Raw genomic sequence first — 144,179 nt, 5'->3', positions numbered from 1 at the left:
ACTCCTACCTTTCCAAGCCCCCACACAACATACACATCCCAAGGTTCTGTGCCCTACATAGATCCCAAACCCCCACCTGAACCAGACACAGAGACCCAAAAGAACAAGAGTCTTCAAGTGAAGCGTTGGATCTTGCCTCCTCATATGACACCTCCTCCACTGACACCTTAAACTCCAAGATACAGGTGATCACGGGTGTCAGGAGAGACTACTTCTCTCCAAGATCCCCAAGACCCCCTGCCTTCCTCATGAACATCCCTAGGGCCCCCCTAACGAAGAATCTAAAAAAAGAGGAGACCGCCACCAACTGCATGCTCATAAACTGCAGATCAACCATCAAACATGCAACAGAGCTGGCATAATCAATCCTCACACATGACATAGACATTGCATTCATCACGAGACTTGGCTAAATGATCTCTCTTACCCAATCATGGATATGCTGGTGCCACCAGGCTTCACAATCATCAACAAAGACAGAAAAGACCAATGAGGAGGAGGCATAGCAATTATTCACAAGAACAACAACTCCATAACGGAAACCGACACCTTCAACTATAACTTCTTTAAATGCCTAACCACCAACATTAAGACAAGGGACAAAAAGTCTCTAAGCTGTCATCTCCTATACCATCCACCAGGCAACACCAACACATTCAACGAACACCTGTCTGACCTGATTGCCAACTGCTCATTCCGTGACACAAACAACCTAATTCGGGGGGACCTCAACCTACACTGGAACGAAGAAAACAACTCGCTAATCCTAAACCTGAAGGATCTCCTCCACACCAATAACCTCACCCAACACTACTCAGAGGAAACACACAACAGAATTCTATAAGCCATTATTGCCCAAAGCGACACAATCACGATCGACCACATCCTGCCTGTTAACTGGACAAACCACCACATCATCCTATTCCACATCAACCAAACGACTCAAGAACAATCCCTTACGCTTGACCCAAATGGGTAAGAAACCTCAATCAGATTCCCTTGGCTGACCTAGAAGAAAAGGTAAGCTCTCTCCTTCCCATCCTCACAGAGGATCTCTCCACAACAGAACTCATCTCCCTCTACAACACAAATATGACCTCCATTCTGGACCAATTTGCTCCATTGAAACTAAAAAGAGTCAGGAACATTCCATCCAGATCCTGCTTCAACACAGACATCAACGTTGAAAGGCAACAACTTAGAGCTACAGAAAGACTCTGGCAGAACAACCCTTCCAAAATCCTCCACGATCAACTCAAATCAGTTTGCGCGAATTACAAAAACCACATAAAGAACGAAAAATCTGCCTTTTTCTGCAACGCTCTAAACAACGCAAAAAACAGGCGCAAAGAACTCTTCAACCTCATTAGGCAGCAAACTTCCAACCCCCCCCCCCCCCCCCACATCCTGAGGTCAGGCCTCCAAAGAGCGGGGTGACCGCTTCGCGAACTTCTTCAATGACAAAATCGCCAAGATTGAGTTTTCACTGGACAACTACCTCAGTCTCCCTCTCAAGATCCTTCCACCAGGGACTGAAGACCCCACACCCAAACACCCCCCAAAAACCTGGAGATCCTTCAACCCCATCTTGGAAAAGGAGATAGTCAATCTAATCTCCTCCTCCAAACCTTCCTCTCACGTCCTAGATCCTATTCCCGCCCAAATGGCCCAAAAACTCAAACTCTCCCTAGCCCCACTCTGGAGCAAAATCATAAATAGGTCTCTAAGAACTGGAGAAATACCAGAATGCCTGAAAGTCGGCCAAGTCACTCCATTACTGAAAAAAACAGGCTTGGACACCAATGATCTGAACAACTTCAAACCTGTCTCCAATCTTCCTCACCTAGCCAAAATCCTAGAAAGGTGTGTCCTCCTACAACTGACTCAACACATGGACAGCATCAACCTTCTAGACCCCCACCAATCGTGCTTCAGAAAAGGCTGCAGCACTGAGACCGCGATCCTCAACGTCATGGACGATATCCACATGTCACTCGATACGGACCAATGCTGCTTACTCATTCTCCTGGACTTATCAGCAGCCTTCGACACGGTTGACCATAATCGACTCATCAAGGTCCTCCACGAAAGGGTAGGTGTGGATGAGATGGTTTTACACTGGTTCTCCTCCTTCCTCCACAACCGCCCCCAAAGAATAAACATCAAAAACTGCACGTCTGACTTACACCCCGTTAGTAGGGGTGTCCCTCAACGATCAGTACTTTCCCTGCAACTCTTCAACATATACATGGAACCCCTCACCAACATCCCCTTCCATCTCTATGCAGATGACACCCAGATCTACCTCGAAACCTCCTCCATTGATGACATTCAGAGACTCAATAACACTCTAAGAGAAGTCCAACACTGGCTAACAATAAATCATCTAAAACTCAACCAAGACAAAATGGAAATCCTGCTCATCTCTAACAAAGAAGAGAACCTCCAAATCCTAGACTGGCTAAAAGCTATTGATGCTCTCATCTCATCCTGGCTGACTGTTAAATCGCTAGGAATCACCCTAGACCCAAACCTTGACATGACAAAGCACATCAAGAGCTCCGCAAAAAGCGTCTTCCTCAACATGAAACTACTCAACAAAACAGAACCCTTCATCCCGCCCAAGGACCTAAAACAAGCGACTCAATCGCTGATGCTGTCCAGACTTGATTACAGGAATGCAATCCTCACAGGTACAGCAAAATCACACCTAGCTCCCCTCAGAACAACTCTCAACGCAGCACCTAGAATGGTCACCGGAGTAAAGAAATAAGATCACATCTCACCCGCACTCCGAGAACTAAAATGGCTCCCAGTCGAAATGGGAGCCAGCTTCAGAACTGCCTGCCTTACACACAAAGCCTTGCACACAGGTAAGCCAGAATACCTGGCTTCCAAACTCAAGAAAGCCGGCCAGGCAAGGAACCTCAGGAGTACCAACACTTTACACGTCATCCCTATAAAAACAGGCAAACAAAAAACCGCAGCCCGGTCCTTCGCTGGAAATGCACCAAGAATCTGGAACTCCATTCCAGTCCATATCAGGACTACCACCTCTGTAAGATTCAAGAGCCAGCTCAAAGACCTCTTCCTCAATCATTCCCTCCTGAACAGATAGCTGCCGTCGAAGCTCACAAGCCAGCACACTGCTGCTCTCTGCTATGGGGACTTTAAGCCTTTTTCCTCCTACCCTCCACGAGAGGAAGTGGCCTTATCACCCCTCCCCAAAGGAGGCTTGGTGCAAGTCAACAGACACACAACTTGAATACTACCTGACCTCCTTCCATCAATATGGTACATTGCACTGAGACTTTAAAAGCGCCTTGAGCTAATATGTTTACTATTGTCCAGAGTGTATGTCTCTCGCAGGCCGACTGTTGTAAAGCGCTCCGATACCTTCGGGTCTGGCTAGCTTTATAGAAAACTCCTAAAATAAAAATAAATAAAAAAGACTGATTTCCCTGTTTCTGAGGTCCTGTGCCTGCCAAGCTCCAGGCTTTATGACCGGCCTTGTGTGTTAGGGGACTATTTATCAATTGGGGGCAGTCCTACTCTATGTCCATGGTGGTAAACATATATTTGGGAGTGTCTTACAGTTTTCCAGGAAGGAAAAGTTATAGCAACATCTATATGTCCAACAAGAGATAGTTTTAGGACAGTTTGAGTTTTAAGTGAAAAGAAAGCAGTTTCTGCAAGCCCAGAACTTATCAATTGACTGTTTCATGGAAAAATATTTATTTTAGTATCATTTGTGCCTCATAAATCATTAGACTAAATAGTGCCACAATGATTGAAAGATTAAGCAAAGCCCATCATTGGCTCAAAGTTCTAATTGCATGGCATAGAGTTATACTTCAGATATTACCATAACGCAATAAAAAGCCAGAGGTTTTACTTTCCACCAGTCATTACCTAGAACAAGTGCACTCCCCATAGAAATAAGGAACTGGTCGGGTAATTCTGCCTTTAGGAAGATATATAAATGCCGCTTGTTTTGGAGACTTGGAGGACTCTCTCTGTGTTTCCACAGCAAAAAAATGGGACCCCCTTCAAATGAACTAAAGGTCTCTCTGTGTTTCTTCACAATTGCTAATCAACACTGTTTGTGCAGTTTTGCCCCATCATTTTCACCAACCGACCGACTGGTGCAAAAAGGATATTACAGCCAAACTGCAAAATGTTTTCTTGCACTGTGCAAGCATTGCAGATGTCTTTTTGTGCCAGTCATTTGATGCAAACAATGGTCCAAAATTTCACAAAGAGTGGGTCACGAGTTTAAACTGAACCTCTGAATTATACATGGTGTTAATTTGATAACTATGAACACATATTTTCACGCTAGCATTCTCTACAATCACACTGACAAGTATTGCTGCTATGACATTTTATGTCCAAGTACATCATTTATAGGAACGGGGTGCATTAAAATGGTTCTCTCCTTTGTACATAATGAGGTGCATGTTTACAAAAAACAAGTAAAGTTGCTGCCCTGCGCTGCGTTGCGTGAAAGGGAGAGAACCGTGCCATTCCTTCAAAGAATTGGCACCGCATTGCTCTCTCCTGGTGCTGGTACACATTTTGCTGTCTAATGCAAACTCAGGCACTCTTACAGCGTAGTGCAAGAGTGCCCATACTAGGGGCAGGGTAGTTTTTGTGCTCTTTGTATATATGCTGCAGAATACAGCAAACATGAAAAGAGGAAATAACGAGGAGAAATAAATATATTTCATGCCAGTATCAGCCAGGCACACCATTTTTTGGCAAACCCATTTCTACAGCTCTTTGCAAATATGGGTCGGGGTCAAAATCCATGGGTGAATGCACGGGAATGGCCATGCTCCACCCATGGAACGCCCACGTGACCCAGAGTGATATATGGCAGCGCAATGCGCTGCGTTGCTGTAATTTTTTAGGTCTCGCCTGGCTATCGCGAAATCGATCGCTCAGCGAGACTTATGTAGGGGCTTCAGAAAATGCTCACGAAGGCTTCCCAGGCAGATCGGGTGGTGGTTACGCGCACAACACGGTTACGTGCACAACCACGCGCATTCCATTTGCCACCAGCTACTTCCTGCGCGTGCGCCGCCTCAAGCATTCAGAGAGATTTAGTAAGGGGCACAAGACCTTAGGAATGTGGTTTATGGCCAGTGCATGTGAGGCATTCAAGCACGGAGCTGGCATCTGGCATCGAACTTGAAAACAGCAGACTGCTTTCGCCAGCGTGCGCTCTGCCTCACTTCCTGCATCCCCTCTTAGAACAATTAACTTTCGTTATAAGTCACACACCATATGCTCGTTCCCTCCCACCCTTCCTTTGATGTCCGCTTTTCTTGTTGTTTACAAACCACACCACACACTGCTGCACACCAAACACTGCTGCACGCCACACACTGCTGCACGCCACACACTGCTGCACGCCGCACACTACCGCACGCCACACACTGCTGCGCACACTGCTGCATTACACACTGCTGCATTACACAATGCTGCACGCCGCACACTGCTGCACGCCTCACACTGCTACACGAAACACTGCTGCACGCCACACACTGCTGCACGCCACACACTGCTGCACGCCACACACTGCTGCACGCCACACACTGCTGCACGCCACACACTGCTGCACGCCTCACACTGCTGCACGCCTCACACTGCTGCACGCCGCATACTGCTGCACGCCTCACACTGCTGCACGCCGCACACTGCTGCACGCCGCACTGCTGCACGCCGCACACTGCTGCACGCCGCACACTGCTACACGCCACACACTGCTTCACGCCACACACTGCTGCACGCCACACACTGCTGCATGCCGCTGCACGCCACACACTGCTGCACGCCACACACTGCTGCACGCAGCACACTGCTGCACGCCGCACACTGCTGCACGCCACACACTGCTGCATGCCACACACTGCTGCACGCCGCACACTGCTACATGAAACACTGCTGCACGCCACACACTGCTGCACACTGCACAATGCTGCACGCTGCACAATGCTACAGGAAACACTGCTGCACGCCACACACTGCTGCACGGCACACACTGCTGCACACCGCACACTGCTGCACGCCGCACACTGCTGCACGCCACACACTGCTGCACGCCACACACTGCTGCACACTGCTGCATTACTCACTGCTGCATGCTGCATGACACTGCTGCATGCAGCACACTGCTGCACGCCGCACACTGCTGCACGCAGCTGCACGCCACACAGTGCTGCATGCCTCACACTGCTACACGAAACACTGCTGCACGCCACACACTGCTGCACGCCGCACACTGCTGCACGCCACACACTGCTGTACGCCGCACACTGCTGCACGCCGTACACTGCTGCATGCCTCACACTGCTGCACGCCACACACTGCTGCACGCCGCACACTGCTGCACGCCTCACACTGCTGCACGCCTCACACTGCTGCACGCCACACACTGCTGCATGCCGCACACTGCTGCACGCCGCACACTGCTGCACTCCACACACTGCTTTTATGCGAGTTTATGCTACTGACATTGTAAATGACAATGCCTTTTATTTGTTTTATAACCAAAACATAAATAAAAGGCATTGTAATTTTACAATGCCAATAGCTCAAACTCTTATAAATGCCAGACCTATTGCATTGCAAATGCTTGTCTTACAGAGCTACGCAAATCAACATTTACGTGGCTTTCTATATACCAAAAAAGGATTTTGCATCGGGGCTGCGTCAAAAACGTGACGCAACCCCGAAGCAACATCTTTGTACATCAGGGCCTAAAAAAGCGAACAAAATGAAAACAACATTTACAATATCTGTTTGCTGGATTCCTTGCTCTATAACAAGCCAAAAAATGGTGCAACATGTGCTTGCTTCATCTGCGTTCCCTTAAAAATGCTTTGGGAACTCGGGCCAGAGCATTCATGGAATAGGGTTGCTTCCACCATGGAATTTGCAGGCGAAAATTCAAGCAGAAAAGAATTACTGCTCATGACATTTTCCTGGCTGGCCCTACCCAGCTCTGCAGATCTTATGTTTTTCCCCTGGAGAAACAAACTTATTAGCAACGCTAAAGTTAAAAAGACAGGATATTTTTCAACAAGAGCCCGTCCTTTGCCAAACCTCCCCGAGTGCGCCTCGAAGGCTTTTAAAGAAAGGAAAGACCAAGGAACGGAAACCATAAAGCATGAATTACCGCTAACGTCTAATTACCGAACGAATAGCGCGGCTCTTTTGTCTATTAGTGCTAAATTAAATATTCGTAAACAAGCAGACAGAATCTGCGTAATGTATAGGGAAATGTAAGCGCCGAAGGAGTGTCTAGGCTCTGGACGTTACAAGGCCTGCTCGCTCGGGTTTCTGGGACGTTTTTTCTTTGCCATGTGAACTCTGCGGGCTCGGTCAGCGAGAAGCCTTCCAAAAAAATCTCTGAGAAGAGTACAGACTTCCTTGTCATCTGCATCCCATAAATACATTAAAGTGATGTTCTCCAGATAGTTGTTTCTTGGCAGGCTAATCTGCAATCAGAGAAAGAAAAGTCTTTCATTTGCGGGCTCCAGCGAGAGGAAGGAAGCTGTGTTCTCGGATTCTCCAGAGACCACAGCATTAAAAAGTGGAAGAGGAAAAACACATGCTGCAATGCCCCGGAGAATTAAGGCAGCTTAGAGGAATTCCTTCATTTACGACGCAGTGGTAATAAGTGTTTCAGTATAAGTAACAGGCAGGCTAATTTTAGCGTGATTACTTTTTACGACTATTCGATCAGTTACAGTTGCTGCTGGTTAAATAGTCTTGGCAGAGGTGCTGCTGGTTAGATGGTCTTGGTGGCGCTGCTGCTGGTTGTTAAAGTTTCTTGGCGGCTTTGTTGCTGGCTGGATATTCTTGGTGATGTGTTTCCGGTTAGATGTTCTCTGTGGTGTTTTTGTTGGTTAGATGTTCTTCAGGGCGCTACTATGGAAGGACTATTTTAGGCGAACCCTTAAGATACATCTTGTAAATAACTGCTCTTGCTTCACATTTGTATGTATTTCGGAAGGAGTTTGTTTCCATCGGGATAGGACACCATCTATAGCTTTGAGCCCCACCCTCTTCAATTTGTATGTTCAACCACTGGCGACAGTGGCTAAGAACAGAGGGCTCACGATAGTATCGTATGCAGACGATACCCAGTTGGCAGTCACACTCTCCGATGACATCACTTGGGACGCCAATAAGTTTCGGAGCGATCTCGAGGCCATCGCGGCGTAAATGACTGCCAACTGTCTCTAGCTTAACGCTAGTAAGTCGGAAGTACTGCTGGTAAGGAGAGACTCTGACCTGTGGAGTGAGCATTGGTGGCCTGCCACGTTGGGGCCGGCACCAGCCCCTAAACAGGTGGTTAAAAACCTAGGTGTTTGGATCAATACCGCCCTTAGCTTTTGGACCCAATCCAAGAAGGTGGCAGGGACCTGTTTTGGGATACTGAGGGGGCTTAAACCACTGCTAGGTTTTTTTGATCCCCCTATTAGGCAGGTCGTCGTCCAGGCTTTGATTCTGTCGAGACCGGACTATGCCAGTTCTCTCTATCTGGGGGCTAACAAGTCTGAAATTGTCAGACTGCAAAGGGTTCAGAATGCGGCGGCTCAAACGCTCCTTGGCCTACCTAGGAGATGTACTACATCCAGTGCCATATGTCGCTGTCATTGGCTGCCTGTGGCAAAACGCTTAGAGTTCAAGGCCCTATGTATTACATTTAAAATCTTGAACCTCTCATCCCCAGGTATTCTGGCCAATTTGCATACATTCTACATCCTTTCCCGCCAACTTCATTCCATGGGACAGCATCTAGTCGTTGTCCCTCGGGTGAAGAGGGTCGGTGCTGGAGGGCACTCCTTTCGTGTCTTGGCTTCAAAACTTTGGAATGCGCTCCCTACTTCCATTCGGAGCTTAAAGACCTATTTAACATTCCTTAAAGCTGTCAAAACATTCCTCTTTCCTCCGTTGTAGGCTGTCTCCCTGCTACTAGCTGTGCAGTTTTCTGCCATTAGTGCCGGGATGCCCCTTTGCCGGGCCAGCCATGCGCTCTACAAGTACATATAATATAACATAACATAACACTGATCTGAAACTCTTTCAGGAACTCAATCCACTCTTCCAATCAGGGCGGCTTTAGCACTGGTGGCGCCCGGTACGACAATCATTGTTGGAACCCCCACACCCAATGACCGCCTCCTCAAATTCTCTCACTACCACCAGGTAAAAGTGACCATCATCTCGCCAATCATAAGTCATTGCTAAACACTGTGCCCCCTCCCCCCCTTAGGTCAGCGTCCCCTCCACAGGTAAGCACCCAGTCGAGCTGCACCAGTCCCACTGCCCTAAAGCCATCCCTGCTTTCAATCACCATCTTTTCTCCAAAAGTGTCAGTCCCAAATCCTCACCTCATTCAAAACCCTCTCCCTGATCTTTGGGTCACAAACTTAAAAATGGACTCTTAGTTAATTGGTTGGTCTTGAAATGGTGTCAATCTATTTGCTGTCTCCACATTAAGCTATCACATAAACAGAGACTGATTGGGTCATCACAGTGTGTTGGCTGTACGTATGGGTGGATTACACTGGGCACAGCAATCCTACACACACAGACACACACACACACATGCATGCATATTGTACCTGCAATGAAAACTGTAACATAATGTCAGAAATTGGGTTAATAATTTGGGAAAGGGGGACTTCAACCACCTTAATAAATACAATCTAGTTAGGTCACAAACCTGCTCTGAGAGAATCTCTGCTCAACTTCTGGTTGCTCTGTCACAAGCAGCTGGCAATTCCCCAGAGAAATGCATGTTAATATCAAGCGAGAGAAATCATCTTAAAGTAAAGAACACACATAATAAAATTACCAAACAATTTGGAAAGATAGAGAAAAGAAATGAGGAAAAATAAACCAAAATCATCATAACTGGATAAGGCGAACTGGCAATATGATTTTATTTTTTTTAATGCCAAAATGAATAGAAAAAGTGAATCACAAATAAAAAACAACAGTTTCACAATTGACCAGGACCTAGGTACAATTTCAGGCTGAGATGATAGCATGAAGGTCAGATACACCAAGCATTTTGTCCTAGTTAAAGGTTTTACCTTCAGACTTATGGCCTGATTTAGAGTTTGGCAGACGGAGTGCTTTGCCACAAACATGGTGGAACTACTCACTCCACTAAACTGACAGTACACCTGCTCTATTTAGAGTCAGACTCATTATCATATTTCTGCGGGTCGAGTTTCCAAAGGCTCAGCTGTGGGAACTCTTACACTGACAGCCTTGGTGTTTTTGGTGAAAGTACGTTAGACCGTCACTCTATTTATAAAGGATAGTCCTACGTACTGTTTTCTTCTTTTCTGGACATCCATAAAAAGCCTAGTGAGTCCTGAAGAGAAAAAATAAAAATTACCCCCTTCCTCTGAGAGAACAATTCCAGGCCTCTATGCACTAGTGTTTTTCCCATCCAAGTCTCCTGCAGGGTCCAGTCCTCTGTAGCCAGCTGGGCCCTATTGGAGCAAAGAATTTGTAGTATCTTGTTTGTCCCCATTACCTGTATGTTTGAGCGGATGTATGTCGTTACAACGCACACTTTTACAACGCATGCACTTACAACGCATTTTTTACAACGCAAAATCCATTACAACGCATTCCATTACATAGCATGACACTACAACGCATTTTTAAAAACTACCTTTACAACGCATTCCATTACAACGCATACTACCTTTACAACGTATACCATTACAACGCATAATATTAAATTGCATTTAAGGTAAGTATTAGATAGTATAGGGGTAAAAATTACTTTTCTAACTCCAGGGGGTGCAACAGTAGGGTAAGTGTTGGATAGTATAGGGGTAAAAATTACTATTCTAACTCCAGGGAGTGCAACAGTAGGGAAAGTGTTGGATAGTATAGGGGTAAAAATTACTATTCTAACTCCAGGGGGTGCAACAGTAGGGAAAGTGTTGGATAGTATAGGGGTAAAAATTACTATTCTAACTCCAGGGGGTGCAACAGTAGGGAAAGTGTTGGATAGTATAGGGGTAAAAATTACTATTCTAACTCCAGGGGGTGCAACAGTAGGGTAAGTGTTGGATAGTATAGGGGTAAAAATTACTATTCTAACTCCAGGGGGTGCAACAGTAGGGAAAGTGTTGGATAGTATAGGGGTAAAGATTACTATTCTAACTCCAGGGGGTGCAACAGTAGGGAAAGTGTTGGATAGTATAGGGGTAAAAATTACTATTCTAACTCCAGGGGGTGCAACAGTAGGGAAAGTGTTGGATAGTATAGGGGTAAAAATTACTATTCTAACTCCAGGGGGTGCAACAGTAGGGTAAGTGTTGGATAGTATAGGGGTAAAAATTACTATTCTAACTCCAGGGGGTGCAACAGTAGGGTAAGTGTTGGATAGTGTAGTGTAATATTATGCGTTGTAATGGTATGCGTTGTAAAGGTAGTATGCGTTGTAATGGAATGCGTTGTAAAGGTAGTTTTTAAAAATGCGTTGTAGTGTCATGCTATGTAATGGAATGCGTTGTAATGGATTTTGCGTTGTAAAAAATGCGTTGTAAGTGTAGTGCGTTGTAAAAGTTGCGTTGTAAAGGTTGTTCCCCGTTTAAGGACAATGCCACGGAGATAGTATTATAAGGGCTATTCTTTAAAGATAGTTCTGTGGAGACAAATTGAAGTAGAAGAAAAATTCTTTAAGTAAGTATAACCTGAAATGACCCATGGAGCTTCAGGCAGGAATACATTCAACGTTGGAATTAGAAGCATTTGAGAGTGTGCAGTATGTTTTCTAAATTAAGGTAACTGTGGCACAGGCTAGTCCATGCCTTTGAAGGGTTGTGTCTGACAAGCAGGTGCTACTGTACTGTAACATTTAGACATTGCTCCATTTGAACTGAAGTATCTTGTGTGTTTGGCTCATATGTCACTCATGAGCAGGCTGCATTGCAAGAGGATCATGTGCAGTGTGAGAGGTAACAACCCTGGTGAGTCCATGAGGCCTGACAGAGCTAAAGGAGGACAGTGCACGGGCCCCAAATGGTGCTATTCAAAAGCATTCTGCATAGTTTATGGCAACCCAGTTCAGAGTGACCAGAGGAGGTGGTGCAGCCCCTCTTAGCACTATGGTCAAGACAATGGCAAAAGGTCTTGTGACAATGTGCAGCACCATGTAAATTGGGACTTCCTCTCCAGCATGAGTCTCTTGATCAAAATAAGTAAGTTGATAAATGTGTTATCTCGATTCACATTTAGACATTTTAGCCTCCACTGTAAGCGTCTGTATGAACATGACCGCGACCACAGCATAAACAATGAATTGTGTCAGCGTAGTTAGGATGCAGACATGATGGTGATACTTCTGACTGTGTCTAAACATCTTACTTACTAATAGAATGAGAGAAAAGATTCTGCAGGAAAGCATATAATAAGAAATAGCTGTTTAACTATTCTCCCACAAAGCCCTTGCCTGGGAATAATAAGCAGTGCGGAGTTGAAAACCACTTTTCTGTGCCGCTCTTCGAGCCCCGGAGCAACCCCACACTGGGAATATTTGAAAAATAAACCATGCCTATTATAAAGATTGAAATCATTGTAGTCAATGCACAGATTTGAGATACCATAAGATATGTGTTTCCCGTCCTCCAGTATTTTGAAATGTTTTTTCTTTTTTTAAAGAATACTTTACAGACAAACATTGAAAAGGCAATGGCTCTGCACTTGCATTAGATGAGGCCAATTGACTTTACAAATGCTTGTTATGCATCCGTCTACTGGAGGCTGTTACCTTCATGTCCGCAAGACTTCTGAACTTTATGTGGTGCATGTGAGAAGTTGGCCTGATGTATGATGTCACTAGTTCTAGTGTACACCTTATATCAGTCCAAACAACCCTTATGGTGATTGGTTGTAAAGTCAACCTTATAGACCAGCTATCCTAGTGGTAGCATGGACAAGAGCAGTCTTAGGCTAAACTCTGAATGGCATGTGAAGCCAGCTGTGATACCATATATAATCCCTTGAATACCAAATGAAAGGACACCACAACAGATATATATATAAAATAAAGTGTATTTATTCTAGTCAAACCCTCAGCACTCTTTATGAGATTAGAGGTAAGTACAACACAGTCTTATTTAAGCATACATTAAGTCACACAGGTAAGTAATACAGTTAGGCCCTAGGGGCCACGCAAACCATATACTAAGTAAGTGGTATAAGGACCACTGTCACGGAAATAGGATAGGCCTAGGCCTAGGGAATCGCTGGGGCTACACTACCCTAGCAACAGTTAGGAAGTGGGAGGCCCACGGGATTCAGGTGCAGAGTGGAAACACTCACGCGTAATGCGTATAGTCGATAGAAATAGTAGATGTTAGAAATTAACAGTTTAAGGACACTTCTGAAGCAGCTAGAGAGTCGAGACTCGGAAACTAGACCCTAGGATAGTCACTACCCTTGTGAGCACCGAAGTACCCAAGTTACCTAGCCCACGGGCTGCGGGTGCATAGGTGTGAACTTGCGTCAGGTTTCGTCGTGGACTTCTATGGATGCCTGAAGGAAAGTTGCTGACAGGCAGTCAGTGAAGAGTGTCCGGTGGATCCCAAGGCTGGGATCAAGAAGAGAGGATACCTGCAAGCAGAAGGGACAGAGTCAAGGTCACTAGCCAGTGACCACGTGGAACCAGGAAGGAACCAGGCGATGTCGTGAAGATTGCAGGTGAAGGTGAAGCTTGTCGCTGCAGCCACGAGGACCAGGGAACGTCGAGGACGACCAGGACCAGGAGGCGGGCTGTCCCACGAAGGCTCTTGCTGTCGGCGGCGTCGAAGTTGGACTAGGACTCACCAAGCCTTGGCAAGCGGAACCCACGAAGAACGGAGGACTTGCTTCTGGTGCAGACCAGGAAGGTCTGGGGTGCTTCTCTTTTGCAGAGAAGCGGGAGCCAGTCTGGAGGAGCCAAACCAGCGCTGAAGATTTCAGGGTGCGTCGTCTCAAAGGCCACTAGCCAGCGGGCAAGCAACCGGACAGACGCGGCAAGCAGGAAAATGCAGAAGGGCCCCACGCAGGACTCGTGGAGTGTGGGGGGCTGATCTTCGGTGCAGATGGTGCTTGGGGTTGGGGCTTCTCAATCCCCGGTGCACAACTTCGAGGGTGCCTCAGAAGCTGCGCTTGAAGATACTAGCCACTTTTCCCAGGTAGCCGCCCACGTCTCTCGTCGCCTCCACGGATCTCAGCTCGGCTGTGGATGTGGATCCGGGTCGGAGAAGTCTGGAAGTCAAGGCTCTGGTCGGGCTCTGCAGTCGGTCCCTCGTAGAACTTTAGCAAAGCAAAGGGTAGTCTCTTGATGGTGCCTGTTTGCACAGGGTAGCCACTCCTTGGCCACAAGGGAGATTCTTCAGTCTTCTTCTTTCGTCGAATGTCGAAGGTCCAGAGTTTCTGTTCAAGTTGCAGGTTCAGGATAATCTAATTTCCTGGGGCCCAGCTACCACTCTTATCCAAATCTGGGGGGCTGGGTTACCTGCTAGGTCACGCCTTATGGGTGGGACCTGGGAGGGGGGTGGTTACACCCCCTTCCCTTTATCCAGTTTTGCGCCAGGACTGGGGCTGGAGTGCCCCAGCACCGGTTTGAACTGGACTATGCACGGGACACCTTGTGTGCCCCAGGCATGTCTCATTCTATTCATCCCTCCCTGCCCCAATACACTAAGGCCTGTCTGGGGTGGTGCTCGCACCTCCCAAGGCAGGAAACCTATTGTCCAAGCCTCCCTTGCCGGGATCACTCCCAGCAGCAGGAGGTCAGACTCGTGTCTGTGGCAGCAGCATCCATTTTGTGATGCTGGGGCTCTGGTTAACTTTAACCGGGTAAGTAGGTTACAACTGTGGAAATTTAGCTTGTAACTGAACATTATCTGCGCCATCTTGCCTCTCCCCAGCGCCACGCACAGCGAACGCACGGCCGCCATTTTAGGCACCCCACTCTCTCCCCCGCTCATTGTCGATCGCCAGCACGTTCCCCTGGCGCTGCAAGCATCCCCCGCGCGCCGGCCACCCCCGCTCTCTCATACACGGGCCATAAACCCTCTCCTTCTGCGCGACCCTGCCATGGAACCACATCCTACGCCTGACCGACATCCCATACATGGTCATGCATCTCTTTTGATAACCCCCTTCCTCTGCGCCCCATTGTCCGAATCGATCCCAGGCCATCACCTAGCCCTGCGGATGCAGTTTATTGCCCCTACTGTAAGGGAAACACCCCACATCAAAGGGATTACAGTAGATCAAAGCCCCTGCTCCCTGAGACCCGACTGGTCGCACACGCCCCCGGGAATTGGCGGAATGTCCAACTGTGTGATAGCCATCTCCTTCTGTGGATGGGGACTTCCACTGTAGATATGTGTGGGAACGAGCTCGAAGTGGGGATTCCGAGGATGTTCTTTCATGTTCCAAGGCAATCTCAAGAATGTACCATGTATGATAAACCTGCAATAAAGTCATAAACCTGTGTATAAGAGGCCAGGCCTCAGAGATGCAGTTAGAGCACCTCGTGACGATACCTTGCTGTCTGATCTGATGTGTTCTGCTCCGACGGAATAAAAACTTTGTTTCATGCCTTCCAGTCTCCGGCGCCTGCCTCTTTCATTGGTAAATTATCGAATGGTATGAGAGGCGATTACCGCCGGGCAATACTTGAAGGGTTATCGACTGAAATTGCCGCTACCATTTAACAATTGGCGTCCCAAGCGTGGGGCCCATCAGCGACACGTGGATCCAGTGCGAGAGGTCCTGACGACAGAGTGAACGACTGCAACGATCGGAAGAGCTCCTGCCCGATAGACCCTCGTCTGGCAGCCGATCATCCGAACTTCACTGGTTCCGAGCAGACCTCTCTCGAGTGATCTACGGTCCTGACTGGGAACCATCAGGAGTGCCGCGGCAAATACGGAGAGTAGAGGACGATCGGGCGCTGGAGGCGGAAGACGAGAAACTGTCCACGCGGTCCGGGTAAGGTCGTGAAACACGACAAATTGCGAAATAATTGATTGATTGTTTGAAATACTAGTATTGCTCATTGATTGTTCTCTTTGAGATATTCGCTGTCTACAAACGGGGAGGAGTAGAAATACTCTCTCTCTCTCCCTTTGCAGATAGTGAAGGGTAGGTAACGCAGACTTTTGTCCCCGTTGTAACCCGTCGTGCCTATCTTTATCTCCCCACTGATTGATTGTCCGAACATTGATTGTTTTGAAGAATAGTGCTCTTTGAGATATTCTCTGTTTGCAAATAACGTAGAATAGAAATATTCTGTCTAGTCTTTGCAGATAGTGAAGGGTAGGTAACGCAGACTTTTGTCCCCGTTGTAACCCGTCGTGCCTATCTTTATCTCCCCATTGATTGATTGATTGATTGTCCGAACACTAGTTGTTCGATATTGGTTCTTTGGAGGTATTCTCTGCTTACAAATAACGAGGAATAGAGATATTCTGTCTAGTCTTTGCAAGCAGTGAAAAGATAGGTAGTGCTGACTTTTGTCCCCGTTGAAACCCGTCATGCCTATCTTCTCCCCACTGATTGGTAGTTGGTTCTGCCCGGACCGCTTATTAGAGGTGAACCATCCGGCTCCTCTGGAAGGCACCCCTAATAAGGACATGTTCACTAAATATGGACTAGTCGCCGTAGCTTATAGCAAGCTATGGCATAAATATACAAGGAAGGACCCCGAGAGTCAGTGGCCACTGATGGGATCCTTCGACGACCATAAGATAGAAGTGCTAGAAATAGCTCTGCGTAGCAATAAGACGACGCCTACTATGCTTGACAGTATCGGCATGTGGCGCAAAGAAGCAACACAACGGAAAAAGTGGGAAGAAGTAAAAGCAGAAAAGGAATTACGAAAGGCAGCTCACCTTGCCGCTAGAAAGTTAGAAGAAGAAATAAAGGAGAGAAGGGAAACTAAACTAAGACAGGAGCCCGAAACATCAGGCCAGTACGCTGTTAGGACCCCCTCTATGCTCTACCCTGAGTTGTCCTCTAAGCAACGAACGAATGACGAATTACTATTAGGTCCCCCGATCATTTACATGCCCCCTCCATACGCACCCTCCCAATCGGTAGTGCAACACCCACAACCCCCAAACACGAGCGAAAGCAGTAAAGGGGCCTCGGTCCTCACGGGGTCCGCGCCGGCCGAGCCTCTTGTACTGAACACAACGTCGGCAATAACGTTGGATGACCCTGAGATGAGAAAGAAAGATTCCACCAGAATGAATCGACTCACAAAGGATGAACGAGCAGGAATCGACAAGATAGTAGGGACACTGGTGGAGCGAAAGGAAAGTGAGGAGTATATAACAGACGTGTATAACTCGTATGCCGACAGCCGCAGACGACACTTTGTCGTACGACTTTGTTATCACACTCTGAATACATATGAGGATAGGTACCACGATAAAGGTCCCGAAGGCTTAGCGGCCCTATATAGGAAGGTAGACATTGGGGAAGAAGGAGAGGGCGATGTAACGAACCTCTTCACTCGTACACTCGAGGTCTATCGACACCTTAGAGAACACAGGCAGACCACCAAAGCAGAAACCCCCATAGCGACTAAGCCCCAGGAAGGAAGGACTGATACCATGATGCCCATCAAAGAGGCCGCCCCCTACTGGGTCCCCCCACGAGGTCAGGGAACACATGACGACATCAACCACCAAGATGCGAAGGGAAGGGTTGTATATAATTGGGTCTACCAGCCATGGGACCGACAAGACATTTTGACCTTTAGAAAAACCCTACCCGATTTAAGAAAGAACCCGACTGCCTTCTACACCGAACTAGGTACAGCCTTAGGTTCAACAATAATGACCTTAGCAGATATCGACTTGTTCTTCGGGTTATGTCTGCCGGCTGATGTGTGGAAGCAAATCCGGAAAGTTGACCACGCTGAGCCGTTCGGATATACCTGGGTACAACTCGATACCATAGATAAACAGCGAGAACCGGGACAGAAACCCCCGAAAGCCATATTGGAGCTCCCAGACAAGATTGTACAGAAGTTGAAGACTCTAATCCCAGAAAGAAAGGTAGACTGGTCGATAGTGACGGCTTGTCGCCAGAAACCCCAGGAGGATGTGTCTGAATACTTCTCCCGATTCGAGACTGTGTTTTCCGATTATAGTGGCCAGGACATGTCCACTGCAACCGGACATCACCTCTTTGTCCAGAATTACGTGAAGGGTCTGTCACAAGAAGTCTCCCAGAAGCTACAGACCAGCGAGAGTAGTTGGGCAGCCTCCAAACCCGCAACTATCCTCCAGATGGCCCAATACTACGAAAATCAAAAGAATGAGAACGATAGGGCGTCAGAGAGGAAGAAAAAGGAACTGAAGGAGAGGGTAATTATAGCACAGTTTCAAGGGGTGACTATAGGAAGGGAACCACCGAAAGGGAATTACCAACCAACCGCCCCTAGAAAGCTACCCCCTAGAGATCATACACCTGCACCCTACAACGGACGGAGAGACTTAGATGGGAACCAATGTGCGTTCTGTAGAGGGTTCGGGCACTGGAAATCCCAGTGCCCGGTCCTTCTGGAATTGAACAAAAATAGGGACCCCAAAGACACAGCGTATGACCCCAGAAATAGAGGACAGGGACGAGGGTACACGAACGACGCCATCAACGACAGGCCAGGCAGACCAAACACCTTTGATCGCCCCCGGCAAAACCAGTGTCAGCAGTCCGACTACGAAAGCACCCATGACTTCGCATAGGACCGCCAGGGGCAAGGGAGGGATCCAGTCGAACTCCGTGTTGACCAGCAAGGTCCTTACGTCACCGCTAAGGTCTTGGGCACAAAATCTCCATTCCTGGTAGATACTGGGGCGACACGTAGTGCGTTATCTAAACGACTGATTCCTAGGGCACCCTTGTCTGGCTCACACGTAACCTCAATAGGCTTCGATGGAACGCCCTCCACTAACCCCTTATCAGCACCAATCTCCTTTGACGTAGAAGATAACGCCACTGACACGAACTTTCTGCTCTCCTCCAACACCCCCGATGCTATTATGGGACTTGATTTGCTAAAACATTTTCGAGCTACCATCAGATGCTCCCCAGACGGAGTTCGGGTCATCCTGCACGATAACCCAGATCCGTTCAGACCCTGTCACACACGGCGTATGCTCTCTATAACCGATGCTGACCTATCCCTACTCGACACATTACCTTCACATCTATGGGCTAAAACCGACTCAGATGTAGGGCGCATGGTGATCGACCCAGTACACATAACCGTCCGACCGGACGCAGTGCTCCCAAAGCTTCCACAGTATCGGATATCGCCCGAGGGCGAGAAGGCATTGGTGGAAATCATCGAGTCCCTAGTCGATGCAGGAGTGGTAGAAGAAGTAGTCAGTAATGTTTGCAACAGCACTATCCTACCCATTGTAAAGAAGCAAGGCGAGGGAGATGAGAAAGCATACCGCTTTATTGTTGACTTACGAGAAGTTAACAAAGTAGTCATACCTCAGTACCCCGTGGTCTCAGACATCACCACCATCCTCACCCTGATTCCATCCACTGCCACCACCTTTACCGTTATTGATCTCAAGAACGCATTCTTTTCCATCCCCATCCACCCAGACAGCCGCTACCTGTTCGGCTTCACTTTAAAAGCCCGTTCGTACAGATTCTGTAGGGCACCCCAAGGCTACACTGAGAGTCCCAGCATTTATAGCCAAGCCCTCAAGAGGCAACTAGATGCAGTCCAACTACCCGATGGAGTGGTGTTAATACAGTACGTCGATGACATTCTTTTGGCGGCCGACACCACTCCACTTGCCGTCACAGCCACCATTCACCTCCTCCACTTCCTCGCGGAGAACGGTCACAAGGTCTCCAGGAAGAAATTGCAATTCTGCCAACCCCAAGTAACATATCTAGGCCACCTACTATCCAAAGACGGGAGAAAACTTACCCCTGACAGAATTCAGACCATCCTAGAAACCCCTGTTCCCAAAACTCAGAAACAAGTGCGGTCCCTAGTAGGCCTCACCTCCTTTTGTCGACAATGGTTGCCAAACTTCAGTCTCATCGTAAAACCTCTACTTTCCCTGCTGGCTAAAGATGTCCCCTTCCCCCTCCCCTGGACACCCGAATGCCAATCCTCCTTCAAAGAATTACGAGACGCCCTCTGCTCGGCCCCAGTCCCAGGAACCCCAGACTACACTAAACCTTTCTCCCTCTACACCCACGAAAGGGAGGGATGTGCACTGTCTGTCCTAACCCAGTCCATAGGCCCTAAACAACGCCCTTGTGCCTACTTCTCTGCCACTCTTGACCCCGTAGCCAGAGCTTTGCCCGCCTGCCTTCGAGCAGTTGCCGCCGCTGCTGTCTCCATCCGACAAAGTGAAGGGATCGTGCTCTCGAACCCCCTCACAGTATTGGTACCCCATGCGGTTGACACTCTCCTGAACCAAACCAAGACTCAACACCTGACTAGCGCACGACTGACTGGTTACGAACTGACTTTACTCGCACCCCACATCACATTGAAACGATGCACCACTCTGAATCCAGCTACTCTACTACCTCTCCCTGACGCTGACCCCAATGCGTCCCCTATACATGACTGCGTGACCCTCACCGACGAACAGACCAAGAGTAGGGTTGACCTCCGGGACACTGCCTTCCCGGACCCTGACGGAGAACTGTGGGTGGATGGCTCATGCATCAAGCTCCCCGATGGCACCACCTCAGCTGCCTATGCAGTCACCACAGCCCGAACAGTTGTTGAGACAGCCCGCATCACGCAGCGATCCGCACAGGCGGCGGAACTAATTGCTCTCACACGAGCCTGCATCCTGGCAGCAGGGACGACTGCAAACATTTACACAGACAGTCAGTATGCCTTCGGGGTAGTTCACCACTTTGGGCTCTTATGGAAAGAGAGGGGATTCTTGACTTCCCATGGCACACCCATCCTGCATGGAGATCTAGTCTCTGCCCTGACCGAAGCAGTCCTCCTCCCCACACGGCTGGCTGTGATCAAATGCCAGGCACACAAGAAGGTGACAGACATTATAGGACAGGGAAATGCACTAGCTGACATTACTGCCCGAACCACAGCCGAGAATAGGTCCACGACCCATATGTACGTGACCAGGTCACAAACTGAGAAATGGAAGGATGCTAGGGAAACGATTAGGGATATCCAACTAGCCAGCACACCACACGAATTAACTGAATGGGCCCGGGTGGGATTGAAGGACGATGACGGTTGCTGGCGAACTAAAGACTCGAACAAATGGTTGCTACCCGACTCATACTTGATCCCCATGCTGACCATGGCACACTCCCCCGCACACATAGGGTCTGCTCCCATGATCGAACTCATCTCCAAAGTCTGGCACAACGACAAGATCCCAGACTCAGCCAAACGCCTGGTCCAACAATGCCTGGTATGCCTCCAACACAACCCTGGGAAAGGAACTGCTGTACCCCGGGGAGGGTTTGGGGTCCCCAATCACCCCTTTGAAGTCCTGCAAATGGACTACGTCCAGTTAGAAAGGTGCCAAGGTTTGAAGTACGTACTTATCGTTGTGTGTGCCTTCAGAAAGTGGGTAGAAGCCTATCCAACCCACGACAACACCGCTATGACTACCGCAAAAGTACTACTGAAAGAATTCTTCCCCCGATACGGCCTTTGTCGAATTTTGTGGAGCGACAACGGCCCCCACTTTGTAGCCGAGGTTATCCAACTCATCTTAAAGGGGCTGGGTGTAAAACAGAAGTTCCATGCGGTCTTCCATCCCCAGTCTGCAGGCTTGGTTGAACGACATAATGCCACATTGAAGCTTAAGATAGCAAAAATAGTCGCAACTACAGGACTGAAATGGCCAGACGCCCTCCCGCTAGCATTGCTATCAATGCGTTCCACCCCCACTAAACACCACTTGACACCATACGAGGTCGTTTTCGGGCGGCCCGTGAACCTTTGGACTGCACCAAAGCCAACATCCATCCACGACGTCCCGGACGTCCTCATGTCTGACTATTTGTATAACCTAACTAAAACGTTGTCTGTTATCCATCAGCAGGTGCTGCACGCCATTCCCGATGTTTCCAGGGGCCCCGGGCACGACATCCAACCCGGTGACTTCGTCTTAGTGCGTAACTTCCAGCGCACCAAGAGTCTGGAGCCCCGGTGGACGGGCCCCCTGCAAGTCCTGATCACCACCCGAACAGCTCTTCGAGTGGAGGGGAAACGTAACTGGCTGCATGCACACCACTGCAAGAAGGTATCACCGACCCTGACGACCTCGGACAACATCACCTCCCAAGAAGAACTTCTGGACAAGGACCGACCATCCCTGCGCCACTGCCCAGATACAGAAACACTTGAGTTAGTGAATTATCCCGATCCCACCGTGCCATCCAAGGAAGGGTATAACTTGCGACGAAAGGAGAGAACTTCGGCTAAGCAGACCACAAACTAAGTGGAAATCTCAGAGCGGTAGCCTAGCCACCTCAAAGGCCACCAGGAGAGAAACTAAACAAAGTCTGTGGTTCTGCCCGCTACCGAGTTCCTTGAAGGTGATGGAAGCGCCCGACATGAAGATGATGGAAGCAACCGGACGTCCGAAGATCCACTACAAAAACCCAAAGACTGACAGAATGCACAGCTCAAAGACCATTGCACTTTTCATTACCCTTCTCTTTTGCCTTCTCCTCATGGTCACCTTCTGGATCATGGAGGAGAGCACACCCGCTCATAAGACATTACTGACCACCGTTCAACCTATCACCATGAAAGAACACCATTTGATCTCACTTTCACCCCAACTCCGAGAAAGACGTAAGGAGTTCTGGAATAACTCTTTTGTGCACTTGCTCCACCAACACAATCTTGCCGCCAACGCCACTAACTGCTGGATCTGTGGATTGCTACCACATGCCACTGGACACTCAATCCCTTTCATCCCTTCACCTTTTTCTGTCCATGGTTCCTGCCTCGCCTGGCTAATCCTCCTGCAGGAGAGCTACAAGGACAATGCCACTTCCGGCAAAACTGTGTCACACTTCTACCATGGGTTCTGGCTGAACAAAACTGGAAAAACTTCTGCCCTCTTCTGCCCTCTGAGATCAAACACTTCCTTTCACATGGACATCCCTGCCAAAGAACGAGTTGAAATGCAAGTGTTCAACAACCCAGCCAGACCTACCTTCTCTTACCTCCGGAAACGAACGGCCGCCACCCTGACAGTGGCCCTATCCGTCATCAACATCACTGGATTTGTGTGCCTCGAAGGCCTGGGGGCGCAGCTGGTGGGCCACAGCTCCTGCCTCATCACCCAAACATTGGACTCAGTCGATCCACCCTCCTTTGTTGCCTCCCCGAATATGTACTTCATCTGTGGTACTAAGGCCTACACCTGGCTCCCGAAAGGTTGGGGAGGCACCTGCTACATCGCTTTTGTCCTTCCTCCAACATATGTGGCCACAGCAAACCATCACCGACAGAAACGTGCCAAAGACCTTGTACAAGCCGACTCCACAGGGGCACAGTTCATGGATGCAGTAAAGGGACTTGTTCCACTCTGGGGCCCAATGGCAAACAGCCGTGCCATCCGCCACTTAACTCAGGCAGTCGAGACGGCGATGAACATTACGGCTGGCATCCTCGCCAACAACACTGCCGAGCTTCAGGCCGTCCGCCTGGTGGCTCTTCAGAACCGCCTCGTTCTAGATGTGGTTCTGGCTGATCGTGGAGGAGCATGCCGCATCATTGGGTCCAGCTGTTGTACCTACGTACCGGATAACTCACCCTCAGTCTACAAAGCAATTGAACACCTCCACAGACTTTCCGCAGAGGTTCATCAGGAGCAAGAAGGATGGTCCCTTGGAAGCTGGTTTTGGGACACTATTAAAAGTTGGGGATGGAGGCTGTCTTCATTTATCCTAATACCGATTGTGATACTATGTGGATGTTGCTTGGGGATTCAGTGTCTGCCACCTTTATGTTCGCTTTTTATGAACTGCATCTGCCCTAAGACTTTGAACTTTGAAGCAGAGCGAATGAAGGCTCTCTATGAGGTGGAAGTTCGTAGTATTATGGGGATAGATCCGAACTAGGCAAGCTGGCGAGATATGTTAAAAGGGAGGACTGTGGAAATTTAGCTTGTAACTGAACATTATCTGCGCCATCTTGCCTCTCCCCAGCGCCACGCACAGCGAACGCACGGCCGCCATTTTAGGCACCCCACTCTCTCCCCCGCTCATTGTCGATCGCCAGCACGTTCCCCTGGTGCTGCAAGCATCCCCCGCGCGCCGGCCACCCCCGCTCTCTCATACACGGGCCATAAACCCTCTCCTTCTGCGCGACCCTGCCATGGAACCACATCCTACGCCTGACCGACATCCCATACATGGTCATGCATCTCTTTTGATAACCCCCTTCCTCTGCGCCCCATTGTCCGAATCGATCTCAGGCCATCACCTAGCCCTGCGGATGCAGTTTATTGCCCCTACTGTAAGGGAAACACCCCACATCAAAGGGATTACAGTAGATCAAATCCCCTGCTCCCTGAGACCCGACCGGTCGCACACACCCCCGGGAATTGGCGGAATGTCCAACTGTGTGATAGCCATCTACTACTGTGGATGGGGTGGGGACTTCCACTGTAGATATGTGTGGGAACGAGCTCGAAGTGGGGATTCCGAGGATGTTCTTTCATGTTCCAAGGCAATCTCATGAATGTACCATGTATGATAAACCTGCAATAAAGTCATAAACCTGTGTATAAGAGGCCAGGCCTCAGAGATGCAGTTAGAGCACCTCGTGACGATACCTTGCTGTCTGATCTGATGTGTTCTGCTCCGACGGAATAAAAACTTTGTTTCCTGCCTTCCAGTCTCCGGCGCCTGCCTCTTTCATTGGTAAATTATCGAATGGTATGAGAGGCGATTACCGCCGGGCAATACTTGAAGGGTTATCGACTGAAATTGCCGCTACCATTTAACAACAACATGTCTTCTCCCTCTAGAAGGGAGGGATAATATCCTCATCCCCAGAAATGGAATGGGGGTATTATTCCAAAGTGTTAGACACCTTACACGACATGTTTTGATAAAGCCAAACCATAGTTACCATAACCGTTTAAGATTATAAGGCACTTTAAGAGTATATGGTAGGCTATATCATAGAACAGCTATAAGGACATGGTTCCGAAAGCTGCAGACAGGCTCAGCTCATGCTAGAGAACCATCTCACATGTTACCAAGCACTTTGCCTCCAGGATTGTTAAGGCCTGCCATAGGAGTGGCTGATAGGTACACATGTGTCTATATGTAAGGTAGGTATAGGAATACTACACCTAAGCAAGGGGTGATTACACGACCTTGCCCCAGCTGAGTGATCAGCCAGTTGTGTCATAATGGAAGGCCAGGCCAGGGGTGGCATAATACATGCTGCAGCCCCTGGTAGGCCTAGGGTACACCTATGCCCTGGGTACCTAGGGTACACTGTACAGGGGCCAATAAGGTGATCCTATCCAAATGGGTTATGCACCTAAAGTACATAGTATCAATTTAGAGAGAGAACAGCAGGGCTGTGGGTCTGATTAGCAGGCCCACAGCCACATCTAAGTCGAAAACCAGTAAAGTAAAAGCAAAAAGTGGGGGTGAACATAGAAAGCAGACCCTACTCTCCTACACAACCCCCCCCCCCCCCAAACTTAGGGACATTAAACTAACCTTGACCAGTTGAGTCTTCATGTTCTAAGTGGAAATATCTGGAGAGTCCATCTGCATTGGCATGGTCAGTCCCAGGTCTATGTTCCACTGTGAAGTCCATCCCCTGTAGGGAAATGGACCACCTAAGAAGTTTGGGATTTTCACCCTTCATCTGATTTAGCCACAAGAGGGGCTTATGGTCTGTCTGAATCTTGAAGTGAGTGCCAAACAAATATGGCCTCAGCTTCTTCAGGGCCCAAACCACAGCAAAGGCCTCCCTCTCAATAGCTGACCAACGTTTCTCTCTAGGGGTCAGCCTTCTACTTATAAAAGCAATGGGCTGGTCTTGACCATCTACATTCAGTTGTGAAAGAACAGCTCCCACACCTAACTCAGAAGCATCTGTCTGGACAATGAACTCTTTGGAGTAGTCTGGACTTTTCAGAATAGGTGCACTGCACATGGCCTGCTTCAGGTCATCAAATGCTTTTTGACAGCTTACTGTCCACTGAACTTTCTTTGGCATCTTCTTGGAGGTCAAGTCATTAAGTGGTGTCACAATGGACCCATAGTTCTTAACAAACTTTCTGTAGTACCCAGTCAGGCCCAAGAAAGCTCTGACCTGAGTCTGGGTAGTTGGAGGAGTCCAGTCCTTTATGGTCTGGATCTTGCTCTCCAGTGGTTGAACCTGACCCCCACCAACTAGGTGGCCCAGGTATACAACCTTGCTCTGCCCTATCTGGCACTTAGTGGCCTTGATAGTGAGGCCTGCCTTTTGCAGGGCCTCTAAAACATTCCTCAGGTGGACCAGGTGATCCTCCCAGATGGAGCTAAAGACAGCAATATCATCAAGATAAGCTGCACAATAATCATCCAACCCAGTAAGGACTTGATTCACCAACCTTTGGAAAGTGGCAGGTGCATTCTTCAAACCAAAGGGCATTACCACAAATTGATAATGTCCTCCTGGGGTCGAGAAAGCAGTTTTGGCCTTTGCACTCTCAGCTAGTCTGATTTGCCAGTAGCCTGCTGTCAGGTCAAATGTGCTCAAAAACTTAGCAGCTGCCAGTCTGTCAATGAGCTCAACCGCCCTAGGTATTGGGTGGGCATCTGTCCTAGTGACAGCATTGAGACCTCTGTAATCCACGCAAAACCTCATCTCTCTCTTACCATCTTGGGTGTGAGGTTTTGGCACAAGGACTACAGGACTAGCCCAAGGGCTCTCTGAAGGTTCAATGACTCCCAGCTCCAACATCTTTTGTACCTCAACTTTTATGCAGTCCCTGACATGGTCAGGTTGCCTGTAGATTTTACTCTTCACAGGCAGACTGTCACCAGTGTCCACCTCATGGGTGCACCAGTTTGTCTGACTTGGGGTCAGAGAGAACATATGTCTGTAGGACTGCAGAACTTGTCTGCAGTCCTGTTGCTGATGGACAGTGAGGCTGTCAGAAAAGACCACACCATCAACTGAGCCATCATCAGGGTTCTGAGTCAACAGGTCGGGGAGAGGGTCACTCTCTTCCTCCTGCCCCTCATCTGTAGCCATGAGTAAGCCCATGTCTGCCCTGTCAACATATGCCTTCAATCTGTTGACATGAAGCACCATGTGGGGGCTTCTGGGAGTCCCAAGGTCCACCAAGTAGGTGACTTCTCCCTTTTTCTCAACAATAGTGTGGGGTCCAGACCATTTGTCTTGGAGTGCTGCTGGGGCCACTGGCTCCAACACCCACACTTTCTGCCCTGGCTGGTAAACAGTCAGCACAGCCTTTTGGTCATGCCAAGCTTTTTGGAGTTCTTGGCTTGCCTCAAGGTTTTTAGAAGCCTTCTTCATATACTCTGCCATCCTGGAGCGGAGACCAAGTACATAATCCACTATGTCAAGTTTGGGTTGTCTGAGAGGTCTCTCCCATCCTTCCCTTACCAAACACAGGGGTCCTCTTACAGGATGCCCAAACAAAAGCTCAAAAGGGCTGTAGCCAACCCCCTTTTGTGGGACCTCTCTGTAAGCAAACAGAAGGCAGGGTAAAAGGATGTCCCATCTTTGCCTAAGCTTGTCTGGTAAACCTTTTATCATTCCCTTTAGGGTCTTGTTGAATCTCTCAACAAGCCCATTGCACTGTGGGTGATAGGGTGTGGTGAACTTGTAGTTCACACCACACTCCTTCCACATTGCAGTCAAGTATCCTGACATGAAGTTGGCACCTCTGTCAGAAATGACCTCCTTTGGAAAGCCCACTCTGGAGAATACTCCAAGCAGGGCCCTTGCCACAACAGGAGCTGTTGTGGTCCTCAGGGGAATAGCTTCTGGATACCTGGTGGCATGGTCCACTATCACCAGTATGAATCTGTGCCCAGATGCTGTTTGTGGGTCCATTGGTCCTACAATATCTATGCCCACTCTTTCAAAGGGAACCCCCACCACAGGTAGTGGTACGAGGGGGGCCTTTGTGGTGCCACCTGATTTGCCACTGGCTTGGCAGGTGACACAGGAGCGACAAAACTCCTTAGTATCTTCTGACATATGGGGCCAGTGAAAGTGAAAGTGAGGGACAAGCCTGTCCCAAGTCTTGTTCTGGCCTAAATGTCCTGCAAGGGGAATATCATGGGCCAAGGTAAGAAGGAAGCCTCTGAACTTCAGTGGTATGACCAACCTCCTGGATGCACCAGGCTTGGGGTCTCTAGCCTCTGAGTACAGTAGCCCTTCATCCCAATACACTCTATGGGTACCTTGAGCATTCCCTGCAGCCTCAGCAGCAGCCAGCTGTCTGAGGGGTTCAAGAGAGGGGCAGTCTAATTGAGCCTGCCTCAGATCTGCCCTTGAAGGTCCCCCTGTCCCAAGAAACTCAACCTGATCAGGTTCAAGTTCTTCTAGGACAGTTCCTTCAGGGCTCTCAGAATCATCCTCCTGGGAGGGCTGATCCACCACCTGAGGTAGGGGGGAAGGCACAGCCTTAACCCTACTGCTCTTTCTCTTGGGTTGTGACTGGTCCATAGTTTCAGGATCCAGCACTTGTTCAGTGGTGCACTTTTTGGCCTGTGACCTGGTCACAGCAAGGACATGTGCATCTATCCCCAGCATTTCTGCATGGGTCCTATACTCCACTTCAGACCAAACTGAAGTTTCAAGATCATTGCCCAGTAAACACTCTACAGGAAGGTCTGAACTAACAACAACTTTCTTGAGGCCAGTTACCCCTCCCCAGGAGAAGTTAGCAATAGCCACACTATGGGAGGTAGTGGCATTGCTAGCGTTGGTCACTAGGTGATTCTCACCTAGTATGATCTGTCCAGGATCCACAAAAGCAGGTGTCACCATTGTGACACTAGCCCCAGTGTCCCTGTATGCCTGAGCCATTCTTTGGTTGATAAAAGGAGTCTGTCTGTACTTGCCCAGGTTACTGGGGCCTACAGTAGAGGACAAAGCTAAGTCCCCATCACAGATCAGAACAGCCTGAGTAGGTATTCTGACTAGGCCAGAATCCTCCTCAGTTCCCAGGGTTAACCCTACTACACCCTTTTGCTGGGAACCACCACTTACAGCTGGACTAGGGGGTACAGTTGCCTTAGGGGCAATGGTGGCTGGGGGCTTATCCTTTTTGGTGCACTCACTAAACCAATGTGAGTTGGACTTACAATAGTTGCACCATGGTTTCTTTTGGCCATCTTTCTTTTTATCCTTTTTGGGACCACCCTCCCCCTGAGACTTTTGGGGGCCTGGTGAAGACTTCTGGTCTTTTTGTTTCTGATCATTACCCTTCTGGTCTGCCTTTTTCTGATCACCGCCCTGGTTCTGGTTTTTCTGCTTAACTCTAGTCCTGACCCATCTATCTGCCTTCTTTCCCAATTTTTGTGGAGAAGTCAGATCAGAATCAATCAGGTGTTGATGCAGTAGCTGGTTTTGACAGTTGTTAAGGATTTGCTCTCTCATGATCAAATTATACAATCCTGTATAGTCCTTAACCTTACTTCCCACTAGCCAGCCTTCCAGAGCCTTAGTGGCACAATCTACAAAGTCAGTCCAATCCTGAGTCTGTGTCTTCTGGGTATCCCTGAACAACAACCTGTATTGTTCAGTGGTTAGGCCAAACCCATCAATCAGAGCACTCTTCAGGACAGTGTAATTGTCTGCATCCTCATCACTAACTGTGAGGAGCTTGTCTGTACCTTTCTCAGAGAAGGAGAGCCACAAGATAGCTGCCCGCTGACTTTGGGGTACCTGCTGTACTTTGCAAGCTCTCTCCAAAGCAGTTATCCATTTGTGGATGTCATCCCCACACTTGTAGGGAGGGACAATCTTGCTCAGGTTTCTATTATCATAGTGCCTGTCTCTATCCTTAGGGATATTGCTGCCACCAGTGGGTTCTGACCCACTTAACTTTTGCTCTCTAGCCAGAGCAAGCTTCTCTTTGGCAAGGGCAAGTTATTCCCTCTGAATCCTCAGATTAGCTTCCCTCATTCTGGCTTCATGCTCCTTTCTCTCAGGGGAAGTCATTCCCCTGTGAGAGGAAGCACTAGAGATGCTAGAGACATGGGAGTGGTTGGATTCCCTTGAAGGGGATCTGTCCCTCCTGCTTCTCTGGTTAAGCCCACTTGGGGGTCTGTATGGGGGGATCCCATGCAAACTCCCATGTAAGCTTAGGTTAGCCTGGCTAAGTCTTCGTACTTGGCCCTGGCTGTCTACCTCTTCATCTGAAGCCCCATCTGACTCCTCTGTGGTGGGTAGACCCTTATCTACAGCTATGGCACCATACTTGGCAGCTCTTTCAGCATCATAGGCCTCCAGAAGCTCCACTAGCTGTCTAAGGGTAGGGTTGGAACCCTGTTTTAATCTCCTGGAGGTACACAGTTGTCTCATCTCCTGGAAAGTGAATGCATCATATCTAGAGGGAATCTGTCTAGGATTCTCCTCTCCTGAGGGAGTATCAGTGTGATCTCCATTCAGGGACATGATTCTAGTGAGGGTGTGGTGTGTGCACCTACCTACACTAGTTGTATCTACTAAACCTCTCTAGTAGTTGTAGTCAGGGTGTGTTACTCCCTTCAACCTACAACCACTAAGTCCAGTAGGACTTAAGTATTATAATCTATGTTATATGTACCTAAACAATATCTGTGTGATCTTTCAATTTAGTATCTCAAGATTACAATGGTATTACAACAGCAAGCTCAGATCCCAACCGCTGCTCACCAATGTGAGAAGTTGGCCTGATGTATGATGTCACTAGTTCTAGTGTACACCTTATATCAGTCCAAACAACCCTTATGGTGATTGGTTGTAAAGTCAACCTTATAGACCAGCTATCCTAGTGGTAGCATGGACAAGAGCAGTCTTAGGCTAAACTCTGAATGGCATGTGAAGCCAGCTGTGATACCATATATAATCCCTTGAATACCAAATGAAAGGACACCACAACAGATATATATATAAAATAAAGTGTATTTATTCTAGTCAAACCCTCAGCACTCTTTATGAGATTAGAGGTAAGTACAACACAGTCTTATTTAAGCATACATTAAGTCACACAGGTAAGTAATACAGTTAGGCCCTAGGGGCCACGCAAACCATATACTAAGTAAGTGGTATAAGGACCACTGTCACGGAAATAGGATAGGCCTAGGCCTAGGGAATCGCTGGGGCTACACTACCCTAGCAACAGTTAGGAAGTGGGAGGCCCACGGGATTCAGGTGCAGAGTGGAAACACTCACGCGTAATGCGTATAGTCGATAGAAATAGTAGATGTTAGAAATTAACGGTTTAAGGACACTTCTGAAGCAGCTAGAGAGTCAAGACTCGGAAACTAGACCCTAGGATAGTCACTACCCTTGTGAGCACCGAAGTACCCAAGTTACCTAGCCCACGGGCTGCGGGTGCATAGGTGTGAACTTGCGTCAGGTTTCGTCGTGGACTTCTATGGATGCCTGAAGGAAAGTTGCTGACAGGCAGTCAGTGAAGAGTGTCCGGTGGATCCCAAGGCTGGGATCAAGAAGAGAGGATACCTGCAAGCAGAAGGGACAGAGTCAAGGTCACTAGCCAGTGACCACGTGGAACCAGGAAGGAACCAGGCGATGTCGTGAAGATTGCAGGTGAAGGTGAAGCTTGTCGCTGCAGCCACGAGGACCAGGGAACGTCGAGGACAACCAGGACCAGGAGGCGGGCTGTCCCACGAAGGCTCTTGCTGTCGGCGGCGTCGAAGTTGGACTAGGACTCACCAAGCCTTGGCAAGCGGAACCCACGAAGAACGGAGGACTTGCTTCTGGTGCAGACCAGGAAGGTCTGGGGTGCTTCTCTTTTGCAGAGAAGCGGGAGCCAGTCTGGAGGAGCCAAACCAGCGCTGAAGATTTCAGGGTGCGTCGTCTCAAAGGCCACTAGCCAGCGGGCAAGCAACCGGACAGACGCGGCAAGCAGGAAAATGCAGAAGGGCCCCACGCAGGACTCGTGGAGTGTGGGGGGCTGATCTTCGGTGCAGATGGTGCTTGGGGTTGGGGCTTCTCAATCCCCGGTGCACAACTTCGAGGGTGCCTCAGAAGCTGCGCTTGAAGATACTAGCCACTTTTCCCAGGTAGCCGGTCCCACGTCTCTCGTCGCCTCCATGGATCTCAGCTCGGCTGTGGATGTGGATCCGGGTCGGAGAAGTCTGGAAGTCAAGGCTCTGGTCGGGCTCTGCAGTCGGTCCCTCGTAGAACTTTAGCAAAGCAAAGGGTAGTCTCTTGATGGTGCCTGTTTGCACAGGGTAGCCACTCCTTGGCCACAAGGGAGATTCTTCAGTCTTCTTCTTTCGTCGAATGTCGAAGGTCCAGAGTTTCTGTTCAAGTTGCAGGTTCAGGATAATCTAATTTCCTGGGGCCCAGCTACCACTCTTATCCAAATCTTGGGGGCTGGGTTACCTGCTAGGTCACGCCTTATGGGTGGCACCTGGGAGGGGGGTGGTTACACCCCCTTCCCTTTGTCCAGTTTTGTGCCAGGACTGGGGCTGGAGTGCCCCAGCACCGGTTGGAATTGGACTATGCACGGGACACCTTGTGTGCCCCAGGCATGTCTCATTCTATTCATCCCTCCCTGCCCCAATACACTAAGGCCTGTCTGGGGCGGTGCTCGCACCTCCCAAGGCAGGAAACCTATTGTCCAAGCCTCCCTTGCCGGGATCACTCCCAGCAGCAGGAGGTCAGACTCGTGTCTGTGGCAGCAGCATCCATTTTGTGATGCTGGGGCTCTGGTTAACTTTAACCGGGTAAGTAGGTTACAACATGTCTTCTCCCTCTAGAAGGGAGGGATAATATCCTCATCCCCAGAAATGGGATGGGGGTATTATTCCAAAGTGTTAGACACCTTACACGACATGTTTTGATAAAGCCAAACCATAGTTACCATAACCGTTTAAGATTATAAGGCACTTTAAGAGTATATGGTAGGCTATATCATAGAACAGCTATAAGGACATGGTTCCGAAAGCTGCAGACAGGCTCAGCTCATGCTAGAGCACCATCTCACATGTTACCAAGCACTCTGCCTCCAGGATTGTTAAGGCCTGCCATAGGAGTGGCTGATAGGTACACATGTGTCTATATGTAAGTTAGGTATAGGAATACTACACCTAAGCAAGGGGTGATTACACGACCTTGCCCCAGCTGAGTGATCAGCCAGTTGTGTCATAATGGAAGGCCAGGCCAGGGGTGGCATAATACATGCTGCAGCCCCTGGTAGGCCTAGGGTACACCTATGCCCTGGGTACCTAGGGTACACTGTACAGGGGCCAATAAGGTGATCCTATCCAAATGGGTTATGCACCTAAAGTACATAGTATCAATTTAGAGAGAGAACAGCAGGGCTGTGGGTCTGATTAGCAGGCCCACAGCCACATCTAAGTCGAAAACCAGTAAAGCAAAAGCAAAAAGTGGGGGTGAACATAGAAAGCAGACCCTACTCTCCTACAGTGCAGTTTCCAGAGATCGTGGTCCTGGGTGCAGACTAAGTGCCAGATGTATAAAGCGTTTTTCCCGTTCGCAAACGGGCCAATTCTCAGAATTGACCCGTTTGCGAACGGGTAAAAGCCTTTTGGGATGTATCATCCCAAAAGCCATTAGCAAAATAGGGAATTGCAAAAATTGTGATTCCCAATTTTGCGAATGCATTTAAGGAATCGCAATTTGTGACTCCTTAAATGAAATGCAGTAATCCAAAATGATTTGCGACCTGCCTTTAAAGAATCGCAAATTACCACCAACTTCAAGTTGATGGTAATATGCGATTTCCATGAAAAATGCACTTTTTTACATTTTTCAAAGTGTCATGTGGCATACATACATGCCCTTACGGTATGTACGTGCGCCACATGTGCACACTTTGCTTTTAGGGGGTGCAACAGGGTGGCCTTTTGGCCCCCCTATCACCCTTGAATTTGTATTAGCAATTTGCGAGTACCTATTTGGTACTCGCAAATTGCGAATGTCTTCCCATTCATTCCTATGGGCCTAGAGGCCCATTGGAATGAATGGGAAGGCACTCCTTAATAACGAATTGCAATTTGCGATTCTCTATTAAGGAATATGTAGGATTCGCAATTTTTTGTGTGCAAATCCTACATACATTGAATTTTGCTTTTCTTAAATAGCGAATCGGTAAAATTCGCTATTTAAAAAACTCAAATGCAATTCTTGATACATTTGACCTTAAGTGTTTTGTTGGCCTGTCTCTTAGCTATGTTGGTCTAGCCAGCTAGTGGGACTGGTTCTGAGCATGTTAGAATGCAGGGCTGAATGGGTTTGTATGAGTGTGTGGTGAAGTGCATTGTCCTTCTGGGGTTATCTGTGCTACTTGTGGAAGATGAAGAAGCTAGAGAAAATGTGAGAGGTGGTTGCGTCTATGTCACCCTCATTGATTAGTAATGGGATGTTGATGTCGGATTTGTAGTGCCCAACATAACAGAATGTCTAAAACATGCTGATTGTTTAATATCCAAACTTAAGCAACAAGGATATCACATAAAATAGTGAAACATGTATCTAAAAGAACCCTATATACACCAAGGGAGACTTTCCTGGAAAAGAATGTCAAAGAAACCTTGACATGCTATGACAGGGTGACCATGTTTTGTTCTAACTGCAACCATTTCAAAAGGATCTTCAATTAGAATGGGCATATCCTTTCGCCTCTCAAAACACAAAATAGCCGTCCTCTCTTTCCATGCAAAAGACAAAGAAATTAAGGATTCATTGGTTCAAGCCTACACAGATCCAGGATCAAATGCCAAAAGAACATTGAGAGACATTTGGAAAAACCAACAAATGGACATCACAAATACGGAGAGTGTACAATGTGTGTTTAAATTATTGAAGGGATGGAGTTCAGCAACTCTGGGAAAAATATTATCCACATGGCATTTACACACAGTGCAAACGTAGAATGTGATATATGGCATTCTTTGCCCATGTGAGAAATTACATTCAGGCAAATGTTTAGGAAGTCTGAAACGCATTTATCAACTCAAATCACACATCAAGTGCAAACTACATAGAGCATCTTTGGTTGAGCACTTCACCGAATTTGGCCATTTGGAAAAATAAGTTAGGTGAACAGTGATGAATGTAGAGATAGCCAATCCCAGAGGAAGAGTCATGGGAAAGAGTATATGTTCTGAGAGTAAAAATTATTTTTCGGTGTGTGGTGCAAATCACTGCCACTCCTGCTGTAAGTACTTTCTTCTATGTTGCTAAAATAACTCGCTCTACTGTTATAAAGGTTCTGAGAAGTAAATCGCTTTAAAAGGAGAGGAAGGCAGACTAAAAAGATTATTCAGGCATGTTGGGGAACTCTTACCTCCCTTCTTCTTTTGGGTGTGATCAATCCTAATCTTTGGAGCAGTAATTTATCTGAAGTGGCTGTGTCAGTCCATGTATGACAGGAGACAATCAGAGGGTTTTTTTAAATCCTGTCACCAGCCGCGGTCGGTGCAGGTAACAGTGGTGGGGCATTGGGGAAGAGTAAGGACTCGAGGGACAATGCTGAGGGAAAATTAAATAAATCATTAATTTTCCCACGTCATCGTCCGGCAAAATCCCCCCCACCCAGCCCCACCCCCCACCACTGTTACCTCCATGGACCGCGGCTGCCTGTCACATATTTGTGCTGATTGGTCATTACTGTGCTGCACGAAGTCAGCAGTGACGGGCTTGTTTAAGCGCGTTACGGTAAAAGACACACAAGAAATGTTAATATCCTTATTTTGTTCATTAGAAAAACAGACACCATTTGCCAGTACTGAGGAGAACCCTGCAAACACATCAGGGTCAAAATGTGTCAACGGCTACTTCCAAAAAAGAGAAGAAGAAAATGTACTGTGGTTATTAATTGGACCACAAAACGAAGTGGCCAAATGCACACCTTATGGTACTAAACATTTTACTGGTTGCTCTTAGCAATTGTGGTGTGCAGACTTATTTTGTGCTCTGTCCCACGAATATGTAATATCCAAGAATATGTGTTGCATCCTCAGGCGCCAACTATAAATCGCACAGCCTTAGAACAAGAAACTTTTCTTCATCACAAGAATCCAATTTACATCCAGTACTCCATGTTTAATACATGTTTTTATTCCAACTTTCTTCCATGTTTAATCCATTCACTACAGTGGCAGCGTAATTCCACAATTTCAAATGCTACAGATGTGCCCATCCAGGCCATCACTGTAGCACCTAGGAATTCACAGTTCATACTGAGTAGCCTCAAACTTTCTCCATCCAATGCAAGAACTGGTAGGATTATCACAATATGCAAGGAAGACTAGACCAAGACAATCCCATTGTGTGGCTTGTGAAATATCAGGTTGTCAGCCTACTCTAATGACAACCCCCTGGACAAGAAGATGATACTGTTGAAGCACTGTACAGCTCAGACTGTTCTGACATATTGGCAAGTGACCAAAAAGTACCGACCAGCAATAAAAGGTGCCCTTCTACCTAGAACTACAGGAGCAGATCTGAATCCACAGAAACACCACAAGCAGCACAGGAATGGGGATTAAAGCACCACATACTATCTGTGTGGGGGATTTAATATCACCATGACCACACATCATCCATAGCTAGACATTAACATTGCACATTAACATTGCACACTATTTTGGTCCAGACGTGGTGTAGTGACTAATTAATGACAACACCAAGTATCATAAAACCCATATTCTATTATATGATCATCTTGTGTGATCTTTGGCCAATTACTTAATATCTCTGTGAGCCAGATCCCTAATCTTCCAAGATTTGAGAGCATTTTGAAGTAGGTTTAATACTAGTATTAGGTGTGTTTACGCAAACATGTTGTGTAACACTTTTCTGTGGCAAACCTAATCTCATGAAAATCAATTTTGTGGTACTCCTGCAACATACACAGCTATTCAAATAGCAATAGACTATGTAACATGTCTGTGTAGAGCACTGTGTAACCCCTATTAATATATTTAGTCATAAATGAGAACAATCAAAATATTTCTGATAGTTTTGGTAGCACATGAGGGTTTAACATGCTGGCTGACTGGCTGGGCCAGGACCTCCATTTCATATGGATGGTAGTGCACGGGCACATAAACCTCCTCTACACCTCCCCATCTACCCATGAATCATTCAATATGGGAGCAAGTAGTGCCCGAAGCCTATTGGCTACCATTATCACCGCCACTAGTAATTCTGTAAATGTGGTTTATTCATGTAAATATGGATACCCGTGTTCTCCTCTTTTGTACACCACATGCCATTACCTGATTCTATCTTATACTGTCCACACTATATAACTTTATTATATGTTCGATTGCATAAGATGCGGCAGTGGAAGCAGCTCATGATACTTCTCCTTGGGCTTTATGTTTATCGAAGCACCACTATCAAAGATGAAAGATCTTTAAGCAATGTTTGAATGTCTTTAGTGTTTTTCGTGTCCACTTCTCTTCATCTGGTGTTTTTCCTCACATGTGACCAGTCTTACAAGGGCCTGTCTTTTTGACCTAAACATTGACATCACACAACTATCACTGTCATTTTCATTTTCACTGGAAACTGAGGCTGAAGTTGTGCTATTACTCCTCATACATCAGTGTGGATTCTGCATTTCAACTGCGTCACTCGTGGCATGCACAAGCAGTTTGCTGGACAACAGCAAACTCTCTGCGAGAGCACTGTCAGTCTTAGAGTTACTTATCTCCTACTCATCACCAGTTGTAGCGTTCAACCTAGCCCGGGCACTCATGACTGTGCCGCACCGGAGGATAGTTCACACATCTTTATTCACCAGTGTGTAAATGCAAACTCAATATTCTAAAGCTGTCTTCCCTTCCCAACATTTGATCGTTCACATAATCAGTCTACAGGGTCCACCCAGAGCCAAAAGGGTTGCGCCACATCTAACTCACAAGACACTAATATATGGTTCACATGTTATCTGAGCATCCAGCTGCAGCAGTTGAAAATAGACAATTGGTTTTCCAGCCTGAAAGCTTTGATGCAGCAGGTCCTGCATGGTTCCTTACTGGCCCTAATCCTTTTAAATTTTTATATCGAAATGAGAGTCCTACTTAAGAATTTACAGTTCCTCTATCATCAATGCAAATGACACATAATCTATCATAAGATTTCCTCTTCCAGTAACATTCTATATCTTGCCCAAACATTACAAATGGTTCAGGACAGGATGACCTCTCAATGAAGCTCAATACCCTAAAGATCGGGTTTCCACTCATTTCGTCCTCACAGTCAATTTTATCAGAGAAATTCTTGATTGACGTATGCAAACGTCTGGACTGCAAACCTGCCATCATTGATAGAGCTAAATCCCTAGAAGTAATTCTTGATAAACGACTCAACCTGCAAACACAAATCAATGCAATGGCCAAAAGCACACACTTTCAAATGCAGCTTCTTTGGATGGCTTCAGTACCTTCTGCTGTCAAGAAATTACTACTGCATCTCTCTTCTGACCGGTCTTCCTACACCTTGTTTCCCTGAAGGTCGTATTAAATGCTGCAGCACACTTCATCTCGGGTAGTAAAAGATTTGACCAAATCTTACCAGTACTAAAATGGCTACCCATAGAAGCCAGCACATTTGACAAGAGGCTTACATCTCCTAGAACGTTTTGTACACATCTACTCCTGGTACATAGCAAAGAAGTGTAAAGTGTCTGGTGAGCTCAGATCATCACATTTTTAAAAAATGCTCCCACTAGAACCCATCATCTTTCAAAAAGCAATATAGAGTGGCACAATCGTTCTTATGGAATGCTACCAGAATTTAAAATCATCTCCTCCAATACATAAGAGCACCTTAACTCTGGTTACCATGAAGACTGAACTCAAACTTTTCTTCCAGAGACACTACACAGTCCGCCCCTCTTAATTTTTCTTTCAGGTGCCTGGTGCTTGACCTATTTTTGTGTTTAGCTCTCCCCCATTTTTTCTCTATTTCTTCCTTCCATCCATAGCTACTCTCTCTTTCCCACATACTTCAGCTGAATTCTTCCACTGTCTTCTTCCACACTCTTTCCCTTTTCCATCTTGTTATCCCTGATGAATTCTCACTGTAGATGTCTGGCATCCAATATATTCCCCTGTTTTCTGTCATACATGTTATTTTTATGTCTGGTGTTAGCTAAGGCTTTTTCTATTTAACAAGATTATACAAATAATATCTTACAAGGGCTTTCGGTCATTATTCTTCATCCATTTATCTGATTATTTGGCATTCATGTCTTCTTCCACCCAGTAAAGTATTCAGCATGGGGCAATTGGTCAGCCTACTTTAACAATTGACTAATTTCACTATGAGTGATGGCATAGTGCACTTAGGCAAGGAGCGCATGCAACAGTAGACCCCTGAATGAGACAGGTTACTTGAGTGATGGCATAGTGCACTTAGGCAAGGAGCGCATGCAACAGTAGACCCCTGAATGAGACAGGTTACTATGGCAATGTAGGGTTTTTGAGACCAAAATACATATTTGCTTTTCAACATTTATTTTATATTGGCTTGGGTTCAAGAGCCCTCCCATTAATAAAGATATATGAAAGCAATGACAATAAAAAACAAGCATTGGCAAAACCAAAATTCTGGAAGCTAATGTAAGATCAAATGACTTTGCCAATGCGTATTTTCCTATGGTGTGTTTCTGATCCTGGACCCACTTCTGATTTTACAACTGACTGTTTTGCTATAAATGTTGCCTTTTTATTCTTTATACACCCACCCTGTTTTCTTCTTGTGCTTTAATGTATTACTTGTATGCAATACTTTTGTTGTCCCTGCAGCGGTTAATGCATTTTGTGCAACTATGTTCTAACACCATGCTATAATTCATACCTTTTATGTATTGTTCTCATCTTTTGTAGGTATGTCATCGCTCACGAAAAGTGCTTTAATACCTTCAAACTATGTCCACACCATTTAAAATTTTATAAATAAATGAATAATAAATATATAAGGGTAGCACTCAAGTTCTCTTGGCCGGAGATAGGTTTAAAAAGAGTCATCCCCTTTAGCTGTAGTGTAAGGCCCCCTGAACGGCAAATGCCTTCCATAACATTATGCCCATGCATTCATTTTAATAAAGCATCACCATCACAAATGCTTAGCATGAGCACAACAGAGCATAGTGTGGCAGACGCAGTGATTCCTTTGGTCATGTCAGTGTCTCCAATGCCTTCTTCTTCAAACAAAAATTCTAAACATCCGCCCTTCAGAGGCTGTGTCACTGGACACCAACCCTAACCAGCACTAGCACTGGCAAAGTCAATATGTCAGGTTTACATTTTTAGATCTGACTAAAATATGAATAAAATACCTACAGCAGAGAAAAAACAAACCAAGAACTGATGCCTTTCTGTAAACAATTCATCTATGAGATAAACAAGGTAGTGTATGATGACTCAGTGTACTTTTGAGATAAAAAATAGCCATATAAAATAGTCCCTCAAATATTGAAATATGAGCCTCCATAGAAGGCCGTATGATACACCAAATAGCCAAAAGCATAAAGTTAGCGGGTAATTTGATGTATTTTATGTATATGTTAAAGAGTTGTTAACAATAGGTAAACATTCAGCTGTGCTGCTAAGCCAGATAACAATCGAATTAATGGGGTAATTAGAGTAGATCAGCTCAGGTGAGTATACAATAACGCTCAAATGTATAGATCTTTTAATACTAAATATTGTCAATGAAATCTTTAATACATTTGTTATAGTGTAAGCAATAAAACTAAAATGAGTTGAATGACTATAATTATAGTCAAGTGCAAAAAAGTAATTTACAAAAGTGCTTTAAATTTAAGCTTCAGGGTGTTAAAAAGTGCACCCAGGCCAACAATTCAAAGTTATAGAGTATTATGGTTGTGAAACTATGAAACTGATAGGTATTTGCAACCGAGCATTAAGCTCACAATTTTATCAAACCTGGAAATGTGCAACTGTGTACAAAAGGTAATTGATGAAGATGCTTGCATGTATGACCAGTCCAAAATGTATGCCTAGAATGGGAAAGCAGAAGGCATGGAATCTGTTTTATCACAAACTGAAGTGGTTTTGAATTGCATTGCCTAGTTGGATCAACAGATGAAGAGGAGTGGGATTTTAAGTGAATTGTGACCTAGTTTATTGTAACTGTTTTGCTTTTTCTATTCTTGAAATTGCAATAAATCAAAGCGGCGATGACATGCCATGCCCAATAGAGTCCAAGCTCCTTCCTGTACTATTTCCCAATCTTCCTGGCTTAGAATCACAAAGCTACCATGTAGGAGCAGTGCATTACAGCCAGGTCGCGTGGCAGAAAATGTCATAATTCAGGGCAGCATGGCTCTGGTTCAGTTGGTCTCCGGCCTTATAGGAGGGGCTGTCAGAGTATACATCCCCTCACTGTGCTTAGTATTCCTCACTCAACACTCCCACAACACTAGGAGATAGGACAGGAATGCACCGTAATGCATAAATATGGTGCATTCCTGCACTTTCACTTTGGCGTAGTGCAGCGCAGCAAGATTTGTTGCTGCACTGCCCTATGCCAAACTACCATGAATGAGGGCCCTGGTTTGTGGGAATCAAAAATAAGATGCAATGCACAAGGCTGGAATTGTGATTTTATTGTGTGTAGTTTTTGAGTCTTCATCTATAGGGTGCATAAATGTTGTGAAATCTCCTTACTTGATTTTTAGGTTTCGGCCTGACGTAAGCAGCGCATGCGCTGAACTCGTCATACGAGGCTTCTTGGAATCTATACGATTCCAGAAGCCTCGTCCCACCTCCGCCTTCAGCTTTCATTCGTGCGCGTTGTTTGGCGTCACGAATTATGCCAAAGGCAGTGCAATGATTGCACTGAAGGTATGTCAATCCTTCCTTGTTGCCACCCTGTCTCCTTTTAGGCACACCGACCGGGATTGGATATTTTACCCGCGGCGTTACACTATTGCCTTTATTTACTGGGGAAGCACTATTTGTGTCCCCTTCCGTCTGCCTATCTCAGAGACACGTTGCTTAAATGTTGCTGTCTACCAGAATACCAATCTCTCGCCCCATTTCCCCCTTCTTGCAATCTCGCCTCTTTTCCTTTCAGTTCCTGTCACGCTGTAATGTCGTCTATCCCCCTTCCCTCCACATCAGTCCCACAAACGGTAATTTTATTAACGTGTGGTATGCATTTTGTTTTTATTTAACGATCCATGCTCACTGAGGCATTTCCTGTTGCTGACCAGACCGAGAGTTGGTTGCCATGTCAATGATGTGGCTACAAATGTACATGGCGCTAGTGCACATAAAGGTACCATTGTGGGGCTTGTTTGTGTTTACTCCCGAGCCGCGTCATTTGACGTAAACCCCAGCCAAGGCACACTTGTGCTCAGTGAAAGAATAGCCACCCCCCATCTCCTCCCCCATCCATTAAGCAACCCTGCGCATCCCTTTTTTGGCCTCGCTGTGCTTTCACTTCTGCTCTTTTCTTTTAGAGCTGCTTCCCTGGGGCAGTGACACAGATGTGCCTCGGAGACAGAGGCGTGGTTTCATCTTCAGAGCCTGTCTCTCTCTATCTACCTCTCTCTACTACTCACTCTCTACTACTCACTCGCTACTACTCACATTCTACTACTCATTCTCTATTACTCTCTACCACTCACTCTACTATTCACTCTCTACTACTCTCTACTACCCTCTACTACTCACTCTTTACAACTCACTCTCTACTGCTCTCTACTACTCACTCTCTACTACTCACTTTCTACTACTCACTTTCTACTACTCACTCTCTACTACTCTCTACTACTCACTCTCTACTACTCACTCTCTACTACTCACTCTCTACTACTCTCTACTACTCACTCTCTACTACTCACTCTCTACTACTCACTACTACTCACTCTCTACTACTCACTCTCTACTACTCACTCTCTACTACTCTCTACTCTCTACTACTCACTCTCTACTTCTCTCTCTCTACTACTCACTCTCCTACTCACTGTCTCCTACTCACTCTCTTCTACTCTCTACTACTCACTCTCTACTACTCTCTGCTCTCTACTCTCTACTACTCACTCTCTTTCGCTCTTTACTTTTAGAGCTGCTGCCCTGGGGCAGTGACACAGGTGTCCCTCGGAGACAGAGGCGTGATTTCATCTTCAGAGCCTGTCTCTCTCTATCTACCTCTCTCTACTACTCACTCTCTACTACTCACTCTCTACTACTCTCTACTACTCACTCTACTATTCACTCTCTACTACTCTCTACTACTCACTCTCTACTACTCACTCTCTACTGCTCTCTACTACTCACTCTCTACTACTCACTTTCTACTACTCACTCTCTACTACTCACTCTCTACTACTCACTCTCTACTACTCTCTACTCTCTACTACTCACTCTCTACCACTCTACTCTCTACTACTCTCTCTCTACTACTCACTCTCTACTACTCACTCCCTTCTACTCTTACTACTCACTCTCTACTACTTACTCTCTACTACTCTCTACTATATCACTCTCTACTACTCTCTCTCTAATACTTTCTACTACTCACTCTCTACTACTCTCTACTACTCTCTCTCTACTACTCACTCTCTACTACTCTCCACTACTCTCTACTACTCTCTCTCTCTCTACTATTCACTCTCTACTACTCTCTACTACTCTCTACTCACTCTCTACTACTCACTCTACTACTCTCTACTCCTCACTCTCTACTGCTCTCTACTACTCTCTACTACTCTCTATCTACTACTCACTCTCTAATACTCTCTACTACTCTCTGCTACTCACTCTCTACTACTCTCTACCACTCACTCTCTACTACTCTCTACTACTCACTCTCTACTACTCTCTACTACTCACTCTCTACTACTCTCTACTACTCACTCACTACTACTCCCTCTCTACTACTCTCTACTACTCACTCTCTACTACTCTCTCTACTACTCTCTACTACTCTCTACTACTCACTCTCTACTACTCTCTACTCTCTACTACTCACTCTCTACTACTCTCTACTCTCTACTACTCTCTACTCTCTACTCTCTACTACTCACTCTCTACTACTCTCTACTCTCTACTACTCTCTATTCTATAATCTCTACTACTCACTCTCTACTACTCTTTATTTTCTACTCTCTACTACTCACTCTCTACTACTCTCTCTCTACTACTCTCTACTACTCTCTCTCTACTTCTCACTCTCTACTACTCACTCTCTACTACTCACTCTCACTCTCTACTACTCACTCTCTACTACTCTCCTCTACTCACTCTCTACTACTTACTGTCTACTGCTCTCTACTACTCTCTACTATTCACTCTCTACTACTCACTCTCTACTACTCTCTACCTCTCACTCTCTACTACTCTCTACTACTCACTCTCTACTACTCTCTACTACTCACTACCTCTATCACTCTCGATTACGCTCTACTACTCACTCTCTACTACTCTCTCTCTACTCTCTAATCTCTACTACTCACTCTCTACTATTCGCTCTCTACTACTCTCTACTACTCTCTACTTCTCACTCTCCACTACTCACTCTCTACTACTCTCTACTACTCACTCTCCACTACTCTCTACTACTCTCTCTACTACTCTCTACTACTCACTCTATACTCTACTACTCACTCTCTACTACTCACTACCTCTATCTCTACTACTCTCTACCTTTACCTCTCTACGGGCACACACACATATATATATATATATATATATATATATATTCCAACCAAATCCGACTTCACATGAAAATCAGACACCGACACTGGAGATGCTTTCTGCCATCCGGCTTGGATATTTATTCTTCACGTAACGCGTTTCGGGACAACTCCCTTGATCACACAATTACATGCGAACAAATCAGTTTCTTTTAAAACCAAATGCAGAGACACATGATTAGTTACTCACTAGACATGGTAAACAGACTACTATATGTTTTTTTCAACCATCTTCGTGAAAAGTTATCTTGACATAGTGCCAATAATCTCTTTACATCATTAGTTACAATTCACTCTTAGTCACAAATGGATTAGATTTAAAAAGATACATATTGTCTCATCTATTTACAATTTAATCGAATCATCCATATAGACACAATTTGAATACAGAGAAAATTTGACACTATTTAGAATACTTTAAATCATTATTTCATTAACATGTAGTCCTTGTCATTCCATGTAATAAATTATATACAATACATCGTCAGATAATCTTTGTCCATATTTCATATTTTTTGTATAAGACAACCCACGGTGATTATTTCATTTCAAACCGCTGTTGATAGAAAAGAGGAAAAGGAGAAAATCAAAAGACATTAAATACTGTCTGTTTATAAAACATATTCTTCCAAAGATGGTACTTGGATCTTATTTTAAAATGATAAAGTGCTAGTGCTTGATTCAGTAACAATGCTATAATAAAGTGCAAGTGCCTCATTATGTGCAAAAACCGCAATCTTATCACAATAAAGTGCTAGTGCAATACAGTAAATCCTTTAAGTACTTTTTATCGAAGTCATATCAATAACTAAAAGCTCTCCTTATGACGATGTATTTACAAATAAAAAAACATATAGGAGGAACAATCATTTGTGACATAATGTCAGTTAAAATAACAGAGAAAATTAAAACCAAAACCAATTGATAGCGGTACCTCTATTTCAAATGTACATGTAAGTCTTCTTCAACATTCATACCGTGAGGGCTCTTCGTATTAAACATGAGTATATATTTTGACTCCAATTTTCTTAGTTTGCTTTCTCTGTCGCCCCCTCTTTGGTCTTTGGGAACTTGGTCAATGGCAAAGTACAATCATTTTGGACTCCAGGCGAGGTGGTTTCATTTAGGTGTACGCGCCAGGCAGGTGACTTGGAAGATTTGTCCTGTAGTCCCGCCACCCACTGTCCGCCTAAGGAGCACAGCACTGCTTTTTTACATGTATCCTTTCGAGAGTACGGAAGGAACGCAACTGAAACCGTGAGTGTATCGGTTCCCAAAAACACCTGAGGTTAGGGTGGGCTTTAGTAAGCCTATACCGCCCTGGTGCATCTCTGGTTAGGTCCTGATGAAAGCTTGGTAAATTAGACACATTAAGCTGAAACATGTCGACCACGATGACCACTACTGGATGTTCCTGACTCATTAATAGTCAAGAGTATACATCCGCCACTGTTTTTAACGGTCTAAGCCCCATCCTAATTAAATTGATTGTTGGATGGATCTTGACATTTTAACCATTTATTTTCACTTTCACTTACACTGATTCTGACGAACTTTTTTAGTCTTTCTCTGTTGCTCCGCCTTAAACATAGCGTCGTAGCACACTGGTGGTACACAAGGTACTTCCAGCAGAACCCCATGATGAAGCATGTCATCAACTATGTTGATGAGTGAGGGTTCACTAATCACTTCAGATTGACTTACATTTATAGTTTGTACTATTCAGACTTATACGTTCTGTTTTCATTACACTCTTTTGTTGTTTTCATACAATGGCAAAGTACACCAATTCACTCGTGTTTCCCTTGTGGACTTCATTTATGTGACGAGCAACTACATAGTTTTTATCATTATTGCTTATTGCCCTAAGATGCTGTAGTATACGTACATGAACCATGTGGATAGTACTGCCTACATACATCTTAGGACACGAGCACTTCAAAACGTAAACAACAAAGTCACTTTTACAATTAAGAGGTTTTCTTAGTTTCCAGGGACTGTTCAAAAGAGGGAATATTATTTGTTGCGTATTTTTGCCATGCCTGCAAGCTTTACACTTAAAACATTTATGGAAACCAGGGCTAACTTTAAGCCAACCACCTCCTTTTTTGGTTTCCATATTCGTTTTGAACAAATCATCTCTCATTGATTTGGCACGGTTGAAAGTCACCAAAGGAAATCTAGAAATTTTCCCTTGAAGAATGGGGTCCTGTCTGACAAGGTGCCAATGCTTACTCAGGCTGTCTCTCACTCTAGCCTGGTATGCACTGAAACCTGTAATCATGCGGATTTGACTCTCAGTCTGCTTCCTCTTTTGTTCCACTTTTTTACCATCTGGTTTTAATAATGCACTTCTTTCCATATTTTGTACTTTCAATTTTGCCTGATTTAATGTGTCCATCCTGTAACCTCTCTGTAGGAATCTATGAGTTAAGGCTCCCTATATATATATATATATATATATATATATATAGAGAGAGAGAGAGAGAGAGATATACATACATATATATATATATATATTTATATACTTATATATATGTATGCATATATATGCATATGCATTTATATATGTAAGTGTATATATATACATACATGCATATATAAACATATATATACATCTGCATATCTATATAAATACAAATATAAATGCATGCATACATATGCATGTTATGTACAAGAAAGTTTGAAAAACACTAATAAAACCAAAGCTAAAAAGCCACCTAATTACAAACAGAATTGCTTTAACTTAAACGAGGGCGAGACCTATTGCATTTTCAATGCTTGTTTGATGTGCAATGGAGTCCTTTGTTTTTTAAGTGCAGGGTCCAGTGTTTTTCTTAGGAGCCCGAAGCCAGCACTATGTAATGCCAGGTTGCCAAACACCTAGGCTTGCAAGTCTTTTTTGTATAAAAACATTTTACTGCATTTCGCTACAGCAACAGATGTCCAGGGACCTTCATTAATACGTGTTGTTGTCTCATTTAATAAGTCAATTATCCATAATCCCAATATCTACTTGAATTGTTTGGGACAAATACTGGCGTCATACACAACTCTGTCAGCCCTCATCACCAGGCCATGTTGTTACACTAGATTTCAAATGTTGGTACTACATGTCTATACCAGAGAATTGCCAAGTTCTGCTCTACCACTCCTATCCTAAATTCCAAAGTAGTTTGGAGTATTTTGGTGAAAGTCATCTCTCGTTAGTCCCAGTACAATGATCTTTCCTTCCGTTGGGACCGATAAACACATTCCCTGTAAAACTTTATACACAGATTTCCAGGCTGCCGCTAAAAGGGGAAAATATCATATTGTGTAATATAAGTACCCCGCATGATACAGCCGCGTAGGCACATGTTGGCCTATGCCCTAACGATCTTGTATAGGAGGGAGTGCATAAAATAAACTCTTTCTACTATCTTATACTGCACTAAATAAAAAGTTATCTTATTGCTGCCTCCCTAGGATACATGTTCCTCCTCCCAATATGTATCATCTATGGGTCCCATCTCGACCAAACGTTGACTCCTGTCCTTTGGGTCATGATTCATCGGTGTCCTATAGATTTAGGAGAAAGCTTTAGTTTTAAACACAGCAAGGAAGAGTGTATATTCCAGAGGTTTCTCATCAGATACATCTCCTGTGAGTGCTGTGTCTTCCTGCATATGTGTCTAAAGCATAGGTATCATTATTTATCTCTGACAAGTTCAATTCCTTCTGCAGTTGTTCAAAATACATTGGCCTCTTTTCATCCCAAAAATCTCCAAATGCAGAGATTCCTGTTCTGTTCCATATTCTTAAGTCCATTAACATTTCTGGGTAGGGCATTAGAGAACTGCACAATAAGGCTTTTTTAGTAAGCCTCCCCTTGCATTTCATTGATTTCTTAGACTGCCACTACAACTGAAGCAGTGTGGCTCATTCTGTTTTGATGTTCACTCCTATGTCCCATTCATTGTACCATGGTACTCTGCATCTCCAAGAGCCTCCCTGTTGATATTCAACAAAAGCTCCTAGAGGGTACAGAAGCCAATAGAAAATTCTGGTGCCAGTTAATGTTATTTCTTAATCATACCTTCCGCTCTGTAGGGTGCTCAAAGATATAGGCAGAACAACTCTATCCTAGAAAATCATTTGTAAATCGACTCCATATTCTTAGATTAATCTTCTATTATTCCAAATGGGTAGTTTGAAGGACATGTGTTCATATAGGCAGAGTTATCATTTTATAAAGAATGGCCCTAGAATAGATAGTGGAAGCGTTCTCCAGTGCTCAACATCTGACTTGAATTGGTTCAGAGTTTTGCTCAGGTTCTTCTCCAGAAATCTAGTTATGCTATCCATGACAAACACTACTGGATATCTAAAGCCCCGCGGGATCTACCCAAATGGGCATCTCATAGTACTTTTTGGGGACAAAGCCGCCAACAAAAAATACAGCAGGATTGACTTATCCCAATTAATTTGGAAGACCAAATATCTATCAAAGATCTGAGTTATTTACAGCAGTCTCAGGATGGTGTTGTCCAGATAAATTACATAAAGCAATATATTGTGTTGCAAAGAGTGAGATGTGACTGTGCCACTTTGCATTACAGCAGTGACCCCTCACCTATGCCTTCTGCTTGCGAGAGCCTGAGGATTAGCCAAGAAAGATATTTATGTCTAAACACCCAACCTACAGATTTCGTCCTTTGAGAAATCCTGATGGCTCTGGAGAAGGTCAATAGACCTTTGCAACTGTTCTAGAACAGAGCTGGAACGAAGACATAAACTTTGCATACATCATCAATGGTTAGATTATTGTTCAGTTAATGATGAAAGGTTGATGAAGTTTCCAACACCTTTATTTATCTTAAAAGACTAGTATTGATTTTCTCATCTTTATTCAGATTAGTTGTTTTACAGAAATATCAATAAAAAGATGACATCAGGACCCTGCTAGACAACGGAGAAACATCGGCCCTCATCCTTCTGGACCTGTCAGCCGCCTTCGACACGGTCTGCCACCGCACACTACGAACACGCCTCCACGACGCCGGGATCCAAGAGAAGGCCCTGGACTGGACCACCTCCTTCCTCTCCAGCAGAACACAGAGCGTCCACCTTCCCCCCTTCCGCTCCGAAGCCACTGAGATCATCTGCAGCGTACTCATGGGCTTATCCCTCAGCCCAACGCTGTTCAACATCTACATGGCACCACTCGCCCACGTCGCCCGACTGCACGACCTCATCATCATCTCCTATGCCGAGGACACCCAGCTGATCCTCTCCCTCACCAAAGACCCCCTCACCGCTAAAACCAACCTCCACGAAGGAATGAAGGCCGCCGCAAAATGGATGAGGAACAGCCGACTGAAGCTGAACTCGGACAAGACGGAGGTCCTCATCCTCGGATCCACCCCTTCGGCCTGGGACGACTCCTGGTGGCCAACCGCACTGGGAACAGCCCCAACACCCACCGACCACGCACGCAACCTAGGGGTCATCCTCGACTCCACCCTCTCCAAAACTAAGCAGGTGAACGCCATCTCTTCCTCTTGTTTCAACACCCTCTGCATGCTCCGCAGGATCTACAAGTGGATCCCCACCGAAACGAGAAGAACGGTCACCCAGACCCTCGTCAGCAGCAGATTGGACTACGGAAACGCCCTCTACGCAGGAGCCTTGGCCAAACTCCTGAGACGGCTCTGCACGCCTGATCCTCGACATCCCTCGCCGCAGCCACATCACACCCCACCTGAGAGACCTGCACTGGCTCCCCGTCAATAAGAGGATAACCTTCAAGCTCCTCAACCACGCACAGAAGGCACTCCACAACACTGGACCAGCGTACCTCAACAGAAGACTCAGCTTCTACACCCCCACCCGCCATCTCCGCTCCGCCGACCTCGCCCTCGCCACAGTCCCCCACATCCGAAGAGCGACCTCAGGCGGCAGATCGTTCTCCCACCTCGCCGCCAAGACCTGGAACGCCCTCCCCATCCACCTACAGCACACCCAAGACCTGCTGACCTTCAGAGGCCTCCTCAAGACCTGGCTTTTCGAGAAGTAGCAGCATTCCCCACCCCCCAGCACCTTGAGACCCTCACGGGTAAGTAGTGCGCTTTACAAATGTTATGATTGATTGATTGATTGATTGATTGATTGGTGACAGGGTAAATCAATACAGAGTGTTCCATAAAGGAAATTGTCACTAAACTAGCTAAGGAGTCTCATATACCCTAAATAGAGCCCATGAAGAGTTCTTTTCAGAAAAGAGCAAGATTTAGACTATAAGAAAAACTACCCATAAATAGTTGTTCTGGAAACGCAGCCGAGTTCCCCACAGCTGCAGTGCAACCGTCAATAATAGAATGATCTTTGCAGTAGCCTTGCTCAGGGAAGAGTCTCTGGATAAAGAAAGAATAAGTCACCTTTAGCGGTAGCTGTCGGTAACAGAAGCAAAGGACCAACTCTCTGGTAGAAGAAGCAGGGAAAGGGGATCGGGGTCTGCGTCTGAGAGAGTCTTCTTCTGCACTAACTAGCTAGGAACACTCATTAATAAGAACTCACACAATGACGTATCAAAACTTGTTAGAGGTTAGCTCTTCCGTCATATGGAAACTGCTCATACGATGGTGTTGTCAACTTCAGATGCTTTTTCTCTCGATTCCCATGGTAAACATTTACGCCGACATTGTGTAAAACATTGTTTCAGGACTTTGTTAAATGGAGGAAAGTTCTCATGAGAACCTTCTTACCTAATCTAAAAGATGCTCTCTATGTCCATTATGAATACAAAGCAAGTCGGATAAGATAAGGCAAACTAGCAATAATATTCTGTGAGGCATTCATAAAATATATAAATATAATTATTTATTCAAGCAGTCATAGCGGCTCATTGTATTAGAGCGGATAATCTAATATAGTATGATGAAGCTAAAGAAACATGGATTTGAAGTCAGCACATTCTTAAGCAGTTGTTGGTGCTAGGCAAAATGTTCGAAATAAACATGTATTAAGCTATGAGCAAGAGTAAAAAAAAAAGCCTTTTAGGCCTAACTAAAGAGGCACATTTAAGAATGATAGCCTGGTGCAAATAAAATTCTTTTATATTAATTTGCATACGATTAAGTTACACATTTTCTCTACATGTGATTACTCTATTAATTATTTACGATATTAATAATACGTTTGAGTATGTTTCTTTCACCTTATAAAACAGGCACATTTTTCTACAGGTCATTTTCTATGTGAAAACATTTCTACAGCAGTTTAAACCTATTCTGAGGTGCATTTCTACCATGGTCTATAAGTCGAGTAATCATTTTTAAAATAATTTTCTCCATGCCTGATGCAATATTCTATTGGCTCCTCCAAGAAAGAAAATAGCAGTGGAGATGGGTCAACCGAGATATATACCATACTGCAACGGGAAAGTATCTGACTGCAGCCAATTCACCCATTAACCTAGCCACGGGTCACCGACATAACAGACTGACCCAAGCCAGAAATGTATAGCTGATTACCATCTTCAACAACATAGCTAAAATAATTGATCATTCTTTAGAGACCAAGGACAGGACCACCATTGGCTCCACCGTCTTACAGGCATACTTCATTACAAAATGTATAGTCCTCAGATTTAGTATAGATGGCCTCTGAGTCATGAAATCAGATGGGTCTGGGTGAATCAAGCTGTGAAAACCCTGTATACTCTATTGGGAACACCCTTGCTGATACCTTAGAATTTACATTCATTAGCAACATTGGCTTATAAATAGGCCCACTGATCCTTCTATTTGTCAAGCTTAGGTAATGCCGTAATAGTTGCTGCTCTGAGGTCTATAGAGAGTGTCCCTTTTCTATTCGCCTCCCAATACATAGTTAATAAATGTCCTGCTATCTTAGTGATGAGTCTTTTGGACAGTTAATGTGGCAACCCGTTTGGCCCTGCACCTAACCACTCTGGAGCTGTGTTATTGCTTCTGCTATCTTCTCCTCTGATAAATCACTATTGAGCCCACTCATACCTCATCATGTTAATGTCAGCATCGGCAGTTCCTCCAGAAACTCCTCTATATCATTCTCATTAACTTCTGGTCTGTATTTATAAAAGGACTTATAGTACGTGGCAGAGTTCTGTGCTATCTCCCCCTTAGTTATTACTAGTCTACCAACCTGGCTTCTCAGCTCCCTTACCCATCATGCTTCACTCTCCTTCTCACTGAGTCTCACAAAGGGCTTCCCTGACTTAATCCATACCTCTTATAAGCACTGTTGTATGCTAATATATTGCATTTTAGCTTCATTTTTAACAAGTGTGATACTACCAGCGGGTCCTAGTGGAAATAGTTTGAATCACATGATAATATGCCAAAAGGTAAATGCCAATGAAAGACATAAAATATCAACAATGACAGTGATCAAGAAATTGCAAAAACATAAGTAAAATTAACAATGGACCATCGATATCAGCAGTATTGGTATGAATGTTCAACACAAATTTGAATGGAAGAACTAATAATGAAAGATCAGGAGCCAAGGTCGTCGACATTGTTTCAACATGGAATGATTATCATCAGAAGGACTAAAAGAATTTCGAGCATATGCTAGTTGTGACTATAGAATTATCCAATTAACAGAGGTAATGTTTTGTATGGCTGTTAGACCTGAAAGCCTTAGGGTGGTCTTCCCCTCCACTTTTTTTTACCATGTTTTTGCCTTTTTCGGACTTGTGCACTTTACCATTGCTAACCAGAGCTAAAGTGTGTCGGCTCTCTCTCCTAAACATTGTAAGATTGGTTCATCCCCAATTAGCATATATAATTTACTTATAAGTCCCTAATAAAAAGAGCTAATCCCTGTATCCTGGGTCAATATATTAAATGCTATTAGAGGGCCTGCAGCACTGATTGTGCCATCCACTGAAGTAGCCCTTTAACCATGCCACTGCAGAGCCTTTACGTGCAATTTACATTTCCTAGACAATCTGGCAAAATAAACATTTTGTCAGGCCCAAACTTTCCCTTTTTATATATATGTTACCCCTAAGGTTTGCCTTTGTCAACCCAAAGGGCAGGGTGCAATGCATTTAAAAGGCAGGACATATACTTTTACATTTTACATGTCCCGGTAGTGAGAAACTTCCAAAGATGTTTTTCCCTACTACAAGGCCTATGTCTCATATAGGATAACATTTGGATTACCTTCTTACATTTTAGAAGTGTAATTGCCAATTGGGAAGAGATAAAACTTCCAGATCTGGTGTCTCTGAAATCCTAATTTAAAATCCTAACTTATTGTGAAGTCGGATTTTAAATTACAATTCAGGAAATTACACTTTTAGAAAGTTGCCATTTTCTTACTACATTTCTTACTTTAGCCATTTGGTACTTGCTGCCTAATTCTGAAACACGTCTCGGGAGGATGAAAGCTGGGCTTTGTTTATTCCCCTAGACAGCCACACACAATGGAAGAGTAGGTTTGACTTGGTGGGCTATCCTGGCAGGATGGGAGGGAGGAGCTGGACCCAGCCTCACTTATACCTGGATAGGCTGTGCCCTGTCCCCACACAAAGGCTGCATAAGCCCCTGTACTAAGTCTGGAGCCAGGGCAGGAAGGAAGGATCTCTGTGCACTTCACAGACCTGTCTTTAAAGTCTTCTCATCTCTCAGTGGCACACGGACTAAGTACTGATTAATTGGCTTTAATAATTTGTGTCCTTCCGCTGCTCGCACTGCGATTGAGGAACTATTTTGCCATTTTTATTGAATCCACTTCATGATGTTCCATTTTCTAATGTAGTCACACTGCCTAAAAAAGCAAACAGAGCACATAGCAACGTGGCCCCATCCATCCACAATAGCATCTAAGCGCCCCTTCCAGCAACATTGTGAGCAGCGTCTGCAAGCTCTAAATAGTCACTGCATCGTGCCTACGTTGTGCAAGGCAAGAAGCTGTAGTTGTGTATATATAGGGGACCACTAGAATAGCCCGAAATATGTCTTTCTGCCACTTTCTACATAGATTCACTAAGTGTGGCACGCGTGTCCCGTGCCACAGTAGAGTTGCACAGCTTTATGCACATTTGAAGTATATAATCACTCGTACTCCTTGTTATTACCAAAGTTCATCCACGTTTTATTCTCTTATTACAACTGTATTTAATCCATCACGTCGAAGATGAAGTTCACCATTTTTCCACATTTTAATCGCTCAAGAATTGCCCATCCGGGCCTATTCACTGGCATGTAAGTAAACTCCATCTAAGAGAGAATTGACCCTGCACTGGAAATCCAGGGGGGGGCCTAGCTACGTGCGGTGGAGGGCAGCACTAGTGAGATGGGCGGGGGCGGAGGGTACGCTCCGGGTGCAGGTGGCACTGAGGAGAGACGATGAGAAAGCGTTAGCGACGGCCAGGGCATGGGAAGCGTTGGTAGTTGAGCTCCAGGGGCTGATATCTGAGGTGGGGGAAGGAGGGAGCACTTCGGATCGGCAAGAGGCGAGGGGAACTGGGGAATGAGATGAGATGGAAATGAAGGAGGTCCCCAGGCATATACCGGAGGCCTGGACAAGAGGGATGATTTGCTTACGCAGAGAGGGGGTGAGCAACTGTAAATGAACTCCTTGGAAGGGGGGGCACATCGGGGGAGAAGTAGGGGGCAGAGGCGCACTGACATGGGGGTGGGGGGGGAGGGGACGAGTTGGGGTTGGGAGGGAAGATACTCTTAATGAACACGGGGACCCGTGATGAACACGGGGACCCGTGATGTAATGAACATTGTTGATTTGGAAAATATTAAAAAACGTTTCAACAAAAAAAAAATGTAAGTAAACTCCATTCCATTCAGTACACTTTGATGTCACCCAATGCATTTCGGTTTTTGTAAAAACCTTCCTCAGGGGTATCTGAAAATAATTTAAAAACGATAATCAGACCCATATATATTGCTATCAAAAAAAATATAACAAACAGTAAATGATAAACAGAGAAAATTACCGCTACCTATTACATCTCCCCCGCCGCCTATTTATACCGATTTACTTTCTACATAGAGCCATACAGTAGTTGAATTAGATGGGGTCGGCAGGGCACAGAGTGCCCCTACTCTTTTAATTTAACAGAATCCATTCCCCTACTTTTTTCATTTTGTAAATGTGTCCCAAGGCAGCAGAAATAGCGAAGGCCTTTAGATATGGCTCGGCCATTTGTGACCGTTCGGGGATGGGTGGAGTGGGCAGAGAAGGAAAAGGAATCTGTCTTTTCCTTCTTGCCCAGAGAAGACAAGGACAGAGCCCACTTCTCCTGCTCTGCGGCTGGCAGCTACCCCCCTTTCTCTCTCTTTCTTTCTCTCATTCCCTCCCTTTCTGTCTCTGTCTCGCTCCTCCTCACTTGCTGAAAACCGTGACTTCAAGAAACGGTACTTACCGTCTCTTTCCTCTTCTGGTCTTCATTCGTTCCCTTGAGAAATAAGACAGAGGAAACACTTTTGCTGGAAATTTTGTCTTTTTCTGACATTTTTCTATACCAAATGGCAGTCTTGGGACAGAGAGAAAAAAAGGTTTAAAATACGAAAATAAATAAGTAACGAACTAAAGCAAGACAGAGTGGTCGCAAAGTGGAAAGATTTGTTTTAATCGCACCTAAATACATTAGCGCCACTTTACAGAGTATGCCAGTGAAGCGCTTTTTTTGTGTTCTCGTCACTGTTCCTAGAGGTACTGCAATACCTGGTTGATGTGTGGAGTGGAAAACGTTTAATGTGATCCTTATCAGCTGTTTTCCTTATTTTGGTTAATAAAATGTGTAAGGCGGATCTGTGTACAGGGATGAGGTTTTTTAAACTATACTGCTTCCATTTTGTAAGTATATAAGCAATGAACATTGAAACGGGTCCCTTCTGGGTCCTGTAGTCAGGTCCTTAACTGTTCAGGCAAAAACACTCATTGATTTCTCAATAATGAGTGTAAGAGTGTTAAGGTAACCATGGTGTTCATGCTTACTTTCACATGCTTTACTTAACTTGCTTCCCTATGAGTATTTGCTTTTTCCGGGATGTTGTTACTTTTATTTTTCAGGCAGCATATTACTCTTTTCTAGTACACAATTTGAATTGAGTCTCATCCAGGTGTTTATAGCAGGGTATAATTGGGTTATAGCTGAAGACAGTGCAAGATTCTCTTAGTGGGGCAGTATGGTGTTCAGTGGAGAGAGGATGTGGCCCTATGGCTAGAACTGACGATTTTGGGACTGGTGAACCAGGTTCAGCCTTCATGACCAGTCCACCAGACCACTCACCTGAGTGAGCACATTCTCATGCTAGACCTTAGAAGGCCTCGCTAGATCTTAGAAGCCCTGGTGTCTTAGCACTAGGAGGTTGTCCCTAGCAGTGGCAAGTGTGAGTTAACGTTGAAGGCCTGTACACCACAACCTATACTGAAGTTCACCTTCAGTCTTGCAAACAGGCCTACGAAGCAGCACACCCTAAAGCAACAGTGACTCTGTCAGTGAGGTCTAAGGACCCTTGAGGCCAATATCCCTCACCCATTGGTTCCTCCATTGGCCTTGTTTCAGCAGTAGTAGTGCAACTCACCAGGGATCTGCAATGCAGGATTTGCACGCACACCAAACTAAGTTTGCAAACTTTATGGTTTCTCTGCTTCATGCACAAGCACTTTTACAATGTCCTGCCTGCTTTGGGCCCACTGGAATTATGCAGCAATGTAGGACAAATTATGTCACAGTGTTGAATAAATTATACAGCAAAAGAAAGGGTGCAGGGTAATGCAGTATATTTCTATGATACTTTATTATTTTGACATTTTTACACATACTAACAGTCTCTGCAAAATGTTTGCCTCATTAGTACCAGTGTAACATACAAATACAGCAGTGAGAAAGGTGACCAGTCAGCCTTTGCAAAGGGCCCTCCATTTTGCAGCAACACAAGTCGCATGTTTTAACAACTTTTGATCTGTTTGAGCTGCAATCATTTTTTTTGTTAAAATTGTCATATTATGCAGCAGATGATGTATTAGGTGACAAATATGGCAGAACCGTAATTATGTGGCAAACATTTGCAAACTAGGATATTTTGCCATTCATGTTTAAACTGCTCTTGTGGAAAAGGGGAGGAAAAGTGCTGATGACAAAAACTGCATTGCTCGGAGACAAACGGCTTGTGATTCCACTTTTAAGCGTATTTGGGATATTCTGTGATTGGAAAAGTATCCCACTTTGTGAATGTATTTTAATATCTATACTCGTATTAAACCTTAAACATGTGTATCTATTGGTTGAATTAAATAACATAATAAGCTGTAACTGGTCGGTGAAATGCCAAACAAATACTAAAAATTGGGATGGTTTGCTCCTTTTTTGGACACACCTCTGACTCCGCTCACTGACCCAATCCGCAGGTTATTCCCGCCGTCTGATTCTCCTCCCACTGTTCCCCTACTTTTTTTTCCCTATTTCGACCACTGGAGCTATGAGAGTCAGTACTTGTGCAAGCCAAAGCTGTCTCTTCCGCATAATGAGTGCGAACACTAGGAGTAGTTTGCATGAATGACTAGCATGACAGTAATTCATACTGGTAACACAAGGCTACATGTACATCTGAAATGCATTGAGTAATCCAAAACTATATAGTGATTGGCTCTATTTGTTTTTCTTTTAATACCTAGAAGGGATAGCAAAGATGCCGCAATAACGGTCCTTCTCCAGTAGAGTATTGATCTGATCAGGTATTTTGTACAGAAGGCCAACTGTTGTATTAACACAACACGTTTAACCCCTTCGCTGCTAGGCCTTCCCCCCCCCCCCGTGCTATGGCTTTTTTGGCTATTTGGGGTAGTTTGAGCTTAGGCCCCTGTACCTTTTTGACCACATAAGGTATCCAGGTCAAATTTGCGTCCTTTTCTTCCCTTGCAAACCTCAAACTTTGCCCAAAAAACACATTATTGGCTATAGCCCCATCTGCCTCCCAGGGGGGGCAGAAAGACTGTACCATTTGTTTGGGTGGGGCATTGGCATGCCCATTCTGGGCAGCCCCCACCCCTATGTATAAAAAAAACAAAAAACCCTGGTGCCTAGTGGGCTTTCTGCCCCAGGGGCTATTGCCCCATATGCCTCCTGGGAGGGGCAGAAAGTATTTTGCCTTCTTTGGGGGATGGGGGGGGCATTGGGATGCCCATTCTGGGCAGCCCCCAGCCCTGGCCTATAGAAAAATAATCCCTGGTGCAGGGTGCTTTCTAGGCAGATTGGGGGCTACTGCCCCCTTCTGCTCCCCAGGGGGGCGGAAAGACTGTTTGTTCCCAAAATGTATGGGGGAACAAAAGCCCTTGCCCAAGGGGCTGCTCCCCCTCCCTGATGCTAATAGGTGGATCCCTGCTTGGGAATCGCCCTCCTGGGGTGATACCCAAGCAGCGATTCACTAGGGAAGGATACCATTGGAAAGGGGAGATTCTCCACTTTCCAACAAAACCTCTCCCATCTGTTTCGGTGCTCAGGGGCTGGGATAGCCCCACACGCACCGAAACTGCAAAACTGAAACTAAATTTCAGTTTCGTTTTCGTTCCAATAACGATTGCGCGCCATGCGCGTGATCGTCATTGCAAGGAAATCCAAAAATAGGCCTGGGAAAGTTGGGCAAGCTCTTTCCCACCTCCCCAAGCAAAAAAATGGGAAATCCCTCTGCTGTCTGCAGCAGAGGGATTTTATGAGCCTGTGCTCATACCGGAATAGTTCCATCATGAGCACAGGAGCCCTGGTGCTCATGACTGAACCATTCTGCCATGAGCACCCAAATGGTTAAAAGGATGTTGGCAATTAAGCAATGCAATGAATTTACAAAACTATATTTTTGTTATTTCATAAAGCACGATCTTCGCCCAAGAGCAATAGAGCATCTGGTGCCCCCTTCTTCCTACTCTGCACCTCCCTAATTTTGCTTAAAACAAAGTGCTATGACACGTGTAATGCTGACCACATCATTGCACATTTTTTTACAGTCACACTCTCCACCAGTTCACTACCCCCTAACCGCCCTCTCATTCACCACACCACCCCAAACCTGACTCACCACGCCAAGAGATCGCCCATAGGCGAAACCTATTGGCTTTGCCAGTGCTTGTTATGTTCATGCTTGCTGCCAGTTAAATTATTCTGTGCCCACCGGTAGCTTCAATATTGTAGTCTTACCTTTTTCTCAGTGGTAGGCCCAGGCAAAATTTCCATTGCGCCAGTATAATCTTGCATAATTTTAGTATTACTGTTTTAAGTGTCTTTTGGGAACATCCTGAAATTATGATATTATGGCTCTTCCGCTTCTTGGAAACGCACGCCTGGAAACCTGTCTGTCGGCCGTGGATTCCTTTCCGGTTCCTGTCATCAGGTAGAGTGCTCAGAGCTCGGAGCAGAAGCTGAAGCAGACGCGAGGAAGCGAGGCATGGGAAAACCGCTGAGACACCAAAACGCAGAGACAAGAAAAAAGAACTCTGCATTCTTGGCTCGGCTCCCCTTTCAGCCCCCCGCCCGCCCGCCCTTCACCCTACAACCAGGGCTGATCGTGTTACCGGCCCAGGGGCACCGGCCCCGCGACCATCACCATATAACCGCGGGCTGTGGGCTGCGGGCAGTGGCGAGAGCCTACGGGATGAGCTTGCCACGTCTTTTTTAACTAGTCCTTTGCCCTCTTGACTCTCTTGGTGGCATGAGGGAGCTGTGAGCAGCGTGCAGTGTGGCTGCACATTTATACCTCCAGCTTTCTTTTGGCATTTATGACTGCTGCATCTGTCGGACCGCCAGATTAGTGGATCTGCGGGACAATCAAGAAGCTGAGGTGAACTAAGGTGAGCGGAGGAGGGGCGGATTGCCTTATTGTGAGAGCATATTGGGAGAGTGTTGTGCTTACATATGCTTGTATTAGCTTTCAGATTGTTACGTGTGAAGCATTGCTAATTTAAAAATTTAGAAATATGCAATCTGTTAACCCTCCACCCCCATTTCTAGAGAGCCCAGGTACACCTCAGATCCAATGGAGGCCATGGTTTGATGCTTTCGAAACGTATATAGGTGCCATTGGTGCTTCAAGATATAGGGCTGAAAGGAAAAAGTTTCTTCTGCTTAATTCATTAGGATTTGAAGGAAGGGAGGTTTTCAAACACCTTCCTGACATTGTGTTGGCGGAGGGAGAAGTGGTCGACGAATACCAAGAAGCAGTTAAGAAACTAGTAATCAAATTCGATGTGCAACCCAGCTTAGTTGTTTTGAGGCACAAATTTTTTAAGCGTGCGCAACTTCAGAGTGAGAATGTTGATACATATTTGAGTGTGTTGCGTAAACTGTGTGCTGAGTGTTAATTGGGTGAGTACCGTGACCAATTGGCCAGAGACCAGTTCATTGCACATTGTTATGACAAGCAAATTCAACAAAAATTGCTTACAATGGGTAATCCCAGTCTTGAAGAGACCATTAAAGTGGCGAAAAGTGTAGAATTGGCACAGAATTCGATTAAGGAGTTGAGTGGGAGTTCTACTTCAAAGGAAACGGTCAATGCTGTTGGCTCTGCCAATGCTGTTAGTAGCACCTCACAAAAGGTCAAACCAAATGAGAAAGGTATGTTCCAAAAGAAAAATATCTGTTACAGGTGTGGTTATCCTCCACATGGTAATGATAACAGATTCTGTCCCGGTAAGAATGCCAAATGTCACAAGTGTGGAAGGATTGGACATTTGGCCAAAGTCTGTCAATCTAGTCTAAACAAGAGTGAGAAAGTCAATTGTGTTGTGAAGAATGAGCAATTGTGTGATAGTGACATGGTACAAGATTTTCAAGACATGATCGTCACTGTCACAGATGATGTTATTGTTAGTGGTGACCCCTCCGAATGTGTTGATCCATATGTTGATGTGTTGGTGGGCGATGTGTGCTTGAAGTTGTTGGTGGACTCAGGCGCACGCATAACTATGATCACATACGAGCTTTTCAGAAAGTCCTGGTGTGACAGAACACTTTTTTCCCATGACAGGGCACCTGTATCATATGAGGGACGCAAAATTGACTTGGAAGGCTACATTGAGGATGTGTTAGAGTTTAAAGGTCGAAAGATTCAGGGCAAAATGTATGTTGCAGTTCGCGGCTTGAACATCCTTGGTTGGTATCACCAAGACCTTTTTGGCATGGTGTTGAGGCCTGGTACAAGTGAACAAGTCTTAGTTGTACAAGATATGCACGAGTCTCTCTGTTTGGGACAAGAATTTCCTAGTGTGTTTTCTGACACTCTTGGAAAAATTGCTGGTTTCAAGCACAAGATCAAAGTTAAAAAGGATGCTGTGCCGGTGAAGCACAAGGTCAGATCTGTCCCATTTAGCCTCAGGGGTGATCTCAAGTTGGAATTAGACAGATTGGAGAAGTCTGGGATCATTGAGCCAGTGGAATCCAGTTTATGGTTAAGTCCATTGGTGGTCGCACGAAAACGGAATGGAGAGATCCGTTTATGCATCGATCTGAGAAGTCTTTACAAAGAGATTTGGGTTGATGCCCATCCTCTTCCCAAAATTGGTGATTTGTTAGAGGAATTGAGGGATGCTCAATGGTTCTCCAAGATTGATTTAGCATCTGCATACCATCAAATCTTGTTGGAGGATGAATCACGTCATTATACTGCTTTTAATTCTCCTTTTGGATCTTTCCAATTTTGTAGGATGCCGTTTGGTCTCGCGTCTGCAGCTTCGGTGTTCCAAAGAGTCATGCAGACAGTGCTTCGAGATGTGAAGGGCGTTGTCATCTTTCAAGATGATGTACTAATTTTTGCAAGACATTTAGAGGAGCATGATAAGATTTTGAGGACTGTGCTTAACACTTTTGAGAAAAAAGGTATTGTTGTAAAAAAAAATAAGTGTGAGTTCTGGAAAAGGGAGATAGAGTTTCTGGGACATCTTGTTTCAGCTGATGGTGTAAGTCCCAGGCCTGGTGTGGTAAGAGCGGTGGTTGAGTGCCCTTGTCCCAAAAACAAGGATGAGTTACGCTCCTTTTTGGGGTTGTGTGAGTTTTACTCATGCTTCATTCCTGACTATGCTAGCAAAATGAAGGTGCTTTCCAATATGCTGAGAACTAATGTCTTATTTGTGTGGGATAGCAACTGCCAGGAAACTTTTGATTTGGTCAAATCCGAAATGGTTAATACCAAAACACTTAGAGCATATGATCCGGCAGTTCCTTGTACCATCACGGTTGACGCTAGTAATTATGGTCTAGGGGCAGTACTTACACAATCTGCAGGTGCAAATGATGTTACTATTAGCTATGCTTCTAGAGTTTTGAGAGATCCTGAGTTGAACTATTCAGTGATCGAAAAGGAGCTGTTGGCATGTTATTGGGCATGTGAGAAATTCAGAACATGCATTTGGGGTAGGAAGTTTGTTATACAAACTGATCATAAACCACTGCTATACATTCTGGGTGGTGAGCATCTCAAGTATGCTACACCTCGCATTGCACGTTTGACTACCAAACTTCTGCAGTATGATTTTACAGTAAAGCATATTCCAGGAAAGCAGAATGTAAGGGCGGACATGTTGTCAAGACTTCCCTTAAGTGGTGATGACACTATGGATGTAGAGGAGGACAAGGAGGATTGTTTCATTGCTGTTGTGGATGCAGTTGAAAACAAAGCTTGCAGCAAGGTTGAATGGAAGGAGGCTTTGAGTGAAGACTCCAGCCTTGCTAAAGTAAAAGAATATATTGTGAAAGGTTGGCCCAGGGAGAGATGTGTGTCCCCGGTTATCCAGGCTTTTTGGAAAGTGGCAGAAGAGTTGTCCATTGAAGACGGCGTAGTCATGAGAGATGGTAGATGTGTTCCTCCCATGAATGTCCGTATTAAGCTGGTTGACTGTGCACATGATGGCCATCTTGGGGCAACCATGACAAAAAGGCGGGTCAGACTGCATTATTGGTGGCCCTCCATGGATAAGGATATAGAGGGGAGGGTCAAAGAATGTGTCGTTTGTAGTGGTGCAGAAAAGGGGATGAAAGTTGCTACTCCTCCCCTTCAGCCTATCTCTTTCCCCACAAAGCCATGGCTTAAGGTGGGAATTGATATGGTTGGCCCGTTCAATTTTCTTCCTCACAACTTGCGCTTTGCGTTTGTTCTTATGGACTTCCATAGCAAGTGGCCGGAAGTCAAGTTCTGCTCTTCTCCCACAGCCAGTAGTGCCATTCTTTTTCTCAGAGATTTTTATGAGGGAAGGATTTCCGGAGGCTCTTTTTTCGGATAATGGTGTGCAGTTTGTCAATCAGGAAATGAGTGTGTTCTTGAGTGAATCTGGCGTGAAGCATCTAAGAAGTTCTGTTGGACACCCTCAAACCAACGGTTTGTTCGAGAGGATGAACAGAGTTGTAGTAGAATGTATCAAGTGGGCAAAGAGTCATTGTTATGACGTTGAGGGTGCGGTCAGATCCATGTTGTGGTTTTACCGCACTACGCCACATTCACTTACTAAAGTTGGCCTTTCACATCACTCAAAGGTAGAGTACCCACTTCTGCCCTTTATCCTGCTTGGCTGTTAAGAACTGTTTGTGATAAAGTGGTGTGTAGGGTTGACAATTTTGCGTTGGAAACTCGAGTTAAAACTGCACAGAAGAAGATGTCTGACAGGTACAATCAAAAGAAGTCTGTTAAGACAGTCAACGTGTCTCCTGGGGACATGGTTTGTATCAAAAGCACCAGCTTTGTTAAAATAGGTGGTAGGTCCTTCGGTGAACCAGTCTGTGTAGAGAAGGTCTGTGGTGGTGCTGTCATGGTATGTGGCGGACATTGGTGGAACCTAGCAAAAGTTGTGAAAGTTCAATCTGCTGGGGATAATTGTAATGGCACCAGAAGTGATGAGCTTGCAGGGAATTCTCCAACTGGTCCAGCCGTTGTATCCTCAGGTACTATCTCTGAATCCAATGTGACAAGTCAAGTGCCAAGAAAGTTATTCGTGCTAGACGTCTTCCTTGGAAATTACGCTGATTTTGCAGTAATGCCATATTTGGCATTATGTTTAATCTGTACTGATTATAATGTACTAGATATCTTCATTTATTGTTCATTTCTTCTCTTTTCTTTTGGTTTCTCATTTTAGTTTCTTTGCACACTTTTGTGCTTAGTTTTGTTTGTTTTTTTTGTAAAAAAAAAAAAGTCGAGGTAATAGGTTGTGCTTACATATGCTTGTTTGAGGTTCTATATAGAACCCCATCTGTTGTCATGGTGCTGTGTAGTGCCAGTTCCAAGAACAGTCAGTTGGTATCTCTCTTCTGTGCTGAGAGGAGCGGTGGCTCGTTGTACCCACAAATAAATGCTACATACTAAGAAGCTGTGTCTTGAGAGATTATATTGTTTGTAAACTGAGCAGTCCAACAGCTCAGGCACCCAGCCGTGGAGGCGGGCAGGCAGATGTGTGTGAGCCCAACCTTCCACTGGGGAGGCTGTTGGGGGACAGCGGGGGTCCTTAACCTTGACATTGACAATCCACTCCTCACCCCCCAAAGTGCACTGAGTATAGTCCAACAATGCAGACAAGAAACTCAGGCTTAGTTCAGCACCAACATAATTACCGCCCACATAAGTCTGCAAGGCGACAAAAGATAAAAATGTTATACCCCTTGGGCAGAGGATGCATAAACTCGTGGTCAACACCCAGAGTGGGGCAACAAATGGGCGAACGCTCTGCCATAGTAAGTACAACCTCAAGTGATAATATCATAAATAAGAGCGAAAGTACTGTAACTAGCAACAGTCTTGAAGCCTACACAAACAACCCTAATGGTAATAGAGATATAAGAGCTTATCTCCACCAAGCAGCCTCGAAAGGCAAACCAGACAAAATAGCCTTTACGCCCGTCATTGAAAGTACCACCAGTACAGCTGCAGATGGGAACAAACATGGGAAATCGAGTCAAAGGCCTCACCCAGATGCTCCACTTTCTCCTGAAATTATTATTGTTAAAGGAGCATTAGAAACAATGATGGATCAAGGCTCATTCTGCCCTATTAATTTATCAAACCGAATCCTTGACACTGTAAAAGTGATCCATTTGAAAGAAGAAATTAATCCATCTAATACAAAGGCACCACAATTGGCTGGTAGCCAAGATTGGTCTCTCCGACTCGCCAATGGTGCGCGGCAATATACCCCCAAACAACTGGCCAGAAAACAGCGTCAACTCCAAATAATGCTTTATTGCCTGACCTAAAACACACGCCAACATGTTCTAACACCAGTGCAAAGGCCAGACAAGAAATAAGAGCTGCATCAATGGCTGCAAATTCAATCAGTTCCTATCCAGAGTTATATAGCCCAAAATTACAGTCAAACCTGATAAGTTTGGAAATCCCATGCTCATTATTTCCAGAGCTCTCTGTCCCCAACCTGCTATAGGAAACTGCGGAGAACCGCCTAACCAACCTCCCAGTACTACAATTTCAGGGATAAGAGTGGATACCCCCCTTTCGCCAGAAAACAGCACTGGCAACCATGGTAACTTCTTAAAGCCCCAATTGGAGATCCTCTCCACTCCTCTTGTGCCTGTTGAGTCCATAAATCAGCGCTCCCTGTTCAACTGGAGCCAACATTTCTCAAACCCAAATTCAAGTGTTTTTTCCCTACGTTAACGAACTTAGGGCTTTTGGACATCCCAAATCAGATGTGGAAACCGGCCCGTCGCCTCAAAATATCGAGAATCATCTTGCATTGATTAATGATGCCCTGATCTCACTTGGCAAATGCAGTCATAATGCATCTTGATAAGTTGGACACCCAAATAAACATTTTGAAAACAGTTGTGGGCTTGATCTCAGGAGTGGTCCTGAAACTAGAACATCTAAACTCCTTGATCCATAGAGCCCAGGCAAATTCAGAATTAAAGGCCAAACAGGAGGGTTGTGGTTGCAGCCCTATACTACAGAACCTGGAAAAGTTGCCTGAGATAATGAGCTCCTTAGTCAAAGACCTCAAGAGAGAGGTCATTAGGCGGCTGCCTGCTACTAATTCCCTTCCTCAACTAAACCCAAACTTGAATACAAGTATGAATGATCTGCAGCTAAAAGTGAAAAAAGCCTTGCAGGGATCCCCAGGGATCATGGTTGATCAAACAAATAAGACATGTATAGATGACTTTTCGTCAACATCTACAGCCATACAGTTAAGGCCAAAAGTCAACCAGGCCAGATTGGAGACAATACAGGACCCTACCAGGCTCAATGCTAATAGCACCAAATGCCCATCAATAATAATGACCCGGATCTGAAATCTCATCCACAACCTGAAAGAAAACTCTGTCTCCCCCCAGACAAACACTCCGAAACTAATATTAAGTCAAAGTCCACAAACCCAGAATATCAACACTTATCCAGAAAAAAAAAAGAAAAAAATGTAAAAACTATATAAAACAAACAAAGGAAAAAGTACTAATGAAGAGTCTATTATGCACTGGCTCCATCTGGAAAATAAAGAACATCATGAGGATATTAACGTCTCCCAAAAATCGATTCTAAATAGCAAAACCAAAGATATGCAACTGGATGGTATAATTATAAGCGAAATTACCACTCCAAGTGCTCTTGAACATCTTATGGAAATGCAAACTATAAAATAGGATCCAATTGACTTAGAGACTCTGCATCAATTAGATAATGCACACGGATCTCAAGCTGAAGCATTAAGCCATGAACAAAAGGAACATCCAGAAATAAATACAGAGCGAACTCCAGTGATCGAAATGGACAACCTAAGTATCCACCAAGGAAAACCTAAATCAAGTAAAATAAATACACTTGATCCTACATCAATAACAGTTTATAAGGAGTCTTCATCCCAAGAAGAGAAAAAATCTATAGCTGCCCCAAACATAAATAACAGGGATAAGAAGTCCATACAAACAAGTACTGACGACTTACTACTGCCCAACTACAAGCTCAGGAGCAATGTACAGCCACAGGCAATAAGCTCTAATCTCTAATCTATTCCGGGAAGATGTGGATACCCGGGGAAAATCAACCGCAAACTTCTTAGAGGCTCCGGCTGCCCAGGAGGCAAGACCTCTACAAAAATGTCCCACTGAAGAACAAATAAAAGATCTAGAAAGCCTAAAAATACTGCTGTACTCCGAATACATGTCGCAGGGGAAGTGGGACATCCTCAATAGAGGAAACCTCCTGAAGCTCTGTGCAAATATCCCAGACCTTGAAAACATAAAAATGACGGACATTGATAGTGTTGCTTTCTCTGCTCCAGGCCCAAACGAGATAAATGAGACAACAGAAATAACTTTCACCAATTCAGCCATGGCCTATGTCCTAAGGGAAAATGAAAAGCAATTGGACAATTGTGGCATAAAAATCAAGACCCCGTCTATCACAAAATATCCAGTGAGCCTGAAAAGCAGAGCACCGAAAGTACTGCAGGGTATACAAGAACTAAATGACCAGGAAATAATGAATAGACATGATTCAACTGGCCCAGCAACAGGGTCTATCCTGCATGGCACTAAAGGTGGACCAAGAATAAATCAGAGTAGCAATAGATCAATCCAAATCACAACATGCGCAGAAGGGGGCAAACGGCTCTGTTTGACTAAGGTGAATAACAGCAAGGATTGGTCCTGGCTACCACGGGTCTTTAACCCCAGCCCCTTACAATGTGACGTCCTCTTTTAATAAGCAAAATTTAGCCCCCAAATTGAAAATCTGCTCTTGGAACATCAGGGGCCTTACGAACGACGAAGACGAAAGGGACGAAATACAATATCTTCAGAGCTATGACATCATCGCTATCCAGGAAACCTGGGCTCTGTCCTCATCTCCCTGGCTAGATTATACAGTTTATGAATCACATGCCATGGCTTCACAAGTAGGTGGGCATGCCTCGGGTGGAGTAGCCATCTTCGGTAAAAACAATCTGGCCACACAGATAACATTGATAAGTGAGATAAACGGAGATTATGTTTTCATTAAAGCAAAGTGGAACCAAATAGCCCAGCCAACTCAGACCGATCAAACTTTGATTCTTGGCTGTATTTATCTCCATCATTCAAAGTGCAAACGAGAAGAATCACTAAGTAGAATGCTACCAACAATAAGTGAACTTCACTCCCAGTGCCCCGATGGCTTATGGATGTTAATGGGAGACTTTAATGCTAACTTAATGGCTTCTGATCTAAACTCCTCCCTAGTAGCCCTGGATGTTTCCGTCTGGGGCATCCCAGACATATCCAGCCAGTTCCAACGGAAAGATAATCACGGCCTCAAACTCTCAGCCTTTCTTAATCATTTGGGTCTCTGCATCCTAAACGGTAGAGCTGCCGCTGACTCCCCTGCAGCTTACACTCATTTCTCAAACTATAGATTGGCTACATTAGACCATATCTGGATTTTGATCACCCATTTCCAGGCAATTCAGGATTTCTTGGTAACACCTACCGTGGCAAACGACCACGCGATAATTTCCTGTGGCATTATAGCCCCTCAATGTCACCGATCTAAAATTAAACTCATCGGCAAGGAAGAAAAATGTAAACTGATAAACAAAATTAGGTGGATAACAGAGCATCAAGAAAAAATCAACCTGGAAGTGGAATTTTTGTTAAGTGAAGTAATCCAGGATAACAGCAAATCGTTCTCAAGTAATTCATGGGAACTCCTGTTGGTAAACACAAGGGATAAATTAACAACACTCTCAAATTCAAGATCCACCCAACCGCCCAGAATAAATGATTCTCTCGCGAAACAAAAGCTGCTAATTCAATCATTAAAACGAAAATTAAATATTCTTCTGCGTAAAACCACAAAGGAGGTGTTGAGTCATACATCCCTTAAAGCCAAGTGTAAGGAAATCCGTCATGAATATAGAAAAACAAGATTTCTGCACACCAGAATGATGGAAGAAAACCATTGGAGCAAAGCTAATGAGATTATAAAATCATGAGACCAGACGCGCTCTGGACCTGAATGAATAAGTGTTGTGGGCCCATCTGTTGCCCTACAAGTACAAATAAATCACCTACAACTTGGGAAAATTGTATTGAAGTACTCTATGTGGAGACATCTAGTCATAATGGTATAACTTCCCCCATGAGGTATATCAACAACGAGCATTTGAGTTCAGAGTCACAGGCTCAGTCTAACGGCCAAAAGGAAATTACATCGGGTGAAGTCCTGCATCTTATTAAAAAAAAGCGCTCTGTAGGGGCTCCAGGCCCCAATGGAATCCCTCCCATGGTCTTCAAAGGGATGACAGATAAGTGGGCTAAAATTATGGCGCCTCTATTCCAAGAGTTTAGCTTGGGAAGAAGTATCCTGGAGTCATGGAGGGAACCCTGCTTGTCCCGATACATAAAAAAGGCTCAAGATCCACCCCGGAAATCTATAGAATGATCGCGCTTCTAGATGTGGATGGGAAGTGCTATGCCAGCATTCTGCTGCAAGAGCTGACGGCTTGGGTTGAAAAGTACAAATTGATCCCTTACACGCAAACAGGGTTCCAAAAGGGTTCACACATTGAAGACAACTTGATTTGCATTTCCAACCTGATTGAAACAACACTGGCAAGAAAAGGCCCTGCACCTTGCTTATATTGACTTCCAAACTGCCTTTGACAGTGTTTCCTGTCAGCGATTATGGATGAAACTAAAAAACTGGGGCATCGATAACGCATTATTAACAGCACTTATTGACCTATATTCAGACACCTGAGTTAAGATCAGAGTTATGACCACTTGTTCTACCACCAAAAGAATTTACGCTAATAAGGGCTTAAAGCAAGGTTGCCTGTTGGCCCCAATGCTTTTCAACTTATATCTGGCTGATTTGCAGGAACAGTTGACTATAGCACGAGCATTTCCCCACAAAATAGCTGAAACTAAAATCCAATCACTCCAATATACCGACGATACGATATTGCTCGACCAAACCCAGATTGGTCTGCAGCGGCTGGTAATGGCATTATCTCTATACTGTAGAGACAACAATCTAAAACTGAACACAGCAAAAACAAAGGCAATGATAATATCACGACAATTAAAAAAGAAGGGTGCATGGAACATCGAAGGTAAACCCATTGAGATTGTGACCACCTATAAGTATTTGGGTGTGTGGATCGACCACAAGGTACGGGACCGCTGCCCATGTTACTGCAATGCAAGGTACGGCTCAATCTTTGGAAGGCATTTTTTGTAGAGCAAGGAAAGCCCTGAGCTCCCCTGACCTCACTCCCTTAATCTGATTAATGGGGGCAAACTTTCTACCATCAGTCGCCCATGGAGCAATAGCCTTCAAAGATAAGATGACTACATGGCTGGATAGAGCACAGTCAGCCTGTTTTCGCAAAGTCTTTTTCTTGCCGACTGCCACTGCCCATGCTCAAATTCGGAAAGAATTCAATCTTTCTTCCCAAAAATCGATCCTGAAGGCACGATTTATTGCATACTGTTTAAAGGCCAAGCAAGCTCGAGGAAAATACCTTGACACAACACATCTGGACAATGATAAATACCCAAGGGTCCACATGGTGTGAATATCTAGCCCACTGAGTTGAGGCATTGGATGCAAAGGAAATATGGTCAGTCTCAATATCCACACCAGTGGCCACAAGACTTTTAACAAAACAGGCGAAGGTACAGTCTGCCGACTGTGATATGTAAGTATTAAAAAACTTAAAGCATGGAAGCTGGGCCTCGACCCTCTATGTCAATGCGTCCTTGCCATATTACCTGCCCTCTCCTTTAAAACCAATGCTGAAGCGACAACTAATGAGGCTGCGGTTCGGTCTGATCCCACTGTTGGCATACAAGTACAGGCAAGGGTATAAAGAGTCTGTTGTTACCAAGTGCCGAGCTTGCGGAGCAGCGGAGGAATCACTAATCCATATATTGTGTATTTGCCTGAAATTGCGTCCTCTGAGAATATACTGGCTCTGTCCAATCTGGAGTACCTTAAATATTCGAACATGTCACGCCACCTTAATTGAGTGCATGAAAGGTGAATCAGCGCAACTGGTGGCCCGAGTCCTGAAATATGTGATGGCAATAAGGGCCATTCTGGACTCCCCCACCATATAGAACTCTAACTTGTAAAGCCGTGCTATGTTAAGTACTCCTTTTAAGGTTTTTATGCTTATAGTAACCAAAACGGGTTTTCATTTTCTTATCTTTTGCATAATTGATTGAATCAACCTGTCTTTTTATTTTGTAGAATAAGGGAACAATATTTTATACTGTATATTTATATGTGCTCTTATTGCAATGGTTTTAATTAATTGTGCAATAAAATTATCTATCTATCTATCTATGCTATTATGGCACATTGCGTAATTACTTCCAAAATGACCATGAGGAATCGTTTACCATAAAATATAGCACCAAGGGCCATATGTAGGTAAATTACATTTACCGATTCTTAAATACCGAATTTTACCGATTCGGTATTTATGAATCGGTAAATGTAATGTAGGTAAAAAAATACCGAATCGGTAAGTGTCGGTATTTTAGAATCGGTATTTACCGATTCGGTAATGGCAACTGGCTTCCCATTCATTCCTATGGGCCTATAGGAATGAATGGGTAGCCAGTTGCCATTACCGAATCGGTAAATACCGAATCGGTAATGGGGGAGGCATCATCATGGGTGGCAGGGTGTCACATTGACACCCTGTTGCACCCCTGATTCGTCCATGTGTGCACATGTGGCGCACATACATGCCCTAAGGGCATGTATGTCTGCCACATTGCACACTTCAAAGTGCACAAAAATGCTTATTTACACCTATTCGTCATTTACCACCAACTTTTAGTTGGTGGTAAATAACGAATCCCCACACCCACGACACACTCCCCCTACATCTCATTTCAGGATTCGGTATTTACCGAATCGGTAAAATTACCGATTCGGTAATTTTACCGATTCGGTAAGTTACCGAATCCTGAAATGATCCCCCTACATAGCAAAAGCCTAAATACCGGTCGGAAACGGTATATTTACCGAAAATCGGCCGTTACCGACCGGTATTAGGCTTCCTACATATGGCCCTAAATGCCTGTTTTGCATCTCAAACAATAACGCTTAATATCGCATTATTTCCCTAAACTTTCACGTACAAACGCAAAAGGTGCAAATTTTGAACACACCTATTTCAGTGGCTTGTCCAGGTTCTTATGCCATGGACAAGCATATTGCTGTCAGAATATCGTCCGACATAAATATTATGTTCTAAGTATCATTTACAAAAATCATCCTCTCCTCAATGGAGTTAATAACAGAAAATCTTTTATGAAAGTAGAAAGACGCACAATTTACCACTGCCTTAACTTTACACATTCACCGAGACAAAATTCGGTGTTTTTTCGAGCATTTAAAGATGCATTCGAAAAGTACTGTTTTTAAAATAATCATGATGGCCTTTTTCAGGGTAATACCAAAGGACATTTTCAAGAACTGACTTCTCCACAACATCGGCCAAATATGAAACAGCCGGGACTTTGTAACCTTATGAAACAAGCTGTCTTGGATTTTTTTTTCAAGTAGTGACAAGCTCTTCCTTGATATGTATTATTCTTACCGCTGGCTGTATTCCTACCGGAGAGAAATTGAAATATTTACACCCTCGAGTAAATACTCCAGCACCAGCAGTTTCCTCTGCAGCCTTAACGTAAAGCCTTTGTGACTTGATAGAGAGCAGAAGGTATATGTGGAGTGCATGCCCCGGGGTTAGCGGTCTGTGAACTCAACTGCCCGCACTGGCACCAGCTCTTCCTCTCCCTGGAGATAGCTGGGACAATAAATAGTTCCACGTGTAATTGTTTGGGGACAAATGCTCGTAAATTCTTCGGCTTTTACAGCTGATGTAAAACAATGTTGATAAGATCGCAGCAACAGGAAGACGCTGCACTGCGAGTCTCTCTCCTATTATTTTTTTTGTTTATGTTATTACCAGGAGGATTTTTTTCTGAATACAGAGCAAGAGGCTGAGATAACTATCTCCGGTGACCCGAAGACCAAGGGCTGTGGAATGCCGTGACCAATTAAACAACTGTCCCCTTCGCGCCTTGTCACTCAAACGCGTCTTAGAACTGCGGGCCTTTGTCTCTAGGGCAAGGCGGGCTATTACCTTAGCGCCTTTGGACAGCAGACAGGCCTCTGTGAATGCTCACGAACAATCACGCAAGGTTATCTGGTGAAGCGTGCTGCTGGTAGCTTCACACGCCCACGACGTAGGCAGGAAGTGCTATTGGCACGACACTGTTTTTTTTCTTCTCTGTTTTATATAGCGCGAACTTGTTCCAAAGGCATAAAAGCGATTGACTTCAGCGCCAGATTATGTTACACAAGACCTATATTTAATGCGTTGGAAGGTTATGGGATTTGCCCAGCATCTCAAAATGTTGAGTCGAAGCCGGGGTTCGAACCGGGATCCCAATGCTAAAGTCGGCAACACAGATCTTATGAGCAGTCGGTTATTGCAACAGCATGCGTTTCCATTCCATTCAGAAGGCAGAGAGGTAGCAGATGTTACAAGAGCCCTAATGGAAGCGAGGAAAATGGGCTTCCGGACCTCTGGTTGGTTTCTAAAAGGCAGTCCTAAATGGAGTGGCGAGAGCCCCTAATAACTCTGGCACCTGGTGCCACTGCATCTGCTGCACTGTCGCTAATAACGCTTCTGCAAGTGGTACAACAAAAAGACCGTGGAAGTTGGTGGTTCAAAAAGCCACACGGTGATTTATAACATTAATGAGATTTCATTGGGAATATCAACCACCCACGTACCACACCATCACTACCAGCGCCACCACTTTTACAGAGTGATGCAATCTAAATGTGGTGGTAGAGCCTTCAAGCTTCCAGCTGCTAGATTATGGAAATTTATCCCTCTAATACTCAAGGAGGAAACCAATTTTCTCCATTTTAAGAACAATTTAAAGGCCTGGCTGTTTCACACCAGTATACAGCCCCATTTTTCTTCAGACCACTCTTTTGACTCCTGCAGGTGTCAGAGACTTACTCAGGGTGGGTTATTGCTCTAAACAAATATTCAGTTATGTAGATAAACAGGAGTGACTCTTCCCGGATGGGGGAGAAGAGTAGCGAAAATAGTGAGCCTGCTGAGTGTAGGTGAGAGAGAATCTATGGGCAATGGACAAGATTAAAGAGGCCTACAGGGAGAAACAAGGTGCTGTAGGGGGGATAGAATAGTCAGTATGTTGACTTAAGTGATTCCAGAGTACTCTCTCTTCTAACTTTTCACTCACTTCTGCACTGGGCTCTAATTGTAGTAGCTTTAACACAGTAACACCTTGTCAAAAAATGTCTCAAACTTCTTAATAGTGTTCCTCTAATCAGACCCCCCAGGATATAGCGGCATGGATTCGCAAATTTAGCGGCACAAATATGGAAATTTAGCGGCATTTTTGCGGCACTTTATTTTACTCATAATCATTCATTTTCAGCCTTAAATCAATGGAAACTCTTTTAGCAGAGTATTCCACTTTGAATAGGAAACCTGGAATATGGAACAGAGGAAGCAGCCCACAGGTGAAGGCTGTTACCCTTTGGAAATGCAATTCTCCATTTGCTTTAGTATAGGTTGGTAGCAGTTATCACACCTTTTGACACATTGCGGGTTCGGTGTTTGGCACATCCTTAACCCTTTTCTCGCCTGAAAGTCTGAGGGCGGCTGGACACCGCTTTCGTGGACAAGCCATGGCCCTTTGAGCAGGTCTGAGAAGGGCCACTGTGAGAAAAATAACTGACTTTATTAGTATGCAAACCTTTTGAAATCCTACCACTGCCCATTTATTTTAAAGCTCGAAATGATTCTGGTGCTCCCGGTTTGCTGGGCCATCAGATGTCTTGAGTACATCAGATGCTGCCTCCACCTCACAGAACTGTATGGACAGCAGGTGACCTGATTGAGGGGAGAAGAGTTTAATGGGGATGGCTAATGCTACATTTACTTTCTTCTAACACTGTGGCACAGGCGTACTCGCGGTCACCACTACATGGACCATAGTTCCTTGGAGCAACTTGCTGGTAAGACGAGCAGTGTGCGGCCAATTGGATTTGTTGTATTAAGGCTCCCTTGAGCTATTGGGCCGACGGGCCCTGGACCAGCACCTGCGCGCCATGAGTGGTACGTTACCTGTTAATACGTTTTTGGCAGTCTACGCGGCACCCCCTTACACTCACCTACTCCCTGCTGACGAGAGGCTACTACCTCGAAACACGTGTCCAGGGATGGCTAATGCTACATTTACTTTCTTCTAACACTGTGGCACAGGCGTACTCGCCGTCGCCACTACATGGACCATAGTTCCTTGGGGCAACTTGCTGGTAAGACGAGCAGTGTGCGGCCAATTGGATTTAGAGTTTAATGGGGAGTTGTTTTCGATACCCCTGTGGGCAGGCGCGCAACACCCATTGGACGCAAAGGGCTTCAGCCCCCCCGTCGTGTGTGGCAACCCGGACAGCTTCCCGGACACACATAGCCGCACCCGAGCACTTCACAGGTCTTTTAAAGGCCATTTGCATGTTAATGAGGCCTCGCTGTTGTTTCACCCCTTCTAAGAGCCCCTGCAGCTCCACTCTGCCTATTGCTTAAAGATTCAGCCCCCCCCCGAAGTTTTTTCTTAGCCCCCCCCCCCCCGAAATTTGGCTCTAGTTACGCCTCTGCCTGTGGGGGCAGAAACATCATCGACTACGGGATTAGGTTCAGGGGTTGTACATTGCTGATTTCGCAGGCACTTTTGTAAAAATTGCGGCATTTTTACAAAAGTGCCGATTTTGCGGGCACTTTTGTAAATATCGCTGCATTTTTACAAAAGTGCCGATTTCGCGGCAAGCCGCGAAATCGTGAAATCGCGAAATCCTGGAGGGTCTGGACAATATGCTGAACTGCTTTAAGGCGACGAGGCTGAGCTCCCGGACAGTCCTTTCTCTCTTGCCTCTTAAAACAAGCATTTGCAATGCAATAGGTCTCGCATTTACGCGAGTTTGAGCTATGGACATTGCAAATGATAATGCCTTTTATTTTTGTTTTCGTTTTTAAAACATAAATAAAAGGCATAGTCATTTACAATGCCAATTGCTTAAAGTCGCGTAAATGCGAGACCTATTGCATTGCAAATGCTTGTCGGAGTTGGGTTGAGGCGCATTTATTTAATTTCGCTCAGTTATAACTGGAAACTCGGCAATTGGGGCACCAGCCTATGAGCTGCCCCGTTGTACCCAGATTCAATAGACATTGAGATCCAGGCTCTTCATAATAAGATGTATCATTTTTGTATGACACCTCTGCCATATTTTGTAAATATTGCAGTAAAAAGTACTAAGAGAGTCGATGTTCTCCGATTTCACCTGAGCAAAGCCACAAAAGATGGCATTGGTTGTAAAGTCAATGTAAAACTGTATCGCTTATTATGAAAGTGTAATAAAATTTTTTAATTTAAATGTCGGCCACAGGTGTTAGAAGGTGCTTGATTGATTTGTGCGTCATATTTTAAGTGCTATTTTTATTTACCTGTAAATAAAACTTCTAATCTTTTTTGCAGTCTAGCACTGGCTGGACATCAAATTTATTGGGGGTCTATTTGTCATGTTGTATGTGTGTTTCACCCCCTGCCACCGCTTAGGGTAAGGTTTGAGTGCTCGACTTCACCACCCAGGAGGAATCAAGCGCCTGAGGGAAATAATGTGGCTATTTAATTGGAGTAAAGTGGAGACCGCCATTAGTGTTTTATGTCAAACTTGTATTCCTTATCGAAAGCCTGCGTTCAGCTCTGCAGGGTACCTCAGGCATAGTGTGTCAAGTTTTCAGGATCACCGCTGGAATCTTTTTAAAGTTATGGTGCTAACATTTGTAGTAAGGAACCCCAGTACCCACAGAAGCGTACATCTGCAAACATGAACAAGCATGGTAATGAATGGGTGAGGTGGAGAGGGGAGAGGACTCATGAGAAGATGATGTTTGGGTGAGGTTGTGGTAAGTTTGCGGTAAGGTTGTACATTGCTGATTTCGCAGGCACTTTTATAAAAATTGCGGCATTTTTACAAAAGTGCCGATTTCGCGGGCACTTTTGTAAAAATCGCGGCATTTTTACAAAAGGGCCGATTTCGCGGCAAGCCGCGAAATCGCAAAATCGCGAAATCCTGGAGGGTCTGTCTAATGTGGTGCGAGTTGTTCTACAACAAAACGCCTGGGTAAAGCCATAAAGAACAACAAAGAGGGGACATTCCATCAGCCATAGATTAACCTGAAAACGAATGCTTCTGTCCCCTTCTGATATCTATTTCATTCAGCCATCTGAATCATCTGTATTTCCACTAGACCAAGGGGCCCATTAGGATAATGGGCGGATAGCCACCGCCGGGCCGGCAGTGGCGATCCGCCCGCCAAATGTCCCTGTTGCACCCCGCGCCATATTAGTATGGCAAGGGGTACTGCGGCGGACGGAAAGACCGTCCGCCGCTTATCTGCCGGTCGGATTGCCGGCCAGGCGGAAAAGGCATACAATATGGAGGCGGTGCCTTGCAGGCACTGCCATCCATAGTACTATGCCTGCGGTGGGATGCCTTTCCATGCCGGAGACTCCGCCATGGAAAGGCATGTGGTGAACACTTTGGGGGCCTGTTGCGGGCATCCGGGGGGGCTGCACTTGGGGGGTACCTATGGTACCCCCCTACATTGGCTTACACAAGGTGGCAGGCACCGCGCGGTGCCAGTCACATTTTGCATGCCAATGCACAACATGTATCTTTTACCTTGCGGCGGGTGCTGCTTACAGCACCGCCCGCCGCAATGTAAAATATGCGGGATGCGACCGCCAAGGTGGCGGTCGCATCCTAATGGGCCTAGCGGGACCGCACCTCTGGCGGTGGGTCCTGTTTACCGTTACCGTGTCGGCCCGCCATCGTAATGGGGCCCTAAATGTGCATACACTTTTATTTCTTTACATATTCACTATTTGGTGCAATCCATTTGAACTGAGTGGTTGTTTTATAGATTTCAAGGGTTTGAGAGTAGGTTTGTGACCAGCGAAAGAAGAGGCTCAAGCAAAACAAAATCCATATGTCTGGCGGAAGTGGTAGATGTAAGTATTTACAATATCTCTTAAAAGTCCGTGTCCATGGGAAGGGGAAAGGTAAGGGGTCCCCAGTGGTTAATCATTGAGAGTGCAGGGATCCCCCTGCCCCCAAATTATTTTAGTCTTGACAGCATTAAATACCTGTCATGTGGTGTTTGGGGAACAGCTTAGACATGTATTTTGGAGTGCCAGGGCATAAGGTTTTTTTCTGAAGAACACGTTTTAATTCGATCTGCTGCCTGACTACCAATGAGTGAAGCAATATTAGGGCAGGTGAGATATTCATTTGTTAAGTGGATGAGACTGAGGTGGAAAGAAACATTTTGCATTCTTTGCAGTTCGCTTGTCAACCTGGCAAGGAAATATGCATTATCTCTGTAACATTAGTCAATGAATGACAAAGCCAGTGCGTAGACAAGCAGCATTCAGTGCTGTGTCTACAATTTTCAGTGTTGGACTCGTTGTGGTGAAACATTATGTTATTTTCTTAGAAAAAGACTATGATAGCATTTTGCCATGGGAAAAAGAAGTATCATTGCCAGCAAGGTAAGGAAAATAACCTTCCTCTGCATTGCAGGGGAGAAAAAGGTCCCTCCAAAGGGGTTTGCTTCATGGGGCCAAACAAGGGGAAAAATAAGCCCTCTATCAGAGTGAGCTGTAGCCTCCGCCAATGGGTCGAGTAGCAGAGATTACTTGACACGCTAGCTATCCCTCCCCCTTCCTGAGCAGAATCTGGCAAATTAGTCAGGGGAGAGGATGTGGCGTAACGGCCAGAGTTGCCGACTGTGGAGGAGGGAAACCAGTTTCAAGTATGGGCGTCGGCTCAACTTCCTGTGATTCTGGGCAAATAATTTAAGCTCCCTGTGTCGACAAAAAAATAAATGTGTACTTGTGTAATGTAACTGATGCTCCTGTAAAGCGCTCCAATAACTTCGGGTCGAGTCTGCGCTATATAAAACTTCAAATAAATAAAAATCAATACCCTTTGCTATTATATAATTTTCTTAACCTAATCACTGGTGCCACTAGGTCCTCCCCATTTCTCAACCAATGTGTGGCGTCTCTTGTTAGAGAAAAAGGCCACAGTTTATTAACAATGAATGAAGAAATAACCCGCCCATAGGTGGCACATTCATTGATTTTACACTTTTTTACCATCAGTCCTTTAATTTCCTGAAGGTATACGTCTGCAGCTTTGAGGTTTAATCTTGCTACCAATGTCCCCTTAATGACCAGTTCTGCCCTATGCCATGCCACAAGTGTGTCTTACCCTTATCCATTCACCCCCCAGAGACCCTGCCATTTGGCATTTCAAGGTCCACTGGATCAGAGAGCACCACCTTGCTTACAGTTGGGGTGCCTTGCCCTTTCAAAAGGATCTTCCACCCTCTGCCTTGCCACCCAGGAGTGAACACCCACCGTTAGCCCGTAACCTAGGAGCCACCTCCGAGCTCGAATGCACCTGTGATGTTAAGAAGGATCATGTCTACTTAAACATACAAGTAGTAGCCTGGGGCATTTGAATTCCAACCCAAACACTTGAATACTTGATCATTGCAAATACTGAGCTTTCTCCTAGACTTCTCAATTGCCCCATGCTTCTTGGCTCCCCGTCATTGGAATATTGGTATAAACTCAAACCGTATGATGACGGTGAGCCCCAACTTCCTAGCGGTGGTCCTTAGGTCCCACCTGATGGCTGCCAACCGCTGGCTTATATCAAGCATTGTGAGGTTGTTCCACCATCGGCCCCCCAACCAGATGAACTACTAACATGTTGGGCCTGTGCTGGCCCCCTAAGCGCTGGAAAGTATTGGCACTAGCTGCTCCCATCTCATCACAAATCTGCCAAACCATATGTGGGTGTTTGAGAGCCATACATCTTTATATTCTTCTGCCGTCTGTCAGTCTAGATCTGGGAATGGGATTTGTGAGAGTGCCCTATACTGCACTGTCTTCTGCTCGACCAATTATACTGTTTCAAAGTAAAGTTGGTCATCAGCAGAAAGCAGATCTGGCATAGCTTCACTAAGTATTTAACTACCATCTGCCCACTTACATTATGTCTTCCTTCTGCAAGCCATGTGTTGTTGCTCGTGTTCGTGCCCCATCCCAAACAAATACGTTCTGAAGTGAGTGACCGTTAGGTCCTCACAGCACCACCCAGTACCTTGCACATTATCATGGTATACTGGAACTTGCTCAAGAAGCTGGCATCATTGTGTATAAAGTGGGGGGACCACCAGAAGACCTTATCTCCATGTGTTCCCTGATTAGACACAATGGGCTGAATTTGGGCAGCTTAAGTTTTTGCCTCTACCTGCTGGTGGCGTTTTTGATCTTCTCAGCCTGACTGCACATTGTATAGTTCCACACCCTGTTCCCTCAAGCATACCTCCAGCACTATTTTTTGGGATTGAGCTACCTCTCTGGTTACCCTCATGGCACGATAAATAACAGTGCATTTTGATCAAGACTGTCTCAAATGGAGAGGTGCATTGTGAGTATTTGGAAATCCTTGGTGTGGTTAGGTCCACAGTGATGAAGCATTCCACAATGTGTGGGTGCGGTGACATCCATTTCTTATGGGTGACTGAGATTTATACATTGAGGACATTCAGATAGTTCTACCTCCTCATACAAACCTTAGCATCTTTTGTGCTGTATATGTATTTTGTGGAGGAAGTGAAAACCCAACTATTACGTAAGCCAAGCATCTACAAATGACCAAGAATGACCTGCTTGGTATGATTATAATTCCATTTTGAGCCAGTCGAATCTGGTGCCAACAAGGACAATATACGTGGCCAGGACTGCCAATTTCTCCTTGTCTAGTTGGAACCCAATGCACTCTTGCCCGTCAAGTAGTCATCAATTTGTTTGTAACATAGATAAGAAGTAGCTGGGCCAATGAATACTACATTTTGTAAATCTTTGAGTAGCTCTTAATCCTAATGGTATCCTCCCTTTCTATTTGATAAACAAATTGAATATCTCAAACTACTCACAGATGTGCACACAGTCATTAAACGTCATCCAAACTATGGACACCAAAAACCACTGCTTCATTGAGAAACTCCAGTGATAGAAGTGCAAAAGGAAGTGCAAAATAAATTGCACTTGAATGGGGGGATTGATCAGCTTTCCATCTCTGTGGTCTTGGAAAGTGTGCCCTAACCACACAAAGTAAAGCAATAAAAGTGTAGAAGAATTTGAGGAACGCAGTTGAGGAACATTTGTAGAACTGTTTGTTGGAATGCAGTTGGAATGCAGACGAACATTTGTAGCAGTAGGTACCTATTATTTGTACTCTCTTTTTTAATTTCCTTGGTGATAATTTTCCTTCTTGTCTAGGATACATATTGAGTGCCTGGCTTCCTATGAAGTTATTTACCTTTTATTATAAAGTCATATGTTTTATGATGATGGGATCAAGAAGGAGATATTAATTTCTCTCCCCTAAAAGACAATTGCTAAGGCGTTCGTGTTTGTCAAACTAATTTCCTCTCAAAGGGTGATGAAAGCAGAAAGATGCCAGGAGCAGCAGACCGTTTTTTGGACCCACTAAGTGTGAGAATTACGACATGAAACAGGAAACAGATGCATATCTTTAGTAAACAGCATGGGCTTTCTATACCAAGAGTCATTTTGTTGGTCTCGCTTAGGCATCACATGTGCACTGTCTCTTCAAGTCATGGTGTATCTACAATATGGGCTTCAAGCACATCCCACCTTTTTCATTGGTTCCTCTTACTGCCCTTTGTAAGGGCCGGCTTTTGTTTGGTGAATACGCTTAGTAGTCCCTCCTTTTGGACTTTTATATCTTCCCATGAGGATTGACCATGTTCCATGTGCTCTTACTCTTCAGGTTATTTAGGATACTTTGAGAGCACTCTTTTTTTTTTTGTTGGCCTGCCTCTGCTCGTGTTAAGTGTTTTTTTTACCTGGTGCGCCTCCTTGATTAAAGGTTTGCGGCCACTTCATTTGCCATGCTTGATGTCTCTTTATGGTTGCCATGCTCTCTTATTTTTTATTTACTTTGGGAACCGTGTTTATGTTTGGTTACTTTGGGCAACATGTTCAGAAAAGAATGGTGCGCTGCCGCTTTATTTGCCGCACCCCCACCGGGCTTGTTTAAGACTTGTTTGGAGTAGGTATGGGGTATTTTACAGAAATTCTAATGCAAATACTAGAAAGGTTGTAATCAGAAGGAAAGCAGCAGAGACAAAACCCATTTCTTGCTCAAATTCAGATTGCTGCAGAGGAAAGCGAACAATGTTAAATCTGTCTTGTGAAGCTGCATGATGCAAGTGCGAAACATTGTAAAACGCAAATCAGCACTCTAGTTTGCCTGTTGTTAGAACTAGGAGTAGCCGCATGAAACCCCCACCAGCTCTGGAAATAAAAAAGGGACGAGAGTGCCCCATGCACTGTTAAAATTACAAATAGTTGTAGGAACTGGACTAGTGACAGACTTTTTAAACGCCACTAAAGGGCTGTAATTTGATCATGTTGCGGTATATAATTTGCAACACCTTGCATTCAATGGGGCGGATTCACAGAACTAATCTAAAACAAAATCCTAAACTTACTACTTTTGGTATTTACAGAAGACTTTTAGTAGTAGTAAAGTTAGGATTTTGTCTTAAGTTAGGATTTTGTCTTAAGTTAAGCTTAAGTTAAACTTAAATTTTGGTCTTAAGACAAAATCCTTACTTAAGACAAAATCCTGTACTGCTATGTCTATACGGTCATTATCGCTCATAAAGATGTATTCAGTGATACTTTTTGCAATGATGTCAATAATGCCCGATCCTGAAGTAAGGTGCCATTAGGGTGATAAGTGTCATGCGTGTAGTCCAAGGCCTGCCTAGTCCCTCTACTCTGCAAGGGACCGAGCTATGATTCGATTAAGTCGTAGGTACTTGTTCCACCCCCTTACCTTCCAGAAGTATCCTTTTGTCTTCCAAGATATGGTCAAGGCTCCTATGGCACCCTAATAGTGCAAGAAAGGTTACTGTGTCTCTGGCTATCAAACAAGCCCAAGACTTTCAGCCACGCTTCAGCTAATCCTGAGATCTCTATCTTGCCCCTATACCTATGTTGTATTGCTCCCCTTATTGTCAAACATCGGGCTCCTTTGTCTTCTTTCTGGTTCTCCGTTCTGGAATCACACTTCTGGTGTAGTACTATTCCTACTCCCGTTGTCTTTATATTTGCTGATGAGAAGTTCTAATTGTCTTGCAACTCAAGGCGCTGATGGTCTTGTCTCAGCAGCTGGGTCTGCCCACATCCATGCCAAATTGGCTTAACTGGTGCATTATTCTCAATCATTCTGTCAGTTATTTATCCCTCTGACTTTGATTTGGTGTAATCACAGACTCCATTTTAGCCAGGTGTCTAGTATGGGTATCTGTTGCATTTGGGATGTGGAATTTAGAACAGATTTACATAGTTACATTGGGAATTGCAATTTGGGTCTAGTGAATGGATCCTACCCTGTAGAATGGATCCTACCCTGTAGAGCATTTCCCTTCCCTTGAATCATTCCCCATTTAACCCCCCTCAGTTTGCCCCTACATTATGAAACTTTCCCAAACCATTTCTCATCAACTGCAAGAAGAAAGGGCCTGGTTGGTGACATTATGATCCCAGAAGAAAAGAAGAGGGGAATCCTGTGTTTAGACCACCCTCCTGGTCTGCCACACTGTGGGAGACAGATTGAGGTTCAGGCCGAGCTACAAATGCTGTATCCCTTATCAACTCTGCCATACCCTATCTACCATCTCTCTTAATTTTTTCAGCACCTCTGAAGTGGCCCATCTATTATTCTTTCTCTGAGTCTGACCCTTTGTGGGCTTCAGCTGAGCTAACAGTCTCAAAATGTTCAATGGATTTCCTTTGGCCTTCCATTATTATAATCCACTTTTGTGTGTTGTTTCATTGTCACCTCTCTTCTTTGTGCCAAACTGGCCTAATAGAGGCTGGTAAATTTCTGCATTGGTTGAGTCATGGGATTGTTTCACCCTGGTTGATGCTTAGGATTTCACAAGCTTAGTTGAGAGCTTATTTGCTGCAATGTTAGCCATGCAAGGCAAACAAAATGGTCCCGGAACAGTTGCAGCTCTGCATCAATGAAAGAGCCACTCCAACCTTTCCTCATGCTTTGCATGGTGAGTGCTAGGTTGCCTGGAAGGGCTTTCATCCCAGGCAGTCTGGTGCTGCTCTCTGGACGCTGTTAACATGAATAGGTGAGCCCTCTGATCAGTTTCGAATGACTTTGACCAGTCATTGTGCATATTTCTTTATGTTTAGCCCCTCTGCCCCTACTGGGACTCCTCCAATGCAGGCATTGTTCCACTTACCAATTTTCTAAGTCATCTTGTTTCTTTTGGAGCATTATGAGTTGTTTGTTGAGTGATAATATACTTGCCCAGAATTACTCCAGTTCCAGTGACCAGTCATCTAAGATTTCTTTGATGGTATGTAGCCAACTAACCAGCTCTGCCACATCATTACACATTTCTTCCAAGTTTTGTTTGTAGTTTGTTTCAGCTTTTATTTCTAGAAAAAATGCCTTATAAAGCTTGTGCTTACAGTTCCATCTCTTTCATTTGGTATGTCTTTGTGGTTCAAAATATAATTCTCCAACTGCTTTGACTGGTGAGAGGCCCCCTCCATTTCATTGGATGCCCTGTGTTGCAGCATGCCTTTAATTTGTGCCTCCTGCGAACTTCTATTGTTTGCCATTTCACCTATTTGCATACGAGATCCTCTGGGTAGAGTTGAAATGCCTCTACTTTTTAAATTCTTCCTATCACTTTTATAGCAAGTTCGCTGCCGATGTCATTTTCCCACCACTTCAGTGGGACCTCTGGCATCTGAGACTATTCTATGTGGTTCTTCCTTTTAGAGGCCCATTGTGCACTCCAGATTTACTGGATACTTTCTAGGGTGTTGCTTCCCACTGTCTTGGGTCACCACTTGCAGGTTCACTCCTGATCACAGGGAGTGCTTGATCAAGCAGTGTGTTGCAGTGAATGCTCCGCTTGCAGGGCTTCTTCATGCTGTGTGGGTTTCCACAAAATGAGACCTCCTTACAGAGTGCAGCTATTATACTGCAATACTACAGCTTTTGCTGTGTGTTCCTTCTCAGAGTGGATCGGAGTTGGTTAGAATCACCCCTCTGCTTTCACTTTTGCCCATTGACCTCTTGATACCTCAGCTTGTTTTATCAGAGCTTACAACCAGATCCTTCTGAGGCCCTGTGGGATTATATCTAGATTTGGTGCTGTTGTGTTGTCGATTCAGTTGTCCAGGGTCCTCCTTCTGTTCTTGCTCCCCAGTTTGGCCTCTCGTAGGAGGGGGTCCAAGCTTTTCTTCACCTAAAGTCACATTGGGACTGCCACAGAACAATTGTGCTTCTCCACGAGGGACAGATCACCACTCACATCTCTGGGACACATTTCCCATCTCCTTGTTGTTTTGGTATTGCCATGGGCCCACAATGGTGGAGCCTGGCTGGTAAATGGCTGATTCCCACCAGCAGCCTGTGACTCCGGCAATCCTTAGAGTTTGAGGTCCATGTTACCTTGGCATGCCCTCTGTTGCCTGGCTCCAGGGCCTTCCTTCTCCAGGCAGCTGTAGAGTTATCATCGTGCCTGCAAGTAAGCACTGACCAGGACCTGTTGGGCAGTAATTTTACTCTGGGCCATCAGTATCCCACTCAGGCATCACTCCATTACCCACACTGCGTCTCCAAAGATCTGTCCATGAACTGGCACAATTTAGGACCTGTCATCACTGCTATGCCCCCACTCCCAGAACCTTGGGGTGGTCCCACTTCCCTCTTGTAGAGCCCAGTGCTTTGGCTGTATTTCATGGCAACATAGCTGACTTAAGGGGGTTTAGTACTGGGCTTTTTCCCTCGCGGCAGACACGTAGAACTCAGATTAAGTGCCTGCCATTATCTTGTACCAGGTCATGCCCCTATCAGCAATTTCGTTTGATTCTGTTTGACCTGTCAGCTGTATATGACACCACTAGCCATACAATACTACTGAGAAGACTCTATTACTCAGTGCGGATCACCAAAGAGCACTTGTCTTGATCTGCTTCTTTCTACTCAACAGTAGCCAATGAGTATGAATTGGATCCACAGTAACATTGGGTCAGAAAGTGTCATATGGCACAACTCAAGAGAGAAAACTAGAAATGCTTCCAAGTAATCTATATATGCACCCTTGAGCCAGGTCCTAGTTCAGTATCTGGCAAACTCTCTAGTGTATTTTGAAAGCACCAAAATGTTATCTCTTTTGGAGAAGCCCCAAGAAGGCCTGAATAAAATAATAGATTGCCTAAATGATTGTATACCACTGGATGAAAAAACATCTTCTTTGACTGAAGAGAATAAATCCTGAGATCCTTGTGTTGAAATCCTTCCCATTTGCATGGATATAGAGCTATGGCACTTCCATATCTACTTCTGCAAGGTCAGTATATTTGGCTGTGGTGTTTGATGTCAGCATGTCCTCACCCTAAATCAATGCAGTAGATAATGTTGTCAATCTACAAATACTCTAACTGCTAAAACTACTCTCAATAATCCACTCAAAACACCATGTGGAACTGATGAGCTACTCTAACAAAGTATATACCAGGCTTTCAATACCATTGATGAAATGAATGCAGCAGCTGTCCATTAAGGTGTTGAGACTGTGTGTGAATCTCAAACAATGTAACCATGCAAAGCCAGCATTGAAATCACCGCAGTGGCAGCCACTCTAAGAAACAATCAAAAACAATATTCTCTGCAATGTAAACAGAACATACTGAAGTAAAATTTAGGAAAACAAGCAATTGCTGGCTCTCCACTACATCCCTACCTGAAACATCTGTTTGCTAAAAGACTAAAAAAACAGAGCTGGGTCTCTGGGTGTTAAAGGCCCCTTGCTATGAAAGGTGGTGAATTCGCAGTTGAGAGCAAAACCCATGTACATACAAATGCAATTTGGGAAAATCTAAAAGATTGAGCAATGCAGAATGCAAGTCGAGAACTTTTGGTACTGACTTAGAAAGGCCAGATAGTGGACTTGCCTCACACTTAGTTGGACTTCTACTACCTCATACCATTGGATATTTAATGCATTCTGTACTGTTCTCGTATGTAACCATGAGGCAACAGCAGCACAATTTAACACCCCCAAATAAATAATGTTCCATAAAGTTCTTGGGGGAGAAATTTCAATATCTCTGTTTTAAAGTAGTATTTAACTACCATGATTTGGCTAAAGTCAATAGCCTAGTGCTCTTACAAATGCACTGTTTGCTACTCAATTGCCTAATAAAAGTCTTTGGAAAGTAACTCTTCGGCTCCTCCGTAAAGTCGTCAATAAATGGCATAAGGTGTTATTCGATGTGGCTGAATTAGTGTATTTACAAATGCACAATTTGCCACTATATTTCCACAAAGGTTACAGTGGCGAGCTCTGAAAATCCTCTTCTACCTCTCCCATAAAGTTGTCTTTAAATTTTACAGTGTTTTATCCAAAATACTTACAGACACGCAATTTACCCCTACATTTTCAACCACCCTGACATCTTACGCACATTTCTGCGCCCACTCTCCTGCAGTACTACTGGGAATTTAAATCACTTTTTAGGGGGCACAAATAACTGAGGCAAGCACCACAGGACTGTGGATTATGGAGCCAGTGCTGGAAACTGACCACAGTTGCTCAAGTGGTCTGAAAATACCATGTCCATAAATAATGCTATCTGTTTTCACCAATGCGCATGTCTCTAACATACTACTTTAGTCTGAATTCTGCCAATAATAAGTGCCGGGCCTGAGGTATTTCTCAAAATCCCACTGAAGCTTGCATCATCTACTGTCACTTACAGCACTGATAAATCCCAGTACTGGTGGTACATGTAAACCATCACAGGGGACTTGCCTCACACTTAGTTGGACTTCTATTACCTCATATCATTGGATATTTAATGCATTCTGTACTGTTCTCGTATGCAACCACGAGGCAACAGCAGCACAATTTAACACCCCCAAATAAATAATGTCCCATAAAGTTCTTGGGGGAGAAATTTCAATATCTCTGTTCTAAAGTAGTCTTCAACTACCATGATTTGGCCAAGATCAGTAGCCTAGTGCTTTTACAAATGCACTGTTTGCTACTCAATTGCCCCACATAATCCTTGGGAAAGTAACTCTTTGGCTCCTCCGTAAAGTCGTCAATAAATGGTATCAGGTGTTATTCGATGTGGCTGAATTAGTGTATTTACAAATGCACAATTTGCCACTATATTTCCACAAAGGTTACAGTGGAGAGCTCTGAAAATTCTCTTCCACCTCTCCCATAAAGTTGTCTTTACATTTTACAGTGTTTTATCCAAAATGCTTACAGACACGCAATTTCTCCCTACATTTTCAACCACGCTGACATCTTAAGTACATTTCTGCGCCCACTCTCCTGCAGTACTACTGGGAATTTAAATCCCTTTTTAGGGGGCACAAATAACTGAGGCAAGCACCACAGGACTGTGGATTATGGAGCCAGTGCTGGAAACTGACCACAGTTGCTCACGTGGTCTGAAAATACCATGTCCATAAATAGTGCTATCTGTTTTCACCAATGCGCATGTCTCTATCATACTACTTTAGTCTGAATTCTGCCAATAATAAGTGCCGGGCCTGAGGTATTTCTCAAAAGCCCACTGAAGCTTGCATCATCTACTGTCACTTACAGCGCGGATAAATGCCAGTACTGGTGCTACATGCAAACCATCACACTCCTACAAATGTGACAATTTGGACTATTCGAGTTCACCCAAAGGCATAATAAGAGTCAGGGAGCACTGTCATTACTTATTTTAAATTTTTAATAAATTGTTGAAGACTTCGTTATATACTTTGTTTACATTTTGACAGACAACGCCACCACGTGGAGGAATGCCATAAAACTTTTATGGTGGTAAGAAATAAGTGTTGGTGCTAAGAAAGCAATGGTAGACACCGCCACAAATTAAGCCTTGCTCCCAAGCAATGCTAGGGAACATTAGCGGTGTCTGCATTGAATACTTATCAGTAGTATAGTTTTTTTCCTGTTTTCATCTTTGCCTTCCTATTGCTTTCCAAATGAGTTGTTCAGGACCTTGACATATGGACACTTCTGCCTGAGAGGCACCAAATGTTTTAAAAAATCAACCTCCCATGTCATAGGCCCCCATGAGCCAGCTCGTCAATGGCTGTATTCATCCTGAAACATGGAGATTTCATACTTAGGGGCCAGTTAAGAAAGGTCGGAGCCTTTCCGGGCTTAATCTCGCTTTAATTGCCGACTGCCGCATTACAATGCTGGTAGGCGGAAATTAAACTGGCGGGTCATTCCATCTGGCTTCCGACGGGCTCAAGGAGCCCGTCGGCCAGTCAGAGGCCAGCCCGTAACCCAAAGGGTGGTCTTCCCGCCCTAGGGATTATGATGCACGGTTTCCAGCAGGGTTCCATGCCGGCCTTTCCGACATGGAAACCCTGTCGGAAAGCGTGTTTGGGGGCCCCTATCTGGGCCCCCTTGTGTGAGTGGTGTCCAGTTGGGGGCCAAGGGGGCACCTATGTTGCCTCCTTGTTAATCCGAGCACCCCGTGGCAGGCACCTGCCACAGGGTTTAGGGATTAACACCACCTCCCATTTCTGGTTTACTCCGTAATACATGCATTCATAGGGAAATGTCGGAATGCGACCGAAAAGTGTGCGGTCACATCCTAACCTGGATGTGGGGACAGCCGACGGGAGGTCGGTCGGTCCCAATTCCGAGATGGTGTCTGCCCGACATCGTAATAAGCCCCTTATTTGGGAGCAAAATATGTTTGATGTCAGAAAATGACAAAGAATAAGTGTGGCTTATGTTTCCAAATTATATTTAAAGGAGTAGCAGCCGGTGTTTGCTACAAGTGGCGAGGGCAGGTGGGGGGTGCAGAGGGGCATAGGGGTCATGAAGGAAGGGGGTCATGAAGGGAGGGAGCAAAATAAAAAATAACATAAAATTATTTTAAAAACTTACCTTGAGCTGTCCGTGAGGGGCTCCTCTGCTCCTCTTCTTCAGGCACAGGTTCCCAGCTTGCCCTACGGCCAATCCTGAAGCTGCTCTAACATGAGAGCAGCTTCATGATTGGCCTGAGCACCCTCAATTAGCGCTCCAAGACAGACTGGGAGTCTGTGCCTGCTCTCCAACCCCAGCAATGCAGCTTTTTGTTTTTTCTTGCAGTTAGAACTCGACCGAAGGTATTGGAGGCTTTACATTAGCACCAGTTACGTTAAACAAGGACACCTTCATTTTGGGTAGGAATGGGAGATTGTGATTTGCCCAGAATCACAGGATGTTGAGCCAACACCGAGACTCGAACCTGGTTCCCCATCTCCAAAGTCGGCAACTCTGGCCTTCAGGGTCTCAGTCCTCCTAACTATCCATTATTGATGCATATATAACCACTCATAAACAATTACAGCCAAAATAAAAATGACTCTATATGTCAAGGATTGGTGACTAGTGGACCTTGGAAATGGTGAGGAGCAACACCACCCTAAAATGTGGACGAGCAAGCACAGCAAGTGAGCTTAATTGTCTTCTAGAGGACCTTGCCACAGTACCATTGAATTGCATGTTTTTTTAATTTATTTATAAAGTTTTATATAGCGCTAGCTTAACCCGTGGGTATTAGAGCCTTTACATACACAAAGGAAAAGAAAAAAAATTGCACTGCATCGCAGGATAAGAGGGAGCTTAAAGATATAAGCAAAAACATAATACTAATGAATACAGTGAAGGGGAGAAAAACGCAGGTGGTTACAACAGTCAGATAAACACCCATCCTTGAAGGTCAAGTGAGAGGTGAGTCCACTAGGTAATTGAAGCCTAGGTTAGTTGGCTTGGATGGTAAAGTAATTGTTGAGGAGATGGAGTTTCATGTCCCTTTTGAAGCAGTTCCACATCCTGGGTACGTTAACAGAAAAGGCTCGGCACTGGGTCATTTTCCTTTTCAATTTCGGAGGGATGAGAAGAAGTGAGTTGGTGCGTCTCAGAATTCTGGATTTTCCTGCTTTTACCAGATTGCTGTTTAGGTAGTTGGGGGAATGTGCATGAAGGGCCTTGTGCGTGATGCAGGCCAGTTTGTAGATACATCTACCTTCCATGGGAAGCCACTTGAGGGCGTTGAGGGTTGGTGTGATATGTTCAAATCTTTTCACACCAGTTATGAGTCCAGCAGCCATGTTAAGGACTGACCTTATTGGGGCTAGGTGAGCTTTTGGTGTCCCTGTTAGGATGGCATTCCCATAGTCCAGTTTGGAAAGGACTAGGGATTGAACTATTGTCTTGAGATTATCCTGGGGAATGAAAGGTTTAATTTTCTTGAGGTGTGTGAGTAGAGTGCACCTTTTGCAGAATTTTTTATGTGGTTCTTCATTGATAGGTTCTTATCTAGGGTAATGCCTAGTGACTTTACAGAGTTGGATAGGACGAGGGAGCAGTTTAGAGCATCAATATTCTTGAGCCAGTCTTGAATTGGTCGGTGGTTACTTTTCGGAGAGAACAGTATTAATTGCGTTTTGTCCAGGTTCAGCTTTAAGTGGTTTGAGTTAAACCAAGTTTGGATCTTTGTTAGCGTGACATTGAGGTGTTGGACGTCACTGGGTGGTTTGATTTTGTAGTAGATGTGTGTGTCATCTGCATATAGGTGGTATTGTACCCCTGCTTGTTTCAGAATAATTGTAAGGGGTTCCATGAAGAGATTGGAGAGGGATGATGAGAGGATCGATCCTTGTGGGACTCCAAGTGTGACTTGTGTTGGTATAGAGAGGCAGTAGTTGAACGTTGTTGAAGGAAGGAAGTGAACCATTTTAGTACTGTGCCATTGACGCCCGAGTGCCTTTGCAAAGTCTCAAGTAGAGCTGGATGATTTATTGTGTCGAACGCCGCTGATAAGTCAATAAGGATGAGGAGACAGGCTTCACCTTCATCTAAGGATGTGTGGATATCGTCTGAAATATTAAGCATCGCTGTTTCGGTGCTTCAACCTTTCCTGATTGCCGAATGAAAGATGTCGAGGAGGTTGAAGTCATCAATATGTTTGTTAAATTGTTGGAGAATGCACTTCTCCAATGTTTTAGCTAGGAACGGGAGGTTGGAGATAGATCTGAGGTTGTTGAGCTTGTTACGGTCGGCTCCTGGTTTCTTGAGTATTTGTCCTAGTTGAAGGGAGTCTGGGACACAGCCAGATGTAAGAAAGGAGTTGATGATTTTTGTCCAGAAAGGGGCAATGATGTGGTTGAGTTTCTTTACTATTGTGGATGAGAGGGGGTCCATAGTGTGGGAAGTAGGCTTTAGGCTTGCAATTATATTGAAGACCTCGTTTTCTGACATGAGTTTGAAGTCGGACCAATTAGCATCATTTTTCAGTTGGAAGCGGACCTGGTTGTCCGTGGTAAGATTTCGATCTGTTTGGTCAAGGGTGAATAAAGGTGGGCAGGTTGCAAGGGAGGGAGGATTTGAGGTTTGAATGATGGATTACTCAATTCTTGAGAATTTATCTGTGAAGAAGCTGGCCATTTCTTCGCATCTATCCTTGGTGGCATTTATTTCTTGAGGGTGTGTGCCATTTGTTTGACTTTTAACAATGTTGAAGAGTTCTCTAGGCCTATTTTTCGCCTGGTCTAGTTGGCTGCGGAAAAAAGTGGCCTTTACTCTAAAAATGTGTTTTTTGTATGCCAACCGGGCCGATCTAAGTTGCGCTAGGTGTAGAGTCGAGGGTTTTAGTCTACAGGTCCTTTCCAACTGTCTGAGTTGTTGTCTTTTGTTATTAATATCCACGTTGAACCAAGATTTGGATTTGACAGATCTCACATGTTTGAGTGGCACTTCTTGATCTAACACCTCCGTCATTGTTGAATTAAAGTGGGCTGTGAGGTCATCGGCTGTCATAGTGGTAGGCTGGCGTTGTAGATGGGCATGAATCCTAGATTCCAGTTCGGTTATAGGGATTTCTTTGAAGTTCCTGGTACAGTGCTTAGGTTTGTCAGATCGTATTGGTTGGTATCTGACATGTGAGTCAATATTAAACAGTATGAGGTGGTGGTCAGACCAGTCAATGGGAGAGATCGATCTCAGAGAGACCAGCTCATTTTTGGTGATGATAGCATCCAGTGTTGCTCCTTTGATGTGAGTTGGTTCATTGCAGAGTTGTTTTTGGTAATTTCAAGCAGGTTGGAGAGGTTCTGGGCTGTTGTGTCTCCTGGGTTGTTCCAGTGGATATTGATGACTGCTGTAACCTCTTTGCTCTTGGAATGTTTTAAATCTATTGAAAAAAAAATTATTCTAGAGAATTGGCCCCCAGCCGTCCCCTCCAGCCCGCTAATGATACCTTTGTAGGTCTGGCATGACTTTGCAGCTCTCTAGCGACCTATTGTTAACAACATATTTACCATGTGCCTCGAGTGGGATTCAGTTCCGCCCCAGATGACTATTACAATCTCTTCATGCTATTGGCTGTTTGCACATACAGTTTCCCCATCCATTGTAATGCATAAGTAAATATTTTTCATCTAAAATGCACACTCAATGATTACACATTTAGGGCCTGATTAAGAGTTTGGCAAACAGGTTACTCCATCACAAACTTTAATGCTGGCCTATCTACTTACTGTATTACAATTGCTTTCTATCCAATGGCACTTGCAATACGGTGGAGGGGAAATCCGTCACATTTGAAACAGAGTAACCCATCTGCTGAACTCCAAATCAGTCCCACAATTCTTTGGGGGCAATTCACAAAGGGATGTAAGCGTAAAACCTGTTACGATACCCTATGCGATATAGCACAGCTGACCTCTTCTCATTTCTTAATTTGCCATTGAGTCACCACCACTAGCCAGCTACCACCTCTTGAGTGAAACTGATGAGGATGTGTAAATGAGGAAATTGCCTGCATGAACGTCTTTGTGTGTGCGTGTATTATCTGTATGGCAGCATTTGCGAACAAATATGTATCTTTTTGAACGTACATGTGTACATTGATACATATATATATTTACATTCCTTCTGTATGTGTGTGATTGCATGCATGTGTGTACTTCTACCCACATGTGCTTGCCTTTGTGCCTGTTTGTGCACGGTTGTCTGCGACTGTGCCTTTGTATGTGTACACTTATAGGTCTGAGTGTAAGTTGTGCTTGCTTGTTTAGCAGGGAATTGTGGGAACTGGAAATGTATGTGTTAAAGGGACTTTGTAGAAATGTGCAATGGTATTTACTGGGGCAAAGGGCAGTGTGGAGCGTCCTGCACTGTCTACCAATCAAAGAACACAGAGCTGGTTCACTGGTTCGACTCCCAGCAGGGCTATATCGTTGTTAAATTCTTCTCAAAAAGAGGACGTGAATAGTTGAATTGTGCCAATAAATCCAAGCCAAAGAATATGAGAAAACAAAGTGGCCAGGAACATAAGAACTACGTCCTTTTCTGGCTGAATTCATACAGTGTTTTTTTTTATACATATTCTATATATCATCCAACGTAGGTCTCAAATGAGTTACTCAACCTTTCCTCGGCAGCGGGCCCATCTGTGTGAATTTTATTCAATGGCCTGAAAGACATCTCACCTCAGCGAAGGTAAACAACACGCTGGCTGGTTTGCGCGCATTTGCTTTCGAGGGTTCGAAACATACCCAGACCGCAACATTGCCAGGCCCGGGCTTCGTGAACGGTGGGACGTGTAATTACCGTGGGGCCGGTGTGACCCGCCCAGCCCTCAGATGCTGCGTACGAACACAGCTGGAGGCATTTGCTCGGCTCCCACCAAAGAAAGGCTCCGCCCCCCCGCTGCGGGCCCGGAGCAAGTCGCATTCCCTTGAAGGCTGCCTTGCCCTTTTAGGAGGAACCTAATTGGACTAGCAGTCCCCTGGTGCAACTGTTATGGCTTTGAAAACGGCCTTCCGATCACATTATCAAAGGAAGGGAGCGTTTATGGAAGCATAATTACAGAGAGGCAAGTGCTTCCTTCCCGCTCGCTGCTCCTCGGAGGCATGCTCGGGCTGACGCTGCAGTTGTTGCCGGCCCTTCTTCCGCCAGGCAATCAAGTCATAAAAGGACTAACGGCAGACAGTGGGGCTGGACAGGAAACCCACAGGCAGGGTCCACTCTCCAAGCCGCAATTTTTTACAAACAATTGAAGCGACTGGTGCACTTTGAGGAAGGCCCTCCAGTTCCATTTGCGCAAAAGACACCGTTTTAATTAAACAAGCATTGCGGAAGTTTAGAAGTGTTGCCTTGACAAGCCTGTGATGACTTTTATTTTACATTTTGGCAAATATATGGAACAGGCATTAAAAGTAATATATATAAAAAAATATCGCCTCCATCTAAAAGTGCCATACATATGTTAGCAAAAAAACAAAGGCTAAAAAAAATGACCCATGGTAAAATACTTTTGAGAAAACATAACATGAAAGAATAAGCGAAAGCAGAGATTAACATGACATGAAAGAATAAGCGAAAGCAGAGATTAACATGACATGAAAGAATAAGTGAAAGCAGAGATTGACCTATCTGGTTTGGCACTGAAGATGATTGCTTTTTAGGAGAACGTGCACATGTTGTCACTTACAGTGGAGAGAGCCAATGCCTGAAGGGGCTGACCCATAGTCCCATGCTGAATGCTGTGGTGCGTGGAAGCAAAATGTGAATTACATCTAGATCAATGAATGAATATATGTATAAATAAGATTATGTTGGTGAGAATAAATATTTATAAATGTATATGTGTTTGTGTGTGCATGTACGTGTGTGTGTGTGTTGCAAGACATCTAACTAAAGCTGTCTCTAAACTACACCTGTGTTTAAGTATAGTATACACATATCCCTTTGCCTAACCCATGACCCTCTTGCTACGCACATCCTTGAAGAAGGCGCTCAATCCCAAGAGCTAACCTCTAATTGTGTTGTAGTGTAGAATTTGTCTAGCTCCTCATACCCTTTATAAGGTCGTACATTGAATGGTGTCAAGGAGATGAACTGCTGATAAAATACCATTTGAAAATGACTTGTTGTTAAACAGTGATTCATCCTGCAACTCTGCAGTTTCTAAGTGGTGTAACTAGCATATGTTACTATTACAAGGACTACCTATAAAGCACAGACCACAGACGGAAATGTCTCTTCGGACGTGATCACGAGCTACCAGCAAAACTGATAACCCCCTCCCCGAGTTACGTTGTCAGCAACTGCAGGTGAGTGGTAATTAACAAAACACGTGTATTTGTAAAGAGCACATTCACCCGGAGGTACTGACCAACTCAGAATGACTAGGGACCTTGTAATGAGGCATTTACTGCTTATATGATGTGTGTTTTATTACACAATTCAATGGCACTCTTTTTTTCTAACAAAAAAAAATCAAAGCAGAGTAATACATGTCAGTTTTCAATTGAGTGACCTACAGGGTTTGGGTGAAGATGGGGAGCTTTAAAATCAACGTACTTGGGGTATGCCCGCAAGTAAAGGAATTACAGTCACAAAACAGCCTAAAGCACAGACGTTGTGCCTGAATATTCACATTCAGAACATAAGAATATGTTTCAGGATATACGCCTGTCCATGCTCTGCAGGTGGCTTCTGCAACTCTGACATGTATGATGTTTTGAGGCTTAGCAGTGTAAATACACAATGCCTTTGGATAATCAATGCACCACCCTGCGCCCTATTTACAAAGTGCCGCATCTAGGCAGATGCGTCACTTTGTAGAACCCTGCACCACATTATATCTGCGTCAGGTATAATGTATGCAGGGTACGCGTTCCCCCCGTAAAAAAGCCTTGTAGAAGTGTTGCTGTGAAATCTGAGATTTCACTGCGCCACTCCTACAACTTGACTCCGTCACAATCCTTACACCTGCTTTAAGCAGGCATGAGGAGTGACGCAGGGCCTTTTTTACATGGGGCTCGTCCCCTGTGTACTGGCACATTGCTGGAGTTGTGTCAGTTTACCGACATGCTCCAGGAATGTGTCATTACTGCGCCAGCAGATACGTCAGGATTCCTGACGAATCTGTGCAATCCTTGTGACATGGAGCACCATAGTGTAAATATACATCATGGTGTCGCAAGGATGGCGCTATGAAAAGTGTTGCAGTGCTGTTTTTTCCCAGCGATGCAACACTTTTCATAAATGAGGCCCAAAATTGTTTCTCTAGCACTCAATCACCCATTAGTTTCAACATAGCGAAGTGCAAATAACATGGTAGAGATGCGGTACTCAAAACATTCAATGGCCCAAAGGTTTCAGCGAGGTGCTCACATTTCAAACAAAAAACAAGCAGTAACCAAGTGATCTATGTTTTAGGATGTACAAACTTGCCAGAAACTGCAGCCTAAATGGGAACCCAGGAAAAAGTTGGGGCTCGAAGCAATGTTGTACATTGACCCATGAGGGTTATGATGCAACGTTGTATTAACAATACCTATTGGACGTTTTAAGGCCTAACAGTGATATTAGACCGCTTTAAGGGCACTATCACATTATTTTAGCACCAAGACCCCTATGAGTGTAGAAACTGCCAAGTAGCAACAGCTCAGATCCACACATAACACTACCTGTAAGGGTTAAATATCTAACCTAGACTTCAATTTCCGAGCTTACTCCTCTCTCTAGACAATCAAGGATAGTTGGTAATCAGACTGTGTTAACCACCTTATCTTCCATGCTGTATTTTTTTATCCCTGGTTGCTTCCTTACTGCCTGCCTACTATGTAATGCAATTTTCGTTCTTTTGTTCTGTATAGTATGTATGTAAAGCGCTCTGATACCTACGGGTCAAGCTAGCGCTATATAAAACTTTTAAGATAAATGAAATAAATAAATAAATAAATAAGGATAAGAAAAGGACAATTTCCTATTAAATCCTCCTCCTGACTTGCGATACTGACAAGTACCCCCATATGGACAGTATTCGGATATTGAAAGCAACTGTTGGAATGTGCACGAAGCCTGTACCACAGCTATGCTGTGCAGTCAATCCCTGCTGGCACATTATAATTCCAAGATAATTGGGCTTTTTTGGCACTGGAACACCCTGCAGGGAATAGCTGAAGGCCACACCCTACACAGACAGCCTCTTGGACATGGCTAATGGTCCTGCCTGGGATATGGGCGTAACAATGTGGCAGTGCCACGCATGTTCCAACATCACAAGCGCTACCACGCTTGCCTTAAACACGCATATCCCTTAAAATATGCCTGGTTAAGGCAGTGTGCGGTCTAGCTGCTGCCTAGAATGGGCAGAAGCAGGAAGGTTTGGGAGAGAAGGCAGGATGCGTTGATGTAAGTGGGGCTGGACCAGGTTTTGGGGGGTGGAGGTCGTTTTCAAGGGTTGGAGTAGTTTTCATGGATGGGGGTTGGGGTCGTTTTTAGGGCTCAGAGTGGGGGCAGGTTTCAGGATACTTTTTAGGGATTGGGGCAGGGTAGTTTGTAAGGCTCAGGGGGGTTTGGGGCAGTGTTTAGGGCATAGGGGAGGGTGGGGTTGTTTTAAAGGCTTGGGGGCAAGGAAGTTTTTAGGGCTTGAGGGGGGAGGGGTTGGTTTTCAGGAGGGAGGGGGTAGTTTTAGATCTCAAGGCAGGGGGTAGGGGTTGGGGGTAACACTTACCTGAAAAGTCTTAACCACGCATATGTCTTAGCCATATATGATTTAGAAACGCATATTTCATTGTAAAGGCACATGTTTTAAAGGCATATGCGTGGTTTTGACCGCGTGGAACCGGCATGTGTGGTAAACTCATGCGTGGTTCCGTCACAAAACCATCATGCCCTGTTAGTTTACAGCACTGGGAAATTAGGCATAATGTGCCTGAAGGCCAGTCTCTGCAACCATGGCCAACGGCATGGTCGAAGATGTTGATCAAGAGGCTCTGTAGACAGGGACTGGACACAAAGAACACCAAAAGGCCACCTGGAGCCTTATTGGGTACGTCCAAAGACTTGCCCTGGGTTCTATGGGAATAATGGAACTGGTCTCAAGAAAAGGTCAAAGGCCAAATCCTGTGCTAAGCGCCTGGTAGGTATGCCGAAAGCCCTTGAACAGTGAGGTCTAGGTTGATGAGACTGACAACAAGGCATATAAAAAGGTCCACCCACCGCACTCAGATCATGCAGGACAGAACAGGAAAAATTCTCATTGAACTCTGAGGACCAGACAAGAGAATGATTGATGTAGATGAGAGCCACACCTGCTCCATTGCCTGTTTGAAAAGATCACAGCTGTGTTCAGCAGGTTTTGCGGCAAGGGTGCATAGCAAAAGATTTGGCTGAAGGCCATGCCTTAGGCCCAATGTCCATGCACAGCAGGGACTTTAAGAAGCAGTATGGCACATTTCAGGCACAGGAAGGTGCATCCTAACAATTCCCAAACTTTTGTCTGCAAAACCTTCTTTGACAGACATTATGGACATCTCCTACGATCACTAACCAACCACGATTATAAAAAATGCACGTCTCCATCCCAAATGCACTGCTCATGACCTAAAACATGACATCACAAATGGCATCATCAGTCATGTCATTGGTGACATCCTATTCAACATAATCTCCTACGCCAACGACACCCAACTGATCCTCTCCCTCACCAAGGACCCCATCACCGCCAAATCCAACCTTTACGAAGGAATGAAGGCCGTCGCCGACGGGCTGAAGATCAGCCGACTGAAACTGAACACGGCCAAGAAGCAGGTCCTCATCCTCGGCTCCAACCCTTCAGCCTGGGACGACTCCTGGTGGCCGACGGCACTGGGGGCAGCCCCGACACCCACCGACCACGCATCCTGGGAATCATCCTCGACTCAACGCTCTCCATGACCAAGCAAATCAACACCGTGTCCTCCTACTGCTTCAACACCCTCCACATGCTCCGCAAGGTCTACAGGTGGATCCCGACAGACACAAGAACAGCCACCCAGGCCCTCGTCAGCAGCAGACTCGACTACGGAAACGCCCTCTACGCGGGAGCCCCGACCAAGCTCATCAAACGACTGCAACACATCCAAAACGCCTCTGCACAACTGATCCTCGACGTACCACGCCACATCCACATCACTCCCCACCTGAGAAACCTGCACAAACAAGAGGATATCCTTCAAGCTCCTCATCCACGCACACAAGGCACTCCACAAGACAGGCCCAGCCTACCTCAACAGACGACCTTCCTTCTACATCCCCAACCTACAGCTCCGCTCCGCAGACCTCGCACTTGCCACTGTCCCTTGCATCTGGAGAACAACCACCGGCGGAATATCCTTCTCCCACCTCGCCACCAAGACCTTGAACACCCTCCCACTGAGCCTACGACAGACCCAAGACCTGCTGACCTTCAGGAGGCTACTCAAGACCTGGCTGTTCGACCAGTAGCGCCCCCCCACCCAGCGCCTTGAGACCCTCACGGGTATGTAGTGCGCTCTACAAAAGATTTAATTGATTGATTTTGCTTACCCATTGTCATAATGTATGACATCATAGAGACCCACAAACAATTGCACTTTTACAATTATGCACATTCCATGGGAAACTTAACCTTTTCCCTCATAGGTTATTCTATGGAGATATCTAGATGATGTCAATGGTAATGCAGCTTTAAAACTGTGTCTTTAGTATTTAACACTGCTTCTTGCTTCTGAGAGCAACTTCAGCAGCTTCATTGTCAATGTCATTTCTGCAGGACCATCTAGATGTAGACTATTGAACTAAATAAAGCTTTCCTTGACTTGACTTGACTATTGGACTAAATACTTAAAGCTGGATTCAGTTTGCTGAACATTACCTAGTGTTTGTAACCCCAGTGGTCTTTATTAGCACTATCATTTCTGTAGGAACTTCTAGTTGTTTGCAGTGGCACTGCAGCCTTATAATTGCAATCAATGTGTATGACAAAATGTACTGTCTAGAAGTCTTATCTATGAGATATATTTAGTGAGAGGATGACTAGAGTTTGACGATTACACTGCAACCATAGAAATGTTTTTAATGTTTGTGATGAAATGGGTGACATTAAAGTAAAGCTTCAGCAACCTCGATCTTATATAGAAATCATGTGTGTGGCTCTCTAGATTATTCCAGTTGTACTGCAGCATTATAATTACTTGTAGGTCTGTCTGGTTATGTATTACCTGTGAGTGAAACCGCTGGAGAATTTCATCTATGTGTATTTTTGCAATTTTATTTCTTTCATTGTTAGAAATCATCATAACGTGCATAATGCAAGATGATGGTTAAATGTACTATTTTGGGAATATTTACACACTAATAACACATAGACATGTAAGGTAGTCCCCTAGAATGCATGTACTGTTATACCAACACTTTAAGGAATCCTACTCAAAGCAAAGTACTCGAAGCAGATTGTACTACTAAATATCAGACCCCCAGAATATTGTGGTAAAAGGATATCGAAGACAGAATGTCAAGGGGCAAACTATTGAAAGGTAAGTACATACAGGGAAGTATAAATTTACTATTCCTAACTCCACATCTACATACAGATTAGGTACATATATGTGGAGTGATGTATAGTAAATCCAGGCTTACCTGCCTGTCTATATTTTGTTTTCGACATTTTGCCCTCAATATTGTGTCCCATGGATATTCTGGACTAAATATTCAACACACCCTCCAAACCTTACACAAAGCACATGTGACTTGGCTTTAAACCCTTGTGGGCCAATATACAACATAGCATTGACAATGCAAAAATATGAAATCCAAGGAACTAGCTTAAATTACACTAAATTAAAATATATTTGGAGTAAAACCATAGTGGGCTATTCTCTGCTTCGCCTCTCCTCGCCGTATAGGAGGAGAATCACATAAGCATGTTAAAGTGCCCTGTAAATTCAATTCCAGACTTCAGGAGTATTGATCTATTGCCAGTGCACAGTGTGAAGGATAATTTGTTCATGTCTATTTTGCGAATTGCTGAGTAAAGTGGAGACGCAGCGCACCTCTGCTGGGGGACAGAACTACCGCCGCAACCTGCCTACAAGCCCCAGGAGCCTGAGGGGCAGTGCCGGACAGGCGATCCCGCCCACTGGTCACCGGGCGTTTGCATAAAGAACCTCGCGTCTCCCGCTTCGCGGGAGACGCAGCGCACCTCTGCTGGGGGATAGAACTACCGCCGCAAACCTGCCTACAAGCCCCAGGAGCCTGAGGGGCAGTGCCGGACAGGCGATCCCGCCCACTGGTCACCGGGCGTTTGCATAAAGAACCTCGCGTCTCCCGCTTCGCGGGAGACACAGCGCACCTCTGCTGGGGGACAGAACTACCGCCGCAACCTGCCTACAAGCTCCAGGAGCCTGAGGGGCAGTGCCGGACAGGCGATCCCGCCCACTGGTCACCGAGGGTGTTAATTACAAGCACTCGCTCTCGCCTCGCGGGACGCGCGCGGGCGGCCGCCGGGCTAAGCCCGGGCAAAGGGCAGGCCGTCTGTGGCCGTCAGGGGCCGAGGGAGGCCGGGCCAGGCAACCCATCTAACATCACCAAATGGGTAAGCGCAAGCAGGGTAACCCCGCGGAGGGGGGAAAAGACGCCAAAGTACCCAGGAAATCGGAGTCCATTATATCATACCTGTCATCCGCTGTGGGGGTTCTGACGAAGGAAATAGCAAACGCAGAGTTGGAACTTGGCCTACAATCAACCCCCTCATCTTGTAATCCGCTAGAATCCCCGACCAACAAGGGGCCCAGCGTCCCCTTGGAGCCAGTGGTGCTTATGGTGAAGCCCCCTGTTAGCGGTGATCTGCTTGCACCCTCGACAGCGAGTAACATCAGCCGGGAATCTACTGCCACGAACATGCGGGGATCAGCAAAGGGTCCTAAGAAAAAATCTATGAAGACCAAAGCCAAAGCACCGCTAACGCCAGGTACTGACATTCCTTTTGATATCTTGGGGGATGCAATAGAGTCACTGGTCATTTCACGACTGGAGCCTATCCTCACAGATTTGGCTAAAGACATTGTGGACACCCTGAACTCTTGCGTTGCTGGACTTTTAAAAAAATGTGCCCGAATTGATGATTTTATGAGAGAGTTTAGGGCACAGAACACATTGGCCATGACTGTAGCTAACAAACCAGGGACCATTGCTGAAGCACATAAGCCCAAACCCCAGTTAAGTTGTACCAGTACACATACTTCAGACCAAGGCACGGATGCTGCTTCTCACCATTCAGCTAGACCCAACATACAGGGGGGTTCCCATGGTAAAGGGAAAAGTAGTTCGAGCAGTTTTTCAGCTCGTCAACACCATGGCTTGGTTAATTTGGCCTGTGATTGCCCTGTTAGACTCGACCTACCCCCAGAGGCGGCGCCCCTGGTGGCAATTCTTGTAGGAGTCCCGCAATTGCGAGCTGGGGAGTCTGAATCAACTGGAGCATTGATGAGGAAGGTTAGCTCCTGGTCCGCGAACTATTGTAGCGGAGGAAAAGATATCGCCACAAGCATAATTATGGCCAGAAGGGTGGGGTGGTTAGGGCATCGGCCGAAGACAATTAAGGGGGATTGTATTGTTATTAATTTTAATAACCCCAACATGGCACACAAAATGTTTTGGGATGGATCAAAACCTGTACAGGAGGGGATGCGTCCAGTTTCTCTGGAGTTTTTTTACCCCTCCTCACTACTCCCCCGGGGTACCTTTAGTCCCCCCACTAATAATCTTGCCCCTTATAAGGCCCTGCCATCTTGTGGTTCCCATCCAGTACAACAAAATGACCCTCGACATGAGACTAAGGGGGTCCAAATCTTGGATAGCACAGGCAGCATAGCCCACCAACCACACATAAATGAGGCACAGGCACCACTTTTACCGCTAGGCAATCGGTTCAGTCCCCTATCAAACCTAGATTCCAATGATTGACGGACGGCCGTTGTCAGCCCCCAAGAAATCTATTCCACCACAGGAGTTGGCCTGGCTGGCTGCAAAATTATTAGTTGGAACATCGCTGGCATCAGACAAAAGAGGTCTGATCCCATTTGGATTGACTTCATAAAAAACCACGACATTGTAGCGGTACAAGAAACATGGGACACTTCATCATGTTTCCATTTAGATGGCTACACTAGTTTCATGGTCCCAGCCACGGCCGGTACAGTGGGTAGACCAAAGGGTGGGCTCCTCTTTTTATTTTCGGTAAACCTTGTGGGCTCTTTTAGGCAGCTGGATTCTGGCTCCTGCAACTTCTTAATAGTAGAATGGGTCATACCCAATTTTAGAAATGTCCTTCTGATTAATTTCTATAATCTCAGGGAGAAGGAAAATCTAAATTCACATATAGCCGCCCTGGGATTTTTTATTTCTGAACACAGCATTAATCAAAGCACAGCCTATGAGCTTATCTTAATGGGCGATTTTAATATTCACCCTTGTGAGGAGGGCTGTTATGAGAGGGCGTTTGAAGGACCACCTGGAGCTGCGATACCACACTTTGAGCACACCAGGCAGGAGGAGGCAATTGAAGAACTCCTAGCCAACTGCAATGTTTTTGAATCTGACCATATAGAAGGGGTGGCCAGGATCCCCACCTTTAAGGGACCAAGTTCGGGAACTGTGATAGATTATCTCTTCACTTCAATGGGCCTTTTGCATTTGGTCAGGACATACGGAGTTGTCCCCTCGATTTTTAGTGACCATAACCCAGTACTCCTTGAGCTGAATTTGGGGGCCATATCCATCACTGAGAGCCGCACACAGGGAGTGGGGGCTTCCTTAGCTACAAAAGATCAAGGCAGGAGAATAAAGTGGAAGCGGGTGGTGCCTGGTACTTTTGTGGAAACCCTGACTTCTAAGGTGGAAAGACAGCGGTCTATCTGTTTGGATAGTGAGCGAGCAGATAAAGAAATCATAAGTGCCTTTGAGGTTATTTGCTCCCAGATTGCAGTGGACCTCACTAATACGAAAAACTATAGTGGCAACTCCGACCCTAGGTGGTTTGATAGTAGCAGCTCCAAGGCACACCGGGCATTACTCCAAGCACTAAAGAAGAGCCCTAAAGATAGGGCGAGCATAGCTAATCTATGAAAGGCCTACAAATTAGCCACCCAGGGGCGTAAGGACTTCATTAAAAGGGAGGCCTGGGATAAGCTACTGTCATTAGATGTCCTGCGGGATAGTGGCAAGTTTTGGGCTACCATTAATGACCCCTTTTTTTCTGGCCTAGAGAACTCCAACACTGATTGTGTCATTCAAGACGATATTTGGCTCAATCATTTTGAGGAGATTTATGGAGCTGGAGACATGAGCAACCAGGGTCTTCCGGTAGTAAATTACCCCGTGTCCCCGATAAATTTTAATCTGGGGGAAGTTGAGAAAGCAATTATAGAAACACTAAAGAACAAGGCACCGGGCCCCGATGGGGTTCCGGCAGATTTATACCTAAATGCCCCCGTTTTCTGGGCTAAAATTCTAACTAATGTCTTTAACGCTTCTGCCTCCAATGCATTCCCAGCTTCCTGGTCCACTTCGGTCATAGTTCCGATTTTCAAGAAAGGCCAGCGTAGGGATCCCGCTTGTTACAGGCCTATCTCCCTGTTAGACTCTGCCGCTAAAATCTTGGGCAGAGTCCTTTTATATAAACTCAGGGAAAACGTGGAGAGACTAGGGATGCTGTCCAACTTACAATATGGCTTCCGAGAAAAGAGAGGCACCATGGATCAATGCTTAAATTTACATCTATTAATAAGCAAATATACGGTGGCCAAGGATGGGTCCCTATTCATGGCGTTTATGGACCTATCCTCGGCCTTTGATTTGGTGAACCGGGCCAAGTTATGGAGGATCTTGGATGATATTGGCATTGATCCCCCATTAATTAACTTCTTAGCTGCTTTACATGAAAAGCTTTTCGCCTCTATCAGGGTAAACCAAGAGGGCAGGTGCACACGCCAATTTAGATCAGGATGGGGGGTTAGGCAAGGCTGTGTTCTGGCCCCCCTCCTTTTTACTATCTACATTAATGCCCTGGAAAGCTTTTTAGGTACCACTAAGGCAGATGTTCCGCGTGTAGGAGATCTATTAATCCCGGTGCTCCTATACGCGGACGACGCAGTTTTACTGGCCCGTACAGGGGTGGGATTGCAAAGGTTGTTGGACTCCTTTGCCTCCCTTATGGATCAATTGGATCTGAAGGTGAATACAACTAAATCCCACATCACGGTCATGGGCAAAAACAGCTGCAGACATAAGATTAAAACCTTCTACTGCAAGGGGGTGGAGGTGTCAAGGGTTCGATCTTTCCCATACCTAGGTGTCCTTTTTGACAACAAAGGATCCTGGGCACCCCAAATAAAGTTAAAAAGTATAACCATGGCAAGGTCCACTAATGCCCTCATGGGCTTTTCGAAAAGGCTGGGGGCGAGGCCAATGGACGCCCTGTTGAAGGTATATAACGCAAAATGCATGGCCATCGCCCTCTACGGTGCACCGTTGTGGAGATACGTAGCCCAACATCAGATGCAAAGAGTCGAAAATAGGTTTTTGCGATCCCTTCTGTTGGTCCCTCAATCCACTCCCACTTTTTCCATTCATACAGAGGTAGGGATCAATTATGTCACTGATAAGCTGAGGTTGGCCCCCCTGGTTTGCTGGGCGAAAACATGGCTAAACAAGGAAATTGGGCTGAATCATGCCATACTAACAGACATTGTTGCCATGGATAATGCCAAGAGGATCCCCTGGGTAGAATACGTGCGAAAGTCCTTTGTTGACCTAGGGCGCCCAGAGCTCTTCACATCCCCAGAGTACATCTGTAAGAAGGATGTCCCGTGGATTAGGTCTAATTTTTTAGAGGGGGCTAGGCTGACCAGGGAGGAGATGGAGCTCAAAAAACCATCAGTGAGAACGCATTACGCTCTGGTCACTTCGCCCTCCCTGGAACCATATTTGCAACTAGTAACTAAACCCTTCCATAGATTTTTACTGAGTAGGTTCAGATTTAACCTAATCCATTTCTCTTTGGGAAGTTATCCTGTGTGGGCAAAACCAGAACATAGCACGCCCTGCAGGTGTGATAATTTCTCAACCCAGGACACCTTACATTTTATCATGTTTTGTAGTTTTTATTCTGACATAAGGAAAAAATATTTGCTACCCTTATTAAGAGAGAAAGGGTTTATCCAAGTCAGACCTGCCCTAACTTACCTTCAGATGCGGAGTTGCACTCGTGATATTTTTTACATTGCTAGTTTCTTGGTGGCAGCTATGAGGCTAAAAAACAAAAGATTGCCCTCCCTCGATGCCCTTGATTGAGGTTCCCTTTTTACAAGATTTTATTCAATGCTGATTTGCACACACGATTGTAGGTTCCTAGATCTGTTTCCAATGACCTTCATATGAACTTGTTTTTATATAGAGTGGCTTAGTTTCGCTCCTGTTTTCATGAATATGTGTAACTGAACTTTTTATAAATTGTATAGTCAGGATTGTAAATTGATGGGACTTTTTTCCGTGTTTGTGTGTGTATTCTGCTTTTATGATTTTAAGTAATCGAATAAAGTGCTTTGACTGACTGACTGAGTAAAGTGTGGTTGCATTAAAGTGATGAAATAAATTCCTTAATCTGAATTGCTATTTCAGATTTTTCCAATTAAACCTTATTCACCTCTTCTATATATTGTTGTTTGAATCTTTTGAATGTTTTTCTTGCATGTTACTTTGAAAACGTACAGGAAAAACCTAGGACTCTTTTCGATACTATAATCATAGTTACATAATTGGGCATGTGCAAAATCAATCCATCTGTTTTTAGTTGTGCCCCAGTTTGTTTGTTTCTTGCTTCAATGTGAATTGCAAATATAAAATTGTATTACTTGTCACACCTTTTCTAAATTAATGTACACTTAATTCATTATCCATCCAAAGACCACCTGAACAATATTTTGCCAATGAAATAATATAAAGTGACTACAACTTTCTCGGTTTTTTAATTCTATAGCCACTCCTTGTGCTCCTGTCTACTCAAGCTGCTGCATAGAAACGTATTAGGTCACATGAACTGTTATGCATGCCCTTGAATTGTTGAGCAACAGGGTATATCTAAATCGTGTGTATAATACCCCGCCTGTGTTCCAAGATACATTTATTGCTGTCAACGTTGTGTTGCTTACATACCTCCTTATACATGGGGATTCTTCACAGCCATGTCTGCATGACATGTTATGTAGATTTTGATGTCCTGTTTCTTTTGGATTGTGGTGCTGTTATTCTCACTATTCTTGAAAGCCTTGGAATTCGTGTACCTATAGATTCCATTATTACTGAACAGTCACAGTTTTGCATCCGTCTCCTTCACGTAGCTCCATACCAGCTCATCTCTCAAAGATCTAACACGTTTGAAGATAATAACTGGCCCTCTACCAATTCTATTGCTCATAATCATGTCTGTCTCTGGTGAATTTTCAGAACTGTATTCGATTCTGCTCTAAAAGTAGTGATAATTCATATCTGATGCTTGCTTTTCTCTTTAGCATGTTTTTCCAGTTGTTTTTAATAAATCTCTCTGTTTTAGGTTCCTACTAGAATTCTGTTTAGGTCCTTAGTCCTGAAGAGCTTGTTGTAAAGGGATGCTCAATTTCAAATGTGTATGATAATTACTCCTAGCATCGAGAAAGTTGTTATGGTATTCTCTCCTAGCAACGACAAGAGCCACTGAGAACAACCTGTTTTAAATCTTGAGATATAAAAACTCACCAATCACATTATGGGAAAAGGAGAAGCGCCGGCATCATTTCGAACCGCAATAGTGGTAAGTTTCCTAAAAAAGGATAAAAACCGGCAATATGTAAACTCGTACAGGCCCAACAGCATTTTAAACATTGATTATAAGGTTGTCACAAAATTATTGGCCAATTGTATGAGTAGAATCCTTGGTACAACTGTACATCCACATCCGTGTGGTTTTGTTTCTGGTAGACAGCTGTTCTCCAATACGATTTTGTTTGAAACAAAGCCTTAGATTTTTATCTTCAGCGAGTTACCGCTCAGGTTCGACTGTTAGACGCAAAAAAGGCATTCGACCTAGTGTGTTGGGAAAGCCTTTGTTATTCTCAGGGAGTTTTATACAGATCATATCTCAGTTATATAAAGGTGCCGCAACTCAAACATTTATCAATCTAGTAATATTGGTGCTTGCAAGGTCAGAAGTGGAACGAGGCAAGCGTGCCCCTGTCACCTATACTTTTTGCTCTTTTAATAGAACCCTTAGCTATAGCTGTTCGGACCGATGCGAGAATACATCCACCAATGAATGAGATGACTAACATCAAGTTATATGCTAATGATATAGCTTTATTTTTAAAACCAGATACAGAGATTCAAAAGAGGTTTTTTTCATATTTGTCAAGAGTACTAAGCACTGGGTGGGTATAAGATCAATAGGTTGAAAATTGAGATTTTGTTATATAATGCACTCAACACTTTACCTATAGAATTTCACATCCTTGTTAATTCGAGGCTAAGTGATATTTGGGAATATATGTCACAGAAAACATCAAAGATTTGTATGCATTGAATTACTCCCCGCTGATCAGTAAACATTAAGGCACTCTTCGCAAAATGAACTAATCTACCTCTTTCAATAATGGGTTGTGTTGCATTGATTTAGATGTCAATTCTACCATTGTGTAATTTTCTGTTTGCTGCTATCCCTTGTGCTCCCCAGATGAAGTTCGTTAGGGAAATGGAGGGAATGTTTTCCGCCGATATATGGACCAATAAAATGCCTTGATTGGCGCTAGCCAAATTATGTAGGCCAGTAAAAGAAGGGGGCCTCACTTTGGCCGATTTAGGAGAATATTATTTTGCGAACTTAGCACATGATTCCTATAGGTATTTTAAACCCCCAGGAATAAACTGGACACATAATTATTTTCTAAACTTGATATTTCAGGAATATGAGATTGATGATTTTTTACGCCTCACAAGATCACCTAAAAAGGTTAGATATAAGACTCTGTCCCTAAAACGTGAGAAACAACTGTTGAAACACTACGATATCCCAGCCATTAGTGGAGTCACTTATTTGGCAGGCATCCAAGTGGGGATTGATCCCTATTAGATAAGAACACAGTTTCTAGATCGGAGAGCAATGGATATTGAAAGATCATGAACTTTCTTAATTTAAATGTTTGGAAGGCCTGGACCAAAGTTGAGCCTTCTAGCAGGCATTTTAAAACAGTGTCGCATTGGTCCTTTATTAGGATGAGGCATTTTTTTAAGGATCTGGACCCTAGTAGAACACTCATGTAAATGGTATTTGTCATGCATAAATCTTTCCAAAACAGGGTCAAAAACAGGCATGCAATCAATGAGCGCTAGAAGAACTAATTGGGTTATGGGAGAAGGAGTGTACTGTTACTACATTATGATGAGGTGTTCCTTAACCCCTTCAGCGCTGCGCGGATTCCCCCGCGGTGCTGAAGGGTTCGAGCGCGGGCGGGGCCATGACGGAACGGTTCCGTCATGAGCACAGCTCAACCGATGCTCATGACGGAACCGTTCCGTCATGAGCATGGAAGGGGTTAAAGAGCTTCCTAAATTGGAACAGCACTGGTGCGTTCATGATGGATATCAGGATATTGTTGGGTACAGATGAACGGGTGCATAGACATAAAAGGCTTGCTACCTTTTTTGTCACACTTTTTTGTCTCCACACTGATTATGTCCTAGATGTGTTTTTTTTTTTTAGAACCACCAGAAATTATGAGCTTGTCTACAATATAGGTGGGAGTGCTGTTCATGATGGCTTTGTAAATGATGCAGCTTGTTTAGAAGATGGTTTGGGCTGGCAGGGGGAGCTAGTGGAGTTCCGTCAGGCTGAGGGAGATTATATTCAAGCTTTTCAAGCCTGGTTGATATGTATGTATATATGATGGTATGGATATGCATGTGTGTGCCCCTTTAACTTAGCATAACAATCTTTGGATCTTTATGATGAGATCCTGAGAAAGCCTCAGGATTACGAGACCCGCAGTCATCCTCAGATATTTGGCGATTCATCTGCAGATGGACTCTAGAGTCTATTGGTGAAAAATGGGATAGGAAATGAAAAATTACCAATGGAATCTGGACTGAAATTACAGATTTTCCCAGTAATTCCTCATTTGCACGGGGCCCATCTTGGTCCCACATGAAGTCCTTTTAATTACACCCCCTAGAGTTACAGCAGACGTACTAAGAAGTTAAGAAAAACCATAATGAGGCCCTTACTGTTCAGAAAGACTTTCTGAGTGTTATAACACTAGATTCATGAAGTACAGTTTCAAAGTGTGTCTCTAACACTGGATAGGAACAAAAACATATCTATTTGATTATCCTCCTTAAAACTACAACTAAGACAGTCTGTCAGCCTTTAAGAGTACATTTACTTCAATTTAGCAGATCCATAATAAAAATATAGTACAACCCAATAATGTTAAGGTTTATGTTTGGAATCTATAATCAATAGATGTGATTTAGAAGTTTCTTCCTTAATCTTAGTTGCAGTAAATCTGCTATAAAGACACAAAGACCAATTGAGTGACATTCGTCATGTCAATACCCATACGTCAAATAACACGCATGGGAACTAGAACTGTTCTGGCGTAGATTGGATGGGACAACAATAATCTAAAGATGTATATCTACTAGTAAAGCACATATGGAATATGTAAGTAATAATCCTGTATCTGAAGGTATCAGTGCTTAATTTGTGAAAATAAATGAATGTCGGGCCCTCGTCAGGAGGCCACCGTAGTTTGCACCACACATTGCCACTCTACTTACACAACTACTAAATATCACACTGCTACAAGTGTGACAATTTAGACTTTTTGATGCCCTCAAAGCTTTAAGAATGGCTTGGGTGGCAGGTATTAGCTGTTTTTAATGTTTTTTTGGGTTGTTTGTTTTTTTTATTTGAAAAGCTTTGTATAGTGCTGGCTAGACCCGAAAGTATCAGAGCGCTTTACATGTGGAAGAACATTGTTTCAGAACATAGTTACCAAGTTACATCAGTTGCTGGAGCATTGTTACATGAGTTACAAAAACATAGCATAAACATAGGAGGGAGGGGGTTAAAGTGCTAGCATTCAGTCTAAAGACAGCACCAAGGGTGTTCACAAAGTGCCTAGCAGCAGTGGCCGCTCACCTAAGAAGGAAAGGAATCCATGTATATCCGTACTCAGACTGGCTAGTAACGGCAAACTCGTACAGAGTCTGTAAACATCATATACATCAGGTAATAGATACACTAGTCCAGCTCGGTTTTTCCATACACTGGGGGTATTCTTTCCCTGGAGCCAGAACAGGAAAAGGTGTTCCTTGTGTGTAACCTGTGTTCTATTGCCGTCGGTGCCCTTTCTATTGGGCCGTGGATGTCTGCCTTTCCACAACACCGACAGATGTCCTGGATTATCTTCTGTTGGTGGGTCCGTTGTTGGCCCATGACCAGGCCTGTTCTGTTGACATGCGTATGCTCGGTGTTGCTGCACTTGGAGTTCTGGAATTGTGGAATACTTGTGAGGCAGCGGAACTCCTCCTACAAGAAAGCTTCATTGAATATCACGCAAGTTGCCCAATGGCACTGTTAGAGGCAACGGATTATTATGATCACAAATGTATATTGTATATTGGATAATCAATTAACTGTTTTTCTTTTCATCTTTAAATTGCACAAATAGCACAACCATATGGCAAGTGTCAGGTTCTGGCAATTAATTGTGGTGCCAGCAATTAAGTGCAGATACCAAGCACCGGAATCCACTGGCTCAAATTAAGCACTGGAAAGTAAGTGAAGAAGACTGATTTATTAATCTGATCTTAGCCGCTTATGTGCTACATATTGAACTCCTTTCCTAATGGTGCAAGCTTGATATACCTTTACCAAATGTCCATGATGTGTGAGATTTGAGGTTATTTGGGCAAAAGTGTAGTGACTTTGCTTGTTCATGTTTTTATCTTGACGAGTCTTTTATAGTGACTTTTTGCTAATGATTTTACCAGAGTGAGCCTCGTGCTGCCTGTTAGGCGCAATATGTGTTGATATTTGCCCAGTAGACTAATGCTGCTATTTTGGCTTGTACATTCCTTTTCTGTGTCATGATCAGTTGGTTCTCACTCCTCTCACGGGTGGATGCTGGCTTTACAATCATTACATAGAATTAAACTTGCCATTCACACACTGGTGCCCTCTTGTTTCAGCAACGAAGATGGGTGCAGCAAAAGGAACTGGATCAATGGAACTGAAATCATTGCAAGTTCCCTTCTGTCAAAATGTTTTTTCTGAATGTTCTTTGGTATGAAAAAGAAATGTCTTGCGCGCTGCTTAGTTGCCATACAAAGATTTACCTTAATCTTTCATGAAAATTCTAAACCTGTGGAATGAGCTTCTGGTAATGAGCTTCAGGTGTGATCATATTGAAAGTGTGGGTGGCCAGGCTATCAGCTGTGGGTTCTACTGGCACAGCGCCTGTGGGTCAGAGGAAAGAAACAAACGTTATTTGTTGACTGACATGTGTCCATGATTATGTTTAAATGTGTTTTTTTTACTTGTTCTAAGGGATAAATGTGTAGTGACTTACATGTTAGTAGTTTATCCTTATTGTGCCTAGCATGGTTACTAGCAATGTAATGATTTTATAACAGCGAGCCTTGTGCTACCTGTTACACTCAAACTGTGGGCCTCATTTACAAGCAGATTGCGCCACCGGTGCGTCACTTTTTTTGATGCACCGGCAGCACAATGGGCTTGCTCATATTTATAAGGCCACGTAAAGTTACCATGCTGGACTTTTCATGGCCTTGTAAATTTGGACTTCTTTCATTCATTACTCTGCATGAAAGGGGCGTTTCATGGGTGTTGTTGTGGGTGCAACATCCATGTAACCTGACATATTCCCAGATTTACAGCGTTTTGTACAGCTGGAAATGTTTCGGAATCCTACACCTCCCCAGGGGAGGCGTAGGAGTGGCACAACGAGGAGAAATACTTTTATTTCTCCTAGTTTTTTTCCTCTTTCAATGCGAATGCAGCCCGCATAGAAAGCAGAAAATGCCATCAATTATTGTTTTTGTGCAGGAAGATGCACGGCTGCAGTTTGTGCACTGGCCCAGGGGAGAAGGGCACGAATGCGCCATGTCTTGTAAATACGGCGAATTCCTGCCCTTTTATTTTGACGCATGGCAGCACAGCAGGAAGGCAAAATCTAGTAAATGAGGCCCTATGTTTACATTTGCTTCATGGCCTCATGCAGCAATCTTGTGTTTACATTCAGTTTCTGTCCCATGGTCAGTTGGCTGACAGTGCACTCAGTGAGCAGACACTGGCTGTGGGCTCATCATATAGACGTGAAGCACGGCAACGGCATACTAATGGTTGATTGTGCGCTATATAAGTACCAAATAACAATAAAACATACCATTCATTTGCTGCTTCCCTCCCCTTTACAAAAAGCACGTTCAGACAGGAAATATTATTCCCAGTATGAGACTACGCTATTGTTGAAGGAGATATTAAAAATGACTACAAAGTTTGTAGTGACTGTCACTGCAGACTTTGCTATGACAGCACATCATCATCGAAAAGTCTGGCGGAAGACTGCTTCGGTGTTCCAATCCTGGCAGTTGGTCTCCGGCTGGCTGGTAGGCTGGGCCCTGTGCTCAATAAAGTGCTAACCCACTTTGGAGAGTCACAACCAAGTGACGTCATTATAGGGCAGTGATGAGTGCCTGACCGCAGGAGCACAGATATTCAGTGTCAGTGACCGGGATCTATTCCTCCATGAGTCAGCATAGGAGACTCAGAGGTGTGTGTCAAGAAATCGTTCTGCGACCACAGAAAGTGAGGGGCACTGTTTCAAGGAACAGACTCTGTACAGGGCACTTAATCTACTTGTAGTAACAATCCACCCATAAAGGTTGATCACATTTAGCATATGCTTTTCACAGTAAATATGTTAAACGTATTGCCGTAGTCATAACTTTTCATAATATCAAACCAATGTTTCCTAATGCTCCAGCCTGACCTATACCATTTGTCATTGGCTTATCCACTTAACCAGCTCACGTCAACTTAACTGAGCGTACGTTTTTACACAAGGCACCCATCAAGAATACAGCCTTAAATATGTACAAAATTACAGTTGGCAAAACAATGCACAACCCATCTTAAGAGGGGCTATCAAGGATTCTCAGCAGCCGCGGCCGCTGCTGGTAAGAGTGGTGAGGCGGTGGTGCCGGCTGGGGGGATTTCGAGAGACGGCCACGAGCGAAAATTAAATAATTATTTTTCGCTTTTGGTTGTCTCTCGAAATCCCCCCTCAGCCGGCCCCGCCCCACCTCTCTTACCTGCAGCGGCCGCGGCTGTTTCTCAGTGTACAACTATCCCAGATTTTCTCACATGTGTGTAAGCAACACTAAAGCCTTTCCTACTATGGTAACTTGGGAGATTCCATGTAAAAAAATATATCTGTCTACAGGCTTTTAACTTTTTAACGCCTCATCAGGGGTAGTAAGCGCTATATAAATGCAATTACAATACCATACAATACAATGTAACAGAAATACACCATAAAAGACTATTGGCTTGAGTATTTGATTTTCACAATAATTAAGGTAAGCATACTGTCTTTGTTGTATCTCTTCTTAATAAACAGATCAGACCTATGACAGCTGGCATAACTGTTCTCAAAGAACCAATGTGACCTTTAGCCTTTGTCATTGGTTTGTTACCATAACCAACCTTGGCCTACAGTACTGCACATAAGCTTTCCCACTAGGCAACCATTAGGCATGCAGTTATAAAATTACAAATGTTTACAAGATTACAGTTGTCAAACCATTGTAAACCACTCTTAAGCGGGCCTATCAAGGATTATCACAGCACAGGGACATCTTAAGAATTTTGGGGGCCCCGGAACAAACGTATTTTTGGGGGTCCCTGTTCAGAACAGCTTTGAATTTATGATCCAATGTCAGCTCTTTCATGCCCTCTTTGGCCATTGACAGTGCACAGGCACACTCATCCAAATTCTAAAGTTGTACAATCTAATATCCAGGGATGGTGACATGTGTTTGCAATATTGTAACACAGAAGCAGCTCACTAATATTACTGCAAATAATCTGTGATACCCCCCCATTTTTCATATGTGAGGACTTGTTTTGAACTTAAAGAAACTTTTTATGCAGGTTGCATGAAACATAAACGCAGCATTTCTCTGCAAAATGTCTACAATAGACTCTCACCGATCACTCACATTAAAAATGAATTAAAGGGAATCGGTATTTGAAACAATCTGTTTAAGAATTATTCAAGGTTATCGGGGCAAGACTCTCTGCAGACCACAGCAGCTCTATCGGGGAGGGGGGGCTTGAAAGGCTGGGGTCCAGGGCCAGAGTCCACTTTGCCCATGCCTTAAAACATCTGTCACAGTATAACTCTTCTATCCAAGATTTGGCCAGAGGGCTAATCAACAGACTAGAGTGGTTATCTGTGAGATTTATTGTAACAAAATATCTACCTGCAGCCTTTAACAGAGTGTAATAACTGCTCACCCATTAAGGCCTATTTGTTTTTCACAATAAATAAGCCCTCCCTTCTGCCTTTGTCGTAATGTTTTATAATAAACAGATCAGATCTATGGCAGCAGACATATATTTCCCCCCAACCAATCAAGCCTATGCTCTTTGTCATTGGCTTTCGACTATCACCCCAAAAGGGCAACTGGCTTGTGCATAAGCTTTCTCTAAGGGCATAAGGCATACAGCTGTAACATTATAAATGTGTACAGAATTACAGCGGCTAAAACAATGTACAGTCCCACCTAAGAGAGGTGCACAAGTATTCTCATAGTTTGAATCTACCACCCCTAGAGTTTGCCAGAGTGAGTAACCAACATCCAAACCTTTGCCTACTATGGTCATCTGTGAGCTCCCATGTAACAAAATGCCTATCTATAGCCTGTAGCAGAACTTATTAAAGACCCACTGTTAAATGCCTACTGACTGTAACATGGGCTTTTCACAACAGACGTCAGGCCTATTACTTTTTCATACATTTATATAATAAACAGTTGAAGCTTATAGACCCGATCTCCGCATGTCATCTCGTTAACTCGATCCTGCTGTATTGTGCATAAGCTTTCCCAGAAGGCAAAGAGAGTAGCACAGGACTCTTTTTTTCTACAATAACATACTTTTTCTGCCCAATCAAATGTAGTATTCAAGACAATCAACTTGTAGGCTTAGGATGTGCATCTCCACTAATCCTTTATGGGTTCCGGAGTGGTGCGCTAGCCGAAAAAGCGCTTTGACGCCTTGTCAAGGGTAGTAAGCGCTATGGGAATGCAATTACAATACAAAACAATCTCTGTTATGCTTCGTAAATCTCTTTTTTTCTTGATCATAAGGTAACAAGGTATTGCTACAACAGCGCCGTAAGGCCAGACCTAAAAATGCACATACAAATACTTTGGGAAGTTTACTAAAACGTTACAAAAACAAGCATGTTTGACATGAGGGAAAGTATAATAAGCTCACCACATTGTGTGGAAATGGTTAATCACCACAAACATTCGATCTGTATTGGCCAGGCGAGAAAGTCACCTGGATTTCTGCAACAATGAACGGCTGGTTTCCTTCGCTGAAATGTCGACATCCATCTTAGGCTCAGTATTTTATGTTTGGGAGCGTAGAAAATGCCCAGCTGTTTTTTTGTGTGTTCCAGGAAACGAATTTGATTTATAGCTCGGAGGTTGTTTTTTTTGGAAGGGCGGCTGGTGGCGGCCAGGGAGCCTGAGAGGGGCCACTGAGGCCTATCCGCTCGATGGGCTCCAACGATTTCCTGAACGGGCCCCCTTCACTCGTCACCCCTGACAGCCATTATTGACAACGTGTGACTGGGGCCTTCCAGGATCTGAAAGCAGCGGGGGCCGGGCGCGGACAATCGGGCTGTCAATTAACTTTTCCCCTTTTTGTGAAAAAGGGGCCCCGGACAAAAGCACTGCCCGGCTGGGGGCTGCGCTGCCCCAAGGATGCGAGCCCCCCTCTCTGCACAGTTTACCATTCAAAACCAAACAAACGGGGCCTGCCCTTTTTAGTGCCAATGCAAGAAACATGCGGACGTGGAAGTGTGGGGCGGCTTAAAGATGGCTGAGGAGAGATACACTCAGATAGACATATTCATGCATTTTTTTTAAAGTGCCAGCAAACACTCCCTGCGCCCTTTAACGCTGCGCTGGAAGCGAGCGCGACGCTGCTATCTGCATTGTGCGGCGGGAAACTTCCTGTGTGTATTGATCCCTTGCTGAGAGCACTGTCCGTCATGGGGCTGCTTTGTCTGGCAGTCACTTCCATTTGAATTTGACTGACTGAGGGAGCCTGGTTTATTTGTAAAGGACAACAAGGCTTTTCATTCATAATTCCGGCAGCGGGGACGGGTGCTAATGACAGAGCCCTGAATAATGAGGGCGCGCGGTATTCAAGGCAGGAAGGAGCGCGGCCGGGGGTTGCCAAATGAGTGGAAGAGCGGGAAGTAGGTGAAAGTGCCGGTGTGTGCGTGTGAGAGGGAGATGGCGTGTAAAAAGGCCCACAGTGTGGGGGAACGAGATCACAGGACATATAGGGGGTCCTTAATAGGTGTGAGACAGTACAAAAGAAGAGGAAACAGGAAGAAAGGTGCAAAGCGGCCTGCAATCCAATAATTAATTCTCTGACGAATTTACAGCCTCCTAAAGGTCACAGGCCTTCCAGTTACTAAAGAGAGGGAGGGGGGAGGTCAAACCAAGTATAGGCCCTGGTGTGGTTTTTTTGCAGTTTTTATATGCGGCGAAGTTGGCCCAAGAGCGCGACAGCGCTTTATACGACCACCCGTTAATATTACAAAAAGTGAGGTTATCATTTTTATTTTAATTGTACTTGCAATTTTTTATTATACAGCTTGTTCCTCGAAGCTGGGAATTTCCTTTGGTAGGACCTCTGGAAAAACACAGAACCCACAGATAAAATACATGTAAAATTCTTCTTATTTTAGCAACTCAAATAAGAGCTATCAGTTGCTAACGTCCTGCACCCTGTATAAGTATGTCATACGAACAGCTGAACGTGGGGTCTGGCTGATTGGAGATGGCTCTAAAAGAGATTAAAGGCCTCTCTTCTCGCGAGACTGTTCTATTAATTCACCGCGAGCGCCCCATTTTCAAGCCAAATGGAATGAGCCCGAAGACAATGCCACTCAACATGGGGGCTCTCTTTCATGCCATACCCAATTAAAAGGTGTAGGCCTGTTAGTTGGATTATAAATAGGTGGCAAAATCCCTTCCGTATTATAAACCCAATTACATGTGGATAGTAACACCTCGATAGCGCCTCTTTCACGTCAGCCTGCTGCGAAGCACATGCACGTTTCGTTAAAACAGCTACACAGCTTACGTTAAAACCAGTAATGGCTTCCTAAACAAGCAGCACAAAGTGCCTGACGTCGACAGTGACGTGGTCCACGCAACAGAACACTTAAAAAATATAAACAAAGAAAATATCCAAGTTCAACAGTGGCATCAGCGTCCCTGAGAACAAAGGAGAGAAGCATACACGTCCCGAACAGCAGGCCTTTAAGTGGGATGAACAAACTGATGGGGGGGGGGGGGGTGTCTTTCAAAGGGGCGTGGCCTATGTAACTAAGGTGGCTTAAAAACACCTAAGCTAAAAAACCCTGTGCTTAGCATATTGGGCCGCCCGACTGGTATTTTGCTGTTTCTGTCATTGCATTCAGATATATAATACAACAAGTAAAATTATACCTACTATCCAAGCCTATTGGCTTTGTCATTGGTTGTTAGTTGCATAAGATAAATAAGCAACAACTATGGCTTCGTTGTATTTAACAGTGACAATCCTTCAGTTCTGAAATGATGAGACTGAAAGTCCGACAATGAGTCTCTTCGAAGTTACATCAAAGGCAGTGAAGGTTGGTACTGCTGCAGAGTTAAGATTTTTTTTTTCACCCTGAGGGTGAGGGCGACAATGAGACCCATCTCAGTATGTGCTTTGTAGAACTGCCGGTGCTGAGCACCCGCAGGACCCTGCCCACATAAAGTGCTGCTGAACAGTCTAGCATATTCCTTGGATTTCAACGTGATTTTAATGTGTTTTGTAATGTCATTGTGTAAACCGTGGCCATGGCTGCTGCAATGTGGCTCAGCTATCTAAAGATCCCTTAAATCAGATGTCAGATTGCATCCCATTGCAATATCGATTTAGTACTTACAACCTTAAATGGGATACTGGAGGTAGCACGGCTACACGGTGTACACTGCTTAAGGTTGTCTGCCTCAATTTGAGAGAGAGATGGGTCCTTTGTATGAGGGCAATATCTGCTTTTTTGGTGGCAATGTAGGACAATATATTTTACAAGAGGGGCTGGAGTGCCATGGTGATGGGTGGAGCGCATTGTGGACAATACATCGGGTGAGACGGAGAGGGAGTAGCTAAGGATTGCTAGCGTATCTATAAGAACCCTGAGGCAAATCCAAGGAAGGGGTCTGAGCAGACACAGAGGCCAAGGAAAGACATATGGGGGAGGAGGAAGGGTGAAAGGCCTGGGCAAAATGCAAGGAAAAGCCTCTATAAGGGAATCAGTAGATGAGAGGGAATGCTGATGGTGCTGTATCAAGCTAGGGGATTGTGTACGTAGGAAACAGTAAGGTCATGCGCTGCGCCAGGTGCGCAACACCCATTGGGCTCACCAGGGTTCAGCCCCCCCCATTGTGTGTGTCAGCCTCACGGGCTGGCGACCCTCTAATTGCAGCCGCACCCAAGTACTTCACAGGTCTTTAAAAGACCATTTACTTGTTAATGAGGCTTTTGGTGTGTTTTCACACCTTCTGAGAGCCACTCTGCCTATGGTGGGAAGAATTAGTCCCCCCCCCCCCCGAAAAAAATTTCAGCCTCCCCCCCCCCGAAATTTGGCTCTAGTTGCCCGCCTGCGCTGCGCTCGCAACTGTCAGCGGCAAGTCCATACTTACTCTAGAGTCCTGGGCCAACATAGGGTTCTTACCATGGGCATTAGAAAAGAGTTCGTAATGCCGGTGTCAAAATATGTGGGCTGGAGTGTTGATGGGAGAGAATGAGGGAACATACAGCCTACGGTCATAAGAATATTGGAGGCCAGGAATACCACGGGTCAATATCTGTAATACCTGCTGTAGCGAGACGACTTCTTGCAAAGGATGAGGAGAATAACGGGTAGGGTACTCAGCCGAAGGAGCATGCTAGTGCTAGGAACACTCCAAACAAAGTCAAGCAAGAAAGGCCAGATAGCGAGCACTAGACAAGAGGAAATAAGGCGGGGGAAAAGAAGACCAAGTGGAAGACATAGTCATCCCCAACCATGCAAAGTGGCAAAAGAGGACCCAAAAAGCAGCCGCGGCTATCTCAGCATGACAAGCAGGTGCTAGGAAGGGTGTTGTGTGGAGGGCAATAGAAAAGGATCGAAGCAGCAAAGCACTGACTTGCGGGATACCAAGGGATCCAGGAAGTGAGGCCAACAGGAGCAAAAGCTGCAGGAGAGAGCACGAGTCCCTAAGGGAGGGAGAGCAGATAAGAAGGTCTGCGGGGAACAAGATAACTGGAGACAATGGTGGCAACACTATCAAACGTAACATCAGCAATAACATCAATGGAGAGAGATGTGAAAACTATACCTTAATTCTATAACATTGTGCATCAAGGAGCATTAAGCCCCAAAGTGGGGATCAATGATGTCATTTGAGAAGCCATGATGTCATAAATTATGTCATAGGACATGTCAGAATTGATGTAATCTGTGATATTATAAGTTGCAGCCAGACCTTGCGGTAAACTCCCCACAGATAGTCAACCCGACGCTGTGCATTGCCTTTGGCCAAGCACAGCAGGGGGTTGGCAACAGGACCTTGCCAGCCAACCCACCCAGAGGCAGCTGACCCCTCGGAGGCAGCCAACCCCATGCTGCACACATACTTTTGTCCCACGCTGTGTGGGGTTGTTGCAGGGCCTGGCTTACAGCCAGGACCTCTGCCCAACTCGCTGCAAGCAGTCACCTGGAGAAAGCCAGCCCAACTCCACTCACTGCCTTTGGTTGTGTGTGGCATGGGGGTTAGCAGCAGGGCCTGTCTTGCAGCCAGGCCCTGCTTCCGCCTCCCTGCAGGCAGCCAACCCCACACTGTGCACAGTCATTAGCCATGTGCAACAGTGGGTTGGCCATGGCTTGGCCTGCCATAAAGTCCTTTGGCTAAACCCCCAGCAGGCTGCCAGCCTGCCACCACATACAGTCTTTGGTGTGCGCATCGTAGGGTTGGTTTTTGGAGCGGGGGATCCCATCACCTAGGACCAGAACAAATATAGCAAGGGGAGGGGTGTGCAGTCCCTCCATTCTCAACCCTTGATTAGCTCTGGGGACCCCATCCCCCAGGACCAACCCTGGGGTGATCTGTCAAGCAGGGCTGAGTACAATCCCGGTCCAAAAAACACTTTTTTCCCTACGTATTTTCCATAGGAAAAAATAAATGGGAAAAAGAGCCAAACAAATTCACACTAAATTTGGCAGAAAGTTCGATTTTTGTTCAGAAAACATGCTTTGTAGGTCTCGCCTAGCTATTGCGATAGCAATCGCTATGCGAAACTCTAGTAAGGGGCTCCCAAAAGTGCTCCCAAAAGCGGATTGCATGGCGAGCACGCGCTCAATCAGGTGCATCGTGCCGCAATGCAATCCGTTTGGCATCATACTTCAAAGGGTCCGCTCCCCTGCCTGTAATGCGCTCCCCCACCCCCGCCAAGCGCGCGCGCCACGCTCCGCCGCGTCACAAATTTGCTTGAATGCATTTAATCGGCAAACAGTCCTTCCCTTGTTCACCTTCTAATGCTGCTATCACGTAGTTCGTAGTGTTTCATGACACTTCCCGTGTCCACAGTCTCCAGAGCACGCGTCACCCATTTGGAAAGTTAACGCTCTAGTCTTTTCATGTTGTCTACGTCTTAAGTAGAGTAGCAACAACGGGACGTCACTTCAGGTCCCATTTGTTGCGGTCGTCGACTCAGACAGCGTACTCGCTTGTTTCAGGTACGTTTAGCCTCCCGGCATGTTTCTTCTTGCCACCACTTCCAGATTCCTCACGCTTGTTTGATTTACTCACGTGATCAGGCACGCTTAGCCTCCTGGCGTGTTTGCTTTTGCCACCACTTTCAGATTCCTTACGTCTGCTCAATTTACTGTCGGAGTCTCCTACTCGCGAGCCCTCTCTCCTTTGGTCAACTCTCTCATCCCTTGAGAGAACCCCTGGCGCGCCATCAACCCTTTACTAAGTAATTACTTTAATTTGTAGTTCCATGCGGAGATACTATCCACACCACTACCCAATATTAACTGATGACCGACAGGGACAACGGCCCGGCAGGCCGCTGTCTCACCACTAGGCATTGTGTCTGACTCTTCCTGACACCTTCAGCCAGTTCTGTTCTGGGTTGCCGCATACGCAGCACAGACGTCTGTCACTGACTTTAAAGATCGCTCATACGTTCCGATCTCACCCTTCCCTGTTTACGGCGCATCTCATGCCTGTGGTATTTTTTATTTCAGAACTGCCCCTAGGGGCAGTTACAGAGGGTCCCCACGCTGGACTTCTCCCCACTCCTCGAACTCATAGCTCTCAGCTGGGACGGAAGTATAACCGGTCGGTCCTCTTCCGGTCTGCACCCATTAACTTTCCCCTACACATAAGGAATTTATCTACTATTCTTGTTTCCTCAGTGAAGCGCATTCTTGGCTCCACCACAGGGTCCCGTATCCAGGACCCTATACACTGGCAGATGGCATCAAACTCCTGCTAAATAGCCAGGACGAATTTGCAACCGGCTCAGAGGTGAGAATACCTCCCCCACCCAGGAGTGTTCTTACATAGTCAGCACAGTCCCGCCTCTCCATTATTGCTCTCCTGACACACCCCTATCTGATTTTTAGCGACTTATTTACCGACTATTTACCGACTATTGCAACTCATTAAACATACTCAAGGTGTGATTTCCACTTATATTGTAAAGCAACTCTAATCTGCCCGGGCTCCGCGGACCAGAACATGTAAAAATAAAATCAGATTACTCTATGCATAACAAAGCAAAATGTAAACATGAAATTGGTATCGGCTTGGTTCATGGGAGCACCGCAAGTATAGCCAACAAAATCTAAACATCTAGTATGGGTGAGCGGTGGCAACAAGTGAAGCAACACTTAATTTAATAAATGAAAAAACACGTTATGAAAACCACCAACCTTCCAATTGAAATTAGCATTTTTGATTTGTGTCTTGTTTTTGTTGTATATTAAGTGTAATATTTCATATTTGTATATTTCTTTGATGTGCACTAGTTTCTGTATCTTGTGTATTGTTTTGATGTTCAAATCATATAAATAGATTAGGTTTCCAGTAGTAATTCAGTGGGGTCCACAGAAATCAAATGTTAAGCACCATTGTTGCAAATAGTACATGTATATGCTGCTTCTCATGCAAATGTTTCTTAGTCTTTTTTTTAGCATGTCCTTACATCAATACACCATAACATTTTGTGACAGTAGAATAACATATATCCATGTGCTGATGATGGAAGAGTTATGGCTGTTGGCATCTTTCTAGCCGCCACTTATTTGACTTCTAAGAAGTAGTTAATCGATCTCTTTCAACAGGTGTATGTGTCCCTACAGATATAACTATGTTTACTTCCTCGCTGTGATTTTCCTTTGTTTAATCAGTTCTGCGTTACCCCCATATTGGGTATACAACACACGTGAATACAGAACAGTTCTTTTAGATACATGACTTAGGACCCTATGCACCTAAAACATGCATTTGTAAAAGCATCTTGGTGCTAAAAAACAGAGTAGATTGTTACTAGGACTGGCGGTGTTCGCCAAGTTTCACTCTGTAGAACTCCTTGCAGTTACTGACAAACTCCACCAAATTCTGCGGAGTTCCACAAGTGGGCAAAGAGTTGTACTAGGGTGGAAACCACTCCTCTGATCCAGGCCCTTCCCTACGCTTCAGGGTCTGTCCCATACCCTGCTTCAGGGCTTTAAGTGAGATGCAAAAACTGAGGGGTCCCTCAAAGGGGCGTGGCCAATGTAATTAAGGGCGTGGCTTAAAACACGTAAACTAAAAATCTGTGCTTAGCTAGCATACTGTGCCGCCCGACTTGTATTATGATGTTTCTGTCATTGCATCCAGATATATGACACAACAAGTAACAACATACCTACAACAAGTCAGGACTATTGGCTTTGTCAATGGTTGTTAGTTGCATAAGATAAATAAGCAGCAACTATGGCGTGTATATAATATTGAAAAAGCTTCCACTTAAAACCCTGGTGACGCCACACAATGTTGCTGCTCTGAGTTTCAAAAAGAGAAGGGAAATCCAGAGAGAGACAAGCATTGGAAAAGCCAATAGGTCTCGCCTTTGGGACCTTATAAGTGTTTAACCATGCAACAGTTGATGTTGTTGCACCAAGGATATTGTGCTGCATAACTAAATACTTATAAGGTCCCAAAAGCGAGACCTATTGGCTATGCCAATGCTTGTTGTAATATGGTGTGATTCTGCTCATCCATTCTAGAGAAAATAACGTTCAAAATGTATAGACATATGTTTCCAAGACAATCCAACGGGACTCCAATGGGATCCCAAGAGAAAAATACTTCAAAATGCATATTCTGATTGGTCAGGCTCGCTGCACTCCCGTGAGACCAATCAATCTGATTGGCGGCCACAACATGAAGGAGAATCTTGCGGTCGCTATTACAGGACTTAGTGACTTGATTCCTGAGTCCTAAAAATATGTTTAAAACAAACACGAGGGGGCATGGTAGGTATACCCTCACAGTCTTGTGGAGGGGCAGAGAGTCCCAGAAGGGCCCCTCAGGGGCCAAAAAGGTAAAAAAAAGTTTACGCTGCCATGATCCCACAGAAGTCACGTGGGAACTAGCACTGCACCCCCTAAGTAAGTTTTACCTGCCCGTGATTGCATCATTTTTCACCTTTTGTAAAAAAAGTAGAAGTTTTACTTGACCGTGATTGACTCATTTTCCCTGTTGCATTGTGTGCTTTACAGTCCAAAAGCTGTTGTATTTGCAAATTGCCCATGGCTACCTGAGTTTCCCTCCTAGTTTCTCCCTTGATGTGTGCTCAGACCTGTGTGTTAAGCAATCCACCCCCAGCTCCCATTTTTGTCTTAGCAAGTGAGTGAAACCTGATCAACCCCCTCCATTTCCCCCCTTATAAACAGAGATATTATACATCAGAGACAGAACAGAGGGTGCTCTGAGACTACAGTAATATGCTTTTAGTTGTTTAAACTGTGTTTGGAAAGGGATTGTAACACTCGCGTTTTTTGGCTAGGAGAGTGAGTTTTGTAAGTCTTGGAAAAGCAGTTTTGTTAGAAGACAACATTTTTAGGCCCTTGTCTGCAGAATTTCAAAGTGTTGATTGAGCTTGTCTGTCTCCTAGTAGATTCTGAATTGAGGAGCAGCTTCCAGCCACCCACCCAGCAAACATTGTCTGAGGTTACAAACACCTTATATAGGCTGCTATTGGATGCTATATTTGTGCACTGATTGGTGGCTGTATCTGGTGTTTTTATTGGATTAGGATTAATGTTCTCATTGGTTGAATATTTGAGGGTGCTTATTGGTTCCTGAGTCAGTGATTCTATTGGATGTAGGGTTTAGGGTTAGTGATCTGATTGGTGGATAGGTGTAGGGTTTCTGGTTGGTTCCTGGGGGTAGGCTTTTTATTGGAGATAGGGCTTAGGGTTTCCTTTATGATTGGCTGCTGAGACTATGGTTGGAACTAGGGCTGGGAGTAGGGCTGGGGTTGGGTTTCTATTAGAAGTAGGGCTTAGTGTTTTGTGCCTTATTGGCCACTGGGGCTAGGGCTGTGATTGGCTGTAAGAGGCTGGTGTCCTATTGGTTCTGGAGCTTACGGCTAGTGGTGTGATTGGTTAGGGTTATGGCTAGGGTTCCCCTTGGCCAAATGGGTCACCTGATTACTAGAGCTATTTAATGGCAGGGTACAGGGCGTCTCAGACCCGGGTGTCAAGATTAAGGGCAGAGAGGACAAGGGCAATTGCCTGTTTGAGATTGGTCGGGACTAGGGCCAGAAATGCTACGCAAATTTGCATCCACCAGCACACATCCTAGCCTACCCACAACCAGATTAACACATTTACAGCACATGTACTCAACTTATTTACTACAAACAAACCCCACAAATATGTCAACGTCTCAGCACACACTGCAAAACCCTAGAAACCACATCTATACACCCTTCTATCCCAGCTACCGCACATTTGCACCAACACTTACAAACAATACACAACTCTATCCTATACCACTAACCAACCCACTCATCACTAACACAACCCAATTCCAAACCACACTTAACTATATCCCATCCAGACACACAGTCTCTGCTCTTGCTCCAAACAGACCCTTTTTGTCACGAACAAACCTATATTCAGCCTTCCAACTTTTTTCCCACCAACACCCTCCTCTTCTTTCTACCACAGTAACACAACAGAACAACACTTACACTCCACTGGACCACACATATTACCTCTTGCAACAATCAAATCTAGCACATACACTCTTACTTCTAGTTCATCCCCTCTTACACACAACATAAATTCTACTCACAAACTCATCACCACCCCCTTTACCTTACAACTTCCACTCACAAACAATACTCTACAAACAAATCTTTCTCAGAAAACAAATGCATCAGCACCTCCATTCACTATTCCTCAAAATCAAAAGATAACACACACACCAGCACAACAAAATCTCTAGCGCACAACACCTCATAATACTTTCCGTCACAAACTTCAAGCATAAACCCACCTTCAAAACTACATAAATGATACACACCATGAACAAACTCCAATGATAAGCTTTCTCTCTCCCCCACAAATAACTCATATACAGCAACGCACAACTCTCTTTTAACTGCCTCTCATCCATTGAACAATTTAAAACCTTACTACATGACTCACATGCTGCACCACCACCCCTAATTCATACACCTTCCACCCTAAATAGACACAAACAAAATAAGCAACATACCACTCCTCACAACTTCACTTTGTGTCTACTGCACAACAAAGTTACATTCCAAAAACAGCACAGCTCACCAACTTTCTCTCAAACACCGTCTCCACCATCCACACACGAGGACCTATCAAAATGCCTTCTTGGCCTACTGGACAAGGAACACGATACAGAACAGCTACATGATTGCTATCCTCATACAGCTTACACCAACACTAAGGACACACCTGCTACAAACCCACAAAATACTGCTCACTTTTCTACAAAACAAAGTCACACTATCACCAAAGCACATTCTCTAAACTGTCTACTAATAAATGCTCCTTCGCTCTCTAAAAACAAACATCACATCTATGACCTTTTTATTGATACAAAACCTGACATACTCTTCATAGCGGAATCATGGTTGGAAGCTGATATGGATCCATTCCTCCATAAAGCCGTTCCTTAGGCTATCAAACTATCATGCAAAATCGTATATGCAAAAGAGGAGGGGGCCTAGCTGTTGTGTTCAGGCAAACATTACATATCACTAAAGCTGATGACGTTTTCATACAACGGTGTGAGTCACTTTTCACCAGATGCAATCCTACACTGTCTTCCTCCTGTAACTTCCTGCTCCTTTACAGTCCCCCACCTACAAATGCAACATTCCCAGACACACTTCTAGACACGGTTTCAAAATGGATAACACTACTCTCCAACCTATGCATTCTGGATGACCTCAACAGTTGGTTTGATAAACCCAATATGCCCCATACAAAAAAAAGTATCACTGGCTTAGATCCACTGAACCTGCAACAGATCGCCCTCAAACCCACATACATCACTAGACACAGCCTAGATGTCATTTTTCCAAATACAGAACTGGTTACCTTTAAAAAATGACTCTGGTCACATAGTCAGACTGCCATTTGCTTGCATTCCAACATAAAACAACACAAAGTAATGCTCCTACAACAACCTTACGGGCATCCACCTATCAACCATGGAACAAACTCAATTTGGAACACACAACTAACATCTAGTACAGACCTAGACACAATAAATTCTGTTACAAAACTGTATGAGTGGCTACAGGAAGCTTTTGATATTCTGATACCACTAAAAAATACACAACAGAACAAAAGAAAACAGGCACCTTTGAGAAATATAGAGATAAAAGAGATAAAACAACAAATTTGAAAGCTGCAAGGTGCCTGGCTCAAAACAAACATCAATCAAGACACACTTTGCCTACAGAAACGTAACAGATTATACAAGTCAGCTATCAAAACGCTAAGAAAATATTCTATTCAGACAGAATTCAAAATGGTAAATGTGCAACTAAAGAATTCTATGAAAGTCTCACTGAATTTCGTAAACCAAATTACCTAGAAGTAGCTCATCCCATTACTCAAGATTTCAGAGACAAACTGGAAAATCATTACACAGCTAAAGCAGACACATTGGACTCATATTTAAAACAAAGACAAAGCATCAGCACCAACCCTTTTCCCAAACAACAATCTAAGAATACTCTAACCCTGCCTCTCTGTTCCTTCCAACAATTTTCACACAATTCATTTATGGATCTGGTCAAAGCAAGCAGGCCTGCCAGCAGCCCTTCTGACCCATGTCCAAAACAAACCTTCAAGACAAATCTTCTAACAACCTCTGCTGCCACACCAGTAAGAAGAATCATCAACAATTCCTTAACTACAGGAATATTTTCAGAAGAACTCAAAAAGTCATACATCCGCCCATTACTGAAGAAAACAAACCACTGAACCACGACAACTAAAGATCGATTATAAATGGACATTTCCTGCATAAACTGATAGAAAGAGCAGCACTCACCCAGATGTCACAATTCACTGAAGGTAATGCCATACTATTAGACTTCCAAACAGGATTCCGTCAAGGAAGAGGGACAGAATCTTCCCTCGTTGCCATCTAGGATGACCTTAAGAACACAGTTGACCACAACGGAGTTGCTGCGCTACTTCTCCTGGACCGCTCGGCTGCCTTTGACATGGTGGGCCATGACACTCTGATACAAAGACTCTACGAACCCGGCATAGAGGGGACTGCTCTAGACTTCGCAACAGAACTAATGTCATCGATACCCTCCCTTTCTCGTCCAATCCGAACTTCACAAAAGCAGGGGTCCCTCAAGGCTCTATCATTTCACCTGTACATGAAGTCATTACCGGCACTGATCAATCAAATGCACCTCACTTGCTATAACTATGTAGATGACACACAAATACTCCTTCAACTGGAATGCCCCAAAGACATTGGAAACGCACCAATTTTCAGTTGTTTCAAATCCGTGGCTCATTGGATGACGTGGAGCCATCTCAAATTGAATGCTTCCAAAACGGAAATACTCACGCATGGTGATTGAAAAAATTATGACCCGCTCACCACCTGGCCTGAAGATCTAGGAACACTGCCTAAAGTATCGAAGGAAGTAAGAAACCTCAGAATGACCATGGACTCTAGCCCAAGTGGACAAACTAGCAAGTTCACGTTTTTTTTACTATAAAAATTCTGCTATTAATCTTCCTCCATCTGGGATTTCCACACAAGGTCCAGGCTACCATCTCTTTTGTTCTGTCCAAACTCGATTACACCAATAGCCTCCACCACAGATCACCTTTAACAACTATGGAAAGACTACAACGGATTCAGAATTCGGCTGGCAGGCTACTTTTACAAAAAAGCAGCAAGCCCACATCTCCCCTGCCTTGTAAGCCCTAAATTGATTAGTGGTTGCCAGAAAGTCCACATTAAAGCTGCTTTGTATCACTCACAAAGCGATACATGGAACTGGACCGCTCTTCATCAGGAATAAAATCACCAAATACATTCAACGAAGCAACCTCCACTTTAGCGTGCCACTTCGCCTCAAAATCCCAACGCTCAAGAAAAAAACCATGGGTGGCACATCCTTCTTTGTTCAAGAAGCCAAACTATGCAATCCTTTACCCCTAACATAAGATCCACGGATAACCACCTTATCTTCAGAAACCTACCCAAGAAATGGCTGTTCCCCACACAACAACCATACCAAACATAAATATACAGCATATCCATGTGTATATAAGCATTTATTTGGACTATAGATATGTACCTACAGATGTGTATTGCTTTGTATGAACGGTTATAATATTTATATTTGTAAAACTTAGATATTCGTTAGCTTTGTTTAAAAAATGCACATATTACTCATCGTTACATTATTCTATGTTTCTAACATGTATATAAGTGACTGCATAAATAATTTTAAAAAAAATCAGAACTATTTATCAACAATTAATTCACTATTGAATTATGAAAAATAAAAACAAGTACATTCATTTAAAGTTCAACAACTCTTGAAAGTCCTTGTTTATTAAATACATCTTTAATCTACATATATTACCTTCCTTATGCATATATATACCTTCCATGTACTTATGTATCTAGATGTTTATTTATTTCCTTCTAATTTAGCATATCCAATGCACTACCTTATTTCTCACCCTATACTATGCTCAATATACACTCTACCTCACCTCTCTGACTCATCCCAAACCCCATTCTATTACTCTTTCCAATTAACTACCCTATTTCTCACCCTATACATCTCTCAATATATCCTCAACCTCCACTCTCTCACTCATCCCAAACCGCATTCTACTACTATCATCCCCCAAATAACCCTTACTAGGATCTATCCTCCTCTACCCCTCTTTACATCATCTCTTACCTCTTTTACTATTTAGATCTCACAAACAAGCCTTTCTAAACCCTTCCCTCTGACTCCTCCCCCTCCACCTTTCCTTTACTCACCCTAAACGGCCTCCTACTGCTGTGAACTCCAAACAAATATGTATATTCTAGGCCCTTTCCTCTTCTATCCCTCTTTCCTTCTTCTATACCTCCACTGTTCCTTTTCAATCCAGAGAAGACTAAAATGTCCATCACTCACGTTAATTTCATATTTCCCTATACTTACTCCCCTCCACCTACCCTTTGCTCATCCCAAACCCTCTCCTTTGGCTAAAAAAAAATCTCAAAATTAAATAAATAAATACATTCCCAGACCCTTCCCTCTTTTGTCCCTCCACTATTCCTTTTTTAATCAAAATAACAGACTAACATGTCCACCACTCAAATTAATTGCATATTTCCCATTACTAATTCCCCCTAATTCTGTTTGGGTTCCAGAGTAGAGTGCTTCTCACCGAAAAGCACTTCACACCTCATCAGAGATTCTAAGCACTATATAAATGCAAACCTTTTTCCTTATTCTATCTCTCCACTATCCTTCTCAATCCAAATAACAGACAAACATATCCACCGCTCAAATGACTTCATATTTCACTATACTAATTCACCACTAATCCTTTATGGGTTCCAAAGTAGTGTGCTACTCGCCGAAAATGTGCATCAACACCTCATCAGGGGTAGAAAGCATTATACAAATGCAAACCTTTTTCTCTGCACTATCTTTCTCAAACCAAACAGACTAACATATCCACTGCTCAAATTACTTTCATATTTCATTATATTAATTCACCACTAATCCTTTATGGGTTTCGGAGTTGCCGTCTACTCACCAAAAAAGCCCTTTAACACCTCATCAGGCTTAGCAGGCTTAGCAGGCGCTATATAAATGCAAACCTTTCCCTTTTCTATCCCTCTACTATCATTCTCAATCTAAATAAATGACTAACATATCTACCACTCAAATTACTTTCATATTTCACTATACTAATTCACCAGTAATCCTTTATGGGTTCCAGTGCTACTCACCGAAAAAACGCTTCAATACCTCATCAAGGGTAGCAAGCGCTATATAAATGCAGAACTTTTCCCTCTTCTGTCCCTCCATTATCCTTCCCAATCCAAATGACCAACATATCCACCACTCAAATGACTTTCATATTTCACTATATAATCCAAATAACCAACATATCCACCACTCAAATTACTTTCATATTTCACTATACTAATTCACCAAAATCCTTTATGGGTTCCAGAGTAGCATGCTACTCGCCGAAAAAGCACTTTAACGCCTCATCAGGGGTAGTAAGTGCTTTATAAATGTAATTACAATACAATACAATGTAATTGTCAAACTTCCATATTTTTTATTTTGAAAAGTCATACTTTTTCAGTGAAGTTTTTATTAACTTAAGTTCAACTTTTACTACCTTCCTTAACTATAAATCCACTTTAACCTTTGTTTTTTGCAGTGAATATGTGTGTGCGGTATGTGTATGCATGTATATACATACATTTGCTTTCCAACATATGTAAATGTGGAGTTAAAAATAATAAATCTATACTTACCCATTTATACTTACCTTAATGATATAGTGGTATTTAACATTCTGGAGCTGCTATTTTTTATTTCTGAAGGTCGAGTTTAAAATCTTGACATTCTGCACTAATTACTCATGAATCGTTTGGCTAAGTAGAATCAGACTGGGTATGACAGGCGCATAAGTTCAGGAGCAGGACTACACCACATTTATTGCACAGAAAGGCCAGTGAGAAGACGGAATGGGCTTGCAATCGAAGTTGCAAGAATGTATTAATTTATTTAAAACGTTGTGGTCGGAGACAAATTGTTACAAATAAACAGTAGTAGGTCAAATAAAGTGAAAATCTGGGGACGATGGAGGATTGTGCGAATCAGAAATCTGACAGCGTCATTAATCTTGGTGGAATAATGTTTTTTCTTATTCTTTGTTTCTACATAATTACATCTAAAAATGTACAATAACTAAAATAAGACTAAAAGAAAAAATGTTGAAACAAAAAAAGATTTGGGTAAAAAATCAGTAAAATAAAAGCACTTGTGTATACGGTAGGTACAAACAACTAGTGACAAAACTTTTAAAAGAACATTTATAGGTCTGGCATAAGCCAAGGCCTTTTGCTTTTACTAAAAATACACATATAGTATACTTACTTATAGGGGTTGTCAGTCAGCCCTCTTCATCCATTGATCTGTTGCTGTGTCATTCACATTTTCTTCTTTCCATTATAGCATACAGCAAGGGCCAGTGGATCAGCCCATTGCAGCCATAGTCTAACGTCACTATGAATTAGCAATCTCTTCTTTCACGAGGAGCGCATCCGCACACTAAGTAGTTCCCTTCAATGCACATGCTTTTAGCCACTTTTTGTTTTTATTATAATAATAACATTTTACAAAAAATATGACAAAACAAGTGATAAACAAATCCAAACAGCTACAACCAATTCCAGACCTATTGTCTTTGTCAAGGCTGGTTTCAGATGGAGGTGCATTATGTCTTTCAAAAACTGAAGGAGTGCTGAGACAAGCATGTCCAGAAAGCAGCAAAGAGGCGAAGAGTGTGTCTCTATATGGAGCACAGCTTCATAAGGTAAAGGCGTGGGAGAAAGCAAGGAGAGACTTTGGGAGTAATATGTCCATCTCTTTTATTTCTCCTTGCCCCTCATCTTCTCTTTAAATTTATGGGCGGTAAAAACACACAAGGACACATCTGATTAGAATAAAGGACTATACAAACTACAACAACGGGGTAAGAGAGTAGTGGGCTTTGGGCTCATTTAAAAAGGACGACCCATATAGAAACCACTGCAATTTATTTGATTTAATAGCACTTACTAATTTTTCTTTACTTTTTTATTTTCAGTTTGTTAAAATAATTTCAGTTTTTGAAATCCGTTTTTCTAAATTAGATTTATAATTTGAGCCTTCACAAAGACGCTGGTGCCTCTTTAAATACAAAATGTACTGGCAGTTCGATTTCTTGTTAGAGTTAGTCCATGTAGAGCTCGCTATTGTAAGAACAATTTTGAGAATTGACAATTGAGGATGTTTGTCGAAAGATTTCGTGAAAATAACTATGGCTTCCTGGAATCCAGCAGATTAACACTTGTATTTGTTTAAAGGTTCCGAGCATAAAAATGACTCTACGCCTTCAGTAAACACAGTGAAAGGAGCATGTGCATGAATTAGCATTGATTAGTGAACCTCATGACAAAAATTCTGGTAGTCGCATTTCTTCTGAGTTAATGAGCAAACACTCAAATACTTTTCTAAAATGTGACTAAGATCCATTTGTTGGCACGAGGGCATATTTCACAGACCTCACTCAATGAGGCCCTCAGTATTCTTACAGTAAATAGACATAAAGCTTACACTTGCAGGCAAATTCTGACCACAGCCTGAGAAAGGGGCATAGGCCAGAAGTGATGCTGCATAATTGTCTGCCAGATCCCCAATTGACTGTGCTAAGCACAGGGAAAGGCCAACTTCTGCACCAAGGGCCTACTTTGGAGTTTGGTGGATGGAATACTCCTTCACAAACACAGAGGATATGGCGTCTGCTGTGTTACAAGTGCATTACAGTGGACAGGATGTTCGTCACATTTCGATGGTGTATCTCATCTTCTAAACTCTAAATAAGGCCCTATGTTTCCGTATTCCACATTTAGAAAGGCAGTACTTTTCAGCATAGCCTCCAGCCTACAAGGCTCGCAGACAGGGTTCGCCTTTGTCACTGCTAAATTTGATGCTGGTAATTGCATGTGGTGGGCAATACCACTCATTTATGGGGGTTGGGACTTATTCTTCATTATCAGCCTGACCCAGAGCAAGAGAGGGAAAGGAGCAAAAGGGACAAAGTAGGAAGAAGAGAATGATAGGAAAACAATTACAAAGGAACAAAGAAGTGATGAAAAAAGTGATATGAAGAGGCAAGAGGTGTCAAGTGCTGGAAGAAAGAGGCATTATGTGGAATCAAGACTAAGCAGCCTAGGTTTTTGTCAAGCCATGAAATTTAGCGGCACCCACAGAGGATTCCTAAGAAAACCTCGGGGCCCTTGCACTTATCTTTATTTAATAAATTTGTCAATTGACTTTGTCCTGCCACAGGCCACCATGATGTTACCAGACATCTCCTTGTGGTTGTAAGCCGAACACGAGTCCTGCGCTTGACTCTGCCCACCCTTGGAAACCACATGTCTCAAATATGCTACCAAAACACCTACATTCAAGTTGAAGGTCCATCTGCTTTGTTTAATATAACTCAATAGAGCCTTAAAAATGTTACTAGGGAAACAAATGTATTAAAATTCACCGACTAGTACATTAAAATTATTTTAGAAACTGAGTTGCATTGACAGGGAAAGAGTGTGTCAGATACAAAACAAATGCGCTCAAGTATTATGAACTCCAAGTACCTTATATAGATAAAAATTGAATTGAAGTATTTATGCTTCTGTGCTCAGAAAGGCTGCCGAGTGATGAGCAAATGTGTCTCTTTTGTGGACTGTTAAGGCCCAATTCACAAAGCTATTTGAATGTGTGAATCTGACGTACCCATGTAAATAGTTTTTTGGGGAGGGAGAAACCTCTTTCTGAATTCACAAACGTTTGTTTTGCACTAATAAGCTTTTACGCACACAATTTTGTTTTAATACAAAAGTCTATTCACAGGGTTAGGGTGTTTGTGCTCCTGCACTGAAATACCTTCTGATTTGTGCACACCCATAAACTGTACATTTGTAGGCATTCGCAAACTCACCCTGTGACCCTCTCCTGCACCCCCACCCTCCCCCCGTAAATGGTTAGCAAGCAAACCTTTAGTGCTGTAAAGAGATCTGCTGTGGTACTGGCTCCCTTCACACCACAGACTTCCCACCACCCAGGCAATGATCTCTCCATAGGGCGGACGGTGCTCTGCCAGGGTGCATCCTTCAGGGTCTAAATGAGGCCCTTGTTCAGTGAAGGGAAGAAAACACTTTTTCCTACATTGGAGCCGTACATGGGCAGGCCTTACATTAGACATGTGTACTGCTTCTTCATTAAATATCTTAAGAAGGTCGTTCAAAACATGGATATTTCCTAACTAGTAGCAATCTTTACCTTCAAAGTGCTGGAAGCTCCATGAGTGTAAGGTGCCAAGTCTATGCTGTCTCTTACTTATTTTGACTTGCCATGAATAAGACCTAACAAGGATGAATACCATTTTAATGAGGTTATTTAATCAATAATTGTCAGTTTAGACTGTGATCAAATAATGAGCCAAGTCAAGAAAACTCTTGTACATTTCTCACCAGGTGCTCTACAGTTGCTCATACAAATTGTTCCCTATCTGCTACCAAAACAATGTTTTGACTGTGGACTTCATTTTATTTAACCCTTGTAAATTGACTGCTTCCCCTGATGCTTCCTGACGTGTTTTTATTAAGTCACCCAACCCCCTCTAAGTTCCCTTGCCCATTCTGCATTAAGAATATGTTGTTTTATTCTTTATCCTTTTCCAATGGACAGTATTTATTGAAAAATGGTGTTTAAGGAGTCATTTTGCAACTAGGATATTCATCACAGTATAAAATATTGTTCAAAACTATCTCTCTGTCTTGTGTTTTCCATTATATATGTTGGATTAAAAGTAGTGAAGTCTACATTTGTAGGTTTTGCTATTCTTTCAATGTGATACCTTGTAACACGGATGGTCCTACAAATCAACTTGTCTTACTCACACACATTTATAGTGACATATATGTCCTGCAACCAGAGTAACCATTTAAACATATTCAAATATTCATCAACTCAGGACAGGAGTTTTGATTTGTGTAAAATATTATTTTTATTTACATGTCTTATGAGCATTTACATATTTACAGTGGTCACGGGGATCCCTCTTGTTACTTTGCAAATGAGGTGGTGAAGATCTCTGTGAGTAAATCAGCATTCTGGGCTGGTGCTGATGTGTGGGTGGGTGTAGGGAGTCTGTCTGTGCAGGTGGTTTCATTTGCCAAGCTGAGGAGGGTGATGCGTGTACAGCTGGTGGAGTGCCTATACAGGGTGGAGAGAGTGCTTGTATAGGAGGGGCATGCCTGTACAAGAAGGGGTGCCTGTAAATGTTGGGGAGGGTGCCTGTACATGTGGTTTTGAGATCATCCATGATGTCAGCTGCTGAACCTGGCTCCTTGATTGTATGACAGAAGACATGATCCTCGATCCAGCAGCTTCAGAAGAAAGTGATACCTTTATTAATGTTCAGCATGAATAATAAATGAACATGCAAAATAAACACAGACATAACTGAATAGGTTTGGAACATATCACACACCAACATTAGATGCTTGGAAAAGTGACTATATCTGCAAAATTACTTTAACAGTTAATTGGTTATTGTGAACTATTTGGAGAATAATCGTTTACAGCACTATATAGCACACTTACCTGATGGAGGTGTGGAAATTTAGCGTGCAAACTGAACATTATCTGCGCCATCTTGCCTCTCCCCAGCGCCACGCACAGCGAATACACGGCCGCCATTTTAGGCACCCCACTCTCTCCCCGCTCACTCTCGACCGCCAGCGCTTTCCCCTGGCGCTGCAAGCATCCCCCGCGCGCCGGCCACCCCCGCTCTCTCATACAGGCCATAAACCCTCTCCTTCTGCGCGACCCTGCTACGGAACCACTTCCAACCGACAACCCATACATGGTCATGCCTCTCCTTTGATAACCCCCTTCCTCTGCGCCCCATTGTCTGAACTAGTCCCAGGCCATCACCTAGCCCTGCGGATGCAGTTTATTGCCCCTACTGTAAGGGAAACACCCCACATCAAAGGGAGTACAGTAGATCAAAGTCCCTACCCCCTGAGACCCGGCCGGTTGCACACACCCCCGGGAATTAGCGGAATTCCCTGCTGTGTGATAGCCATCTCCCACTGCGGGTAGGGTGGGAACTTCTACTGTATCTATGTGTGGGATCGGACCTGAGCCGGGGCTTCAGGGGATGTTCTTTCAGGCATCAAGGGAATCTCAAGAATATACTATGTGTAATAAAGCAATAAACCAGTGTATAAGAGACCAGGTCTCAGAGATGCAGTTAGAGCACCTCGTGACGATACCTTGCTGTCTGATCTGATGTGTTCTGCTCCGACGGAATAAAACTTTGTTTCCTGCCTTCCAGTCTCCGGCGCCTGCCTCTTTTATTGGTAAATTATCGAGTGGTATGAGAGGCGATTACCGCCGGGCAAATACTTGAAAGATTATCGACTGAAACTGCCGCTACCATTTAACAATTGGCGTCCCAAACGTGGGGCCCATCCGCGACACGTGGATCCAGTGGGAGAGGTCCCGACGACAGAGTGAACGACTGCAACGATCGGGAGAGCTCCTGCCCAATAGACCCTCGTCTGGCAGCCGATCATCCGAACTTCACTGGTTCCGAGCAGACCTCTCTCGAGTGATCTACGGTCCTGACTGGGAACCATCAGGAGTGCCGCGGCAAATACGGAGAATAGAGGACGATCGGGCGCTGGAGGCGGAAGACGAGAAACTGTCCACGCGGTCCGGGTAAGGTCGTGAAATACGACAAAAGTGCGAAATAATTGATTGATTGTTTGAATACTAGTATTGCTCATTGATTGTTCTCTTTGAGATATTCGTTGTCTACAAACGGGGAGGAGTAGAAATACTCTCTCTCTCTCCCTTTGCAGATAGTGAAGGGTAGGTAACGCAGACTTTTGTCCCCGTTGAAACCCGTCGTGCCTATCTTTATCTCCCCATTGATTGATTGTCCGAACATTGATTGTTTTGAAGAATAGTGCTTTTTGAGATATTCTCTGTTTGCAAATAACGTAGAATAGGAATATTCTGTCTAGTCTTTGCAAATAGTGAAGGGTAGGTAACGCAGACTTTTGTCCCCGTTGAAACCCGTCGTGCCTATCTTTATCTCCCCATTGATTGATTGATTGATTGTCCGAACACTAGTTGTTCGATATTGGTTCTTTGGAGGTATTCTCTGCTTACAAATAACGAGGAATAGAGATATTCTGTCTAGTCTTTGCAAGCAGTGAAAAGATAGGTAGTGCTGACTTTTGTCCCCGTTGAAACCCGTCATGCCTATCTTCTCCCCACTGATTGGTAGTTGGTTCTGCCCGGACCGCTTATTAGAGGTGAACCACCCGGCTCCACTGGAAGGCACCCCTAATAAGGACATGTTCACTAAATATGGACTAGTCGCCGTAGCTTATAGCAAGCTGTGGCATAAATATACCAAGAAGGACCCTGAAAGTCAGTGGCCACTGATGGGATCCTTCGACGACCGCCAGATAGAAACGCTAGAAGTAGCTCTGCGTAACAATAAGACGACGCCTACTATGCTTGACAGTATTGGCATGTGGCGCAAAGAAGCGACACAACGGAAAAAGAGGGAAGAAGTAAAAGCAGAAAAGGAATTACGAAAGGCAGCTCACCTTGCCGCTAAAAAGTTAGAAGAAGACATAAAGGAGAGAAGGGAAACTAAACTAAGACAGGAGCCCGAAACCTCAGGCCAGTACGCTGTTAGGACCCCTTCTTTGCTCTACCCTGAGTTGTCCTCCAAGCAGCGAACGAATGACGAATTACTGTTAGGTCCCCCGATCATTTACATGCCCCCTCCGTATGCACCCTCCCAATCAGTAGTGCAACACCCGCAACCCCCGAACACGAGCGAAAGCAGTACAAGGGCCTCGGCCCTCACGGCCTCCGCGCCGGCTGAGCCTCTTGTGCCGAACCCAACGTCGACTACAACGCTAGACGACCATGAGATAGGAAAGAAAGAGTCCACCAGAATGAATCGATTAACTAAGGATGAAAGATCAGGAATCGATAGAATAGTAGGGACGCTGGTGGAGCGAAAAGAAAGTGAGGAGTATATAACAGACGTGTATAGCTCGTATGCCGACAGCCGCAGACGACACTTCGTCGTACGGCTCTGTTATCACGCCCTGAATGCATATGAGGACAGATACCACGATAAAGGTCCCGAAGGCTTAGCGGCCCTATATAGGAAGGTAGACATTGGGGAAGAAGGAGAGGGCGATGTAACGAACCTCTTCACTCGTACACTCGAGGTCTACCGACACCTCAAAGAACATGGACAGACCACCAAAACAGAAACCCCCATAGCAACCAAGCCCCAGGGAGGAAGGGCCGATGCCATGATGCCCATTAAAGAAGCTGCCCCCTACTGGGTCCCCCCACGGGGTCAGGGAACACACGACGACATCAACCACCAAGATGCGAAGGGAAGGGTTGTATATAACTGGGTCTACCAGCCGTGGGACCGGCAAGATATTTTGACCTTTAGAAAGACTCTACCCGACTTGAGAAAGAACCCGACCGCCTTCTACACTGAATTGGGTACAGCCTTAGGCTCAACGATAATGACGTTGGCAGATATCGACTTGTTCTTTGGGCTATGCCTGCCGGCTGATGTGTGGAAACAAATCCGGAAAGTTGACCACGCCGAGCCGTTCGGATATACCTGGGTACAACTCGATACCATAGACAAGCAGCGAGAACCTGGACAGAAACCCCCGAAAGCCATCTTAGAGCTCCCAGACAAGATTGTACAAAAGCTGAAGACTCTAATCCCAGAAAGAAAGGTAGACTGGTCGATAGTGACGGCTTGCCGCCAGAAACCCCAGGAGGATGTGTCTGAATACTTCTCCCGATTCGAGACTGTGTTTTCCGATTACAGTGGCCAAGACATGACCACCGCAACCGGACACCACCTCTTTGTCCAGAATTATGTAAAGGGTCTGTCTCAAGAAGTCTCCCAGAAGCTACAGACCAGCGAGAGTAGTTGGGCAGCCTCCAAACCCGCAGCAATTCTCCAGATGGCCCAATACTACGAAAATCAGAAGAACGAGAACGATAGGGCGTCAGAGAAGAAGAAAAAGGAATTAAAGGAGAGGGTGATGATAGCACAGTTGCAAGGGGTGACCATAGGAAGGGAACCCCCAAAAGAGAATTACCAACCAACCGCCCCTAGAAAGCTACCCCCTAGAGACCATACACCTACACCCTACAACGGACGGAGAGACTTAGATGGAAATCAATGTGCGTTCTGTAGAGGGTTCGGACACTGGAAATCCCAGTGCCCGGTCCTTCTGGAAATAAACAAGAATAGGGACCCCAGAGACACAGCATATGACCCCAGAAATAGAGGACAGGGGCGAGGGCACACGAACAACACCATCAACGACAGGCCAGGCAGACCGAACACCTTTGATCGCCCCCGCCAAAACCAGTGTCAGCAGTCCGACTATGAGAGCACTCATGACTTCGCATAGGACCGCCAGGGGCAAGGGAGGGATCCAGTCGAACTCCGTGTTGACCAGCAAGGTCCTTACGTCACCGCTAAGGTCTTGGGCACAAAATCTCCATTCCTGGTAGATACTGGGGCGACACGTAGTGCGTTATCTAAACGACTGATTCCTAGGGCACCCTTGTCTGGCTCACACGTAACCTCAATAGGCTTTGACGGAACGCCCTCCACTAACCCCTTATCAGCACCAATCTCCTTTGACTTAGAAGATAACACCACTGACACGACCTTTCTGCTCTCCTCCAACACCCCCGATGCTATTATGGGACTTGATTTGCTAAAACATTTTCGAGCCACTATCAGATGCTCCCCAGACGGAGTTCGAGTCATCCTACACGATAACCCAGATCTGTCCAGACCCTGTCACACTCGGCGTATGCTCTCTATAACCGATGCTGATATGTCCCTACTCGACACATTACCTTCACATCTATGGGCTAAAACCGACTCAGATGTAGGGCGCATGGTGATCGACCCGGTACACATAACCGTCCGACCGGACGCAGTGCTCCCAAAGCTTCCACAGTATCGGATATCACCCGAAGGCGAGAAGGCATTGGTGGAAATCATCGAGTCCCTGGTCGAGGCAGGAGTGGTAGAAGAAGTAGTGAGTAATGTTTGCAACAGCCCTATCCTGCCCATTGTAAAGAAGCAAGGCGAAGGGGATGAGAAAGCCTACCGTTTCATTGTTGACTTGCGAGAGGTTAACAAAGTAGTCATACCCCAGTACCCCGTAGTCTCAGACATCACCACCATCCTCACC

The 144,179-nt window shown here is 44.6% G+C and overlaps 1 long non-coding RNA gene across 2 annotated transcripts; it reads right to left on the bottom strand.

The window, feature by feature from the left end:
• Positions 1 to 45,134: 45,134 nt before the first annotated feature.
• On the bottom strand, positions 45,135 to 119,168 carry LOC146802496 (uncharacterized). Of its 2 annotated transcripts, XR_014967398.1 has the most exons (4): positions 118,681 to 119,168; positions 114,492 to 114,612; positions 109,857 to 109,920; positions 45,135 to 45,534 (listed from the first exon to the last, which is right to left on the bottom strand). It is a non-coding gene; the product is annotated as an uncharacterized LOC146802496 (long non-coding RNA). The 2 variants fall into 2 exon arrangements; XR_014967399.1 differs by lacking the exon at positions 114,492 to 114,612 and having other exon boundaries at positions 118,681 to 119,160.
• Positions 119,169 to 144,179: the final 25,011 nt, after the last annotated feature.

This window comes from Triturus cristatus, chromosome 8 (genome assembly GCF_964204655.1).
Source record: "Triturus cristatus chromosome 8, aTriCri1.1, whole genome shotgun sequence".
Taxonomy (NCBI): Eukaryota; Metazoa; Chordata; class Amphibia; order Caudata; family Salamandridae; genus Triturus; species Triturus cristatus.
Note: the sequence above shows the minus strand (reverse complement) of the source record. Positions and strands in the feature narration are given on the sequence as shown.